At 40.5% G+C, this 144,179-nt stretch overlaps 6 protein-coding genes across 11 annotated transcripts in view; 2 read left to right on the top strand and 4 right to left on the bottom strand.

Moving 5' to 3' along the window:
• Positions 1–10,600, bottom strand: part of LOC119655546 — a 111,904-nt gene extending 101,304 nt beyond the window's left edge. For both annotated transcript variants that reach the window (XM_038061461.1, XM_038061463.1), the window contains exon 1: positions 9,855–10,600. The gene's annotated coding sequence lies outside the window, so the exon portion shown is untranslated. The remainder of the gene's footprint in view (positions 1–9,854) is intronic.
• A 13,642-nt stretch (positions 10,601–24,242) lies between these two features.
• LOC119656267 (ubiquilin-1) lies at positions 24,243–51,306 on the bottom strand. The gene is made up of 5 exons (XM_038062690.1): positions 50,981–51,306; positions 40,789–41,467; positions 35,992–36,260; positions 35,396–35,885; positions 24,243–25,725 (listed from the first exon to the last, which is right to left on the bottom strand). Exons 1-5 carry the CDS (start codon positions 51,080–51,082, stop codon positions 25,649–25,651), a joined length of 1,617 nt encoding a protein of 538 aa, XP_037918618.1. The 5' UTR covers positions 51,083–51,306; the 3' UTR covers positions 24,243–25,648.
• LOC119656268 lies at positions 51,110–51,659 on the bottom strand. Its single transcript, XM_038062691.1, has 2 exons — positions 51,631–51,659; positions 51,110–51,502 (listed from the first exon to the last, which is right to left on the bottom strand). The coding sequence occupies exons 1-2, from the start codon at positions 51,642–51,644 to the stop codon at positions 51,139–51,141; spliced, it is 378 nt and encodes a 125-aa protein (XP_037918619.1). The 5' UTR covers positions 51,645–51,659; the 3' UTR covers positions 51,110–51,138.
• Positions 51,660–51,833: 174 nt separating this feature from the next.
• Positions 51,834–62,051, top strand: LOC119655799 (probable RNA-binding protein CG14230). Its single transcript, XM_038061895.1, has 4 exons — positions 51,834–52,185; positions 52,252–52,631; positions 60,652–60,831; positions 60,890–62,051. The coding sequence occupies exons 1-4, from the start codon at positions 51,978–51,980 to the stop codon at positions 61,949–61,951; spliced, it is 1,830 nt and encodes a 609-aa protein (XP_037917823.1). The 5' UTR covers positions 51,834–51,977; the 3' UTR covers positions 61,952–62,051.
• Positions 62,052–70,728: 8,677 nt separating this feature from the next.
• LOC119654380 (carboxypeptidase Q-like) lies at positions 70,729–137,054 on the top strand. 2 transcript variants are annotated; one of them, XM_038059742.1, is made up of 9 exons: positions 70,729–70,874; positions 127,667–127,896; positions 127,970–128,116; positions 128,242–128,395; positions 128,454–128,703; positions 128,901–129,003; positions 136,188–136,514; positions 136,587–136,712; positions 136,786–137,054. In XM_038059742.1, exons 1-9 carry the CDS (start codon positions 70,872–70,874, stop codon positions 136,943–136,945), a joined length of 1,500 nt encoding a protein of 499 aa, XP_037915670.1. In that variant the 5' UTR covers positions 70,729–70,871; the 3' UTR covers positions 136,946–137,054. The 2 variants fall into 2 exon arrangements, with proteins under 2 accessions (XP_037915670.1, XP_037915669.1); XM_038059741.1 differs by lacking the exon at positions 70,729–70,874 and adding an exon at positions 127,421–127,567 and having other exon boundaries at positions 136,786–137,050.
• On the bottom strand, positions 81,338–119,782 carry LOC119654381 (probable serine/threonine-protein kinase DDB_G0288147). 4 transcript variants are annotated; one of them, XM_038059746.1, is made up of 4 exons: positions 119,570–119,782; positions 87,811–88,971; positions 87,667–87,729; positions 81,338–82,334 (listed from the first exon to the last, which is right to left on the bottom strand). In XM_038059746.1, exons 2-4 carry the CDS (start codon positions 88,500–88,502, stop codon positions 82,031–82,033), a joined length of 1,059 nt encoding a protein of 352 aa, XP_037915674.1. In that variant the 5' UTR covers positions 88,503–88,971; positions 119,570–119,782; the 3' UTR covers positions 81,338–82,030. The 4 variants fall into 4 exon arrangements, with proteins under 4 accessions (XP_037915674.1, XP_037915671.1, XP_037915673.1 ...); XM_038059743.1 differs by lacking the exon at positions 119,570–119,782 and adding an exon at positions 111,406–111,614 and having other exon boundaries at positions 81,374–82,334; XM_038059745.1 differs by lacking the exon at positions 119,570–119,782 and adding an exon at positions 110,160–110,273 and having other exon boundaries at positions 81,374–82,334.
• Positions 137,055–144,179: the final 7,125 nt, after the last annotated feature.

Here is a 144,179-nt window from a genome sequence, read left to right as displayed (position 1 = left end):
GCGTCCTCCTCAACCTGGCTCTGGAGAAAGTGATTCGCGAATCACATGTAAATGCTGACGATATTGACATTATGGGAAGAACAACCCTATATGTACAGTCGATCTTCATCCAGATCGAACAGGCAGCCCGAGATCTTAATGAAGGCACGACGAGGTACATGGTGGCAACGTCAGCGCCAAAGAACAAAGAACCAACAACATCAAATCGCACTGGTTAAACGAAAACAATAAAGATAGGAGACTACAGCTTTGAGACCGTTGAAAACTTCTCTTATCTAGGGTCGAAAATCACAACCTATAACAGCTATGACGATGAAATCCGCGCACGGTTGTTGGCAGCCAACAGAGCCTATTTCAGCTTACAAAAACTATTTCGCTCGAGAAGTCTCACACTCTTACTGTACAAAACTATGATCTTATCAGTCCTACGCCGCATTCGAGAGAGGAATCCTCCGAAGAATTTTTGGCCTCCTACATAAGAATGAACGATTCGGTAGCCTACATAATGACGAAATCTATGAGCGATACAAGGATCGTCTGGTTGTGTATAAAATCCGGTTCAACAGGTTGCGGAGAAAGTCTATAAGCGCAATATCTATGGCAGAAAAAATAAGACGAGGGAGATCCTGCCTGAGATGGAGCGATGGCGTAGGTCAGGACGCCAGACAGCTTTTAAGGATATCGTGGTCCACCTCGACGCTAAACTGGGATGTCTGGAGTTCCTTACTAAGGTAGGCTTAGACCGGTTGTTGCGCCATTGATGATGATGATGGTACGAGATCGCGGCTGTTACTCGGAAGCTTAACGCTTCATTCCCGTTATTTCTCATCAAACTGAAAATATCGGAAATATTCGAAAGCAAAAGGAAGAGAAAATCCATCGATAATTTAGATGTCAACAAAGGAAGTAGAAGACTGGATCATATTTTCAACAAATCGCCTACTTTGTGGTGAACAGTCTTCGCAAACCTTCACGGAAACTGACCAAGCTCTGTTAACCGCCCCACCCCTCCCCTTCTTCAGTATACTTGCGACTACCCAAAACGTCAAGCGCTTAGTGTAGAAGTCCCAGAATATGGAGAAACAGACCAAATTGGCAAAGAATCGAAGCGAATTCTCTTGGACACTTCTGTTGATTGTTAGGGAAGTCGAGAAAGACGAAGTCTTGTTGTCCTTTTCCGAGTATTCCAGTTAAAGAAGCGATCATTCTAGTAGAAGATTACCTACATCAACAACAAAACGTTTTATAATGGAAAGGTAGGTGAACAGTACATGAAGTTAGCCAAATCTCCACGGGAGAAAACTACTTAACCATTAGGGGTGAGTATTATAGGCTGGCTAAATGGAGCTCGGATAGGCAAACCTCCCTCTCTATTTATTAGCGAAATCTTCATGGCCAAACTGGAAACGGCCAGTCTGATGTCAAAGCGTTGGAAAAGTTACGTGGATGAGTTCTGCACCATCAATGGAAAAGACATAGCAGATATGCTTTATTATTTATAGACTAAATCAAAATATCGAATTGATCCTGTAGATGCGAAAGGAAGGGTAGCTACCATGTTTAGACCTGTCATTGAGGAGGAAACAGAAGATATTCGGCTTGAAAGCATTATCAATAGCCCAAAGCCAAAGCTGGGAAAGCATGGTTTGGGCATCGTCTTTAGAACACACGAAATTTATAACAAAGTGTACCTCAGACAAACGAGAAGCAAAATGGAGGCACATCTCAGAGGGCACTTAAAAGAGGCAATAATTTCATCAACTTATATCTGACTGATGTCATCCCAACTGGTAGCCAATCAAAATACCCACAAAACGTCTGTATATCTTTTTGCTTTTCAGCAGGATGAACTTAACAGTATATTTACTTGCTTCTAAGAGAATAAGTTGGATATGCTCAGTGGCATTTAGTCTCTGCTAGTCTCAGTTTTCAACACTAACATTTGTCAATACTACTGACACTTCAATTGTTGGTTCCGATCCTGACATGGTAGAAATGCAACCCCGTTGAGGCATTCAGGTGACCAGGTATCCGGAGCAGTTCCGCAATATTAAATCTAAATATCGAGTTCAAACGACCTCTGTACTCCTGATCCATTTTTTAACTGATTAAAGGACTGGCTCAACGTTTGCTTCATTATTGCTGATGATTATTGATTAATATGAGTAAATGAGAATTCTCCCAAAGAAACTTAAATTCATAAATTCATATTATTTCAAGATCACATTCCAGAGTTTCGTCGATCCTGTCACTCTAATTTAACACTCTCTACTGATGAGTAGAGAATGAATAGCAAGCACCCCTTCCCTCACTCATTGGGTTATTTTCGATAGTCTTCAGTTTTTTTTTCCAAAATCCCAAGAAAAATTCTGCCACAAATTGATATCCATAATCTTCGTGGCTTCGTGACATTAAAAATGGAGTATACAAAGCTAATATAAGCGAATAGAAGATATGAGAAAACAACAACAAACTAATTCTATTGATTTTTTTTTAATTTCTCAAGCAATTTCTCCATAATTTGTAAATTCTGTTCAGAAATTTGATTATTTTTTTCGGTGTCGACCAATTTATTAACCAATGCAGTTGTAAATCAAAGGATTATCTAGACTATATGTACCATCTACCGCAGCAATATGATTGGACCCGCAAAAAATGCTAAGCCATCTAGATTTCCATATTCTTCTATGCTGCTTTATATGTATCTATTCATGTTTACGAATGAAACAAAAACCCGATTGCTGAAAAAATATTAGAACTAACATATGTATATTATTCTGATGGTGTCAACCCGAAAATTAACCTCACAAGCTTGTCTTCTGGATGAATGAACTTTTTAAAGACTCCAGGCAAGCCTAGAGATATACAGATACTCGTCAAAATAATACAATTTCACGAATGACTATGATTTCAATCGCTTTTGAAAAAACCTTTCTCGCGCCTGAGGCGATGGTAATAAATTGTATATTGGTTGAAAAAACTGAACGAAGGTATCTATGGGTTTTGAGGAAAGCCAATCGACAAGAATTTCGACCTTTAGAAAAAATGTTTAATTGTATATTGGAGGAGCCAGATAAGTTTGAGCAAAAAAAGCAAAAATGTCAACAACTCCAAAGTTATTCAATAGTCTAGAAGAAATAAATAAACTTGTCGCTCAGAAGACATTTTCAAACCGGTTACTTATACGTATAGACATCCATACAGATAACCAAAGTTCAATTCTAACCAATTTACCTAACGATATTATAAACAAAACGCATCTCTTGCTTTTTTTCCAACCTCTTGAGAAGGAAGGTGAAAATCTCAGCGCCAACCTGACCAAACAACATTCTTAGATTTGAGACTGTTCCATTAACATTTTACCACATTACCATTCTCATTACCATCATGCTGCTTGCTGTGCCGCCAATTTCAACCCAAGGCGACGCAAGGAAAGATACTGGTGGCGGTAAAAATATCTTCTTGGCGCATTTTTCAGGAATGTAATAAGTACAAAAAACAGTTATGAAGAAATAAAGGCCACAGATAGGTACGACAAAATGGCACGAAAGATCTTGAACGGATTTAAATGTTCTTCACGGGCTAATTCTTCATCAACTTTGATAGCGAGGATTAAATTAAGCTCCCAATGGCGTACATTGTAGTACAGAGTTGTTTAGCAAGTGTTCTGATGCTTGTTACATGAGAAGCTCCCTCAAGAAGGGAAGAAACTGGGGACTGCCGGCAATCGGAAAATAGAGAAAAATTCTTGGGAGATCAGTTCGTTTAATGATTACATGACCATAATAGGTCAGGTTATTATGAATCAGATTAAGCCGATATTTAAGCGTTTATTTTTGTCATTTATTCCATACGCATACGTATGCTGTGTCTACAACAAGTTGAAAAGACAACAAATTGATTCTAAAGAAATCCTTGAAATTCTTGATTTTAACTTATATCGAATTTAATGAAAATGCGTTCGTTAAAACTAGGCTCGAATCATATCAATAACTCCTTAGAGCGAATTAGCCACATAAAACCCCTGGCATTGAAGACATTACATACGAAATTCTACATTGCCGTCATGAGGCAATACTAGTATCTTTCAACTCGTTACAGATATAGAAATTGGCACCACTAGATTGAAGAATAATTCGCATAGTCCCAGTTTCCAAAAAGAAGAAAGACCCCGCTGACTTCAGCAACTTCAGACCGATAATGTTCATGAATATATTGGAAAAACTTACAAAATAAGAGATACTGAAGCGTCCTTATCTATTCTTATGGCACTTTTGAATGTCCACCAAAACAAAATTGTGCGCACAGCAAATGCGCAAATAAAGCAAAGTTGCATAGACTAAGCATATCCTTCAGTATTCAAAACGCCTATGAAATTCAAATTAAGTTAATTGAAATGATCTTTTGAACTTTCGCGAATGCCTGCCAAAATTGGCATTTTTCAGACCTCGATTCGGTTTACCCCAAATTGTATATTATTGATTTGCACCCTATTATGTCCGTTGCGAAAAACTAGATGGCAGTCCTTTCATATGCGGATGTCTTCTTAATGATTGCGTCAGGCGAAATAAAAAACAAGTCGGGAAACCGGAAGCTGGACGCTTCAGGTACGAAAGGTTTTGTGTATTTTTTAGTACGTAGCACGTAATATATCCATATATTATGTGAGAGTATCCACTTTCGGGTGATATTGACATTCATAGTCTTCAATTTTCAAAGAAGCAACAAATTTGAGGTATTATAACTTTGTTAGTAATAGTGCGAGTTCCACCAAACTTGGTAGGATCATGCTCTATATTATAGCCTATATCACTGCATTCATTGTACTAGGATGAACTTAAGGGGAGTTTCTAACCAATTACAAAAAATTGTAATAATATACTATTATTAACTTTATTTAAACAGATATCGGCATGAAAGGTATTTCGGAGCCCAGGCACCATATAGTAGCAGCCTCCTGATTTTTTTCAGATTTTTCGGTTTGGTAGTTTCTGAGAATGGCCCCCTTAAAGAAGTGATCACTTTCAACCCCCCACGCTCCCCACCCTTCCAACGAATTTCAAAGCTAAGACCGGCTTCGAAAAGTACTAATCGAGACCTTTAATTTGATACCCCCCACATGACTATATTTGATGAAAAAAAAATTTTACACCTCCCTTTTGCATGTATGGGGACCCCCCCTTAAATTCGACCTAAAAGGATGTAATTCACTGTATGCGTGAGCGTTCACAGTTCCCACCTTTCTACCAAATTTGGTGTCAATCGCTATAACCGTCTCCGAGAAAAATGCGTGTGACGGACAGACAGACAGACAGACAGTAAACCGATTTTAATAAGGTTTTTTGTTGATTGCTACAGCAAATTAATACTCCATTCAAACATTGGCATTTGTAACACAAGGATCAGTTTGACACTTTAGATACATAAAATTATTTGATGAAGATGAGCTTCACAGGAGCAAAAGCTCAATGGCTTACAGAAACCATTTTAGACCCGAATATGCGTTCTTCGTATATAGTCCATATCATTATATATCGCCAACAAATTGCGCGTAGCGCAATTGTAGTAGCTATCCTTCATCTGACAGAGGACTTTTACTTCATCGCGAGGAATTTGCTACTGGAACTGCCAAAACCAGAACCAACACCAAAAAAAAACAAACATGGGAGAGTCAAAAGGTCTGTGAACATAAGAAGTTCAGGGAGCTACTGTACCATGCATGGAAGTTGTAGCAACAAGTCAACAGGATGAAGTCATATAGACCTTGATGTTCATCTTGCCCAGACAAAGAGGAAAATTTGATTTCCGATCGTGATGAACTGTTCACTAACCAGAATGTCGGAACTAATTACCAACCAACTGAAGACCGCGGACAAATGTTCTGTGTAAATGATCGGCTTAAAAATCATTAATCGGCAGGGCCTGTTGGAATTACTACCAAACTAGTTAAATGTGGAGGCAATGACGACCAGCAACGAGATATTATCTGTTCCATACATAAACAAGGCGGGAAATCGGAAGCTTGACGCTTCAGGTATGAAAGGTTTTGTGTATTTCTTTTATAAAGAGATTTGAGTGTGCATTTGTCCCATTAGTGTTTAGCACGTAATATTATATATGCATACATTATGTGAAAATATCCACTTTCAAGTGACATTGACATTCATAGTCTTGAATTTGCACAGAAGCGACAGATTTGACCTAGTATAACCTTGTTAGTAATAGTGCGATTTTTACCAAATTGCTCCATGCTGCAGCGTACATTGTTGCAAAATTTCCTGATTCTAGGATGAACTTAAGGGGATTTTCCTGTCAATTACTAAAAATTATAGTAATGTACTATTATTAATTTTATTTGAATAGGTATCGATATGGAGGGTATTTCGGAGCCTACGCACTATATAGTGGCAGCCCCCTAATTTTTTTCAGATTTTTTGATTGAGTAGTTTCTGAGAATGGGTTCGTTAAAAAAATGATCACTTTCAACCGCCCTTTCCAACAAATGTCAAAACTAAGACCGGCTTCGAAAAGTACTAGCCGAGACCTTTAATTTGATACCCCACATGACTACATTTGATGAAAAAAAAATTTACACCTCCCTTTTGCATGTATGGTGACCCCCCCCTTAAATTCGACATAAAAGGATGTAACGATATGCGTGAGCATTCACCTTCCTTTCTACCAAATTTGGAGCCAATCGCTACAACCGTCTCTGAGAAAAATGCGTGCGACGGACAGACAGACAGACAAACCGATTTTAATAAAAAAAGGAGGTATCACGAAGTGCAGCAATTGTAGAGTTATTACGTTGCTGAGTATTATCTACCCCCATACCAAAGAGACTTGACTCCAAGCAAGTTGATTACAGATCTGATTTTCTCTGTACGGCAGTTGATGGGAAAACTATTGGAATATTGCACCATCTTTATATCAATTCCAAGCCATCCTGTGATAGCATCATCATCAACGGCGCAATAACTGGTATCCTGTGGGGTCCTAGTAAAGTTTTTTTTATATTCCAGTGTTGCGCCGAGGTTTACCAATTTGAAAACCCTGATATTAAATGGCGAGCCTTGGCTTGGAACGGAAATGCATCGACAGAGGATTGTGGAACACCGATTTGAAACCTAGAATATCCACATGAGGTTTAAAATATGACTCTTAAATATATAAACTCCAACAAAAGAAAAGGGCGACTTTATAAAATGCGAGCTTATCTAGAAACAACATAGATTCACAACATTTCTCTAACAGCATAATAATACATAGTTCTAAGGGGCTTACCCGCGATAATTGAAAAAAGGCATTTTGCTCATTCTCCTCGAATTCGCCACATTTTCAGTGAAAAATGGGCAGCATTCTTTTCTGGATAGTAAGGTGAAAACTGCAACAGTAGACCAGATCTTCCTCCTCCTAAATTCAGAAAACTAGACGATAAAGGAAAGATCACAAACTTTGTCAAAGCACTGAACTAATAAATCTATCGAGTGCAGACTCAGCACAAATCATTAGCCTGGCCACAATATATCCCAAAATAATGCATATGGACAACAGAAAGAACGTCCAACAAGGGCAAATAAAATAGGTTCAGTTAAAGGAAGTATGTTATCTGACATAGTTTGGAGGGGAAAAAATCGGAAGTGCCCATGCTACGATCTTCACAAACTGAAAAGTCACTTTATAAATAAGAAGTTGAGGTCCGCCCATTAAATCCCCAAGCCTATAATTAGAAAACCTCCTAGGAGACATGGAGAGAGTAAAGAATAGATGGGTTGATTACTTCGAGGCACTAAGACTAGAACCGAGCAAGTGACTTTTTTCAACCACAATAGAAAAAGTTAAGGATGCGTTCCAAGTTCTTAGAAACTATAAAGCGGCAGCAATCGATGAAGTTCCAGCACCCTTCAGCCCTACATGATCTTATCAATGACATTTGGAAAAACGAATTCTTGCCAAAGAGCTGATAGATAAGTGCAATTTGTCAGGCAGCTCTGTTGCGAAAATTATGGAAAAGTTTCATTAATAAATTCAAATTACAATGTGCTTCCAAACTTTGGCAAGCTTTACACTAGAAACAATACCTTGTGTTTGGGATATGAGGAATTCTAAGTCCATATCGACTTGATGTTGGACCGTACCAGATGGAGAACAACTTACTCTCACTTTTCTGGTCCACGGGCCCCTCGTTTTGGGCATAGCACCCAAGTATTGAGAAAGTAGAAAGAAAGATGACTAACGGTTTCGTTCAGGGCAGAGGCAACTCATCAGATGCTGTCTCACCTCTGCCTTGGGAACAGATTTAGTTTTAACGTGGCTTAGGCTTAAAGTCCTGGCGGTTTTAAGTTGGATATAATCCGCACCCTTGTGTATTGCTTTGCGCCACGTTTTTTCGAGAGCCGCTTTCTTGTCGGCCACTGTGATAGTGGATTCCATTCTATGGTATAGTCAGCAATGGAGTTGTCTTAAAATGTGACTTATTCACGGCCATTTCCGTTTTTTAATCAACACGTCTACCGTCAAGGCAAAAACAGGCGTTCACAAAGGCTTGGAGCTTTCAAGGAACACCGTCGACACAGAACAGCCACAATTTGATATTGATATTGAGATTTCTGCATTTTTATATTTTAGACGAAACAGCGGATCTATTACAACGTCCAATAATAACACTAACTCATCTTTGATGCTCTGCCCAATAATTCAGATAGGAAGAGTGCAACGACTAGCCAGACTGACAACATTGGTTTTCTTGGTACTTATCTTCAGTCCAACTCTGCTTGCCTTCTTCTCTAAATCTAGAGTTTTAACGAAGGAAACGGAGATCTAAATTCCGCAGACTGTTTCAAAAGGATCCGCAATGGGTTGATATGATCAGTGCTGGAGAACCCAGAGCCTGATGATGGTACCTTTTTTTCGGAATCTAAACGATCATCATCCTCTTCTTTCGCTAGCTGTGAAAGATGGTAGATTCCCAGGAGCCACGGATAAGTAAAAGTGTAAATCTTCAAAAACGGCAGAAAATATCCGACCACCCGCAAATTCTTTCCGGATGCGTATACGATATACAAGATCCTTATTACTTGTGACAGTTTTACCCCCCTGGCCATCGCAACAATAAAAACCAGAAGTATTCGTATTCTTATCCAAAAGACCACAGCTTTTCGCGGACTGTGGCGCAACGAAGAAAATTAAACGTACGTACTTAAAAAAACGTTATGGATTTTTTTTCTTCCATATTGTTTGCACGTACCAATTTCCTTCAAGGTATAAACAAGACCCTTTTAGAATAGTCGCATTAAGAAGGGTGGAATAGCCCGACGAACTTATTAAGGGAGAAATGTAAACTCACCACATCATTTGTTTAAGAACTTTTTGATTATTCTAGAATTTTATGATGATGATTGCAGATACAACTTACAAGGAGACTAAAATTTAGTTACTTATTAACGATTCTTGTTTGGTAGTAGAATAAGTTCAGTTAAATTCACTCTCTTTTAAAAAAAAACTCCCAGCTATAGACTTCAAAGATGTTGCTATTACTTATAATTCGAATAGAAAAAATACCCCTACGGAGAACCATACACAGATTCCAAAGGTTGTATCATGCTGAGATCAAAGAGAAAGGAAAGCATTATACTGCAAAGAACGAAACCAATCTTAAATTTCTTATTGCATTCCGCAGATATACAACGTATCTTGAGAAACGCCAAATATACATATTGAGCACTCTTGAACTCGAATGGGCGAAGAGGAAAAGGGCATTTGATATGTAAAATCATGCAGAAAAAGCCACGATCGGTTATCCGATCCAGTGTACTATACACATGTGCAATTCATACATTTTAATTCATTCGTACCTTCCATACAGGAATGCAGCTTTTAATCCACGTTTAGTTCCAGGCACCTTTGCAGCACATAATCCGGTAGGATGCAATCAGGCAGTGGGCAGAGATCACTCTTTCACTTTATGCATATATGCACATACCTACATCGTGCATCTATATGTTAACTAAGATACAACTGCACTACAGAGAAGATACACTGAATTGGAATTCCTGCACTGAACCACTTGATCACTGATTGTGAAGTTGCACTATTAGTAAACCTTCGAATTGCACTATCGACGGGCTCACTTCGCCAAGCACTGTATGCAGAAACTATCAAAATCTGGATAGCGAAATCACTATCCGAACTGATAGTAAGTTCTATGGGGCGAAACTTCACTAGCGATACTATTAATGGAATAGCATTTTTTACGACCTGATCAGATCATAAAAAATCAGATCAAAGATCAGTAACGGCGCACTAGCCACCTCTAGACTGAAGCCATGGTAACGAATCGAACCCAACGGTCGTACTATGTATCGAACCGAACCGCGTTCAAAATCGAGGCTACGCTGCAGCGTTCCCTGCGACACTTCTTCGGCGAATGGCGCTGTGCCCGAAATCAACTTCTCCAAACCAGTCTGAAGAAATCTTACAGATACTCCCTTGCTTGCCCAGTTCTAGCAACACACCAGCGCAGCAGAGATAGAGGAAGTTCACCCCTGTGACATGTTACTTCGAAAGCTATTGAACAGGCCAAACTGCGCCACACTCTGTCGCTGCGATACGCCATACAAGAGTACACTAATCGAATCCGCTCAGGTGCAAATACTGGTGCTGGGCTGATGATGGAACTACCACGCAACATGTTGCTGGTGGTTTTCAAATGTTGCTAGCACCTTATTGGAATATTTTCTTATAAGCATTTCCCCGCGTCTTGTATCTTACTTGAGATGAAAATATTCCAAAGTTGGCCTCCACTTGTTTCATTAATACTCCAGATGAATACCAGTCGATGTATACAAAATGATATGATGAAGAAAACGTGAAAATTCTGTAATTGTAAAAAAAAAATGTAAATAGTAGCATTTGCAAGTTTGGAAGAAAATTCGACTGATTTGTGGCTAAATTATATGAGAACGTTTATTTTCATGAAATTAGAAATACTCACCAAGTCGTGCCACCATATTCATCCGAAATAAAATCTGTCTGACTACTAGGGGTAAGTTTCCAACCACAATACACTTGGGATTATAATGCCGGAATTATTTTACTATTCGAACAATAATATTAATTGGCAATGCATGTAATAAAATCTTGCCATAAAATGTATAAAAAATATAGATTTTTGTTAGCCGGGATCTGGAATGAAAATTTTCCCTCCACCGTAAAGAAATAAAGCTCTTGCTTCTCTTATCTTAGAGCTAAAATTCAGATGTATTCCTTGCCAGGGCTATAGAATACATTATTCTCAAAGTAAGATTAGAGACTAGTCTACATACACAACGTTCTGTTCGTTTTTATTTACATTCTAGAATGCTCATTTTTATCAATCGACTTTCACTAGGCTGTTGTTGCAGTCTCCTGGTTAAGGTGTTAGGATGGGAAGCTAACCTTGGTTTGTACTTGGTCACCTGGAATGGAGTCTCTCGCGGGGATTAGGATGGGTGTACCGGGAGCTGATCAAATCAGCGAGACAGATTTCAGTGAAACTGGTCCCTCCCGTAGGTATATGGACACAAAGGCGGGAAGGAAGAGGACGTAAGCGCAAGCTGCAGCCTCAGTTCTGACTGCTGCGGCGGCAGTTTCCTCCAAGGTTTTTCTTTGGGTAGGGTAAGTGAATGCATTTATGCACACAGTGTTGGACTTCCGGTTCGGTACGTCGTTAGACTACCAACTAAAGACCTCCCGTTCATCAGGGAGCTAGCCTGGAACGGTTTGTCACATTACTTCGGGCTAGGCCCCGAACTCCCCCGCCTTGCAGAGCCTTCAAATCAGGGAAATGCTTTTACCAACGGGAGGGGAGAGGAGGAACGGAACTGTCAATTCAAGAAACCCCCTGCCATCCGGCTCCTCCACCATTCGAGCTCTATCTTCTTAGCAACGAGAAGGACCTGAACGTAATGGGCAACACGGCTCCACCTGTCAGCGCTCCTCAGCATCTTTTCAACAATGTTGTCTGGAGAGAGATCCCCTGTGTTTAAATAGAGCTGCTGACGAACCCCATCTCACCTTCCACAAGGAAAAAAAGTGTAATGGGCGTCGTCCACAACTCCACTGCAAAACACACAATCCGGAGATCGCGTCTTTCCAATCTTGTGCAGGTGAGACTGAAAGCTTCCATGCCCACTTAAAAGTTAGGTAAGGAAATAGTCAGTCTCACCATGCTTCCGATTCAGCCACACACCTAAATTGCCGATGAGCCGCGCAGTCCATCTGCCTCTAGTTTCATTTTGCGAAAAGAGGTGCCACTCGTCTAGAGTACGTTGCCGTTCTTCACGAACAATAACCTCCCTTGACTCATCTCCCTTGCGCTTGTAGACGCTTGACGCTCCTTAGCAAGATGGGCAATGGGGATCACTCCCACGATCACCAAAACTCCCCGTATCTGTACTTGCGCGAGACGTTTACGATATACCTCCTTGCCAAGAGCGTCAGCCCATACATCTGCGCCGTAGAGCAGGTCAGACTGCGTTGATCTCATCAGGAGACGACGCCTGCTAGACGTAGGACTCCCAGTGTTTGCCATTAACCTACTTAACACCGTAACTTCAACTGCAGGCTTGTTCGCTTCTGTTTTGATTTGCTCAAAAAAGCTCATCATTGAGTCAAGAGTCAGTCCGAGGTACTTTACCGCTGGTTTTGACTCGACTATCAACTCGCCGAACGATATGGCATGCAGGGTTGGAATTCTCTTCTCAGTCAGGATGACTACTTCGGTTTCGGTCGAGTCTAGAATGTCTTTCCATTTTACGGAATTAAAGGCGTTTCTAACGTTAAGCGGGACAAGAAGCACCACCCGTCGAGTTCGGCGGCTATGTGCCTCCGTTCGTCGAACGGCATCCACGACTTGCATGACAGCATCAACTGTGGATCTCCCTGCTCTAAAACCAAACTGCTAGGGAGATAAATCTCTGGCAACGCGTATCAGTTTAACGAATCTACTTCTGATGAGCTTTTCGAGTACTTTTCCAGCAGTGTCAAGCATACATAGTGAACGGTATAACTCGGGGTTGCGCTGGTTCACAAAGGGAAAGGCGACCCCGAGCAGGGAACGCCCCCTCTTTCAAGCAAGCGTTGAATGCGCCGACCAGTAGGTCTGGCCGGTGTTGGAGTACCAGTTTGTATACCTCTATTGAAATACCATCGGGTCCTGGCGCCTTCTAGCTTTTCGTAGAGAGGACTGCCTGCTCCAACTCTTTTATAGAGAAAAGTGGACAGTCCTCTGCGCTCTCCGCGCCAAGTCATCATCCCATACAGATGGTCGCTTGCCGAGGAATCTTCCAGAACTCGCCACCCGTTCACCAGCGACACCATTGACACCAGTGAATCCGACGCGAAGATTACGTCTGGAATGCTCCTCTCGCAGCCAGGGTGCCGGAACGTTGGGGTGGATCCGGTGTTTAGAACTACCAGTCCTACCAGTCAGAATTCGTTTTCCACTGGAGTCTGTGTGTGGCATACCCCATTCAAGTGTCCTAGCACTGAAGTCACCCTGGACCAGGATCCGCCCATCTGTGCCTAATACAGCGTCCTCTAAAGCATCAAGCCTGCGTCAAAAGTCCGGCATCGTCTCATTCGGCGTAAGATAGACACTAAAAAACGTTATCACTGAACACCGAATCTAGTCAAAGCCGTACCTTTAGCTTTGAGTAAGAACCCTAAGGAGGGTGTCGTCCCGAACCCAGATGGCAGCGGTACCTGATATCTCAGGGTGCCATGAAACTGGGACCTTGTGTTGGTACTGCTCACTGATGAGTACTAAATCAGCTTTGGTCTCACCACCGAACTGCGTTAGCAACTCGCGAGTGATTGTACTCGGTTGCATATTGATTTGTAGGATGCAAATCATGTTGACCGCGTCCTAGCTCTTTCTAATTCTGCTCTGAAGAGTGCACAACGCCCCGAGCCCGCAGTATGCGCAACGTTCTAATCACGCGCCACGGTCCCTGCAAAGGACGCAGCTTTCCTTTTTATTGCAGGTGTTCGCTTTATGGCCTGCCTGACTGACGGATGGCAAAATGCCAGAGGGACAATTTACCATCCTCCGGGAATGCCTGTGGAAAAAATCCAAGCCAAGATTTAACAATGAAGGTTTTCGTGATGTGCTTCTCCATTTGGAGTGCACTGATGAGGCTGCTCTTGAGGTGGCTCCAACAGATAATCCCGGCTTTGAGTTCTGGCAGTCGGCCCAAAATCACAATTGTAAACACTGAGCTGCGCAGGACAGAACATGTCGGATGTTGGTTACCGGGCCCTTGAAGGAAGGTAGACGACATTATCCGCATGTTGGGTGAACAGAACTCGGGTATGGACTTCAGACACTGGAAGGTAAAGTTCATGAATGCCAGGGAAGACAAATCTACAAACGTGGAGGGTTTCAGCTTAGTAGTTGAACTGGACCAAAAAAATCTGAATGTGCTCAGGGAAAGTCACCATATGGTGCTCCATATCTATGAAATTCAATCATTTCGGGAAACTGTAGACCATCGTCTCCATTTTGAGAGCGAAGAAAAATGATGGTCTACAACTCACACAATATAGAGCAAATTGCTACATCTTCAGTGCGCTTTCCCACAATGCAACTAGGCGCGGAGGATAGTGCATACAATGGCGGAACCGCTGTATGGGGCGAAAGGACTACAGAGTGAATACTAACTGCTGGTAACTTTTCCTATGCCATTTACGAAACAGGCAGAAGAAAGGGAAACCAGAGCCGTAAATGGAACTGACTTGATGCCAGTTCGAGTGATCGAAACTATGCAAACCAAACACCGCAAACCCGTGAAGATGTTAAGTGGAAAACAGACGAATACTCCGTGGGATGAGATGAGACTTTTTCATGGATGAGGACATGGGAACTGCTGTACTTCCAAGTTCGGCTTTTCTCAGAGAAATCAAACACGAGGAGATCGACTCTCTGGCGGTACGGTGTGGGGGAAACCCCATCACACGCCATGGGTTCGATTTAATAGAATATGTGGCATTGGATCAGTAAAGGGGACTAGGATCTTCTACAATGAAAGATCCATAAGACCGAGAGCTTGTGCCCTGATGTCAGGAAGGTTAGAAGCAACCATGCTGAAACAGGGCAATTCCCAGGCCTTAGTTACGGTCATCGTACAATACCAGATGAAATGGCGAGAGAAAAACACCATAGTTGCCTCCGATTATGTACCCTCTGATTCTTTGTATCCTCCAACGACGCAAGAACTAAGGGATCTGGCAGTGTGGCCAGGCAGCAATGATAACGAAGACTGGTTAAATGTCCGAAACTCTCAAACGAGACTCCTTTAGAGCGTGCTGTGAGGAACTGAAAGGTGAAAGAAGGACTTCAAGGCTGTACAGAGTCCTTAAAAGGGATGAGTCGGCCAAGTTGGACTCTCTTAGAAAACCCAATGGTACTTTCATGGGCTCCAGACTGGAGTCAGTACAGACCCTCCTGGAAGTGCACCATCCGGGAGAACGGGCGAGGGAAGTGGTATGGGGAGAGTTGACGGTTCTTGCGACCCCTTCAACCCGCAAGTGTTGCAAGGTGAACTGGAACACTGCAAAAGCGGTTGTTACCTATGAAAAGGTGAGAGCTGTCATTCTGTCCTTTGAACGCTTCAAAGCAACTGGCATGGATGGCATCTATCCAGCAATGCTAAAGGAGGGTATGGATTACTTAGAGCGATTGCTAAGAAATATTTTTGTAGCAAGTCTTGCTTTGGGCTATGTGCCTACCTCTTGGTAGAAGGTTAAGGCAGTCTTCATACCGAAGCCTGGGGAAGATGGCAGATCAGATTGATTTCATTCTTGCTGAAAGGTTTGGAGAGACTGGTTGAGCGTCACATTCGTGGGAAGGCGCTTAGGTGGCACCCACTTAATGAAAAATAACATGCTTACCAGCGTGGAAAGTTCTGTGAGTCTGCTCTTCATTCTTTGGTTTCAAAGTAGAGTGAAGGGGTAGTACGCGATGGGGATGTCCGTGGACATTGAAGGGGCGTTTGACTGTGCGCCTTTTCAACAACTTAGTGATACCGCCAGAGCCCATGGTTTTAATTAAGTGGATCCATGTTATGCTAACGCAGAGATTGCTGTTTGCTGAAGTGAGTGTCGATCGCTACCTAACAGTAGAAGCAGCGAAAGGATGTCCCCAAAGGAGATGTACTGTCGCTACTTTTATGGAGTATGCTGATCCAATCACTACTATGCGAACTGCAAAATTAGCCAATACATGCTCAAGCTTACGCTGATGACGTGGCTGAGCTTGCTATTGATCGTGATCTTGGAATGGTGTGTAGAAATATACAACATGCCGTTGATCTGATGGACAGTTGGTGCCTCAGACATGGACTTTCAATTAATTCAAATAAAATTACAATGATATTATTCACAAAAAGGAGAAAACTGGATGGACTTTGCCTCGCGGAGATGAAGGGTGTAACCCTTCAACTCTCCGAAGAAGTGAAATATTTGGGATTTATTCTAGACAGGAAGCTTCTTTCGAACAAACATGTAGAAGTAAAGTTGAGACGAGCTCTCACAGCTTATGTGCTGTGCAGACAGACCTTTGCCTCGACATGGGGACCCAGGTCTCATGTGGTAATATGGATATACGTTGCTATCATTAGGCCGATGTTCATTTAGGTATCCGTAGTGTGGGGGGTTAAGGTGATACAAAAGGTTTTCACCGTAAACTAGCCGCACAGCAAAGAACTGTGTTCGGATATTACCGGTGCCGTGAGCGCGACATCCGGCGCAACTCTAAACATATCATTCAATTTGTAGCCCCTGGATATATTTAATCAAACCACTGCAATGAGAGCAGCTCATAGACTAATTCGATTAAATCTATGAGGAAACAACGGGTGTTATGGGGCACAGAGCATTAGCATAGTTACTGGAAGCGCTGAATCCAATTCTGACAATGCCTTCCGATTCTTGGGCCCCATACATTTGTGCGTTAGAAGATATGAAGTTATCCTGAAACGTAGAGAGAATTGGGAAGTTTCGGAGGAATGCGTGGCAGTATATACGGAAGTCATCTGCTCCGATGGCTCAAAAACAGAACAGGGTTCTAGATTCGAAATCTGCCTCCCGAATTAAAACGAGAAGTGAGTTTTTCCTTTAGGAAAATATGCAACGGTTTTTCAAGCCGAAGTATATGCGGGCGGCAAACTGGGTGATTGAGGAGCAGTTGAAGGGCAGGCACATCGCAGTCTGCAGTGATAGCCAGGCTGCATTGAGGGCGTTGAGTAGTTCTTTCATCAGCTTGAAAATCCTTCAGGAATGTAGAAACCGTTTGAACTCTATCTCTAGATTCAATGCGGTGGAACTACTCTGGGTACCTGGTCATTGTGGCGTAGAGGGAAATGAAATCTCGGATACCTTAGCGAAAGAGGGGTCAATCTCCCCCCATGCCGGGACCGAAACCACCAATTGGGGGCCTGTATCATTTGCTAAGCCTGTTTTCAAAAACTGGGAACAAGCTTCCCAAAATGACAAGTGGCAGAGCCTAATAGTATCATTTAGGATACGAATGTTGCCGAACGACAAATGAACCAATTTTAACTTTCTTCCTTCGATATTATTTCCACAAGAAGTAGGTAAATCTAGTTATATAATTGTCCTCTGCTTGCTAGCTGTGAATTCTTTTCGGATAAAAAATAGCAGTTAACTTTTACTGTTCATGAAATTGGACAAATAAAACCAATTATTTGTTTTTAATTTTTTTTATTTCTATTTTCACGTGTTTATTATTTTTTTTATCATTTTTTCCTCTCATTTTTTATGAATACTACTCTCTCTTTTAAAATTTCAGAAAAGAAATAAAACCATTGAAACATATACATATCTATAATTAACAGCAATATCATTAAAAAGTAAATATTTCTTTAATTCTGCACACACATATATATCTCATCTTCATCTTATTCTCATTTCTCTTTACAAAGTGATGTGTCCAAGTAATAAAATAAGTCTTCTTTTCGATCACTTCTAATCAATGCAATATCTTTTATGAAAGTTTTCAATTTGCTTCTTCACTCCATATGAAACAGCTCTTTATAAGGTTCTCCAATAATATTCTATGTGTATCTGTAAATTCTATTCTATCATACATGTACATAATTACTTTTAATTTATAGGCTTAAGATCTGCTATGTATTGTTCTTTTAGTTAATAAATCAATATATTACAATATGCAATAGATTTTAGTGTGAATATATTGTTTTTGATTATTGTATAATAATTGGTTGTAAGTAATAATAATCTTAAGAGTTTGCCAGCTCTCCGGAATTTTACGAATAACAGATATTAGTGGTAGAGCATAAAATATATCAATATATATTGAAAAATGATATCCAACCTCCTACAAGTTATAGATATATGAACTAGCTTTAATCGAGTTATACATAATCACATTACCAACTGCTGTAGCAAAAATAAGCATATTTTCAAATTTTATAATTATTTTATATTTAGATTTATGAATATATCAATGTAGTATTTTAAAGATGGATTTGAAGATGTGTAGCAGATCGCGTACTTGACGATTATTTTATTGACTATGCACATAAACATAGCATGGTGCGATAGATACAAAGATTATTTTCCAATAATTATCGTGAGTCAGTCGGCATATATGAATGAGGCAAAGCGACCTAACAATTCTGAAAATGAATGCTGTCTTCGAAAATATACATGCACAAGAAAGAAAACAAAAAGTGAAATTAGGCAAATTTGCGGCTCTTTTGAAGTAAGCCAATAAAGTTGATAATTTCGATTATGAGAATTAATTGGCTGCTTCGGATGTGCGCTGGTCGAGATAACGACCAAAGATGTTGGCGGCTACCGTAAAAGTATAAAACAGGACGGATTTTTCGCCCTTCGTTCACTATTCCTATAATTGACTTTCGGGAAAAATCTATTAATTAATAGAGTCCAAATGCATTTAGAAATCATGTTAAACTATGGTACGTCCGTGAGTGCCCAGAACCGATTGAACTTTTATATAGCTACGAAATGTAGGAAAAATAATAATAATAATTTATTGCGTTTGTTTTCATTGCATTGCATTGTTAAACTTTTAATATTATAACGTGTTAAACGTGACGTGAGCATATCAATTACACATAACGGGAACTATGCAGATATATTGAAGTCATGAAAGTACATGTGCAAGTTTGATTATGATAACCAAGTAACCCTAGCTATAGCGGCTATTGTGACGATACTTCACCACGAAAAACGTTCTTCAATCCTGAGTGAGTGTATCCTTTCAAAGGTTTAAGAAGAAGCACTTATAAAAGCCTGTTTCAGCTCACAAAAACGGTTCCGTTCCATAAGTCTCACAAAAGGATCAAAGCTCCTACCGTACAAGACAATGATCTGGCCCATCTTCATGTATTCCTCCGAGACTTGGGTTCTTAGCGAGAAAAATTGCGAACTTTTAGTCATGTTTAAGAACAGAATCTTCTGAAGAATTTTTGTCGTCCTACAGGATGGGCAATTCCGTAGCCTGCAATGCAATTTATAAGTGATACTACGACAGTTTGTCTGTGGGTAAAATCCGGCTCAATAGACTACGGTGGGGAAAGGGGTTACCTAATCCCTATATGTGAGGATGATCCAGCCCGGAAAGTCTATGGGGGCAATATCTATGACAGAAAATGAATACGTTGCAGACCCTGCCTCAAATGAAGCGATGGAGTAGCCTCTGCTCTGGAGTGGACCTCTGCGTAAAACGGGGATATTTGGAGTTCCACATTAAAGCAGGACTAAATCGAACAATGGTTGTTGGGCCGTTGACGATGGTCACTTATAAAAGTTAAGAAGTAAGCATTACGCCCTATTTATTCGGAAAAACAATACTTTCGCCACTCAATATCAAGCTAGATATGTAGAAATAATTTACAAATTTGAAGTCTTTTTCTCCTAACGTCTGGTTAGTTTGAAATCCATTTTCTGATTGTTCTTTGTTTACCTTTATTGAGCAATCAAATTCAATCCTTATTGTACTTTCTTACTGTATTTACTTAGTGTAAACATCATGAGCTTCAGAAGGAGCAAGCGTCCTTCAATTGATCAAAAACGATTTATTATTGAAGTTCTGGATAGCGGGATTTTAAAAAAAAATATTAACCGAAATATTTAGCGAATATTTTATTATTTTGAAAACTAAAGATCGTAACACCGAGAGAGTTTCAAGAGCAAGAAGAAAAAGTTACCTCAGGACAAGTTACGCATTTTGAAAAGTATTTGTTTAAATGTATCTATCAATGTAGGTAGCAGAACGCTCCCTTAGGTGGTCAAATCGTGAACTGCAGTTTGAAGTCAACATGTCGGTCTCAGGGGACCAAGTCCATCGTTTACTGAGCTCATTAGTTCGTAGTGGTACCACACCCTGCACGAGGTCATCTTACGCTACGGATTTAGAGTGAAAAATCAAAAGATACCTTCTCCAATCCAGGGTGTTATGCGAAACAATCCCATTGGACAGTTTCCAGTCGGAGGTAATTTAGTGTATTCGAACGGAGCTTCAATGATAGCTCGTCGTCTCAGTGAGTAAACCTGACTTTATCGTACTATGAGTGACTATGACAAGGCGAACCTCTTAAACCCCATGCTCTTGGTATACTTAGGAGTACTGAAACCTAAAACAAACGATACCGCACCCTAGCTGGTGCACCAGGTGAAGAGTGCGCATCATTGATAACTAAGTGACAGCATCCTGCAAGGCAGAAGTTGGCAAGTCAGGCAGCGGAGCCAAGCTCAGCAAGACCGTATCGTGGCGAAAGTAGGAGTCAGGAGATTCGGCATCAGCTATACTAACGCGGTCAATGGTATCGGACTGGATATTCCCTCTAAATCATTTCCTGAGCAACTACTCGCTCATGAGGAACAGGAAACCATTGAAGGCCTTATCACCGGGTAGCTATGCAAGGGATGAAGTGCCAAGTTTGTGTTCGCCGCCATACGCTTTCGACCAGGTTTGATACTGAAAGACTACAATGGGAGAGTTCTCTCGGAAGGGCTTAGGACTTGACTCCCAAATTGTCAGGCTGGAAAGAAGCTGGATACTGAGGATGATAAACCAGGGGCATAATAATGATGTGTCCAGATGGCTCAGTGTTTAAAGCGCTAGAGTGTCGTACGAAGAATGACGGTTAAAATTTTACTGTTAGCAGTGGGACTTGTATCGTGACTGGACGTTAGATACCAGTCCAGTCAACTGTGAATGAGTACCTGAGCCAAATCAGGGTAATAAATCTAATCTAATCATTCCAGGGTCCACGTTCAGTTGCATTGCCGCGCCAACGATTATTATATACATGGTGATCCGAACCCGCAACAATTGGGAACGACGAAGCTTCTAAGACTTATCGTTTTGTCCTTTCGCGCTATGACAATCGATCTAAACCACATAACTGCCCAATATGAAGATCTCCACGCAAGGTTGTAGAGTGTTTTGAAGCAAAGCGGATGGCAAAAGAAAATTCTTTTCGATCGGAGTGGATGTCCTATCTCTGGAAGAAATTAAAACTAGCAATTGCAGATAATATTGCGATGCACTCGCATAAGAAAAACCGCAGACGACTACTTCGGAGGACGCATTTGGAGCAAAATCAGAAGAACTCCCCGAAATAATTGATTATGAAGACCGTAAGGAAAGGAGCGAATAAACAGGTAGGTGGGATGCACTTGATATGGATCTCCTAAGGTTCAAAGTGTACAGTGAGCCACAGGCAGGTATCGTGTCAGAGGAGGAGGATGATACTTCTACACTAGCCAAGAGCTCCAATCATTGAAACCAACGGCCAGGACTAGCATAGCCAATGTAAACCACCATGTAAAAATTGCATCTGTAGTAACTCTACGAGAAAATTCCAAGGATAACATTGCTAGTGCTGGCTCGAGTAGTTTGCAAGGAAGAAATAAGTAGGCAATTTGAGACTCTTACGAAAAACCAAGAGCTTGAATCATTCCTCAAATCCAAGCTAAAATATATCTTTCAGAGTTTTAGTCTGGATACCTCGTGATTGGAAGTTGGCGCGAGAACGCGTGAGTCGACTGTAACACTGAGCTACCTCCCAGAAAATGACTCCCGAATTCAATCGGACCAAGTCGTTAGAATGGTGAGGTATTGACGGTGCTATCACGTCTTCTCGATTGCGATGTCAACGCACACAACGAGATTTGAAGACCATTCGTTATGTTAGAAATACACAATGTAGGAATTACGCCAACATTCGTGTCATGCACCAAGAAAAAGAGTTCCTTTACGTTGGATAAAAAAAAACAAAATCTGATATTAGCAACTTTGAAATAGATTGGGAATTGGAATTTCAATGCAAGGTTTCTGAACAATAAAGTGCCTTATCCAGAGGTGGGCGCGTATGTCGCCAGCTGCCCATTGTTGGTACCTCGATACAAAAACATAGCCAGGAACAGATTTCCAAGAATTCTTCAATAGCGCGAGGCAAACTAAAACAAAGCAATTCCCTCTATCTGCCTAAAAAAAAGTAAAGACGAAACATTTAAAGAGAATGAGGACAGTTCACACCTACTCCTACTCCTCAAAATTCACATCCCGTAGTAATTGGTGCAGGAGGGCGGAGATGAAGCAAAGGTGGCCATAGTGCCATTCACTACGTGACATTGCGCTCGCCCGTGATTATTACGTTGATTTAAACCAACATCCAGTTAGGGTACAAATCTCTCTCCCACCAGTGAGGCTTGAACTGCGACCTCCCACTGCGATAGCCTAGTGCTTTAAGTACCTCGAAGTGATAAAAGAAAGTTCAGCTTGTTGTTTTTGTATGAAATCTTAATTCATCGATCCTTGGGCACAAATCGAGTTTATAAAAACACGGAGTCTATTGTGACGTCCCAGAACCGCAGACGGTTAGTAATTCCAAGAAGGCACCAAGCGAGCAAAGAGAATTGAATTGCTTCCACGACGCCTGGATTTGAACCCTATTGAACACTTTTAGGAACAGTTGAACTGGGAAAGGTCAACGGCACTAGAATTCATATTCTCTCTTCATTAAAAGCTATCGTATCATTCCAAAGGCTTAAACTCCTCGCTGTAAAAAATGGTACGCAAAGCTATTGATTGCAACGAAAGGACAAGGAATGGTCCACATGGAGAGAGAGAGAATTTTACGAAACTGGTGGGTTTTAGGGATAGCAACTCAATATTACAGGATAGCCGACGAATTAAACGGCCGCACATCTGAAATTAAGTAAACAGTAAACATGAGGACAATGATAGGGCTAATAATCGATCACCGTCGTTTGCGGTAACATTTGAATCCATAATACAGACTCAACATACAAAGTCCCATTTGTAGCCAATGAAAGGGAATGAAAACACAACACGCAAATTACGTGTGCTGGTTTCAATCTTCTTTGGCATTGCAACTATCCGTGTACATACGTGGTGATCAATTCATTAGAGGACTGACTACCTTCTTTAATCTTTTTACCGAAGTTTCTCATCTTTTTAATATAATTGTATTTCCCTTATGCACATATTAGGAACGAATTAATTATTAAATATGACAAGGCTTAAACAAAACGTCTCATCTTACCGTAGTCCTTTCGCACAATACTAATTCACTCTTCAAAATTTCGGAGATTTCTCCGAAATAGGAAACTCAAATATCAACTCACCCCTTAAAGTCCATCGTATTATCTTATTTCGATCAGTAATCATTCAAAATGTACATTATTCAACTATTATGCCATTGAGACAACAACAGAATAAACAAAGTTTCGAAAAAAAACTAACCAATATCTATAAAAAAGGAATTCCAATGCGGGTGAATTGTTGGCTCTAAAAAAAATATGAACTTGAAAAGAGAAAACACAATCTTAGCTACTGAAACTATTTTTGTCCCGAAAATTATTTCTCCCAAGAAGATACAGTATGTATTAAGTTTCAAATTATGAGTATATCGAAGTAATTCTTACTTCTTAATTATACAAATAGCCATTGATTTTCCAAGTTCTCATCTTTGTTAAAAGTAACACAGACTGTTTATAAAACATATACACATATTTTTTCATAAACATATCACTTTTGCCAAATTCATATAACCCAACAGATCCAATGTCTACTCATAATATCGCCCGTACAAAAGACATTATCAAAAACTTTGCACAATAAAACCAGACAAACTGTGTTCCGTGATAGCACAAGACAATATTCAGTGGTGTGATTTACCTTCTATATATTTTGTGTTTTTATTTCCTTTCTCATCTTTTTGCAATCATTATAACTACTTACATACTCTTTTTGCATTTATTGTATTATATATATAACTAACCTCCTTTCAATTTTTTGAATATAGACATTTCTTTAAAATATATATTTAACCAGTTCTTGTTTTTTACCATTTCACATTTATATGTTGTTAATTCTGCGTATTTTCCTCTTTTAAATTTGATTCGTTTAATATCTAAAAAAAAATCTTAACCATTACAATTATTACTGAATACAAGAATATACTCCTTACACATCAGCGCAAAAAAAAAAATTAAACCTCTTCATTATTCTGTATGTAATAACTTTGTAGACGTTGAACAAATAATACATAAACTAAAATTGGAAGGTTGTAGCTAGTACACAATTACGTGGGGGAAAAAGAGCCCGTAGAATGTTTTCTAAGCAAAATCGGTTGAAGGACAATTCTTTGCTTTTAACAAGGACAATAATTCTGAATGTTTCACTCCAGTTTGTATAAATCCATAGAGTGTAGTTAATAATAATCTACAGTGCTACGATCATAAGGTTGCTTCGAACGAGTCTCCCAACTAAACTAACTAAACCCAAGCTTAGCGTTTACATCTATATTTGCTCGTAGTCTCAAAATGTCCCATTGAAAAACCTTTGTCTATAAAATTACATTTTATACGGATCCAAATAATAATTCGCCGTTGTACTTTTCACAAACGCACATCTGGCTCCTAAATCTCCTGATTCCATTATGAATATAATTCCTATTTGCGTAGTACAGTTTAAAAAAAAGCGAGTAAAAATAGGATGAATCCCTTTATGAATGCACTAGCGCTTATGTTCTGTGTATTTTCCATGCCTCTAGACTTCAATCCTCAGTAAATAGACCCATAATGAATAATCATTATATTATAACTCATGAAAAAAATTAATATCAAATTTATAATGGAAATACACATTTTAAAAATTTTACTCAAAACCGTTGATGTACTCCGACGACAGATTTTTCATTTTTTCGTGTTTTGAATATTAGCTTGGTTGCCCAAAGAGCAATAATTTGTTTTCGGTAATTTTTTGAATCTTTAGTTTTGCTGTTTTTTTAATCAATTGTTCGCATGTGTAGTACAATTTGGAGTAAAGAAGGAAAACAATCAGGCAATAGCTTTCAAAGTGAATTGTTTTTCTCTAAAATATGTTTTTAGTTTCTCAATTTAGTAATAATTAATCCGCGCAGTGTGTTGTCTAATCGTTTTTGGTGTTCCTTCTTTGCTTCATTAATGTGTTCATAGTTTGTTCAACATTTTGAATGTTTATCTTGTTTTTCCTTTTTTTATTTATTTAGTACGTTTGAAGTTTTTTAGTTTCTTGTACAAGAACGCGTTAGCTTAAAGATAATTGATTGAGGGCCAATAACCTTTCCACAGCTGCATTGATGTCACCAAATGTTGCGATAAGAGCTGTAAAAAAGGATTGATGATAATTAAAAAACTGTAAAAGTAACTGTCAAGCGTATGAAATGTGAATTCTGATAATACATAGATAGCACTACTAGATACAGTAAAGGATTGTGTGTTCGAGAAGTTCAGTGGTTAAAGCACTAGGCGGAAGGTCGCGGTTCAAATCTCACTGGTCAACTGTGAATGAGTACCTGAGTCAAATCAGGATAATAATTACAGACCAGTACAATGTAGGCTATATTGCTAGGTGGGACAGTGTGCGTCCTGTAGTATATTACGGTCTTGAATGAATTGCTCTAACACACTTCAAGGCCCAGATCCAATTTGATTGTTCATTTTGTGTTTGTCTTGCTGCTGTGAGCTTATTACATGCACAGCGTGAAGTGTGATGATAATGAAACTAAACCACAAACTGACTGGCACTAAGGAGTGAACAGGAAACACTAGAAAAGCGTCGCGAAGCGACTTGCATGCATATAAACAGAATTGATGTAGAGGCAGATAGGAAATTGAAAAAATCGACAGTGAACTCTCCCTGATAAAATGTGAATATGATATTGGGCCATAACTGAAGATCAAAGCAATGTTCGTATTTCCCGCTTATCGCAAAGATTAAAAGGGATGAAAATTTGTAAGTTGGCAACCTGCAAATTTGTAAACTATTTTGCTACCAAGACGTTAATAACGTCTCCGATAAGGACTGACGTAACTACTACAACCCTTGGCTATCATAAATGGAATCGGTTCCTGAAAAGAGCGCACACTTTTCCCCAATGGTATTGAGGGTCTCAAAACAAGGTTTTTTTTCGAATTTGACCTAGAATTTCAGCAATATAAGGTCAACATTCCTCTCGCCCATGCGATATTGTGCTTTTGTACTTTGAAAAATCTAGTGATAGCAGACGCAACCCGGTGTCGGACTGCTGCTGACGGCTGCCGCACTCTCATGAATTGATTTTTGGCAATATCTTGACTACTACGCAGCAACGAAGATTTCCGATTCTATGAGCAATTATACACAGTTCAGGAGAGACATCCTAAAGAAGACATTATAGCGGAGATAGGTGATCTGAATTTCAAGGTGAGCTCTTACCAAGAAAACTGCATATAAAAAGAGTAACTTCCGGCAAAAGGTGACCGAATCTCATTGCGAATCTTTGACCCATGTGCCGAAGCTGGTCTAGTGACCTCACGACGGTGGAAGATTCGTAAATATCTGCAACTTTCGTCACTTTCTCATAGGCACCACACTCTTTAACCGGCAATCAGCAGTAGATTTACGAGTTGTCTTCTGAATGTGTGTAGCAAAACAGTTGCTAACACCGACCTCGAAAGAGACCATTATCTGGTGCCTTGTCGGTTAGAAAGAGCAAATTTCGTCCAAAACTGATTCTGCCAGGATGGCATTTTATCAACAATAATATTAATTCTCATTATCGACGCTCTCTTAACTGGAAGACGCAGAGGGGTTCAATGGACAATGCCACCTTTCCTCAAACACCTCGACTATGCTAATGGCATCTGTTCGCTCTTGGTCAAATTGCTCTGGATTTGGAGAAGAGTTAGGCTGAAAATAAAAACCAGTAAAATCAAGGTCGGATACCAGTCGACTCAGCTGTGAATGAGTACTTGAGTCAAATCGATTATTATTATTATTATGGGTCGAATATCGGAGCGTTGAACAGTTTGGATAGGGTGCGCTACCAAAATCTGGACAAAATCAAATCTGAATTTCCCACGAGAGTAAGCTTCCAACAGACGTTGCCTTTGTCGTGCGAGTAGTCAGCTAACTACAATAAATTACGTTATCCTCAAAACTGCCACAATGTCGAACGGAATTGCAAAGCATTCGCGCTGAGCGAACCCCAAAACTAACTCCGTTTTTTTTTGGGATATACAAGATCGACCGTATACAGTATTGTATCAAAGTACAAGACTCAAGAAGTCCATTTATCCCAGAGAGGAAAGTACACATGAAAGAATCCCGGACGCCATAAAAAGTACTTAAGAGCTGATTTTAGAGGATCCACAGTGTTCTATGGGAAGATGGCAACAATTGTGGGTGTGAATGGTACGACAATGCGTAGAATTTTCAAAAAAGACCTCCGATACCATTTCTACATGATGAAGGTAAAGCAGATGCTGTCTGAAGTTGCCAGAATGAATCGAATGGCTCCCCGTCACCTGCTTATCTCTTCCTTGAAAAATGAAGCAACAGGACGAATCAGGTATTTTTTCAGCGAAAAAATCCTCAATGCTGATGCGAAAATTGCAGAAATGATCGACAGCTTGCTCGCGATCCTGAAGAAGTTTCTGCTGTAGCTAGAACGAAATCTCCGGCCAGTATCCACGTACTAAGTGTTGTGTACATTGGGATAATGTCATTTTTTTTCAAAAAGGAGAAACTGCGAGAAGTTTATTTGAGAGTTCTAGAAAATAAAAGCCGTGAATGGGAGATACTGTATCCGGAAAAGCCATATAATTTCCAACGAGACGAGTCATTTGGTCCAGAATTGGTTTTCAGATAACGTGAACATATATTGGCCGAAAGAATTGTGGCCTCCCGATAGTTCTGATTTAAATCCCTTTGATTTTTACGTTGGGAGCGTAGTTGAAAAGGACACTAACAAGTCTCGGTATGCCAAGGTCAATTCATTGATAGTCGCTATTAAAGCGATATTCGCGGAAATGAACAGAGATACCTTGAAGAGGGTATGTGAGCGTTTCATACCAAGGATAGAGGTTGTCTTTGCAGCTAATGGCGGTTGCGCCGAATAAAAGTCATCTGTTATAGATCGCTTAAGAATCATGTGACACAACTTTTATAAAAAAAAAAAAGGGGAACGGGGAACAAAACACGTGTATGAACATGTTGTCATCATCATCATCAACGGCGCAACAACCGGTATCCGGTCTAGGCCTGCCTTAATAAGGAACTCCAGACATCCCGGTTTTGCGCCGAGGTCCACCAATTCGATATCCCTAAAAGCTGTCTGGCGTCCTGGCCCACGCCATCGCTCCATCTTAGGCAGGGTCTGCCTCGTCTTCTTTTCCTACCATAGATATTGCCCTTATAGACTTTCCGGGTGGGATCATCTTCATCCATACGGATTAAGTGACCCGCCCACCGTAACCTATTGAGCCGGATTTTATCCACAACCGGACGGTCATGGTATCGCTCATAGATTTCGTCATTGTGTAGGCTACGGAATCGTCCATCCTCATGTAGGGGGCCAAAAATTCTTCGGAGGATTCTTCTCTCGAACGCGGCCAAGAGTTCGCAATTTTTCTTGCTAAGAACCCAAGTTTCCGAGGAATACATGAGGACTGGCAAGATCATAGTCTTGTACAGTAAGAGCTTTGACCCTATGGTGAGACGTTTCGAGCGGAACAGTGTTTGTAAGCTGAAGTAGGCTCTGTTGGCTGACAACAACCGTGCGCGGATTTCATCATCGTAGTTGTTATCGGTTGTGATTTTCGACCCTAGATAGGAGAAATTGTCAACGGTCTCAAAGTTGTATTCCCCTATCGTTATTCTTGTTCGTGTTTGTGTTTGACCAGTGCGGTTTGATGTTGTTGGTTGATTCGTCTTCGGTGCTGACGTTGCCACCATGTATTTTGTCTTGCCTTCATTGATGTGCAGCCCAAGATCTCGCGCCGCCTGCTCGATCTGGATGAAGGCAGTTTGAACGTCTCGGGTGGTTCTTCCCATGATGTCGATATCGTCAGCATAGGCCAGTAGTTGGGTGGACTTGAAGAGGATCGTACCTCTTGCATTCACTTCAGCATCACGGATCACCTTCTCGAGGGCCAGGTTAAAGAGGACGCATGATAGCGCATCCCCTTGTCGTAGACCGTTGTTGATGTCGAATGGTCTTGAGAGTGATCCTGCTGCTTTTATCTGGCCTCGCACATTGGTTAGGGTCAGCCTAGTCAGTCTTATTAATTTCGTCGGGATACCAAATTCCCTCATGGCCGTGTACAGTTTTACCCTGGCTATGCTATCATAGGCGGCTTTAAAGTCGATGAACAGATGGTGCAACTGTTGTCCATATTCCAACAGTTTTTCCATCGCCTGCCGCAGAGAGAAAATCTGATCTGTTGCTGATTTGCCTGGAGTGAAGCCTCTTTGGTATGGGCTAATGATGTTCTGGGCGTATGGGGCTATCCGGCCTAGCAAGATAGTGGAGAATATCTTATAGATGGTACTCAGCAACGTGATACCTCTATAATTGCTGCACTGTGTGATATCTCCCTTTTTATGTATGAGACAGATTATGCCTCGCTGCCAATCGTCAGGCATTGATTCGCTGTCCCATACCTTGAGCACAAGTTGATGAACCACTTGGTGTAACTGGTCGCCTCCATATTTAACCAATTCGGCTGTAATTCCATCGGCTCCTGGCGACTTATGATTTTTTAGCCGATGAATTGCACGGACTGTTTCTCCTAAACTTGGTGGTGGCAGTATTTGTCCGTCGTCTTCAGTTGGCGAGACCTCCAACTCGCCGATGTTCTGGTTGTTCAGTAGCTCATCAAAGTACTCAACCCATCGCTCTAATATCCCCATTCTGTCGGAAATCAGATTTCCCTCTTTGTCTCGGCAGGATGAGCATCGAGGTGTATAAGGCTTCATCCTGCTGACTTGTTGGTAAAACTTCCGCGCCTGGTGCGGTTGCTCCCTGTACTTTTCTAGTTCACAGACTTGTTGGTTCTCCCAGGCTTCCTTTTTCCGTCTGTGAAGTCGCTTCTCCGCTCGACGGAGTTCGTGATAAGTTTCTGCGCGTGCCCGCGTTCTTTGAGAATGCAACATTACTCGGTATGCGGCATTCTTCCGTTCCGTTGCTAGCTTACATTCATCGTCAAACCAGCCGTTCCGACTCCTTTTGCGGCTGGGGCCAAGTATATTTGTGGCCGTATCCATGATAACGTTCTTCAGGTGGTTGTGAAGATCATTAGTTGATGCTTCATCTCCAGGTCCTCTATTGACTGCGGTTATTACGGCATCCATTTCCCTCTTATAGGTGTCGCGGAGGGTTGTGTTGTGGATGGCTTCAGTGTTCACTCTCACCTGATTGTCAGAGGGGATTCTAGGTGGTATTGTTATTCGAGCTCGGAGCACCATGCCAACGAGATAGTGATCCGAGTCTATATTGGCCCCCCTATATGTTCTGACATTCATCAAGGCTGAGAGATGGCGGCGTTCGATCAACACGTGGTCAATTTGGTTGAAAGTGGTCCCGTCTGGAGAGGCCCACGTATGTTTGTGGACCGCTTTCCGCGCAAACCAGGTACTTCCAACAACCATTTCGTGTGACCCTGCTAATTGAATAGTCCGCAGTCCGTTATCATTTGTTTTTTCGTGTAAGCTATGGGAGCCAACGTATCGCCTGAATACGGGTTCCTTCCCTACTTGGCTGTTAAAATCCCCAAGTATGATTTTGATATCATATCTGGGACAGGCTTCGAGGGTTCTTTCTACTGCCTCGTAGATTTTTTTTTCTTATTTTTTATTTTTTTTTTTTTTATTTTTTTTTTTATCTTTTTTTTTTTGCCGGGTCCGTCGTTTTAATATCCGTCCTATCCGAGGCTCCTGTTGTGGCTTCGTAACGGTTGTTTTCCGTGTAGGGTTGTCAGCCCTACCCAACCCCCAACCTGGAGGACCAGTTGGTACAATTTGTCCCGTCCCCCCCAATGTTGTCATAACAATTCCAAATTACCGCTTAATGCGGAATGTGCAAAGGCACCCACTTGCAAAGGAACTCGTTCCGAAAGGACGATCGGCAGAATGTGGAACCCTTCCTATTCTTTCTATTTATATATACTTCTTCATGTAAGGTTCTTCGGTGGCGCTACAGCCCAAATCGAGCCCTGCCCCCCTGGAAGCATCGCCTATACTTGTTTCAATCCAAAGGCTGTGTCCTCCAGATAGAAAATCTTAAAATTGAGCTGCAGTCTGCATCCTAAAGTTTCCTTACCTTGCCTTTTAGTCGGCTAGCATCGGCTCTGCTTTTCAGCACTTGTTTCGGAATACTTCTCTTGTGCTTTCGTTCAATGTGCCCAGCCCATTGGAATTTCCACATTCTGACTAGTGTCGATGTTGTTGGGTTGTCAAATAATTCATACAATTCATGACTGTACCTAATTTTCCAGACATACCCTTCCTTTAAGGCTCCGAAAATTTTTCAGAGGACTTTTTTTTTTCAAAGATATCAATCTGCTTTTCCGACATTTGAGTCAAGGCGCACGCCTCACATGAATACAGTTGCATGGGATGAATTAATATCCTGTAGATGCGTAGTTGCGCCTGTGTACTTCTCTAGATTGCATTATATGGGGAGGACCGCATAAAATACTTTATGAGCAGTAGTAGCGCCTTTGGATATCATGCTTTTCGTCCTTCAGAGAGTAGGGCTGTTAGGCAGACGAATTGGTCCATTTGTTCGAAATTATGTTGCCCATGGCGATGTTTTGCATACTAGCAGCCGCCTCTCGAGTTTGGGTCATGTATTCTGTTTTGGATTCATTTACCTTAAGCCTCACTTCACTCGCTGCTGATTCGGACTGCTCGAACTCTTCCTTCGCACGAAGCATCGATACACGTCGTCTGCGTTAGCTACCTTTCTGATGACGTATTCGAGCACTAAGTTAAACAGGGTAGGGTCGAGACTATCCCCTTGCTTAAGTTCTGACACTATAGGAAAGCTTTGTGTCAGTTCATTTTGGATTTTTAGCTTCACACTGCTTATTGTCAGGAATAAGTGATTTCGAGCCATATTTATTAGCAGTGAATTTTTGCAGGGTTACCTGTTTGTTTAAGGCCACCTGAAAGTTAATCAAATACAAAGCTGGAGGCCCTTAAAAATATAAATTTTAAGACGATCGGGAGGCCTAAAATCGAGAATATCACCTGAGCGTATAGATAAATAGCAGGCTATATAAATATTATCGGGGATATTGAAATAAAAAACACCCATAAAAATGTACTCTTAAGGCCATCTATAAAATCCTGAAATCATTGAAACATTATATACAAGCGACAAAAATATCCCAAAAAATACCGATATACTATTCGCAAAACGACAAGAATAATGCATTGATTATCAACAACAGGCAAGAATGTAATGATCAAATCAGGAAGGTTCTAATGAGAGGTTTTAAGAAATTAGAAACAATCTGCTCCGATTCTGGAAAAAGGGTAGACAAATTCCTCACTGAAGGTCACATGGTTTGCTGCGATTCCTACCTGTCAATCGATTGAAAAGATATGTTTTTTTAGCGCGTGGGCTAAAGCTAGTGCAGTATCGTGATTTAAAATGACTTTTTTATTTCATCGGTCTGATACTGTTATTCTGTAATTGTATTGTCTCTTCGAGGTACTCAATGAGTACAATTCCATGTGAATCCCGAAAATATTGGGCAAAAACTTATCGGTTCAATTGTTGTACCTTCAGCTGCCTTGATAGATTTTCACCAGATTCCAACCACGGTGCAAATTTAACGTGTAGCAGTGTATCCATCCATCTCGTTTACCATTACAAATTGACGCATAACTCCCTATGGATTAAACTTGAACAGTTTGTAGCAAAGTTCGGAATCATATATTCGCTGTTGCGTTGGATACATTGTCTTTGAATGCAGAACTTTCTACGTTCATTCAGTTTTATACCAAATTTTGAAAGTTATTTTCTGGAATTGCCTAAATTTGACAACCATTTTAGAATCAGTCATGATGTACCTGGGGTTGTTTTATCATTTAATGGATTTTACAACCAAGGGAGGGAAGGATTACGGGAGAGAAATGACTATCACCTTGAAAAAGAATAGATATCAAAAAGAGGATATCTATTATTAGCTGGAGTTGGAAGTGATATTAACAGGAATGGCTTTGTTGGGCAACAGATGAATAAGTGTTACTCACGGACCAGAAACAACTGTAGTAAATATACTGACAATGCTCCATCAGTACAACTCAACTAATATAACCAGGAATATCGTTGGCTGGGAAATTTTGATGGATACATCATTAAGCCTTGATATGCTATTTGTAAATTTATCATTTGGTTCGATCTTTGTAATATTTTGTTGCTAGACAACTGATGAATGCTTTTTATCAAATAATAGTACAAACGTACAAGGCGAAATTCAAAGAGAATTACAATTGCCCGAAACAACTCAAATATTCACTCATGAAAATTCAAAGTGTAAAAAATTTTTGGATGAAAAACGAAAGTTTATTGAATTGGAGTTTATCGTAAACCTTATGATTTGAGATGATAAATCATTTTCAAGGATCTCACAAGAGGACAGCGGCTGCTTTTAGGCCAATGCAAAGACTTTGCTGTGTCAAATTAGAGATAAAATCAAATCGAATCGATGCATTTAAATGCTTTAGGAATTGATTTTTTAGGGCAAATTTATGTGAAGGAATCATTTCGCAGGGTCAGCCTAAAGAGGCAGTAATTGTTACTCAAATGAACAAAGGGGACAGTACAGTGTTACATGCAGGGAACATTAGGATTTTTTAAATATGAAAATTGAAATTGAGAAATTGTGTCTGATGGGTTTCGATCGCAAGGCAGAAGCGATTAGCTACATATGTTTTAAAATTATTGGCACTTGCCCAATAAGAGAATGGTCCGTGGACTACACCGAAGGGGTGAGTAGCCCTGAGGCCATTAAGTAAATGACGGGCTCGGGACTACTCATCCCAAAACAAAACTAAATGAAATTGGGAACTTATTCGGATCTCGTGTCCTTTATATTGTTTAAGTTAAAATGTGACCTTGGTCTTGAACAATTTGAAAAACACTGAAATTTCATCGCACTGGGGTCAAATATATTTTATGGGGACCTAACTAAATTTTGACGACTATATTTTTGGAGAATGTCAAGGCAATTTGAAACCGATCATTCAAACATTAGCCAACAATTCCATTGGGAATCTCGTCGATGTATACCAGCTATTTGTTATTTTTTTCGAGCTTAAACATTCTCTAATGTTTAGGTTGATAAGGATCCTAATGAAGAACTCTGTATCCGAAATCCAATCGGCGCTTACTGAAGACAAATGAAAAGAAATTTCCTTGTTCACATCCATTAGTTTGTTCTTGACATAGGTCTTTGGGATGAATTAAAAACTGTAAAAATGGCTGACAATTTACTAAATGAACAATAGAGCTATTCCAGAAATTGATATAATCAAAAAGGGAAGTTGTATTAAAAGTCAAAATAAAAAATTTGTAGTTTAAAGATGCAGAAATATTCCAAAGGATACCCTAAATTTCGATAGACTGGGTATCGCCTTCTAAGGAAAGCTGTCACAGAGGACAATGAATGCAAGATCGAGATGGATGGACAAGTATTTAGAAGGCTGTGGTCCGAAATGGACTGTAAAAACATCCTAAAAGAGATTTTCAAAGAAGCAAAAAATGAGTTGTTTTCTGGGCTACTGTAGAATATGTACCTCCAGTTATTCACCTCTTGTTAAAAGGGTCATCAAACAGAGTTTAATTTAATTGCTAGCTTTAGTTATTCATTTTAAATAATGATGATCATTTTGATTTAAAAAATTCGCATTTCATAAGGGTAGACCTAATATTTATTCATTTCTAACGAAATGGTCTCCCTAAATTATAAATGCATTGTTATTGAACATGAAAAACCTCACCTTGTAAATTAGCTTCCCGATTAAGAAAACCCATCGCTGTCAACTGCTCCAATTGTGACGAATACCTCTCTTCGGGGGGTAATTGTTGATTATTACCTAGACTCATTCCATTCATCATTCTAGCCATAAATTCACTGAATAAAGCAGCATCCGGAGCACCAGGCGCTGCACCACCTCCGGATGATGTTGTGTTTGTGGTGGACGATCCAGTTGTTGGTGTTGTTGATCCTGTAGGTGCTGTCGTTCCAGCTCCTGGCGTAAAGCCTGGCGGAACTGGTGGTGTACCTAAAGTACCAACTAGACCAGGTGCAGCTTGTCGTAATTGTTCCATGCCTTGTTGAATTTGTAAGATGGCATTTAAGGCTTGTGGATTGCTTAATGCTTGCATCATATCAGGATTCTGCATTTGTTGCAGGAATTGTGGCATCATTGTACGCATCTGTTCTTGAAGTTGAGGATTATTCGCCAAAATCGGACTGGAGTTGAGAAGCTGAGGAATGGAAATTTTTTTTTTGTTATCTTTGTTTTCTAATACATGCAAATAATGATGAATAATGAAATTATTTGGATTCCTAATAAACCTAAAAACTACTTACATTTGTTGCCAATGCTGGATCTGCAGACATAGCTTCGATAACACTCCGTGTGTATGGAGCATTAAGCATATTCTGCATTAATTCAGGATTATCTGCCATCTGCTGTAATAAGCTTTGCATAGCTGGCGTGTTCATAATCCCAACTCCAGGTCGACCGCCACTTCCGCTACCGGCTTGTCCGGAACCACTGCCAGATGATGCGTTTGCATTTGAATTCCATGGATTTGGTAATGGTTCTCGATTTTCGGTGCCCTGTTGTGGGTTAGCTCCTAGAAAATGAAAGAAGGGAATCATATAGAAGTTAGTATAGTAATGGGTATAATGAATTTCCTCTCTGTTAGAGTTAAGTGGTCGGGCCTAAGGCACGAATATTTTGTTAAATTACATTTGAACGATAGAAGAATAAAGTCCGAGGTTATGATAACTGCCTTTTATGAGAAAAATCAAGGCGGAGTTGGCACGGCAAAATCAAGGCAGACTATTAATTACCATCAGAATAGAACACCAGTTGACTTAGGAAAAAACAAATAATCTTTTGAATCAAAACTGAGAAGAGATTCAAGAAATTTCCTTTGTTTATTTTATTTGAGGATTGAAGGAGTCCTAAGTTCGCATTCAGTTGATGACGGACCGGGCATGTCTTGGATAAAATCGTCATTCTTTTGAAAATTTGGGTATATAGCTCAAAAAGAGGGGTCTGTGGACCACAAATTTGGAAGAAAGTTTCTCCCAAAGTGTCTCGTCCGATGTCAACTGGATACGGACTTAGGACTCCCCCAATCCTCAAACAAAATAATTTTGCTTTGGCCTAGTTTGGGTCTGAATATAAAGGAGGGATTTCACTTGGATATAGTTCGCACTCATGCGTATTTGCGATTATACATAAAGGAGCGATTATTACCTGTATTCACACTCAGTCATGCTGCTCTCAGGACAGAGGTGAGGCGATATGAGATGGACGAAGCTCTCAGACATTTTTCTTTTGTTTATCAGAAAAAATTGTATAAATATTAGGAAAAGTGAACTATGCAGGACCTATGCTCGTCAGACTCTGGCGTATCTCTGTCCTTAGAGAAGCGATTTATTGATTTTTTTCTCAATTTTGTAAACTTATCGAATTGTGATTGATAGTGATGAAAAATTGGTATGAGGCGCAGTTTTGTTCAAACTAGTATTGTCCAATGTCGTTTTCATGGACAATAGCCATTATAAAATCTGCTATCATGACTCGATAACGCCCGCCAATGATACTTACGTCGTTTTCCATGAACATATCCGCGGAAACATTGCACCAAATTGCAACTTTTTGGTTGTAAAGTTGAAGGTTTTCAATGATATGATACCGATAATTTTCCTGATATATGTTCCATTCAAGAAATATTCGTCGGCAGAGATGATCATTTTTCACCAAAAGTTAACGTTTGTCTTCAGCTATTTCGATGCTTCATTTTGAATATTTTAGGCGACGATGATAATCCGCTTTATTTAGTTTTTGGGTAATAAGTTATGTTATTTTGGATGTGCTGTTTCGGATTTGGAGAAAACATTTGACCGTGTGCCACACAAGCTCATCTGCTATGCTCTGACAAAATCTAGTGTAGAAGAATTTGTGGGCTGGGTTCAATTGCTTTACCACGATCCGAAAAGTAAAATTCGAAGTATCAGTAGGGTGTATCAAAACCGCTTCGCGTCTCTCTCGCTGTTTATCGAGGAAGCACCCTTTCGTCACTCCTCTTTGTTCTAATTATAGATACTGTCACACGGGACATCCAAAGTGCAACGCCCTATACACTGCTTTACGCAGATGATGTTTTCCTGGTGTCTTGAAATGATCTCGAACAACTTGTCCAAAAATGGAATGTTCGCCTCATGCAACAGGGTATCAGTCTGAATCTGAATAAAACTGAATTTTTGACGACCGACCCTTATTAAACAGTGCACTATCACTGCCGATAACTGAACGATTTAAGTATTTCGGGGCCATTAGCCAATGGAGCATTATGAAATTGTTTCAGACATTAGCGCAACTTGGATGAAGTGGCGTTCCACAACTGATATTTTGTGCAGTCAACGTATCAACGAAAGCCTCAAATGTAAAATTTACCGCATGGTCGTCCATCCTGTCGCCCTCTATAGTTCTGAGTTTTGGCCAACTGTAAAAGGCAGTTAATGACGTCTTGCGGTAGTGAAGGCGAAGATGTTGCGATGGATTATTGTCGTGACGCCTTGATCACACGCGAAATGAGAGTATCTGCGATCGGTATGGGGTTGCACCGATTGTGGAAGAATTACAAAAGAGAGGCGTTTTTAATGGTATGGTCAAGTAATTCGCGCGGTAATGAGAATTCACTCGCCGAGATTGGTCTAAACATCGAAGTCGATGATAAGCGACCAAAGGGTCGCTGACTGATTGGAGATTTGAAAGCCTCGCGACTGCATCTAGATCGGGATTTTGATAGAGCAGACCCCCTTGTGAACGAGACAAAGACTAAAGAAAAAAAAAGAAATTGCCCGACACTTTTAATTGCAGCATTTAATTTACCATTGGTGTGGTTAGACTGTAAATATTCCGAGAGAACAGTCGATGCAAAGTAACTGCCACTATCACTTAAAAGCTTTGATAATTTTTACCAATATTCAGGTCGACACAGTTTTAAAGGAAGCATAATCGAGGCAAAAACACCTAACCAGAATTAACATACGTTTCCAGTCCTTTCCTTTGTAAGAATCCCCAAAGTTAATTTTCTTATAGTTTTATCGTTTCATAGCAAGCGCAAGACGAGTTCCAAAGCAACGCTTAGCCAACGCAATGCAATCTGTCTTTTTTGTAAGAATGCACGTTAACCGTATTTGCATAACCCAGTTGCATTTAGGTAAAAAGGGCTCAAGTGCAAGTGTAAATCACTGCCCGCTTGATGATTGCAAACTATTAGGTTAGAAGTTAATTTCTGCGTATTTTGAAGAGAATCAATTTGCTGTGATGGTGTGTCCATTCCGGTCTCTTTACCCCGAGTCGATTGCGCAACTGCACTGCTTGCTGCTAGTAGCGATTGATCGTGACTGTTGGTTGGAGGAATTTGTAATACAGTATGCCGCGCTGTTCCCACCAAATGCAGTAAAGACTTTCCAGTGGATAATGCGCTTTGCGATTGAAACTGCCGGCTCTTCAGGGCCTACCTACAATTTTTTGCGCTTTGGATTGTCGTTGTAAACCCACTTTTCGTCATCAGTGATGATACTGTGAAGAAATTTGCTCCTTTGGAACCTATCCAGTAAGCAGTTGCTTTTCTTTGTTTTTTGTTGTGTTCTGAAAATTTATAGTGTACTCGTATTCGTTACGTTACGTTAAGTGATGTCGCGAGCTGTTCTTGATTTTGAGCCAAATCTTCATCCAAAAGAGCGTCAAGTTTTTCATCTTCGAACTTTTTGGTTGCCTTAGTCAGTCCTTGGCACCGGAATCATCCCACTTGTAACACTGGAATTTTCCTTGACAAGTTCTTATTGAAGGGGCATTATTGTCATAAGCTTCTTTGAGTATTTGATGAGCCTAGGTACCTTTTCTTGAGATGGAAAAAGTAAGGCAAAACTTTCCGCAATTGAAGTTTTTCCGCCACAAAATTTGACATCACAAAGTTCAAAAAAAAAATTTCCATTCTGATATGCGAGAAGTTATATATAAATAGGGAAAATGACAGAATAAAATTCATTAAATAAAAAATTATTTTATTTCAACAAAATGAAGGGGCGAAAGTGAAAATTAACTTCTACTCCTAATATTTAATTCATTTTATATTATTATGTTCATACTTTGGAAAAAGATGTTTCGTTGACTGAAACGAGGCCTTGCCCATACAACTTTTTGGCGGGGGTACATTTTTATTGATTGAGGCTATAATATGACCGCCAATGATGGCCGAATATTGTATCGTTGTAGTATCAACTGCAAATCATATACTTTAAATATCCCGAAGGCAGAAATAACGGAATTTAAAAACATGCCTGGAATTTATTTTCATATATGCAATCGGGCTAACGGAGAATAACTTTGTAAGTTGGTAAACGAACAAAATGACTTATTGAACAGCAATTATCTCCGAAAATTTAACTCTGTTCACCTCAATGTCACCAAAAATGACTTCTTCTCCAGAACTTGAATTGCAGGAAACGGTAAAAGTTCAAAAATGCTTCTTTGATCCCAGTGGCTTCTATGCACTCACCCACACTATGCACAATCCTGAGCATTAAAATAATCTCTTCTCTCTTGATATTATCATAATTCCTTATTTCATTGTCAGTGAATAAATTCAGGTTTCGGTGCGGATATACGAATTGGTTTGAGGTCAGGTGAAGTTTTGTACAAAGACGCATGAGGGTCTAAAGTGTCCCATGTAAGCACGTAACGATGGAACAGTCCAGTGGACATCAATATTTGCGGGCGAATCTTCACCGTCATTTCATCAAATTTTTAGGTTTTTTAAACAACACTCCCCTCAAGCTTGGCCAACCCATGGTGGTTTTTGACCATCGCCCGTCCACTTATTCATTACAGACTGCAACACCGGGACAATCCATACACATACACACATACACAAAATTGAACCACTAATTTGACCGTGAGATAAAAAAACAACATTTAATGTGAAGAACTAATCAAACGTTTTTTGGGATTTTATTGTATGATTTGATCTGCATAATTCAATTTCTTTGTTTTGCCATTTCTATTTTCATACTTTACTATCTATCGCCTTCTTCTGATAAAGTGCAAAAATAAAGTAATAGAAATTCTTGAAAACTTACCGCTTGTATTATTATCAACCAATCCAGCAAATGGATTTCTATTAAATGGCTCTGTTGCAGCATTCAACATCGGCTCTTGAATATCACGATAGATCCTTTGCAACGCATTATATCCACCTGGTACACTTTCCAAATTTGACATAGCACGGTCATGTGATCGCATCAATTCTTGTAACATCGACGGATTTCGAGCTAATTCCATTGTATTACGTAATAATTCAGGATTATTTATCATGTGGGCAATTTCTGGATTGCGTTGCATTAACTCTTGCATTTGTGGATTCGAAGTCAAAAATTGACGCATGATGTCAGGATTATTCATCATTTGTTGTACGAGTGGATTATCAAGCATGGTTCGCAATAAATCGCTATTGTTTAGTAATTCATTTTGCATGCGTCCTTGCAATTCCATAAAATTTCCAGAGCCCATGCCCAATGCGTCTAAACCGGCCAATCCACCCAGTTGATTCAGACCGAATGGTGTGGCACGAACATCAGCCTGTGGACGTGGCTGATTAGTTTGGGAACGTGGGGGCGATTTGATGACCAGATGAACAGTTAGCCCGTCTTTAATGTTATGTGATTTAAGCGTATCATTGTCTTTCATAATTTTTCCAGCGAAAATTAAACATAGCAATTCCGGCTCTACTTCAAATTTTTCTGCGACGAGAAGCTTAAACTGAAACAAAAAGAAATTTGTTAGCAAAAGATATGAAATAACTGATTTGATTGGGAAGTTTATTTATACAAGACTTGGAAAAGTGCTAGGTAGAAAGCTAAGCGTGTGATGTTTTTACTCTGGCTTTACATTTCTCAATTATTTTATTCCCAATTCCTCATTACAGGATGGACGCGTATCTTCTTAAATAATTCCTATTCTGAACATATGCCCAGCTAGTGAATTATGACCAATCAGAATGCCCATAATACTTCCGCAAGTCTTCCTGCTCTTCGACAGGACAAACTTTTCAGTATTTTTGTTTGGTTATGACAGAAAACGTTTGGTGTGTTCAGTAGCATTAAGTCCTTGTCACCTGTCATGGTGGGAAGCTTCTCCCTAGTTTTTGATAGCATCATTAGTCAGCGCTGTTGACACCCCAATTACTGGTTCCGGTTCGAGCATGGGGGAAGTTGAACCCTATTTTGCTAAGGCATCCAAAATGTCATTTCCCTCTACATAACAATGACTGGGTAGAGTAGTAAAACTGTATTGACTCTAGAAAAAAATTCAATCGGTTTCCACATTCCCTGAGCGATTTTTGAAGTGATCAAAGCACTGTTCCACGCCCTCAGTGCAGCTAGATTATCGCTACAGATTGCGATGCGCCTACTCTTCAATCGCACGTCAATCTATGGGGATCCGAGAATCAGAAAGCATTGCGAAAACTGGATTTAGTTCTCACAATGCTCTGTGCCTTCACATCCAAAGCTATTCGAAACCGTTCCACAATCCCCGGACCGCAATATTATTTACAACTTGCGGGATTTTATCGACGATAGGCTCCGCCAAGGTCCATTCGAGCAAAAAATACTTGATGGAACGTCTTCTCGGATAATGGATAAAAATTCCAGCCGAATATGTCCGGGTTTTGATCGAATCCGTGTCATGAAGAGTGAAGTCTGTATATGATGTTTAAAGCACCCATACAGAGTGTAAACTAGTCAGTTTTTTTGGAGTCATTATTACGCTTTTTTAGCTCTGTCTGGATTCTTTTTTTTTGTAATTCGCCCTGAGTAAAGGTTTTATGTCATTTTTTTGTTAATTTTCTTAGCATTGTATCCAACAGGCTATATGTTACGTTCTTGTAAAAAACAAAACAAAATACATACGACTCCTTTTACTTTCTTTCTGAAGTCTCACATATATATTTCTTAAAATGGTGTCCGCATTTAAATTTTGTTTACTATAATGTAAATGGAAAAGTATCTCCATACTGATGCAGATGAAATTTCATTGATCATTATATTTTGCGGATAAACCCCGGAAAATACAACAAAAATTGATAGATTCGGTAATGAATTTCATCCATGTAAAGCATTGACGTTTTTTTGACCGAAAAAAGAATTATTTATTGCGCCTCCAGGTAGCAATACTGATTAAAAAGTTAAGAAATATCAGACAGTTTACCTGCCGAATTTCCATTAATACTCAAGCAACGTACATTTCATTGTACCGATTTAATAGCCTTTTCCTGGTAATGGGAAAAATAGAACCTTGGAAAAATGTGACTCAAAGAGTTACGTCGAATTGTTTCTGAGAATCTTAAGCGGTAGAATTTTGCGCAGTTTTATACAGACTTTCCATATATTCCTTAGAAAACTAAATTGCTGCGAAAATTTTCGTTTTCTTATCTCCTTCGGATAATTTCTAATTTTTTGTTTGGAAATTGGCTAGCGCTATCGCACTACTAACTCTTTAGAACTGTAGCTTTCTGAGCGTCCCATCTGGTTAATTGGTCTAGAAAAGGTCAATGTCTTAGTGATTCGAGAAGCAAAATTATTAGACAGTTTTTAGGAGCGGAAAAGTCTGAAACTCGAGAACTCGCTGTCGCTTTTGCTTTTGCGATTACCTCGAATCAGACTTCGATGCACTTCTCTTCACGATAATGGCATCGCAAAATTTTCAAGAAAAATGGGTCTCGGTAATTAGAAGGATATACCAAATAGATCATGTTGTTAAAAAAATCGGAATATGAATATTTCTGAGGAATACTTCGCACCACGATTTTCAACACTTCCAACCTGGAGAGATCCCACCGTTCAACTCTTGGGGAAGTAAAAGACGCACTAAAAAAATCTAGAAAACAACAAAACCCGGGACGTAGAGAGATTTGCGGCATTACCAAAAACAAAGAGGAGGGTTAAGTCAGGTACCAGGAGCTTATTGTTTATAGAATCTAAGACCAAAGATTGATACAAAATTGCGGAGGATTCTATTGATAAAGAAATTAGAAGCCCGGAGCTCTGCACTTCAGATATTAAAGGTTATCTCCTGCTAGCTATCCAGGGCTATATTGTCAGTCTGTTAGAGCTTGTGGTTCCTTGCCTGCTAAGAGGATCTTGTTGACAAATATGAGCGAAAATTGGCGACAATCTGGTGCAGCATTTATTTTGTAAAAGAAAATTGCTTTGCTTTCGGTCTTGGATAGGTACTGAGGTACCGACGAATTTGGACGGTAATCATCGGTTTGTTCCTGATTGGTGTTTGATGGGTTGCTTGATGAGAGTACAAAATACTGCAAGAATGATATTCAGGTATTTTGAATTTATTTTTCGTACTCAAATAAGTTTCCAATAACAGTCGGATGTTGAACATGCTAGGAATGGTTAGGAAATCAACGCTTGCCTCTAAACCATGTTGACTAATACCGTTGACATTCCAGTGACTAATTTTGATGGCGTTTATTTGCAGAATACAAAAATAAGTATGGTCCTGGTTCATCGAAATTGAGTGACTCCATGCTTCATGGTTATGTTTAAGACTCAGTATTTGTTGACTAGTGTCTTTGTTTAGTTGACTTAGATCCACAATTACAATGCTTCTTAGTATCAGTTCCCCTCGGGCACCCCTTGACGCGGTGGGTCAGTCTCTAGTAGTTCACTACTGCCCAAAACTTAAAACATGACAGAAAGAAAGTCCAACCACAAACAAGGGGGGCTACAAGTTAAATCGTGCCTATGAGAAACTTTCGGCTTTATGAGAAAAGCGGAAGGAAGAGAGGCTGGTAATGTGGATGTGGGTTTAATACCGGCATGTGCCAACGAATCTACGCAGACCGGACACTGTGAACCAACGGGAGTTCCCAGCCGACGGCAAAAGAGGACTTTACGAAATAAGGCAAAGTCGTTTGCGAATAAAGACATGGCGTTGCTGCACCGCCAAGTGTGACAATATCTGAAGAAATTCGACACCAGGAAACAGAATCCCGCCAAAAAAGGAGGACGAGCTGATATTCTCTGTGACACTCATTCTAGATGCAGCAGACTCTTCGGCCAGCAATGATTTTTCAGCACGTATAGGACTGAACTTATGTCTAAAAACGTAAAGGTTGATCAAATCAGCTTGTAGTATGCCAAAGTCTCTTCCTTTCTACTAGCAACAATGATGACAAAGTTTGCAGCACTGAGCGAATTACTTTTTGGGCCATGGGTTCTTAGGCTTGACAAAATCTGTAACACTGGATTACTAAAGGCCGCTAGGATCTTCTACGGGAAGACCTGCAAAACTGAGAGCCTGTGTCCTGGTATCAATTTCGTTCTAGGTTGTGATGAGAACGCTACTGGGGAGGTGTGAAATACGATTCTAGAGAAGCTAAGCAGCACTTCAGCTAATCTCAAGAGTGTATTCCAATGACAGCAGCTCATAGACAAATTTGCTTAGATTAAAATTAGTCTATATTTGCTTGCTCTATTTCTAGATTTAGATCAATTGCTTGCCAAAAGGAAAGTCAATTTCGTTCTAAGTGAATGTCAATGCCTCTCCTGTTTCGCGCTTACAGAAAATAATTCCTAGATGATAATCGCGATGTGGTTGATTTGATTATATGTACGTTGCCGACCAATTGAAACCTAACTGACCTTGAGGCAGACTATATGTCCGAAAAATTTACTGCTGACGTCATGGCAATGGAAGCCACAGGAAACTAGAAATTTTTCACCATTGTTATGTAAGTCCCCAATACCAGGTTTTCGCAATCACATGTTCGAGCAAACTCACTCACTCTGTTCCCATTAATGACATAAGCGGTAAAAATATCCTGTGATCAAAGACCGCAGAATCCGGACAAGGGATGAAAATCATATTCGGAACCGTACTTGCGGTGTTCGAGACCTACTAGAGGTGTGTAATAGGGGCAGTACACCAAGCTAACATTTTCTTAGCTCGGAGAACTGTAACGGGTGGGAAAAAATCCTTGATATCCCCTATTAACCGACAATGTGATTCTTAGGGTGGAGAACTGCAGTGTCTGACCAGAGAGCCCTCTCAGATCACAGTTGGATAATTTTCAGTGTAGATCTCGCAGATGTCTCCAAACCTTTCAGAGAACCCAGGAGATAGTTTGATCAAGTTATCAAGAACAAACTCTCGATGCGCGAATTGGTAAGATTGGCACGACAGACGAACTGGACTCTGGAAAAGGCATTCGAAACCGAAAACGGGTGGAATTTAGTCCCACTACTTAAGAGCCGCTGACTTCAGATTGCGAGGTCTCACGACCTGTGTCAAGTTAAGGAGATTCGCCAGGCGCGTGCAAACAAGATTACGGCGATCTAGATGGGTCACTGGCCTATATGGGACCATGCCGTCAAAATCGGCATACCCTACAATGCGGATACTAGGTAAATTATTCTCTGAGGAGCTCAGAGAGATCTCTAGCTGCAGGGTGGAGAAGCAGCGAGAACGGTTTTTCGACTTCTTAAAGCAGGCTCCACGCTGAACATTCTAACCACTCATCACGATTGTCAAGTCGCCTTTAAGAAGCCACTCTTGAATGTATTCAGTTGCTCATAGAACGCCATCTCTTCTGCATCGGAAGTCCCCATTGACGCATAACACTGTACTATTGACATACTCTTCACTCTGGACCGCGTCCGTGACTTGGTGAATGAAACTTGGCATACGTGGGCCAATTACCAATTGTTGCTTGGTTCCTCTGCGAAAGAAGTGTGGAATTTTTTGTGTCCGGGTTGAAGTGCAAATTTCCACAAGAATAGATTCGTCGCTGAAGCACCGCTAGGTCAACGCTGGGTGGTCTGTGTCTACTTGTGGAATCCGAGCCAGTAGCTGGGAATATTTGCGGATGTATCGATAAGTCCCTGATTCGTGCGCTAGTGATATGCCTCTCCTCGCATAGACCTCGGCACGGTCGTGATTTGATCTGCATGATCTGAGTGAAGTGTGTGGATCTAAAGCAGAGTCTCAAGCGATAGCAGAATTCGGTTTGAATAGAAAGTTTTCGAACAGAACTACATCTTCCCCAGCACCTTCAGTTACGTCGACACCCGTTTCAGCTACAACCAGGTACCTGAAGTCACAGTCTGGTATCACTCATCAAATCATTGTACAGCAGCAGCTCAACAACAGGCGCAGCAACTTCGGCAGCAGCAAGCCCAAGCGCATACAGCTCCACAACAAGCGCACCGACATCACACTTATCTCTGTATCTTTTGTGTATGGTAATTTTAAATACACACACACACTAGTAAGAGAAGGAGAAATCGTGCCGTCGTCGCTTCTGTTAGGTCTATACCTTTTATTTAATAAGAAAATAATTTTAATATTTTGTTAATGTATACGAAATCTTAAATCTTATTTGCAAGATCGAATTTTATATTGTAGGATAAACAATAAAAGTACGGCAGCTGCAGGCGCGGCGGAAAGTCCTTGAACGTAGAAGATTCGGCCCTGTCTCCACTGAATTGTTTTCCCTGTGGCTGCGGTAGTTTTGTACCATCATTACAAACATTACGACTGGCTGCGGCGAACTTCTCTGCCATCCGCACGGCTACAGGCAGGTTACCGACCATTGCATTCAGGCACTTCCCCGAAATTATCGTAACATCATTACTGAAAGTAGTTTCGCCCAGCCGATTAAACACGTTGTGCTACACCACATTAATACTACCGGCTCCCCGATCTTCTCAAAAGTGCGTCCCCTATCACCCCAGAAGCTAGCTGTTGCAAAGAAAAAGTTCGGTGATCTCATGAAACAGGGTATTGGCAGAACTTCCAATAGCTGTTGGTCATCTCCACTCCATTTGGTTCCTAATCCAATGCCTGAATGCCCGACCGTTACCCTATTCTACTCATCCATGATTTTGCGCATTCACTGACAAACTGTTGTATTTTCACGACCTTGGAACTGTCCAAAGCGTGACACCAAATCCGTACTGCTTCTAAAAATATACCGAAAACGGCTGCACGCCTTTCGGACTCTTCGAGTTCACCAGAATAAACGTTGGAAAATGCAAGCTACAACAAAAGTAAGTGGAATCTCTAGGTCATGTAATCCTGGCGGAATTCAGCCAGACCCAGGTAAGGTTGAAGCGATAAAAAAACTTTCCCCTGCCAACCACGGTGAAGGACCTGCGAAGGTTCTTTAGCATGATAAACTTCTTTCGTCGTTTCTTGCCCAAGGCCACTCTCATCAACCGCTTACTTGTCTGGACGCAAAACCAAAAACTCACGCTCGGTCTACTGATGCCGCCCAGGCGTTTAAAACGGTCAAACAACCGCTTGTTGATGCTAGACTACTGGCATTTTCTCAGCCAGATGCAGGCCTAGCTGTGTTCGTCGATGCCTCAGACACAGCGGTAGGCACCGCTCTTCATCAACGACTGAAACAACTCACCCTATCCCATCAACTTCAATTTTGTCACTTCTATGCACACTTTCTAAAAGGATAGTTGATCAGGTACTGAAAAAAGCCACAACTTCTGCTCCAGCTCAGCGTAACTACAACGTCTACGATCGTGAGCTACTCGCCACGCACCTCTCCATTAAATACTTCCGCTTCTCCCTTGAGGACAGTCCGTTCACCGTGTCCACGGATCACAAATCCCTTACTTTCGCGCTTAAACAAAAGCCCGACAAAGCGTCTTCTTACCAACTTCGGCAACTGAGCTTCATCAGCCAGTTTACTCCCGACATCCAACACGTGTCTAGAAAAGACAACGCTTTGTCTCGAATCTCGGAGATCACAGACCCCGCCGCAGTCGATTATACGGCAATCGTCAAAGCGCAGAAAGATGACGCAGAGCTTCAGAGCCTGAGAGCAAACTCAAGCTCCAACTTACTCTGTGAGACCTCAGACCATTTATTCAGGGTGATTTTCGAAAGGAAGTATTTCAGGCAGCACACGATCTTGCGCGCCCAGACATCAGGACGACGAACCGGCTAGCTATTGGAAAATAATTCTGGCCGTCTATGAACAGGGGTGTAAACTCTTGGGCCAGACAGTGTATTGCGTGCCAGAAGTGTAAAATCAGCAAGCACATAAAAAAGGAAGTAGGCGTATTCCCTCGGTCGACCAACCGCTTCCACACCATCCACCTCGACATCATTTCCCTTTGCGAGAGACACACGGATACAAGTGTTGACTCACAATCATCGACAGGTTTATGCAATGGTCTAAAGCAATACCTCTGACTGACATTCCAGGACAATCATGCGCCGAAGCCCTCTGTCGAGAATGGATCCCACGCTTTGGTGTACCAGCTGTAATCATCACGGACCAGGGAATGCAGTTTGAGTCTACTCTTTTCTCGGAGTAAGACAAGCTCCTTGATTTCAAATGTCACAGGACCACCGCATGCCATCCGCAGTCCAATGAGATGGTGGAACATTGGCACCGGACACTAAAGGCGGCCTTAATGACTCGCGGCGTTCCGTCGTGGTCCTTGCCTCTAGTCCTCCACAGCGTTCGCACAGCTCACTGAGTCCTCATTAGGGTTCACGCTACCCGGAGGCCGCTGCACTCACCTTACGAGGGCCCCTTTAAAGTCCTGGAGCGACGGAAGCACTCCTCCAAGCTCTACGTTCGGGGCGGGCCCAAATGGGCTTCCTTGTCGGGGCTGGTTCGGGTTCAGCGCGGAATGTGGCGGCACATTAGAGGCATGAACAATGACTGTATTACTGGTGGTGAATTAACATTGATTAACGGCTTTCGAAAGTCGAACTGATGTACACCGGCGGGAAACGGTGATGACACTTACGAGTTGTTAGCGTGATGTTCGCCCCAAAGTGTTATGTTGACTAATAACCCACCTTCTTCATCTAGGAAAACTTTCGACCAATATTTCGGGGTTTTCAGCTCAATTCGGATCATAACAATATCGACCTACGCTTTGTCTGCTTTCAGCACATCCGCATAAGTCAAAGGTTACCCAACATACACTTCCGCACATTACCAACCGTTAATGCAGAACTCGTACCGTAGTTCGTAAGCTTTACTTCAACCAACTTCGTCCGCTTTTGTTTTGCAAGCGATTTCGTAAGCAACAAATAACTTATCGGAAAAAAGTCAATTGATTGCGTACAACAAATCGAAGTGAGCGCGTAAAAGTAGCCTTGAACTGCATTCTTCTTTCCAAACTCAAAGGCCTAGACCTCTCATCACTGCGACCTTGCTGCTAACTGGCAGCACCATTGCTGCAGGCTACACTTGAGGAAACATCATACAAAAAGAGGTGTCGGAGTGCGGAACGTTCGCGCACTCTCCTTGAGCGGAAACCAGCAGACACCGCGGCTACATAGGATCGCAAATGTCAGTGCGATTGGCTTTCAATTATTCGAGTTCTGCTGGAACCTAATTAATGCAGATAGATTTTATCTTGGCAAAGTTTGAACAGTTATCTACTTGCGCAATTCGATCCCCAAGCTGACGTCACATGTTTATTTATTACTCGCCCAGAAGAGTCTTCTTGCCGTGCAAACACGAAGCATAACTTGTGAAATTTTTATGCAGGCCAAGTGGTTGGGGCAATTGTGCTTTTCGGCGCTACTTTTGCATGACTTGCGAGTTTTGCCCTGCGTCAGTGGCCACGAGGGTGCATTTAAATCAATTGTCTTAGAAAGTAATGGAGGGAAATGTGGATTTTGGAAAAAGCCACCGTAAGGGAACCTCTTGTGGCGATACTCCCACCAGGTATGATAAGAACACGTAAGCGGCAAATCTAATTACAGCTCGGTGTCGCGATGACAACACGCAGAGGCCTTTCTAGACGTTTCATCAGGTGGTCTTTTTCCGTGAATTTCAAGTCGGTCCACTTCTTCGTCCGTATCAATAATGTAACGCGATTTACTACGAAACGCGATGAGCTCAGCTTGCAGATTATCCAACCCAATTGCGAGCTGGAAGCTACTTGACCCAGTCACGGGCCACAGCCGCCAATCCGTAGACTTCATCTGTCAAATGCATCCGAAGTCCCGGCGGCGACAAGAGTTGCACAATTAAAACATGAATTGCGGCTGGAAACTGGGTTCCGAGCTGGTTGCTGTGCACATTTCACTCCACTGCATGTGCGGCGCCCACGATAAGTCAAAATGTCCAGCAATTGCTAGATTCAGTGGCAAAACACAAGCTGTCATGAGAACGTCCTCCGAGCGACGTAGAAAATAAAACACGCCGAAGCGCCCAGAACAAGTTAGAAATTGCCCCGGGACGACTTGCTGCCCCCGCAGAAAACTTACATCCTTAACTTCGGCATCCTCGTCCACTTCAATTGTTCGCTTTTCCTTTGGCGTTTTCACCGTCAGCGTAATCTTTTTCGCGTCGTCCTGTCCCTCCGCCATATTTCTGCGAATTTTTATTTGTCCACTCGATTCTCCGACTCGAGAACGCGGATTTTCTACAAACACACACACAGCACAATTGGATTTTTCTTTTTGCGAGGATCTACTCCGTTCGCACGCGATATAAACTTGAAATTATTCCGATAATTCGAGAGACTGGTTGGGTTGTGCACTTCACTGTTCCGTCCGAAATTTTTGCTCGTCGTACGATGCACGACACACACACGCACGAGTAGTAGTAAATTGATAGGTGGCCGTGTTGTTGTTGGTGTAAAAATGACTGGACGTTGCTTCAATTTTTTAGGATTTGCTTTGTGGCAGTTGGCAATGGGGGTTCGTGGTGGCGGATGACATTTCAGGGCTACCACGCTGATGACAAGGAAATAGGGGGAGCCTTGGTGGTCTTCAAAATGTTCGAATCTGTTGAAATGATATAAATGGAATATTAAGGATTAATAACGGACTTTGGACTTTTATTTTTTGTTCTCCAACGGCACGACAAAACCACGCTGATACTTCGCCGCCAGTTTTTAATTTTTTTTCATTACAAAGTTTGCCTCATTCATGAAATTCGTTAAACATATTTTTAACGAAAGAAACTTCCTTGGTGTGGGCCTTAGCTACGCGAAAACGACTGAACTTTGCTAGTTTCTTCCGAGTAAACCCGAAGCGATATCAACAATCGGCGATACCGGCCGGATTGGTCGACGGGGACTGTCAAAATAACTTTCGACCACTTCCCCCTCGAGCTAGATTTTGACAGATGAACATGTGCGGAGTTGTCTGGTTGTGTTCCTGGCATGGTTTCAATATTTTTAGACAAGATTAATACAGAGTGTCAATTTCTCCGTCGTGGTTGATTAAAGACATCAACTTCGAACAGTATCACATTAAAATGTATCCGTCGTACGAAGATAATCCTTCGAAGCGGATATTTGTTGGCAACCTTCCGAACTCTGTGAACGAGGATGTCCTCAGGAAGGAATTCTCAGCATATGGAAGAGTGGAAAAGGTTGATCTCAAAGTTAAAGGAATCGGCGATGCACAGACGCAGTTTGCCTTTATTACCTTGGTTGATACCTCCGACCACGACGTCAACAAATGTAAGTACTTTACCTCGGTTTTTGCCGCCAAGCAATCCTCTACCTCCTCTTTTTCTTGAAACAAAGGTGTCAAACGCTTCTCCCGCGAACCGTTTCACGGAGAATACTTGAAGGTTGAAGTAGCCCGAGAAAGTTTTTTGGAACGGCTGAAGCGTGAACGAGAGGCAGCCCAAAAACATAATAATCAAGAACAGGCGGAACCAGTGCCCGTGAAGGAGAGTCCTAAGAAAACCAATCTACCTAAATTGAAGCAGGACAAACCCTCCAAGAAAGAAAGCAGTAGCGAGAGTAGTTCCAGCAGTTCGGAGAGTGAATCCGAAAGCAACGATGGAACTACCAGTAAACCAACTCAGGGCAAGCCAACCCAGCCGGCTATATCAGACGAAGAGGAGAACGATGCCTTCATAGCAAAGAAGAATGCGTACTCATCTGTGCTGAATGGAAAGGTAGGTCGCCGTTCGTTCTTTTTATTTAGGTTCCTCTACTATTTTGCAGAAATCCTTCCCAATGTCACTGCAGACCGATTTAGTTCCTCCGCATGGTAAAGAAGTTCTTCTCAATAATCCTATTTGGCCAATTGAATCCTTCGTGTTGAACTTCCTCAGATCTCTAGTCAATTTTTACATCTTTTAATATTGGGTTTAATGCTGTTTTATCTTTCGTATCATCGTGTCCCTAGTCGAGGATTTAATTTAGGACAACTTTCAAACTTTCGGGACATGCCGACATTTTTTTTTTTCGTTTTCTTGTTTGCACGATTGGGTCAAAATGTCCGACAATTTCGAAAACCTTGCACGTAACTTACGTTGGTCACTGAGTCCTCCCATTCGTTTCGGGGTTTTCGAGTTGGTTGTTTACTTTCCACCTTGCCTTTGAATAGGATCCTAGGAATACACTCTACATTGTCTACTCACTGCAGCTTTGGGTAACGGGCGCTGTTCACTGTTTTATCTCACTCATTTTCCCTCATCCGTCCTCACTGGGACTCTACGTACGAGGTAGAATATTTCGTCTTTTATGGATGCCTAAGTGCGCAAAACGTCTGTTCCAATTTGTGTTTTTCTATGGGTGGAGTTGGAAACCTTAAAAAACGCTGCTACGCTAGGATGCAGCAGTGTATGGAATTCTTACTCATTAAATTCCACCCATATCCTCGCAGGATCACCGTGAAGTATTATTTTGCGAAGGGGGCTCTGGTTGATACCAGCACAACTAAATCACGTGTCCGTCGCCCTTTCCGCGCTCGATCCAGTTCCTGCAGCTTTTCCTTTATCGTAGTTACTGTCGCGTTTATCACACTTAAATTTCCTCCTGACCTCAGCATTTCCTCCACGAAATTCTGGGGTCCGATAATTGCGTTTAACCTCCCTCTTTCAATCGCGAATCTCGGACAATGGAAGATAACATGCTCCGGATCCTCTGAATGCGCTGCTACAGCATTCAGGATAGTCTGGGGACTTATCCAATCCGAAGTAAAGTAAGCACTTCCTGTATCCACCGTGGCCGTTTCCGGAATTATCCCCCCGTTGCTGTCATGCCTCTACAGCTCCTTCTTAGTGTTTTTCCGAAATCCCGCAGTCACTTGGGCCCGATTCGTCCCCCCTTCCCGGTGAAGACAGTATACCTCATCCGCTAGAAGATCCAATGGAATCATCCCCGCGATGACCCTCACTGCCCCACCGGATGCTGTCCTATATGCACTGCACTGCACACTGAACTTACCGTGGCGAACGGCGAGGAATGTTAGGTCACCGAAACTGGTAACACTGTGCACGGACCCACGGTACCCCACGGTAACCATACCCCACTTCCGTCAGTTCTGTCGGTAACTACGAAAAATGAACCGCGATTATTGCGTTGCGCCAATGTGGGAATATGCCGAAAAAGACTCATAGTTTGCTAAAAAAAGCTGCCGGTAAATGAACGCTCGATACCGCGAAACAGCTGACGCGGTTGACAGGCGGTGGGAGGCGCTTTGCGTCACAATCCTCTCCGCAAGCAGAAACGAATCTGGGCGGAAATGGGCGTTTCAATTCGAAATATGAGGCGTATTTTACGAGAAGATCTCAGTCTCGGTGCTGCGTTAGCCATATGTTAACGTCAAAACTGAAGCAAATACGTAGAACTCGGTGTGCTGCTCTTTTGCAACGATTTCCCGGTAAAAAATATCGCAAAATTCTATTTTCTGATGAAAAAACTTTTACCATCGAGAAAAAATTCAAACGAAAAAATGATCGAGTGTATGCCCACAATTGTTATGAAGCCAAAGAAAATGCTCCGCGAGTCCAACGTCGTCACCATCCGACTTCTGTCATGGTATGGTGGGACGTCTCATATCACGGAGTAACTGATATTCATTTCTGCGAGGCCGCCGTCAAAACCACTGCGAGCGTGTACGAAATCTCTATTCGTTGGAAAGCCGTGGTGCCTCCAGCAAGACTCGGCCCCCGCTCAAAAAGCAGCAAATCCTGCAGCCAAGATAATTCAGCGGTGGTTAGCAGCGCACGTTCCTGACTTCCTAACAGCGGATGAATGGGCCTCAGGCAGCCCAGATTTGAATCCTCTGGACTAGTCTTTGGGGTAAGTTAGAGAAGACTGCCTCTGATCTAACGTACAGCGATTTGGAGAGTTTGAAGGTCAGCATCGTGCGTGCAGCTAGAGAAATGCTGCTTCATACCGTGCGTGAAGCCATCGCTGCATGGCCTCACAGACTTCGGGTGTGTATAGCTGCCAGCGGCAGCCATTTTAAATATTTTTTTTTCGGTTGAAAGCTTTTTGTTTCCCTTTTCTAATAGTGTACTTTTCGATTGATTTGGTTTATTACTTCGTGGGAAATAAAGATTTGTTTGACTGACAAAATTTATGGCTATATTATGTATACTTATTCTCTGAAAATTACGTAAGCACAATTCTATTATCTTCCTAAAGAATTTGTAAGAAAAGATGCAACGTTAGCAGGCTGTTCTTGCAAATTCTTTCCATGAATGTAGACGAAATGTGATCTGCATATCATGTGTAAATAATGAAGGAATGGAAAATGCGCAAATACGGGAATTTTTGGGCTATGTCGAAATTTAAAGGTTTAAATGTGTATGAAATACACGTAACACACGCCCATATAGGAGCCGCGTACAGCAGAATGGATTTCACCATATTAGGCATCATCCTTGCTAGAGATGGGCTAGCCTTTCTTGCCTTTTCACGCGCATTATCCAGGTGCCCCTTGAAGCTCAACTTGGCATCGATCATTACCCCCAGGTATCTAATCGATTTTGAAACAACCTCGCGATTATCAATCCATATTTTGACAGTATTGATTTTCCTGCGATTGGTAATAAGGACCGCCTTCCGAGCCTTCGTTTTATCTTTCGTCAGATCCAGTTTTACCATTTGGGGCTATGCTTTGATGGCATGAATGGTTTCACTTCCATACAATTCCACGTCTGGAACTATTTCGCAACTACTACCACTGTCAGGTCGTCTGCAAAATCAATCAATGTTGGCACGCGAATGCCGAGCGACATCTGCTGTCACAACATATTCCTTCGACCCGTCGTTTGTCTCGTACCGAAGAAGTCTCTCCGAGAGATAACTTTCAACTATCAGAGCTAAGTAACCAGGGACATCCAGTTTAGCCAGGGTGCCGTTTATCAAACCACGGTTGGCCGAGTTAAAAACATTCCTCATATCCAGCGTCACCACCGCGCAGCACTTACCACTGGCCAATGCCTGCCGAGCTCCACAACTATTGCTAACAGTGGACCGTCCTTTGCGGAACCTATTCTGCCTCTCCGATAGACCACCCGCTAGCTTGATAAATGAAAACAGCCTGTTGTGTATCATCCTCTCAAGCATCGTCCCCATAGTGTCTAAAATATAGATAGTGCGATATGAAGAGAGTGCGACAGGTGGTTTCCATTTTCTCGCCTTTTCCATTGGGCGGGAAACTCCCTTTCACCATGCACGATTCAAATGTGCTTATGAACCATGGGGGCTTGATTTTAGCAGCCAACTTCAGGGCTTTGTTCGGAATCCTATTCACTCCCGGAGCCTCCCCAATTCGTCTACAAATCTCTTGTAGTTCCTCTTCGGTCACCCCGCGGATTGTGAAGATGGCCTGTTGAACTGAGGTCCACTATCTTCCTGTTGGGGAAAAGGATTGAGATTATTTTGAACAAGAGTCATGGGTACGTCACTTGGGCTGATTTTTGTCATTACAACCTTGTTCACAACGCCACCAAGGGTTGGTATTTGCCTTCTGGCACAACTGCTTGTAGTAATTCCCCTTGCTTTCCCATTATTCTTTGTCCGACTGCCGATGCCCTGTCTTCCCTCTTGTCCTTTAACAAAGGCTCCTTGCTCGCAGACACGATGCTCTCAACTGGAACTTCCGTCACGGCATTGTAAAGTCGCATGATTCAGTAACTCGTTGACATAATTGATTCACTTGTTCCAGTGTCGTGACCTCCTTCAAAAGCTGCCAGGAATGTCTCTTCCTCGAAAGCTCCAGTGAACTACTCAGTTATCCTGGTTTTGTCCACTTCTGTTGCTCACTCGATTGTCGCCTCTTCCGTTTTTGATGTCTAAAAAGATGTGGTGTAGTGTTTACTCGCCCGCCAGACCATACCTCTCGCCAACGAGGCACTGAGGTAAGTCAGATCAACGATTGAGCCTAACCCGCTGCCTCGGAAGGTTAGAAAGATGTCCAGTTCCGCGGAGGTTTCAAGCAGGAATGATTTTGGGGTTGTGGTCTCTAGTGTCCAACACCAATCCATCTAGCATCTCCTCATATTGCACTATAGATATGGTCGCCGTTGACTTTTCATCATCATCAACGATGCAACAACCGGTATTCGGTCTAGGCCTGCCTTAATAAGGAACTCCAGGCATCCCGGTTTTGCGCTGAGGTCCACCAATTCGATATCCCTAAAAGCTGCCTGGCGTCCTGGCCTACGTCATCGCTCCATCTCAAGCAGGGTCTGCCTTGTCTTCTTTTTCTACCACAGATATTGCCTCATCCATATCGATTAAGTGATCTGCCCACCGTAACCTATTAAGCCGGAATTTATCCACAATCTGGGTCTCGAACGTGGCCAAGAGCTCGCAATTTTTCTTGCTAAGAACTCAAGTCTCCGAGGAATACATGAGGATTGTCAAGATCATAGTCTTGTACCTCGTAGTCTTGTATCTCGGGTTGTTCTTCCCATAATGCTAATATTGTTAGCGTTGGCCAGTAGTTGAGTGATGAAGAGGATGGTGCCTCTTGCATTAACATCTGCATTGCGAATCACTTTTTCAGGGCCAGGTTAAAGAGGATGCATCAAAGGGCATCCCTTTGTCTTAGACCGTTGTTGATGTTAGATGGTCTTGAGAGTGATCCTGTTGCTTTTATCTGGCTTCGCACATTGGTAAGGGCCAGCCTAGTCAGCCTTATCAATTTCGTCGGGATACCGAGTTCTCTCCTGGCCGTGTACAGTTTTATCTTGACTATGCTATCGCTTGGTGTAGTTGGTTGCCTCCATATTTAACTAATTCGGCTGTAACTCCATCGGCTCTTGGCGACTTATGGTTTTTAAGCTTTTGGATTGCAGGGACTTCTATGCTTGGCGGTGACAGCATTTGTCTGTCGTCTTCAGTTGGCGGGACCTCCAACTCGTCGATATTTTAGTTGTTGAGTAGTTCATCAAAATTCTCAACACATCGCTCCAATATGCCCATTCTGTCGGAAATCAGATTTTCCTCTTTGTCTTGGCAGGATAAGCTCTGAGGTGCATCCCTCTGACTTATTGGTAAAATTTCCGCGCCTGGTGCGGTTGCTCCCTGTACTTTTTTAGATTCTGGCTTCACAACCCTGTTCTGTTTTTGAGTTACCAACGTTGAAAACCGCCGTGTATCCCACCATGCATTCCTCTAAGATTTCCCAGTTCTCTCTATGTTTTAGGATAACTTCATATTTTCTACCAAACAGATGTAAGGGGATCCGAGAATCAGAAGGTGTTGTATAAACTGGATTCGGTTCTCCGAATAACTCTTCCAATGCTCTGCGCCCGCCACATCCATCGTTTCCCCATAGATCCAATCGAATTACAATAGAACCTCGATTTTCTGAATCTTCAATTATCCGAACGCCGATTTATGATAGTTTATCCGAACTTTGGCATGAACTTGTCGTTCATAGGTAGGTATCGAGCGTGTTTCGTTCCATTAAAAGTTGTTTTCCAAGTTTCAAGCGGAAACGTAATGTTCTTACTGTGGAAAAACATTGGAAATTCTGTTGGAATTAGATAAGGGTGAAAACACATCTCTAGCAGTTCTTTATGGTGTTGGAAAAACAACAATCACCGATATAAAAAAGTCAAAAGGCTCTCACAACATTTACGTCTACGATGGATAGTGATGAAAAATGTGAATAATCAAGAACGTGACGATATTTCAACGTCGTTCATTCAAAGACGTAATTTGGGAGAACCGATTTCCGGCCAATTTTTGTGTGAGAAATATCTCGAATTGAATAAAAAACTCAGTGGATCAGAGAATTTCAAAGACAGCGTTAGTTAACACAATTTCAAGTTGCATCATGGAATGCGTGAACTACAAATTCAAGGTGAAATACTATCAGCGAATTTAAGTGCAGCTGAACAATTCAATGCAGACGAGACCGGTCTTAACTGGAAATCACTTGCATCTCGTCAAGAATTTGACACGGGGTTTGAAGGTGTTTAAAGAAAGGGTGACAGCTATGACGTGTGTTAATGCCGCTAGAATTCATAGATTGCCATTCCTATTTTCGTAAAATCCACGGCGGTGTTTCAAAAACATCGCTAATCGCTTTGTGATTTATAAAGCTTCCACTTACGCGAAATTATTTGCGAATAGTGCAAAAGGGTTTTATAGAAACCTTTAAAGAGTGGCGACATAACAAAACTGGTAACGTGCTGCTTGTTTTAGAAAATACACCGTCACATCCATCCGCAAAAGCTTTAAACTCGTTCGATCTGGACTTTCAAGTGATGTTTCTCCCGTCAAAAGTTACATCTTTAATCCAACTTGTGGATTAGGGTGTCATTGAAAAACTGAAAAGCTGTAGTGGAAGTAAGTTCTAAGACGACTTCTGTTAGACGATGGCGCTGAAAGTAGCGTTGTTGCGCTCTCGAAAGCACTAAACCTAGGTTACGCAGATCCAGAAAACAACTCCTAAATCTACTGATGATCGCGAAGTGATCGATCTGATTTGTACGGCGTCGGTCTATTGAAACCCAACTGAACTTATGGCAGGCTCTGTGCTCGAACAATGTGCCACCAATGACAAGGCGGTGGAAGTTGCGGGATCTACGAACTTCCCACCATTATGGTTGCGGTCGTCAAGACCGTGCTTCCTCATCACATATCCCAATAAGGTGTTGCCAGATCCCACCTTGGCATTCAGATTACCCACCACGATCACAATGTAACTTTTAGGAAGCCTTCCCTGAACTGCGTTTAATTGCTCGTAGAAAGCATCCTTCTCCACTATATCCGAAGTCTCCGTTAGTGCATAGCATTTTACAATTGTGATGTGTCTTAACTTGAACCGAAATTTTGTAGTTAGAAATCGGCGCCGAAGTCAAGAGAACGTGCCTTGTGGTAGCCGTCAAAAGAAACCCGACGCCGGATCCGCGTCTGCTACTACTTGGCTTTCCAGAGTACGAAAACACATTCCCGCAAGAAGGAGAGTAGTACTCTCCAGAGTCCCACCATCTTACTTCGCTTAGGCCCAGAATGGTCAGTTTATATCGCTGGAATTCCTGCTCAAGTTGGGGAAAGCAAGTATTCGGAGGACCCTCGCTACCGTTGTCGAGGAGCAGACGCACATTGCAGGCAACAATCATAGTCCGTTATCGATAGTCAAAGGTCGTTTCCGCGAGGTTGGTCCCTATTCGAGGCATTGATGACGTTTTGATAGCAATCAAGCTTTTAGTCGTCTGTTACGACAAGCAGGGAAGGCTTTGAGTGTATTCTTAAGTCCCAACTCACAAGACAGTGAAGCAAAAGCTCGATGAATTTGTCGGCTGATTTTAGTAGTTCGGTTGAAATTTGGTCGGTTTCGGGTACTGTGTTGCTCTTCTGGTTCATTAGATTTTCTGTGAAGCGCAACTTCACATTCACGGCCGAATCAGCCATTTCTTTTCCGTCAACGTTGTCCTACCAACTTTTTAAGACGCTTTTGATGTTATCTCTTATTGCTTCATTATTCAGGGTTTCTTTCTATGAAAACATGGTCTATTTTATTGACTGCTCACCCTCAGTGTTATGGAATAATTGTCGAATAGAAAAGTCAAGTCAAAGGCCGCATTTCTTCCAGAATACATTAATGTATCAAGTTACTACTCCTCGTTGCTTTCAAGTCCTATTACAATATCTTATTATCAATGGCTGTTATTGATTGTTTTGTTAAATGTTAATCCCCATCATTTTATTCTACTTTAGATTAAAATTGACCCAGTGGCCGCTGAACCGATCCACGTGATTTCCAAGAAAAACAAAGTTCAGAAGCAATTAGAAGGAACAGCCCAACAATCGGACAAAAAACGGAAGGAATCCCTTCACAAAATGAAAGACCAGTACAACAAAAATAAATTGGCCATCAAAGAAGCCTTGACAAATATCGTAAGTTTTTCCATCCCTCCCTCCCCATTTGGTTATCACAATTAACATTGCTTTTCAGGATGGTGCTAAAAAATCCACGAAAATTGTTTTCGATGACGATGAATTGGATAATTCTCAGAAACCATCGAAAGCCGGCAAAGAGTCGAAGAAAAAAAATCTCTTCGATGACGATGACGAAGAAGCACCAGAGGACTACGGCAAGACTTTTGAAATCAAAGAACAATTTCAGGGCAAAAAAGGCGAAAAACTGATGAAACTACAGTCAAAGTTCAAACTAGATCCTCGTTTTGCTATGGACTCCAAATTTTTAGAAGGCGATGAGGAAAATGAAGAAGAGGATAATGTTCAAAAGGAAGATGCCGTCGAAAGTGATGAAAGGAATTGGCAACTAAGTCTCATTGAACAGGTTGTCGGGAAAAAAATGAATTTAGAAAGGCCTACCCAAAAGCAACAAACTAAAGGCCTAATAACTCGTTTCGATCCTAGTAAAGAAGAACATAAGAAATTTTACAAAACGGCCACAAATGACGACCCGGAGCAACATGGTGGAAAAAGCGTGAACAATAATGAAGACGTGGAAGTTTCCAAGGAACAATTCTATAAAGTAAGCGACGACCTAACGAAATCCTTAAAATCAAGTAACCAAGGGTTCAGTCTGTTAAACATGTTCGGCAAGGCAGATGAGGAAACCAGTCAAAAAGACAATGCCCAAAAGTACACGGTAATCCCGCTAACAAAGCAACCAAAATCCGCTGTTGCGTTAGATAATCCATTCAAATATGATTCATCCGATTCTGAAGACGACGATGATCAAAATAAAACAATAAAAGAAGAAGTTCAATCACCCGCTGCAAAACAAAATCAAAAAAATACGAGACCCAATGGTGCGACATCCAAATCGAAATTTCCTGTTGAGAAATTTTTTCTATCATCATTAGACAAACGTCTTGAGGAGGCCATTGGCTTCTTCAAAGCACCCGAAGTCAATCCAGATCGTGATTATGATGAAGTGAAGCGTAGTTTGCGAACAATTATTCATCGGAAGATTGCCAAGAAAAGGAAACATACCGAAGGTTTTAACACGATCGCAAGCAAGTTCAAGAAAAGGAAAAAAGCGTAAAATGTTTTTTTATATAAATTGTGAGGTTTGTTTAAATTTGTTAATAAAACAAAATATATGGATGAATGTTGAACCGAAAAAAAATGTTTTGGAATTCATCACCCACAACCATCACTATCGCTGTGTTCCACGCGCAGAAAGTGTGAATCAGTAGATTCACCTTGATTTTGAAAGGAATTAATTAAGAATCTGAGACGTAGTTGTTCAGTAATTTTTTTTCTCAATTCGCCGCACGCGAACTACACTTTGTGTTTGTTTATATTTGATAATGCGTTTGAAATGCGTTTTAACCCCTGAAGTCTAAACATTTTTTTACAATTTTACTTTGTATAGAAAGGTCATGGGAACTTGTTCTATCCATAACTTTGTTCATAGGAAGATTTACCCGCTTGGGTCTTACATAGTTTTTTCCATTCAATGATGCTTGCGTAAATAAATTTCATTTGATAGAGGGTTGGTATCACATGACATTGCTAGAGAATCCACTAAAAAGATGGATTCTCATTGGATCACCAATTCATTAATACATATTCCATCTCAGCCTATGGTTAAACACTATATACTCGTTGGTCCATTGGCTTTAATTTACAGTCATGTTTGTCTTTCACTATCTACAATAACTTTTCTGACACCAATCAAAAGTAAAACGAAACAAAATTCGCAGGAGACATTCTGAAGTGATAACAAAACGGCGCTTCGGTCTTTTTTTCTGTGAGCTGTGGAAAATTTAGTCTATTCAAATGGAAAAAGCAATTTTGAGTGCGGTGATATGTTCGGAGAGGTCAAGTCAATTTACTGATCTTTCACAGTTGAAAAAATGCAATTATCAGTTCTCATTCGGAAAAAATCAGTTTGAGCTAATTAAAATAAGCAGAGCAGTTTAGAATGCGGAGCGTGTTGGCGTAGAAGACTTTGTTCAAAGAATCTTGTGACTGAAAGCCTTTCAACACGCAATATGAAATAATATAAACCACAGATAGTAAGCTGAATGTTTACAAAACCTACTTGGGAAGTCTCCGCAAGTGTGTCTTACGTAGTAATGCCTTCTCCCAGTTTTTATTCCTTGAATCAAAATACTTCATTGAGAAGTACATCGTCACTTTCTTTGATAAGTCAATGATGAATCGTAATTCAACTGATAATTGGGTGTTATAAAAGCGGAAAACGGCCGTGGCGCCGAGCGTCCCTTATTCTCTATAGTATTTTTCCTATGTCTTACTATTTATATATTTAGCGCGTAATTCTTTGGGTGCAGTTACAAAACTTCAAAGTTTCCTGTTATCTGTACATGGCTATTCAGTACGTTCTAGTTCAGAGATAATTGGAATTTTATATAGTAGAAGGGAAAGTGTTGATAAAATTAATTGAGTGGAGAACAAGGTCATGCTAATTGAAATAAAGTGGGAGTTTTTTCATTCCTGAAATGAGACCTTGAAGCTTTCCATTTATTCACCGAGTGGGAGTTTCATAATCAATTTATAACATTTAAATACACTTGCGCGTTCTAATTCTCAGAAAGCCTAATTAGAATAAAGTAAAATACAGCTGTAGTAAATTAGGGAAATTTGCAAATTTTTTGTTCTGTCAAATGATTATCTATAAAAAACTTAGAAATTATTTATACTGTTTAGGTGGTAATGCTTTCTCCGTATTCCAATGAGAAAAACTGTTTAGGTATGAATATACGCTTATTTATCTGGACCAGTAACCAGACCAGTCTAAATGAATTATTCACTGCTTTTCATGCTTTAGTGATGCAGGCGTTAAATTGCAATACCAGACCTTGATAATGATCATAAAATTGTATGAAATAATAATAAATGAGCCCCTCCACCGATAATTTTAGAAGGTAGGTAGGTAAGTAGTTAGGCATCAGTGGCCGCTCCGAGGAGCCAAATTAGCGCTGTGGGGCGCCGTTTTGATGCCAAAAATTCCCAAGACCGTGACTGCTATTATGAGAGCAGGGAGGCAGAATCCAGCCGGCTCAAATCTTCAAAGCTAGCCCGTAGCATTCACAAAGGAGAGCAGCTCTTCCATTCTGCGGCTAGAAATCTCTCTGAGGTCTCTAAAGAATGGTTTACCCAGTGTCCGTAGCCTGACTCTAGCTAGAGCTGGGCAGGAGTGTTTTCCCCCTTCTCCGCAGATTCGGCAATGCGAATTGTAGGGTATGCTGAGCCTGGTGGCATGGTCCCCTATGGGCCAGTGCTCTTGAATGCATTTGCATGTGTCTGGCATAGGAGTTCTCGTGATCGGGCTATATTATAAGCGGTCCAAATCCTTCTTGACTTGGCACAGCTGGTAAGCCTCCGCCATCTTAGGCCCGCGGCTGCTAAGTAGTGCAAGTAGATTCCGCCCCTGACAGTCGCCAGCGAGACAACAACTGTACCCATCGAAGGACTGCCAAGAGCAACGCCTCGCCTGGCCAATCCGTCAGCCCGCTCATTCCCCTATGAGTTCCTATGCCCGGGAACGTACAGGAGGGTGATCTTGAGTGTGCCGCCCAGACTGTTAAGTGCGTTTCTGCACTGCCCCACCAGTCTGGAGAATATCGTCGCTGAGTGAAAGGCTCTAATGGCCGCTTGGCTGTCAGTCGGAATGGCTATGTTACGCTTGGGACTCGGATCATGCTCCTACCGTTGGTAGACTTCCAGTATCGCCAGTACTTCCACTTGGAATACACTGGCGAAACCTGAGAGACCAGACGACTCGGATATACTGTGTGTAATAAAAAAAACCCCGCACCGATTTCACAGACCATTTTTGATCCATCGGTGAAGAATACTGTGTCATGACCTTGCAACACGCGGAAGTACTTCGTCTGGGGTGTTACTGTGGCCGTAGGACTTCGCTGTTCAGCATCGGGACTCACGTAGTCTGATGACAGTGCACGCTACAACGTATTCAATATGGAAGTCCTGGGGGAGGAGATGCAGGAGCACATTGAGAGCATCTGCCGGCCAGGACTGCAGAGCCCCAGTAGCACCTGCACACGCGGTTCTTTGAATCCTATTAAGCTTCGTTCTATTGTGCTTCTTGCTCAAAGCCTGCCACCATACAATAGAGCCATACGTCAGGATTGAACGCACCACAGCGGTAAATATCCGGAGAACCATCCTCGGCCGGAGACCCCATTTCTTTGCGACGGTTCTCTTGCAAGCATAGAAAACTATATAGACTATAGTCTAGTTTTGGAAAAAACCAATCTTTGTTCATTCAGCCGTGGTAGATGGAATTACGGTACCCTTATCTCGGTCCGAGTCCGCATCTTGCGCCCCACAGGCACACCTTTCGCAACCTCCTTCCATAATGTCGCTCATAATGGACGGAAACATCCCTAAAACTAATGTCACAAAGTCATCGGCATACACCACTACCTTCACAGCGCCGCTGTCCAATATTCATAAAATTTTGCCCATCACTATTAACCAGAGCACCGGAGAGATGGCGCAACCCTGGGGCTTGCCTTTCTTCACAGCTCTGGCCAAGTGGTTGCCTCCCAGATCCAACTGGATTATTCTGGTACTTAGCATGGACATAATCCAATGCGTAAGATACCCTTCCAATCTAATACTGGCCATGTCTTCCTTGATGACGTTGGTACTAACGTTATTGAATGCCGCCTCCATATCCAAGAAGGCGGTTAGGGTGCACTGCTTGTACTGCATGCCAATTACCTCGTGGAAAGCGGTTTCTGTGCATTCCCCCTTAAGGTCGGCATGCTGGGATTTAGAGAAAGGTCCGGGACGCGCTCTAGGGGCTTCAGCACGAAAGAGGTGAGGCTGATTGGGCGAAAGTCCTTTGCGGACTCATGGCCGCGCCTGCCCGCCTTCGGTATGCAAACCACTGGTGCGCGTCTCAAGGATTGTGGTATCCTAAAGAGATACAGCTTCGGTAAATCTCAACAAGCCACAGCACAACCTTATCCTGCTGCTTTTGTAGCGTGACTTGTATTATGCCATCTGGGGCCGGAGATTTATATGCGTAGAAGCTATTTATAGCCCAGCCGATCATATCCTCGGTAATTACCGATTCGATCGTCTCGCACGGCTGGGGTGGCCGGAAACCCTCTGACTCACATTCCTCCTTGCTGGCGGGAAAGTACGTCTGAACCTGGAAGTTCAAGGTTTCACCAGAAGATTCCGTCCAGCAGCCTTCTGACTTTTTAAGAAACCATGGGCTCTTATGTTCCTTGGACAAAATCTTGTTGAGCCTCGCAGATTCCCTGGTGCTTTCGATGTTCTGGCAATAGTCTAACCAAGAAATAATAAACCTTGTTTTTTCTTATTCGCTAGTGTTGACATTTTAATTTTTGCACTACTTGTTCCCTTCATCAGTGCTAACATGTTTTGTTAGAGAATAGACTGCTAACAAGTCGGGAAGCACTGATGAAGGGAACAAGTGGTTCCCGAAATATCGGTATTTACAAAATATAAATCAACACTAGCAAACAGAAAAAAAAACAAGTTTTTTTTATTTCAAATAATTATTCGTTAGAAATACCGCGTAATGGCACTCAGATACTTGGATAAAGGCACCTTCAGCTACGTCTTGTTGTTTCCGTCTTTTCCCCAGTTCACTTTGCAGTGGGCTATCTGTGATTCATTTGACGCTTGCAGTGAGGCTTGAAAAGTGGACGCTGACTCTGGCACTTTTAGATTGCGAATGTTCGACTGTTCAGATCCGCGTGGAAAGGATCAGACTGAAAAGTCAGCTGCAATTATGAAATGAATAATATTTACGACGATGAAGCTACATCCACTGTTATAAAATAGACTTGCTATGTATATAGAGCACATGGAGTGCGTAAACATTTTTAATTGCACATGGTAAAGTCAAAGCTCAGGGAGGTCGACCGCTGAGTGAAGTTACGTCGAAAAACGATGAGGGAATCAATTGATGTACTCTGTAATTCGCCCTAACGAGAATTCACTTGCCAAGATTGGTCTGAACATCAAAGTCGATGGTGATCGACCAAATGGCCGACTGAAACAAAGGTGGCTTGATGGGGATTTGAAAGCACCGTGATTGCATCCAGATTAGGCTTTTGATAAAAGCAAATGGCGAAACCAATTACGACTAGCCGACCTTGCCGCTTGGGAACGGAATAAAGGCTGAAGAAAAAGAAGTAAATTGTTTTTGAAATTGGAGGCGGTCGTTGTTTGGAGGCAACTATAGAGGATGTATTACATTTGAGCCGGATTGCCCTTGAAGAAGGAGAATATGGTAGATTAGTGATACTATTACTAAGATAAGTTTCTTGATTTGTATCCTTTTTTGCGAGAACATAAGGACGTTTTCAACAATTGACTGACTGACTTCAATATTTATCCTGATTCATATTCATCCCTAGCACGCCATTGAGGTACACAATCTCGATGTATCCGAATCGGTAAGTTACGATGTAATTTCGTACGTCCGTAATTTCGTCCAAACTAGTGTACTGGTATACTGGGACCTGTACAAAGAGAACTATAGCACTGCCTCCACATCAGTTGTCTATATATATAAAATATTGTTGTAAGTGCGTTGTAATTTTATAACTCAAGAACGGGGGAACCGATTGTCACCAAAACTTGAGAATATGTTCCTACAGTTTAGGAGGTGTGTTTAATGAAGTTTTTATTTGCTTGCTACATATGTGGTTTTTAATGGCAAATATTTTATTGCAGTACAGGTTTTTGTAAATTGCCCCTAGATGACGCTACAATGGATCAACTTATAACTTTCAATCAGTCATCATGACAAATAATTAATGTTGATTGGAGAGACATTAAATTTTGAAAATTATTGAAGATCCAAAAAATCGAACAATGGAAGATCAAGCAGACATGCATGGCAACTGTCAACCAGTAGAGCTACTGGAATATCTGAAGAACGAGACTCACGAGTGGAAATAAAACGAATCATGGCTTCTACTTTAAAAGCTGTTGAAACATGCGAAGAATAAGACCCAGGTCGCAAATATGATTGGATCAGAGTTTCTACTTCAAGGGCTGTTGAAACATCGGAAAAGCGAGATGCATAATTTGATAACATGTGAGTTTGAGTTTCCACTGCATAGATTGTTGTAATATTTCAACAACATGGTGAATACACGACGTGAAGCAAAACGCTCACGACATGCGCGATTGATAATCGAACCCAATAAAGCAGTATTCAATTACAGTGAAGACTGTGAGTACAAAATGCATCGAAATGTCTTCGTTCATCTAATCATTATCACCAACGGCTCAACAACCGGTATCTAGTCTAGGCCTGTTTTAATAAAGAACTTCCAGGTCCACCAATTCGATATCCCTAAAAGCTACTTTGGCGTCCTGACCTACACCATCGTTCCAACTCAGCCAAGGTCTGCCTCGCCTTCTTCTACTATAGATGTTGCCCTTATAGACTTTTCGGGCTGGATCATCGTCATCCATACCGATTAAGTGAACCGCCCACCACAATTTATTGAGCTGGATTTTATCCACAACAGGATTTCTGTTGACTGTGGTTATTCGGGCATCCATATCCCCTTTGTAGGTGTTGCGGAGGGCTGTGTTGTGGATGGCTTCAGTGTTAACTCGCACCTGATTGTCAGAGAGGATTCTGGGCGATGATGTTATTCGAGCTTGGAGCACTATGCCAATGAGATAGTGATCTGAATCTAATTGAATAATCCGCAGTCCGCTATAATTTGTATTTTGATGTAAGCTATGGGAGCCAACGTATTTCCTGAATACGGACTCCGGCCCTACTTGGCTATTAAAATCCCCAAGTATGATTTTGATATCATATCTCTGACAGGCTTTGAGAGTTTGTTCTATTACCTCGTAGAAGGTATCCTTCTCCGACTCTGCAGTCTCCTCTGTAGTGGCCTGAACGTTAATGAGACTTATATTTCTATACTTGCCTCTCAAGTGCAGAATGCATAGCCGTTCGCTTATGTTTTCGAAGCCGATAACAGCAGGTTTCATTTTTTGGCTGACTAAGAAACCTACTCCGAGCACATGGTTTACTGGATGGCCACCATAGTAAATATATGGTATAGTGGCTCTTCTCCAGGAAACCGGTCCCTGTCCAACGCATCTCCTGCAACGCTGTAACATCAGCTCTATATTTGGACAGGGCATTGGCTAGCTGCTGAGCAGTATTCGATCTGTCCAGGGAGAGCACGTTCCATGAAAAAATGTACAAATCGTTATTCCGTTGTTGTTGCCGGGATTGTCGTTTTAAATCCCATTCTGTCCGAGGCTCATTCTGTTTCTTCGCAATATCGATTTCCCGTCAGCCCTACCCAACCCCCCAGCTGGAGGACCAGTTGGTACATTTTGTACCGTTTTCAGGCGCGGAGGACTCGCCGTCATCTTTTCCGTCTGCAATTTTTCATTAAGAAAAAAACTCCTAGCGATCACCAGTGGAGGTGGAGATAGGGTTTTGGTAGTAGAGCTGTCGGTGTTGGTTCAGCAGGCGTTTCCCAGGTTTTATGCTCCATCGTGGGTACCAACCCAACCTTTGACCATCTAATGACTGTATTTTTTGCTTATTTCATCGCGCTTTTAAGTTTCAGTAAGAAATGTTGTTCCACTGGCGAGGACAATTCACCATTGACTGACCTGCTAGATCCAGTTCTAACTCATATTGCTGGAGTTCCTCAGGAAACTAAACACAATTTAAAGTATATTCGGAAATGCAATGCATGCTTTCAAAATATAGTAATTTCACACCCACATTCGAGTTCCAAGGACATGGAGGTTTAGGGAGTTTAATATAAATGGCTGTCGTGTAGGCATAATCCCACGGTCCTCTTCAGACATGGATTGATTTGGAGACTACAATTAGAGTCCCGACGGGATTAGCATAGCCAAGGTTTATGTTGAGTGCATAAGAGGCCTATCCAATACTTTTGTCGCAATTATGGGGTACAAGGCCCGAGTTGTGCAGCGTAAGTCCATACTAGAGCCCGCAAGGAGTTCTGTTTGCGATATGTGCACAATCACCTTGAAATTACCACAAACGCACATCCACAAAGAATTCTTCTGAAGCATATGCGTTAGACAGCCATCCCGATTCTGATATTACCAGATAACCTTCGGTAAGCTTCGTGGCAAGAGCCACTTTAGATGAACCCCACTGCAGATTTGGATCTGTACGTGGAAACGAAGTGCAAGGCCAAGTGTATCACCTGATTTGCTTACTTCTTACAGTACACGAAGAACATTCGCCGTTTTTGCAAATATACCTAAGCAGAACAAAGTCTTCCGGGTTCAGCTAGTATAGTAGTAGATAGTAGCGCACTGGATGAGAAAGTGCACTATTCCCCACAGTTTCAGAGCTTAACATCGTTTATGCTCAGAAGCGCTAGTCACGTTGTAGAATGTATTTCTTGAATTACTCAGGAAAGTCCAAAATTCTGAGGCGAGCATCCTTGGCTTTGTCATTGTCCGATAGTTGAAAGTAGCAACCTCTACAGCTTTGGGTAGTTATCTAAGAAATGGATAAACCTCCAGGGTTTCCACAATCTTATCACAATCACACTCTACCTGATCTTTCAGTATTACATAAACAATCGCAGCCATAATCAAAGTTCACTGATTAACGTTGCAGCGATATATTCAAATATTTATTAAAATTAAGAAACTTTCAATTACCCCAGAAATCCCGTTTATAAATTACTAGGATCAATTGTAGCGATCTCCTTCGATTATTATTGATATTGTGTATTAGTTGCAAGATAATAACTTTTTTGTTGGCAGCCAGCTGATCAGAGTAATCACGTCGTAAGCTTACTAGCTTCAGTTTCCATTCATTATCAGTTAGTCAACGATCACACTCAGAAGTGAGTGGAACAGTTTTCAAACCTGTCGTGTCAATAGAGCAAGTTTGCGAAGTGAGGAGGAAGTATCGGGAGTTTGGTGTACGAACTTACAATAATTTGTTAATGGTAAGTTCTAATAACATACATCACTGACTTTAGGATTTGTTTCGCACAATCGATTCCGTGGATTAATTACTCAGTAAATTTATTTTGTTATTAGTTCATTTTAACTGCTAGTGACACAGCGGTGAGTGAATAGGGACTTACGCTGAATAATTTTTGTAATTAATCTACCTTTCAAAATGTTGTAATCAAATCTTTCACCTGGTGGCTATCTAAATCTATATTTTCCAGCATTTCATTATTGTTATTTTCAAGGTTCTTTAATTAGGAATAAAGGGTAGAAATTCACTGAAAATTATATAAAAAAATTCAAAAATTATTTCAAAAATTACTCAATACATTGACTAAGTGTGAAATAAATTAGCCTAAATGGTTGGTTAAGTTTGCGCTAATTATCTGAATTTGCAAAGCGTATAATTGAATGCAAAACAGCATTTTAAATTTGGCAAATTGGATTGTGCCGTTCTGCAGTCAATTTCGAATAATAGCGGAAACCAAGCGCGAAAAATTTGATAACTGGCCTCCAGATTAAATTGAGTGACATTAAAAATTAACAGCTCTTGTTGGCAGTGGCCGTAAATGGAACGTACAGTTTTTCCACCTAATGGTATCCTGGCAATTGTTATCTGGATTAAGCGGAAACCATCTTTTTTTGTGAAAACATTAGTTCCATTCTGTCTTTCCAAAGATGGAAAATAACAATAAGTTGGCAAAATAACCTTTCAGTCTTAATAGTTTCGAAGTTGAAATTCAATGAATGGATTCTCTGCTCTGTTTTTGCATTTGTTTTTGAAGTTTTAATGTATCGCCAAGGATTTCTTTTTCATTCTGGTTGTCTTTGCTGCTAAAATATTAGAATGTTTTGCCAATTTTACGGTTTTTATATAGTATAACACGGTGATTATATGATTTATATTGGTAATATTGTTTATCGCTCTTTTCGAAAAACCGTCAGGTGGCAACTAGATATCGAGCTCCAAAGCTGTCTCCCGAATGATTAGATTGGTTTCACGACCGTAAAGCAATTTTACACTTTATAAGGTAAATACACAGAAAGGATTGTGAGAAACTTATTAAGTTCTTTGTCGGCTTTAGGCGAATGCGTTTCCGCGCTGTCTTCAATATTAGGGCCTCAGGGAATTCCTTTTACCAATGAGAAGCAAAAAGAGTAAGGAAATGTGTTAGTTTTGAGAAACCCCTGTACTTCGGTATCTCTGAATATTCTTCCCAAAAGAAAGAACCCAAACATTATGTGGAACACGATTCCATTTGTTAATCAATCATCTTTCTGACAATGATGTCCAGAGAAAGCTTCCTTGTGTCCGCATAGTTGACAAATCCCATACCATCAGGTTGTAATAAGCAGTGTGGAAGGGAGCAACTCTCAAATATCGATGTACGCATAAATATACGAAAGTTTGACTCCTATTTTAAAAAATGATTTTTTCCCTTTATATACTTAGGGCAATCCACAAAATCAACACTAAAATAATAAAATCCAATACCACCTTCCGCAAGAAAAAAAGTGTGATCGGTGTGGTTTGGCGTTGCAAAACATACAGTCACGCTTAGGATCTGGGTTAGGCATTAAACAATCTCACCATGTTTTTAGTCCGATTATCCGTGCAGTCTATTTGCTGCCCGACTCGTTTTCCCAAAAGAATTGCCACTCATTCGGTATATGTCGCCATTTCCATTTCTTTTGAGCACATTCATCTGCTGACCCATCACAGTAATACGCCGAGTCAGGGAGGGAGGACAGGGAGCGCGTTCTTAATTCCGCCATACACGTTCAGTTCGGCCTGTCAGTTACGACTGAAGAGTCCGCACTTGACCAGCGGCCGTAGCGCAGATGGGATGCAGTTGGTCTGTAGGTTTTGATTGTTCAGGTGGTCGGTGATCGATGATGGTTCTACCAACCGCCCCGACATGTTTGGTTATCGCTGGTGAATATTTTTGATAAATGCTCACACACAAAAATATCTCAAATTCTCGTTTCAAGACCTTCCAGGTCCAGAGTTGAATTAATTATGTTGCGGCTTGCGGATACGTGGACGGTACTTTCAGTTCAACTGAAAAACTATCTAGTGTGTGCAGATGCCCATCGCGTGATTCTGTTCATTTTAGGAAATCGAAGAAATTTCTAGCATCGCGCGTTACCAGAATTACTTCAAGTATAGATCAATGATTGTATGCCTCAATTCGGTGAACCGTATTCACAACCTCCACTATAGATCTCCCTGCTCTAAACGTGGATTGCCTGGGAGATAAATCCCCGACAGCACGTATCACTTCAATGAGCCTATTAGATTTTCGACCGATTTTCGAATAGCAATAATAATCTAATAGCAAAGTTTAGGGGATATAGCTATGGTGGTATCATTTTGACGTTCCACAAGACTATTCGTTTCCGCCAAGTCAACTATGTTTCAGATGAAGATACTGTCATAGCACACGAACTCAATTATAATTTCTTAATCGTGTCAGTCTATCTCCCTCTCAGTATCTCTAACAGGGAGTTCAACACGACCTTTGGTAAGCTCCTCACTTTTTGTGAGAAATATAACTTTGTACTCATCACTGGGGATCTTAATGCTAGATCCAAAAATCTGAGTGACTACTTCAGTAATGACAAATGGACGAGATTGGAGGCTCCTGCCCTCAACTCCTCATTTAATTTTCTTAACAATGGGATGCCCCCTTTTTTCAACTCACCGTCTGTGCCTAATCAATTAGGCTCGGTTTTATACATAGCTCTTACTAATTCTGCTAGTCAATGTTGGCAGTGGAATCCGATTATAGAGAAAATATCTAATAGTCACCACACTCCCATTTGCATTTCTACGCAGGTGCTGAATGTTTCTCCTAAATTCAAGATTGATTCAAATAGGTTAAAGATACAGATCAGCAACTTAGCGTCTCAAGTAGATATTTATACTCTTACTAACATTTTGAAAAGAGAAATTGCTGATGCAACTAGACCTTGTACCCAGCAAAAGACGTGGTGGGCCTCGGAGTTTAAATTCTACTTTATAAGGAAGCAAATCGCGTGTATAGGGGATTCAGGGTTAGATCCAGCACCGCAAATTTTCTTCTATGTGAGGAGGCAAACGTTTGTGAAATTAGCGTGAAATTTGGTCTGACTTATCTGTGATAAAATATATCAAGTCCTTCTGGAAATCCATGGATGGTTTTCGTGGTTACCACAGCGACAAGTTCCTATGGTGGGATCCTAAGAAAAATCTTGAATATCTTGATTTTCTGGCTAAGCAGTACCGCCTCGCTTCCCCCTCTCTTCCGAATATCTTGGATATCTCTCAAGAAGAGCTGATTGCTGCTTTGTTTAGGCACAAGCGTGCCTCCGTCCCTGGTACAGACAATATCACTTATCAGCATATACGTTCGTTGGCGTCGGAAACATTCTCTGCGGTGCTACAGGTGTTTAACTTCATTTGGTGCAAGTTGAGTCTTCTTGAGGACTGGTCTATTATTCGGGTGGTACCCATCCCAAAAAGGACCCAGAACTTTTGACCAGTTACCGCTTTGATGAATACAAAGTCCTGCCTGCTGACTGTTTTGCCTATTCGGCAGACAAATCTACGTCTACAACTAGTGCTGGACAGCGTTCAAGTTGGAAATGGCATTTTCCAAGGATGCGTTTTAAATCCAATGTTATTTAATGTCTATACAGTATCCTTGCATAATAAATGGTCTAATAGCAATGAAATGTTTGCAAAGGCAGGTAAATGATTCTGTTGATGAATCCCGAAGATTCGGTCTACTAATCAACATAACCAAATACCCATCTGTATCCCTCAAAAGAAGTAGGGTAACATCCCTGCTCATTAAAATTAATAATCTTACCCTTAATAATAATAATAATCGTTGGCGCACCAATCTAATTGGATCAGAGCCTTGAAGTGTGTTAAAGCACTTCATTTAAGAACGTGACGGTACACTACAAGATTATGATACCCTATATGAGGCAATGTGATCAGCATTGCGCTCGCCCCTGATTTGACTTAGGTATTCACTTACAGCTGAGTCGACTGGTATCCGACGTCAAATTGCGATACAAATCCCACTGCCACTAGTGAGATTTTAGCCGCGACCTTCCGTATGACAAACTTGTGCTCTAACCACTCAGCTATCCGGATACATCTTACCCTCGCCCATGTCAAATTCATCACCTTTTTAATTAGAAAGATAACGAGGAATTGTTCGGTCAGAGACCACTTGAACTCCATTATTCCAAAAACCGTAAAGGCAGGCAGGTTGATTAATTTTTCAACTGGTTTTTCTTGGGGCCTCACACCCCGTAAGGCCATCAATCTCTATAGATCTGTGGTAAGGCCCATCATAGAGTATACCGCTAGGTCTACTATGAATTCTTCGTTTTGAGAATGAAGGGGGTCCTAAGTCCGCATCAACTTAATGCAGGACCGGACTATGAATTCGCCAAAATATTTTGAAAACAAGGTCCACTCAATATCTGCTTGTATCATGAGAGGATGCCTGTGGCTGATCAGAATCACCCCATTGCACCAGATTTTTGCTTTAGCCAACGGGCCGTCTCTCCATTTCAGAAGGCTCCTCTAAAGAACTTAAGAAATTAAAGGAAAGAAATCGCAAAACCTATCATTTAGTGGTTCAGAACCCGGATGTTGAAAGTCGTTCCGGAACTTGCTTGGCACTGTAATTCCCAATTCAGGCTATCCTGTGGTATAATTTGGGGGGCACATGTGGCAGAGCCCAGATGGCGGCTGTTGTGGTAGAGCGGTGGAGAACCTCAGATCAAGGGGTTTTCTGGTACTGGCGTCTGATACTGCGTTCATGCGTGGTGGATCTGCCTGTGCGGTGGATGGTCCGGATGGGATGCTCACGTTTTTCCTTGAATGTCAATTCGGTTTTGGCGGATGAACTTTTTGCGTTGCTTCTGGCCATCAAGGTGGTTTTCAGGATGGGTGAGGAGAAGGTTGATATCGTTACAGACTGTCTCCATACTTGTAAATTACTCAAACAAACTACACCATTGCATCGCATTAGGTCAACTCGTCCATGTGTAGATTCGTAAGGCTCGTAAGGTCCCAAAAGTTTGGTCGAACCTTCCCCTGTAGATGTTCTGAAGGCAATTCGGTAACACTCCTATAGAGAGTGGGAGGATTACTTTTTGGCGATATCACGTTTAAAAGACCATTTTTCTCTAGCATTCACGTGGTTTACCCATAATTGAACCGGAGACTACGAGTACGCTTAGGGCTATTACAAACTTTTTTCTCAAAAGGTTTGGAAACTTAGATTCGGACAAATGTAACAATTGCATGGTTAGAGAAACTAACGGTGGCATCTTTGGGTGTGAGGATTATGCCCGGTTTCGGGTTAGGTGTAGATGGTATAATAAGTTTTTTAACCTTGAACAAATATTTTTGAATATATATATTTATTTCTTTAAGCAGGCTACAGTCATATAGTTTCAGTTTCTTCGTGGCACGACATTTTCTGCCATCTTCGTTCTTGTTTCTTGCGTTGATAATGTTCCTACTACGCACGAAATTTAGTAAACAGATTTTCGCCTAACTCCAATTTTTCGTGTAACCAGTTTATAACGAAGTCGTCATGAGCTACCATCCATCTCGTTGATTAGTTCCTGCCAGCAGCGAACTTTCCAGTCTTCTCCGTATAAATAGCTCTGCTTTGCGCCGATGCTGTGTAGTTTTTGATTTCCATGCTGCTAAAATTGAACTCCATTGCTTCTTTCCATTGTTCCTTGGGTCTACCTTTTTCATTTAAATGTCGCATTTTATGTGTCATTCTTACAACTTTATCAGGTTTTCAATTTTATGGTTATAGTTTATGGATATACCTTTAGGGGCAAAGTTGACTTTAAAGACCCAGTTTTAACTCCATAAGTTAGTACTAGTCTTATGACGCTATAATATATTTTGAGTTTAATTTCTTCTGGAAAGCTTTTTTTCCTGTTACTCACACATATTTCAAACATTATCTGTGATCCTCTGACTGATGTATCTTCATTTCTGTGGAAATCATTTCATCCATATATTTAAATTCTGAGATATATGCATTTCATATTATTGATGATGAAGAGCGTGATCTCACCAGATATTTTATCCTTTCAAAGTTTACCTCTATTCTTACTTCTACTGCTGTTTTTTTCAAGGTCGCGAAGGCCTCTTTAAGATGGTTAATTTTTTTTCGGAATTATGACTGCGTCCTCTGCGCAATGAAACCCCCCCTTAACTTCATTGTGGAGTTCAAAATTTTGCAACAATACAACTCATAATATATTATATGGCACCAGAAAAAAGTGATTTCAAACCATACCAGCGAAGGGAAATTTTCGAAATTTCGAACAGACTGCTAACTCTTCTAAGACGTGGGACCGTTCTTTAGGCCAACCTTTAGGCAACCTGTTTTATGATGACGTTAATAATAATAAAGACTCACCAGGAAGGAAGAAGGATTTCCGTTTACTTTACCTTTAATAAAAAGGATTTTCAGACATGCAACGAAGGCGTGTAGATGAAAGCAGGCTGTGATGCTTGGGTAGTTCTAGCATCATGGATGGTATGAAACCACCTCCAAGTGCTCCATCCCGAAATCTCCTAAATATTGATTGGGCGGCGTATAAACTTGCGCCGAATATCTAAATTACTGTCCATACTAAGCGTATTCTATCCATTGGTGGAATTCAAAAAACAACCCTCGTGATTGGCAATATTATTAGAGACGTTTTGAAGTTTGAAATAATGATAAGATTATTTCCCAATTGAGTTATCTAGATCAAATCAACTGAAGATTGAAACCGGTGGGAAGAACTCGGCTGTAATGAAGAATATAGGATCTGTTGAACGGTGAACCTGGAGACGTCTTTACGAAGTGGAGTTTCTTGAGAAAAGAGTGCGGAAAGTTATGGGGAAACGATGTGCCCGAAGAACATTTCCCAACTAGTGTGCAGAACCCAAATTATGAAGCTATGTCTGGGTATAGCTCATATCCCAATGACAGGTCCTTGGTCTCGAAAATTTTATCTTTCAAGCGAGTTAAACGGGCGCTTAAATCATTCCATAAGTATAAATCTGGAGTCCAAATAACATGCTTCCTGTCCGATTGTTAGAAGGAGTGAATATCCTAGGCCTGCATATAAGGAATATAAACGGCGACGCCTATGGGACTTTTGTTTCTAAACCTAGGAAATCCGACTGATCGAGGATCCCTTCTTTTTGAAAAATTGCAAAGATTTTCGATCGTAGCCATATCTGACGCGGCAAAAGACCAATCGTACAGCCATACGACGGACTATATGACTTTCCGATTCCTCTTTGAAAAAAAGAGTATATCAGCGTAGTCAACATTAATAATGGTCGCAAACTGCCACACCGACATTTATGGATGGAGGTCGAGGTTACGATTGTCTTCGTTAAACTCGATGATGAAATTGATCCCCTTTGCAAAAATGATGGCCATGTCCTAGGCGATATTCTATTATTCTAGCCGCGTAACAGACACTTCGAACTGCAACTAGAATATAAAGAATTAATCCAAAAGACCATCAGCCTTGGATCAGTGGAACTGTAGGATAGATCCTTCTAATAGTCCCAGGTGATTTGTAGTGTCTTGTTCTTCCGAGATTTTTTTTTTCACCTCATGCGTCTCTAGCTCAAGTCAACTCTGTTTGATGATTCCTAATGAATCTAGGGTTTGCCAAAAGTGCAATTGTGTCAAATGATAAGCTCAGGCTGGAAGAGCCCCAAAAGAGCGGTTTGTTTTTGCTACTATTAATTTTATGCCCAGTAAAATATAGTAAAAGGAGATTATTTTTGTGGTAGAAACTGATCTCAGAAAGGCAAATAGAAGAGTTTTCAATATATGCTATATAGAAACTGTCTAAACATACATGCCCACATAGAAGGGTATCACCATAGCAGAAAACCGCCTTGGCTGGACTCAAAATGTCAAAATGTTGGAGGTAATATTCTGCAAAAAAACTTGTAAAACGTTTGTGATGACAGGCAGAAGTGGCTATGGGACCGCAAAGGACATTAAACTAGTCAGTACTGCATTCTATCCCCAATGCTACCAGCAGCTGGCTTCTTGAGCATAGGACTTTCATGGCAAGCCATCCAAAAAGCTTTAATTGAGTTGAACAGGTGTCTTACACTGCGGACAGTATTTTTGCTAAGAGCTAGATCACCTCAATCAGTTATAACTATATAGTCACAGTGATATCGCGGATATTTTCTTCTTATCAAGGGTTTTCGTAGGGCATCGACAAAGATATGGCCCACTTTACGCTGAATGGATCTAATGCTATTCAGCCAAAGATACCTGAATGTCTCCTCTTGTGGATGAGCAAAAACTGTCACTATCTTCCAGTGTAAAATATCTTGCAATGGTCTTGGGTACGAAGTTTAATTGGCGACTAGATAGGACTGCGTAATGTTTGTTGGAAAAACCTATATAGCTCTTTCGTTTGCAAAAATACCTTCCGAAAAGAGTTCCGTATATGTACCCAGCCGAAGTTTGTTTTATCTTCTACAATAGGATTAAGCTTAACAAAGAATCGACGGTGTGAGCACTATTTAAGCCATGTTGCCAAATAGATATCCTTAACATACTCTTGCACTTTCTTTCATTCAACCTTCATATCAACTACATTGTATTGTGGAGTGCTGTCAGGCTCCACAAATTATGAAATCTCACACCTAAACCTTGCGAGCATATCAATATCTTGAAACTGCTACCATAGGAAATTTGGGCACCTCAATTGGATTATGCTATACGAAAGCTAATTTTCAATAGAAATTTTGCTGCGGTATTCCTAACTAAGGCGTAGCCGAAGACCGGTGGTTGGTAGCAAGGTTGTGATACCTTTCACTGACAGCGTTTTCTCAATAACAAACAATCATCAAAATTGCAGTCTTCGAGAATGTGCCAGCGTTTTACAGATGGGGATACTAGCTATATGGGAAATTTATCGGCAGTTGAGGAGTTACTTAATCGAAGCAAAACTATTTCGACTAATAGTCAAGTCGTCCTTAGTGCCCTAGAGTCGGCGGTTAATTTCTCGAAGCTGGTGAGCTAATGCGGGCACGAACTGAACAATGTAGGTGTGTTGCCCAAAGCCTCCCCCTTCGGATTCTGGGAGATATTAACATAGAGTGGAAGAGACGTGTTGACGAAAAAGTCAAATTAGGCTCTTGGCAGCCTTTTAGGAAGCACAGTCTCCACCCTGGTAGTTAAATTATGTGCAACCTGTTTGATGACAATATCAAATGCCGTCAGAATGTGTGCGGTTTTTCAGGAACAATTTTAGGAACATGAACAAATCCTTTCAAAAGAGCGCTTCTGATTCTTATGTGGCGTTAATTTGTTGCATCTTGCCAAGCTTTTTGAAAATAGCAGTCAAACTTGATGTGACGCTGATGAGATCTGAGTGATCCTGGGAAATGCAAAGATGGGATAGCAGACATGGTCCTACCCATCTTATTATCACAATAACAGCAAAAGATTTACAAGTTTCAGTCACTATCAACACCTTACCATTGCGGCAATGTTCTCAGTATAGAGCTGATCTTCCCGGTTTTTGTAAGCATCAGCCTTAAAGAATGGCATTAATAGGTTGCACAGTATCTCTGCACTTCCTCGAGATGTTGAGTTTCGATCGCTTAACTACACAGCACATTATTTTAGCAATCTAAATTAAATTTCTTTATAGGAAAAAGTTCCGAATCCCACAAAAGCAGCCCGTTTTATTGTCTCAAAATTTAATGTAGCCAATGATATCATGGCTACATTTTGTAATATTGCGCAAGATTCTGCAATATTATCAAACAAAACAGCAATTAAGCTTCTCGAATTCATTCATATTTAATTAATAATGAATTAATGATAAAATTGAATTTATGGTCGGATCTTTGCACTTCAGATTTAAATACCGTTATTGTTATATAATATGGATTCGCTTTTAATAAGCCATGACAAGCGTGGAAAATTATGACTCAAATAAATAAACACATATTTGTACTACTCAAATTAAAAATGATAGTAAAGTAACCAACAATTTGTTATCAACAGTGAAATTAATAATGGTAATTTTTCTATATATTTTATAAGAATATGGAGGGAATAAAAAGAACAGTGAGTAATCGGAACCAATGGTTATCATTGCAGAAATGGAAATTTATAATGAAAACTTTTTGTTTTATTCCAAGAATGGGGAAAAGTATTCAGGTTTAATTTCTCCACGAAATTCTAATAATAAATTGGTATTTCCCTGTACCCAACTTTTAACCTTTATTTAAATTTTGGAATAAAGTTTATTTCGGATTGGTTTTTTCCTGAAAATTATATAATTTACGGACAATGTGCGTAGTAACGATTTATTAAAAATATCCCTATTTATGTGGAAAACCAATTTCTTAGAAACGAAACGAATTTATTTCAGTATCTACAGTTTTTTTATTGATTTCTTCCAATCTTATAACAAAACATTTTATTAAAAAACATAACTGCATTGTTGCTTTTCGGTTCATATGCTCCTATAATATAAATTAATTTGTTTATTCTGGCAAAAAATTTGGTACAAAAATGGCACTAGGTTCTTGATCACCTTAAAAATAATAATTAATTCTAGAACGTCATGGGGTAAGTTATATAAAACCTACATTTATATATATCTAGTGTAGTCAAAGTGTAAACATAAACATATTTTGAGAACACAGAAATTAGATGAAATGAAATAAATTTAAATTAAATATCTTAATTCCTCTTAACTTATTAAATTGCTTTTTAGTAATAATATTTGGCCGCTTGAGCAGACTATCAACTTTTCTTGTGGTTATTGTTATAACTTTCATTTTGCTTATGATTGAAATATATTTAATTTTGTCAGTTTCATTCCTCATAAGGAATATATATTGTGGTTGTATCCAATATTTCTATTCTATAAAAATAATTTCTAAATACTAGAAATCTCATAAATACATGTTTTTGTTTTAACGATAGTATGTGTGTCTGTCTGTGAAATTTACATGGTTTAAAAATGAAAATATGAATGAGCATGGCTACTGGTTTTATGGATGATTATGAAACAAAAAGAGAATACATTTCTGTGAAACTTAAACATAGAAAAAGCAATACTATGTACTATTCTGACTAGCTATGTGTTCTATGGCAACAACTGTACGTTCTAGCAAGCGTATTAATCTCTCCTCGCGTTCTTCCATACGTTTGAACATTTCTTCATCCCGTTTTTCACGTTTCTTCAAATATTCAATGAGTTCATAGTTTGTGCTCTCGGCATCTGTTGAGGTAGACAATTTTCGCTTAGTTCGCATCGAAATACTCGATGAATCTGTTACGTGATCGGTGTCAACTATAACATCAGGATGCAGGATATTGCGTTCGGAATCATTGTGGCCGTTCATGTAGATTTCCGGATGGCTGTAAAAGAACAAATGAAATAATTATTTAAAGTTTCTTTTCTTATCTAATGTTATGAAATATGATCCCGCAAAATCAAATGAAATTCATTCACACAGCACGAGCGCGGTCACGTGTCGGTCTGATAATAGATATTAGTTCCTCTGGTGTGCCCTTCCTGCGCAGCATATTTCAAATACACCCCCTGTCGATGCTGCCGGAAGTTTTCTCAAAGTCGATGAAGATCCGGTGCAGTGGCGATTTGAACTCCGCATAGGACAGAAATCACCTTGTTCACTGTACTAAGCCATCTTATCCATAAGAGGTGGAATTTTGCCAGACATTATTCGGTTGAGAGCGTTGGTTAAATGTTCGTTCTATTTCTTAAAATGCTCATCATCGTGGATGTTAACAACTTTCACAGGACCATCGAAAAATTTGCGACCACGTGCAAATTCTTCTATATACGGCAGCGAAATCGTTATTATTTGCGTCAAATTTTGCGTCCCTGACTAGCGTAATACTAAATTCCGTTTGTCATGGCGTATGTTGTGCTGCAGTTTTCAAGGGCCGCCGCGGTACCGAACTCTCACCACCACTCGTAGCGGCAATAAGACCCTTTAGTTCCCTACGATCTGCTTCCAAGTTTCGGCAGTCAGCTAGTTCTTATGGTGCACCTCTTCGGGGCGTGCTCAGCCATTTCACTTGTGTCAGAGAAATGAACACTTATGACGCTGGCTCAGTGCTCATCAATATTAGCCGACGAGCTGTTCAATATGTATGTCGTCCAGCCAGAAAGACAATTTTCCCGCTTCCGAGTAGCTGTCAACTCTCGAAAGCGGACTGTGTTAGGGTTTAGTGATCTAGGCTTACCACTCCCACAAGAAGATGCGGACAAGTGATGACCTCTCCCGAAGTTGATACCGTCGCTTCCTTGTTTCGTACATTCAGAAGATAGATCAATAAAAACTCAACAAACTTTATGGCATACTCACAGTGTGTGAGGTAGCGGAAGTTTCAGAAAGTCAGCAATCTGTTACCATTCCCATTGCAGTTATCGAAACTGAGTTTCCCCATCACATGTCCAAGCGAGTTCAAGAATAACCACCTTTAGGAGGTCTCTCTTGGATTGCATTGAGTTGCTCATAGAAAGTATCCTTCTCCTTTGCATCGAGAATCTTACTTAACTCATTCTGGACCGGAATTCCGAAGTTAATATTTGGTCTGATATTGGTTCCCAGGCTTCATTTTACAACGAGCTGGGAATATATTGTGTGGATTCTAAGCCCCCCAAGCTCACAGGAGAATTACTATATCAACAGAGTGTTGAGTTCCCGACTTAATAGTACTCCCTGTGACGCCTAGGTATTAAACAGCTATCAGACAATAGTGAATTTTCCTCTCTTAAATGGGCTTGGATCCGTCCACGGCGAAGCAACAGAATATTGTAGTAAAAACTGATTTAAACATAAGATAGGTTAACCGAATCTCATCCTAGTTAAGAACAGGAAATCATGCAAGTCAGTATTGGATGTTTTGAATTCTACCTAAACATGTCTCGATTGGTAAACCACTTGGCTATTATTGTTGATAAAGTGAATAAGATATGATAAAAGCAAAGCAATGGATTTCAGAGATTTCGTAAGTTTGCCACATTGCCGTTACTAAAAATTTTGAAAGTAAAAAAATCAATTTCAATCTATAATAAACGCCTATACCCTGGGAAATGATAAAAAATCATGTGATTTGAAATAAACAAACAGCACATGAGTCATTGAATTTCAGCTCTATCTTGCAACTTCGCCCAACATTACGTAGTCAAAATCAATTGTTTTGACTATTAATGGTTTAAACTCTTATATGATAAATAGGCTAACCATCCGACATAACATCAAAGTTCCAAGAACTAAGGTCATATTAATGGCATTGTTCTTTCCCATGGTATATCTTTTCCGGCTTTTGCATATCTAAGGACATCTAAAGGGCGAGAGCGTCCAGATTCTTCGCTTCGACGCTTTCGAGCTTTCTTCGTTTCGAATTTGAGGACGGCGACTAGTTCCAGATGAGATGCAAGGTCATCTGTTCTCAGTTTTCATATTGACCTCACATAGAATAGTCAAGCCCACCACATAAATTTCGTTGTGGATATTAACTTAAGAAGCATCGTGTAATACATTCTGTATTAGCTGACGGATGTATTACGTGCTAATATAGAAACCAAAGAAATATAGAAGGAGCTTTCGACAAAATATCGCATACAGATATACGAAATGCCCTAACCCGCAAGAGAGCCGGGAACACTTTAGTCTTCTGAATGCTACAGAGTAGGTGAGTTGAAGCATAAGTACGAATCCAATTGTCATGAACACACACCCAAGGGCAGGGATACCCTTGGTCTTTCTGGGATTGACTCCTCTTTAACTTTACATACAGATGCAGGCAAGGAAGGTAGTCTTCAGAATGTCTGAGAGTATCGATGATGCCGACAGTTGTCTAAATCGAAAGAAGATCTAGGCGGTGTCCCGAATTATTGACACCAAGGAACAAAATGACAGTGAAGTTTCATTTCGAGAAGGAATTCCAAACGCGATGAGGCAACTTGGCAAACTGGGGGAGAGTAGCAGTGATCTACGGCTAACTGACGGGGCCCACACAGCTTAAGGAGCGGGCGTAAGGATCATTGGTCCAAACAGAACGTACTTTGAACCGATGGATAAACATACCTGTATATTTCAGGCGGAAATATACGACATATATAGGTGTGCCTCCTTTATATCTCTAAGAAATTGTAGATACCAGGGCCTTGCGATTCTGACTGATGGCCAGGCGGCTATCAAAGTCATTTAGGTCTGACCACGTGAATCTTAAACTGGCATGGAAATATGGTTGGCCCGTACAATAAGGTCTGGATATTCTGGTGCTCAAATTATATTGGGTTAGAAGCCAATGAGCCAGTGAATGAGCTAGCTTGCAAAGGAACAGGGATGCCTTTATATTATCCAGAATACTTTTGTGGAATCAGAAAAAAACTCATGGCCATCACATTGAGAAATGAATAAAGGCAGTTGAGGGAACCATACTGGGTGAATTTATCAGGAACGATTATTCATGGGGGGTGCGAACCAAAGCAATCGCAAGATTGTTTAAATCTTATCAAGAAGAGCCTTAATAGGAATACTCACTAGTTACTGCAGCTGGGGAGCTAGGAATATCTGAGTACACTTTTTACAGATTTTGAGGGGAGAGTGATGAAAACTCCATCCTTATTCTATAACAATATCCAATAATTGTGCAAAGTAAAAGTAGGAAACATCTTAAAATTCGTATCGGTCATATACTTGATCGACATGTTATAGTTAATAGATACACTACACCCACTAAAGGGGCGCAAAAGGAGATTTTCCACCTTATTCACATCTTAAAAGAAGATGCCGTAGACTGAGCGTTCCTTCTCTCAGACATCGTGAGCCGACCCCGCAGTTTACCAACCTTTTTAAATCAATTTCAGGAACGCTTGTAGTGAGAAAAACTCCTGACATATCAGCTCTGTTTATCGATCTACTGCCTAGGAACATCCCAGAATTAATGTTGAGATGGTATTGTACATTGAACCTTAGTATCTCAACGTCGCACTTCGCCTAGAAGTCAGAAAAATTGCTTTTTAAATGATCGCGGCTCAGTAACTCTTTTGGGGGTTATCCGTACACTTTCACTCTCAGACATGGTGAATTAGTGTCGTTGCGCAAGATCCATTCATCGACTTGAACAGTCTTGGCTGCAAACGTCGAGCCGTTTTGATTGACGAGTTGTGATCTTCAGAAAAACGTTGTCGTTTCGGCTTATATTTGGCCACAGTTGCTTCAAATGAACCCTTCCACCTAGGTTTGGTATAACTCGGAGTAGGTATGTCTGGAGGTTTCCCGTTTTTTGCTCGGTTCGGTTTCCCACCAGATTAATATGGAAAAACGTCAGGTAGTGTCCGAATATATATCCATCGATAAGTTTACGACTCTTGCCCAGATCATCGGCAGAACCGAAATTTTGTTTTTGTTTTATCATATGAGGCTGGCATAGGTTTAGCTTTTAAGTCAAAAGTAAGTAAATCTCAAGTCTTTTCCCAAGATGAAATTATTCCAAACTATGGCACGGCTGGTACATAAAGCATCTTATTTACTGCCCACTCATATTTCAAATCCTATGATCGTCTCAATCCTTAGCACGCTAGTCACATCCTGGCTTGAAGTTTAATTGCCACTTAGCTCCTGGTTTCCCACTAACTTCTCACTATTGGTTTATTCTATTAGTCCTTTCTACCGCGGGAAGGCAGGTAATTATTGTGATTGCTTACATGGCGAACGCTCTAACAAAAGGGCAAAATATATATTCAAGCGTCAGATCTCATGACACTAAACTGGCTAGTCCTAATTGAAGGACTAAAAAGTGCTGAGACTAAAAATTATGTAGTACATCGTCTATCTTAAAAATATATGGATCGTAATGTTCATTACATTCATGATCTTAAATGAAGATAAAATCAAAAACTTCTACTCTGTACATATTATACATATATTGACAACAGCTAAATTGCATAACTGAGTTTGTGTGCCGCAAAAAGATAAGGTTAAACACAATACGCTCCCAGGTCTAGTTTTTATGTTAACTTCAAACAACTGGAAAAGAAACTAAACATGCCAAAGGCAAGCTCCTTTTCTATATTTGGAGGTAACTTAAGGTAGAACGGTATGATCTACATATGTGAACACATAGCATAAAATTTTGAATATTTGCACGTAAGTTTCATGTGTACCACAATAAAATACATTCATTTTTGCATAATCTCAATAAGGTCTAATGAAAGTATATCATCCCTAACAGTTACCATTATCTTCTTCTCATTCATCACAAAAATTCCTTTACGATAAATTCGTCTTTACCTCCCAAAAAGAAGATCAACTGGTTTCGTCAGTAATCTTACCAGGATTCTTTGCATACCATACTATTCTACTTGACTACTTTGAAATTTAAAACCGGAATGTTCACCGGCAATGTGCAAAACAAAAACGCAAAAGAGGGTCGGAATGTTCACTTATTCCCTTGCTACCCTTCTCAAAACACATGTGGTAAGCATTCCTCAAAAGAGATGATCATGTAAACGTCTCAAAACCATCGGAATGCTACCCATATTGGTTTTATGGGTTCAAGCGACACAGTTTGCGCGACTGTTAGGGTATTTCATTTAATGGGAATTCTAAAAATAAATTTAAATCGGTCTGAACTCGAGATTTGGAATAAATGCTTGTGCAAAGGAACCATGGATATGAATAGAAGGACTAGTATGCTCATGTATACGTACCCATTATAGTTGTTCTGCATGTATGAATTGTCGTTATCCTCCTCGTAATCGGGATATTCTTTTCTGAAAGGAGTAAAGAATTATTTATATGTGTTGGATATCAGCGGAAACCATATTCATCATGGTAAATTTTACAGCACTCACTTTATAGCTATATCACTAAAGTTGAAGTGATCGTCCTTGGTATCATCGTCATCCTCCTCATCATCATCGCAGTCTTCACTATTATTATTCCGTGTGTTATTTGCTGATGTTACTGGTGGATTCATGTAGTTTGGCATTTTCCGTATTAACGTAATACTGTTATTACCATTATTAAATATCCCGTTTTCAATAGCTAACGCAGCAGGTCCGAGAGGATTTGATTGGACACCTCCTCCATTCATCTGTTCTTTGGCCATACCATCCGCAATGGTCATGGTATTGTTATTCATCATCATCATTGCTCTTCGTCGCTGATAGTATGATTCGGTTTTGATTCGTTTCTGATTTGTTCCCCAGCTTTCACCCCGTTGATCCTCGATTTCTTTGAACAAACCCATATAGGGCCAATTGCGACGAACATGTTTCTCAGGATTACGTTTTAATTGGGTGTAAATTTTTTTGAGATTCTCATAGCGATTACAGCATTGCTTGGATGTTCGCTTCTTATCATTGTACCGATTCAGGATGGAGGCAACCATCTCCCAAACTGAGGAATGATTCTTTCGATTTGACTGAAATGCATTTTGAATGCGATCGGATTTCACGATGTTTAGGAGCGTCACCGATTCGGAGACATTGAAGTAGCTATCTGGAGTGCGAGGAGCTCGTTGGTGGGCTTTCATTGCGGCCATTGTGGAGTAAGTTTATAATTGACGAGATCACAGTAATTGTGTGTTTTGGATTGCTAGATTCAGTTAATGGGCATGAGATCGAACCAGTTGATTTCAAGGTGGATTTTTGGAGTTTCCTTTCCGAGGGGTTATGAGTTGGAGCTGAGCACTAGTAAAAATTATTTAGGACTCCTTTTAATTATAATCACATTGATTATGACGATCTCTACAGTTATCGAGATTTTCCCTTAAATATTAACAGAGATCTTCAGTGTTGATCCTTTGGGTTCCACTTTTCGAAATATCATAAATTCTTCCAATTTAGATGTTTTACCCTTAAACTGGATTAAACATTGCTTCTTCTTAGATGAGTCTTGAAAGGCACTTTCTATCAATTATATTCATATTTCTTTGGTTTTCTCTATTTTTTTAATCACAAACGTAATTATCGCATTGTAGCTTTTCGTTGAGACTGATGAACGTAAATAATCTGAAAATGCATGAGAAGTAAAACATTTTTTATTGCAAATAAATTAGTTATTTGTAAATCGCGAGCTGTTATCTTGTTTGATTGTATTCTTTAATTTAAAGGGATTCTAAATAGTTATTGGCATAAGTCTACTGCAGAGGGTTTCATTCACTTTCATGTGAACATTTCACATTTCACTTGCATGTGAATTCTGGGTTTTGTCAATAAACCTCAGTCTAATTTTCGTTAGCGTTGCCAATAGTTGAAACCGATTAGCATAATGAAGCAGATGATTAAATGGACGCATCCTTGTTAATGCGGATTGAGAGATTAACTCTATACAACGTAGGATAAATTACAATCAGCACCCCAATGATGGTATTTGACTGAATGCTGTATGCAACGGCACAAAATAGTCATCGGATTATGTCATAATAGGAAAACTTAAGTTGATATGTTATTATTATTCTGTTAAGGGAAAGTCGCACTGCGTTTTTAAAGAACTATTGTGCCCTTTTTACTGGTTATAGTGTGTCTATTGATCATAATATCACAAGCAGGTCTATAACCGTCAGGAACTTTAGTATGTCCCCCCCCCCCCTTCCAGATCTTTCAGCTTTGCATCTGGTATTAAGTGTTCTCCCAGATGTCTCGACCTACTTTGCACAAGTGCCGGACACTGTCCTAGGACGTGTATAGAGGTTTCGTCATACTCCTCACAAAGCCTGCAGGCAGTGTCCGTAGATATCCCTAGTTTGCCTAGGTGATAGTTCAGTCGACAATGATCAGTAAGAATTCCCACATGATTCGGAGGTTATTTTTGGTGAGGTTTAAGCAATCCTTTGTGCGCATGGGTTCGTATCCCCCAATAAGCACCCTGGACTGCTCCATCCCTGGTAGGCCCGCCCAGTATAGTTCCCTCAACCGTTCCTCCTCATTTCTTAGAGTCATAGCCATGAAACCATTTCGAATTCCAGAGGTTCTGGCCCATGTAAAGGCGTCCCTGCTCCCTTTTTGGCTAGTTCGTCCGCTGCCTCGTTGCCTTCCAACCCAGCATGGCCTGGCACCCGAAGTATCCAGACCTTGTTGGATCAGCCGAGTGTATTCAGTCTCTCAAGCCATTCCCACACCAGTTTAGAGTTCACCTGGTTGGACCTAAGTGCCTTGATCGATGCTTGGCTATCGGTAAGAATAGCTATGTTCTGTCCTCTATAGTTCCTTTGGAGATTAAAGGAGGCACATTTATCTATGGCGTACATTTCCGTCTGGAATATGCTAGTGTACCTGCCTATTGGCTCAAAGTACACTTTCTTTGGACCAATGACACCGGCACCCGCTCCCTCTGCTGTGAGGGATCCATCAGTTTACCAAGTAATCAGTTGCTGATTTAAGCCGTATGTCGCAGCCACGCTCTCCCAGTTTGCCTTGTTACTCCTACGTGTTTCAAATTTCTTATCGAGGTGAAACCTCGTTGTCATGTTATCCCTTGGTATCAGTAATTCGGGATACCGTCTAGAAAGAATATCAATCTTCCTTCGGTTGATATGTTTAATTTGCTTTATTTTTAAAAAAACAGTAGTGATCAAAGAGCACATCATTATTACATTATTTTACCAAGTCTTCCTATTCAAAAAAGTAGTATTTTGATGTTGTTTTTGAAGAATGATTTAGGGTATATATTCCTCTAATTATGTGCAGCCTCCATAACTTAACTTTATTAAAGCACTAATCATGAAGCGGTTAAAAGGTATAATGAAAGGTTCGAGTTGGAGGCTGGCGTGTTGAAATACTGTAGTACCCTTTTTTCATCGGTCATAAAAGATGACCTCTACAGCCGTCGCCCAACCTCTACACACAACGCTCCAAATTGTGTCTTTCAACTATAGATTGTACATGACATCAGCTTCTCAAATTTTGTTTTATTCTAGACTCCACGCGCGTTTGTATCCATATTTCTAGAGGAATAGCTCTAATGGTTTATTAGTTTCTCGCCTTTTTGTCTAATAATGTTTCTTATTGCATATCCTTTCTCTTCTCAATATCTAGGAATCTTTCGGAATACGAGTCTTTTTGGCTAGAGCAATTGATTAGCAATTGGATGACCTTATGGAGTTAGTTGATTAAATATTGTACCTGACCGCACCTAGCACTTTACCTTTGGTCAATTTTTGGATTTTGGGAATTTGGGATATCCGAGGTTATCTTGTGAATATTTACATATCTTTCATTCTTTATGAGGAGTACGGATGAATGTATATGTTGGATATTAGTTGGAATTACGGTGTTGTTTGGTCGTCTTCAATATTTCACCTATATTCAGGTTTCGGCGTTATCTCTGGCACTGCAACGAGGAGTAGCTCGTTTCCAATCTCTTCCTTCTATTTTAAGGTTTTGTGTGAAACAAACCCTTATTAAAATCGATTCAATGTCTGTCAGTCTGTCACACTCGATTTACTCGGAAATGGCAGAACCAATTATGATGGAATTTGGTAAGAACATGTGGTCGGTGTGCCTCTTTACATGCAGGGAGTGGCGCCATTTTGCGTTTAGTTTGAAGAGGGACTCCCCATACATGCAAAGGGGGGTGTAAATTTTTTTCGCAGAATATGGTCGTATGGGGTATCAAATAAAAGGCTCGAATAGTACTTTGCGAAACTGGTCCTATTTTCTATATTGGGTGAAACATAGCGGAGCTAGGGCTCAAAACGTGAAATAGGTCTCGCTCTCAGAACCTATCCAACCGAAAAATATGAATAAATCACGGTGATACATCTGTATGAAATCTAGGCCTAAGTTAATAATAGTATATTACCATGTTTTAGAAATTTACCGGAAAAACCCCCTCAAGTTCATCCCAGGCGATAATATAGGACATAATTCTGAAAAGCTTGAAGGCAAGCCAACTATTATTAACAAAGTTATAGAAAGTCAAAGTTTTGCATTTCAGATAAATTGATTGCATCCTAAGAAGTGTATGACTTCATTATCATTTAAAATGAACTCATACGAACGGTGGGATCCATGGGGACGTTTTAGTTTTCCTTTTTTGGTTTTTTTTTGTTATTTATTTGCACATCGGTGTCAATTACTCGAGGGAGCCATGTGTGGATAGTCTTCTTTTTCTTTAGCTTTTGTTCCGTTCACAAGCGGTGTCGGATCGTCGTGCTCGTTTTCGCCATTTGGCTCTATCAAATGCCTGATCTGGATGCAGTCTCGAGGCTTTTAAATATCCATTCACCGTATCAAGCTACAGTTGTTTCGGTCTGCCTTTTGGTCGTTTACTATCGACTTCGATGTTCAGATCAATATTGGCAAGTGAATTTTCGTTAGCGCGAATTGCGTGACCATTCCATCGAAGACGCCTCTCTCGCAATTTTTCAACGATCGGTACAGCCCCATAACGACTGCCGACATCCTCATTTCGGATGTGTTCAAAACGTGTCACGCTACTAGTCTAAAGCAACATCGTCTCTATTGCCGCAAGACGCTGTTCATTGTCTTTTATAGTCGGCCAACACTCAGAGCCATAGAGGGCGACAGGACGGACGACATTGCGGTAGGTCACGTTAAAATAAAATAGACCTGACATTATAGGTAATAACGCGCGCACTTCCAATGCTGATTTTTAACTGCACGTCAGACAAGAATTGTCCATTCTTTTGTAGGAGGTCAAAAGTTCTTCAGAGGATTCTTCTCTTGGCTAATAGTTCGCAATTTTTCTTACTAAGGAACCAAGCCTCCGAGGAACACATGCGGACTGGCGAGATCGGCGTCTTTTACAGTACAAACTTTGACGCTATAGTGAGAAGTATCGAACGGAACAGATTTTGTAAGCTGAAATAGGCTCTGTTTGCTACCAACAACCGTGCGTGGAGGTAGCAGCAGCACGTGGAATTCACACCATTCAAATCATAAGAGAAATGGAGGGCCGAATTCCCTGTCTTATATTTTTCTTCTCTTAAGTAAGATTGACTGGTTCAATCATTGAACCCTTTCGTCGTTCTATGAGGCATTATCAAGGTACTTTGATTGCACGTATTTAAATGAAATGTGGATGAATTAATCAATTCTAATCAGAATATGAACGTGACAATAAGAAGGGCACGATTCAGGAAATGATGCCTGATCAAGACGGATTCGTTCATGTTGTAATTACCAGTTGCTTTTGATGGCAAGAGCTAGAAACTTTAAAAAGCGACTTGGTTCCAGATGTTTCAGTGACTGGGATTCACACCCACTAAAACCACTTCTTCTCTCGACCTGCGCGTTTCAATGAAAATGGTTACGAAGTGTTACTTCACGAGAAAAATTGCTCCATAAGCAACCATGTTTTCCATTCATTAACGTTTGCCTTGTATCTTTTGCCCACTTTAAGCTCCATTCGATTTTTCGCTTTTACTTGACGTTTTAAGTGGTAAGGCTAATTATCAGAACACCTTTCAACTTTGTTCACTCTCTAACTCAAAACGAGCACACTAAAACCAGATATGCTCATTTTCAATTGCGTCAAGCGGAGAAACAGAGGAACGCATCTCAATGCATTGCAACAATTCCCGCAATGAATATAATGGCTCAATTGAAGTAGAATAACCTCACTATTGGCTAGAGCGATGATAGTTAAAAAGTTTTAGCTTCAGTTGGCATGGGAGAACCGGGATCCAATTGCATATTACGTTTCACTGAACACCGTCTTTGTGGGATACCCACTATAATGGTTAATTTCTGAGGCACCCGATTTGTATCGCAGCGAGTTTTACGAGAAGTAACCCTCGAATTGGTGGACCTCGGTGCAAAACCGGGATGTCTAGAGTTCTTTACTAAGGCAGGCCTAGACCGGATATCGATTGTTGCGCCGTCAATGATGATGAACCCTCAATTTTGCCAAATAGCTATTTTTGCAAATGAGTTGTTAATTTATCTATAGATATCCTTCAAGCATACAATCCCCCTCTTCTCCACCGCGTCCTTTCAAAAAAATTCTCACTTGCCTGCTTAAACCTGGTGGGAAAATTGGTGTATGCCGCGTGTTTCTTGTCGAAGTCTAGTGCTGCTCAGAGGTGGCAAGTAGGCAGATGGGGCAGACACTCTTTTTGCTGGATCAATAACAAATGGTCAAAACAGAACTCCCAAGTGTGGCACAGGGAACGCGAAGGCTCACCAGACGTTATTTGCTACCATAGTAACCGGAATGGCCTCCTAAGAGCATATGTCCCAGAAGAATTCTTGAGGAATTTGTTGTTGGCCCGAATATTTGCGGTTGGTTCATGGTGGTTGTGCCCATATCGCGGCCAGAACTATGCCCCTTAGTTATGATAATGGTTTAGGTAGGCCACGCATCTACTCGAATGAATGCTGAGCCTGTACTCAGTATTAACCAGCACCGCTGTGTCAGCCACGGTGAGACTCTGATTATAATCTCAAAAGCGATGCGTGTCTGCAGAGAACCGTTGGGTTAGGGCGACAATTGAGGTACTTACGTTAAACTGCGAAGAGTTAACTGTCAAAGTCTAGTTTGTCTGAGGCTCGCTGGCAGAGTCTTCCTGCTCTCCTCACCATTGTCTCAAAAGCTTGGCCAATTGCTGAACAGTACTTACTATCTCGACATAGAAGTGTCTGAAGTTGTGATCTCTCCCGATTTTCGGAAACGCTTCCATTTTTCCTCTGGAACGATTTTCGCACGCTTCAGTGCTGCGTTGCTAGAAAGATCTTTGAACTAGGTCTGACTACTATAGTTGTTGCATTACAACGCTTGCGGTTGATTGTAATCAACTTCAACCATCAACGTGTTCAAGGCTCGCTCATTGGAGACGAAGGGCTTTGTATCGTGTCCGGGTGTGGGATCCCAGTCGACTCACCTGTGAATGAGTAGCTGAGACAAATCAGGGTATTAATCATGAGCGAGCGCTATGCTGGCCACATTGCTTCCTACAGTGTACCGTGTCCTGTTGTCTGTCGTTACGGTCTTTAATGAAGTGCTCTAACACGTCTCAAGTGCCGGATCCGATTGGATTGCGGCATTAACAAATATTATCATTAATATGCAAAAAATAGATTCAGAGTCTGCCTTGTAATCCTTGAATATGTGCCCTTCTCCTCCACATCTACATCAGTGTAACATTCGTAGTCATGTACAATACCGTTAGGTAATCAGATTGTAGGAATCTGCACCCGTTTTCGACTTCTCAGTCGGATGACGAGCTGCTCTTACCTCACTAGCCGCCAGCAGTTTGAGTACTCCTTCTGGGCGCCTTTAATTGCCGACTAGTATAATACGAGCGATTAGAGCACAAGGCAGTCGTACGAAAGGTCGGGGTTCAAATCTCTCCGGTGGCAGTGGGATTTGTATCGTGACTGGATATCGGATACCAGTGGACTCAGCTGTGAATGAGTCAAATCAGGGTAATAATCTCGGGCGAACGCAATGCGGACCACATTGCCTCCTTTAGGGTACTGTAATCCTGTAGTATATCGTTACGGTCTTGAATGGAGTGCTCTAACACACTTCGACGCCCTGATCCAATTGGATTGTTGCGCCAACGATTATTATTATTATTCACCTTTTATTGACTAATTGATATTAAGTCTGGGATATGTAGTTTCTTCCGTGAATAGAGCCTTTAACGAAATTAAATTGATTGGTAATTTCTGGGAATTTTCTCCCTTCGACCCAGTACATTATCATCACTACTATTTACGTAGAGTAGGCCAAACCTTTAAGAGGAAATAGACAATCATGATCGCATAGATGGAGTGCGATAGGGGTGGGTGTTCTGTGATTATTTTCAAGTCAAAGGAGCCTACTTCTCTTGTTTTGAGGAGTAAGTGATGATGAGGATGTGGATACTGTTTTAACTCTGTATAGCGGTTTAAGGGTATCTAAAGTGAAAACGTAAATCAGTATTGTACAGAAGTTAACTAATTCGCATTTCAATAAATTAGTAGTTGCAAAAAAAATTAACTTAAAAAGTTCAACTCCCCTCTCCCTCGAAAGAATGCACACCAACGCCGTCACCCTACCTTTCCTCCCATCCTGCTTAATTAGTGATCATAAATTTTGCCACAAATCGAGAGCTAGGGTAGTGGTGCATCTCTGCAAAGGGCCCCATCCTTCGGAGTTCTGCATAGTTTTAGCTCCGATACGTCCAAGACAACACAAGAATACGTAGCCTACGTTTTTCAAGTCAAATTTAACATAAAAGCAATACAAGAAATAGACCATTGCCTGCGAACAGAAACATTTACTTTCTTGCTTCACTAGACGAATATGTTAGACATAAACGTGGAAATATCAATGAATCATAGCTAATTTCGGCAATTCCATTTCATCTTTCTCCCTCATAATTCTTCTAGCTCCTAATTGACTCACACCAGCATTATGCTTAGGGGTACATTTCCTGGGAATCATCCATCATTTCTTACCATACAAAGTAAGCCTTCCATGAAATGAATGGAAAATTAAGAAGTAAAAATTTGCTTACGGCCACAGATATTTATAGAGGAAACTATGTGAATGCTAACCATCATCAAACTTCAATAGTATCCGCAGCTGTCTCTACTTTGCAATGAGGTGCAATCCTACCGCCCACGCTTCTTCATCCGAAAGCAAACGAAGATTATACGAAGCAAGCGCGACGAAATGCTTAAAGCACATTGAAAGCAAAAGCAGAAGCTGTAATTGCTGGCCGCGGCCGACAGTCTGACTCGGATTCCATCATAACTGATAGATCAAAACCTGCAGTAAAGATACAGCGAAAGTTTCCCCTTCACGCCAGCACCAGTCGTGGCCACACTATCCAGATAGCAAATTTGCTCACTCTTCTAAATTAATATTAGCAATAAAATGCCGCTTACACTCAACTATGCTGCTCGAACCACGCTAATTTCATTGTTCCTCGGTCGAAAAAACTAACTAAGCGCGAACTTACACTATATACACATCACTCTGCCGAACATTGATTCAGCAACACAGTCCAAGTATCTTTCTATTCCGTATATTCATATATACTCGTACATGTCATCACGTTGAAAGCGAAAACCGTCCAATTTATTCACTCGATTTGTTCCGAAAATTTTATTCTTTTTCCCGAAAGGAGATTAATGATCCAAGATGAGTGGACGCATTCAAAGTAGCCAGAAGTATTTCCGCACAAGATACTAACCACAACACAACGAGCATTAAAGGTAATTCTATCTTTTCTTTCCGAGAATCGTGAAATCACATCAGAAACGAGGACGAGTTTGAGCTTTTGCACGTATCCATCCCTTCAGAGTCACTTATAACTACCCTGAGAAGAGAGCACGTAATACAGTCACTAACCAACAAGAGTTCTACGGGCGTACTAAAATCGTTGAGATTCACTTGTATGAGTAACTTTCGTTCGAAAGGGATGCTGCAGATACACACGACCATATCCCGAACCCGTATCCGAACTCAAACGATGTCGAGGAAAAATGGTAGTTACGTTATTATACCCTGTGGCCACCCCAGGGAGAGTTTACCGATACCCGTCTAATATCTGTGAAATATCCGTAGATACTACGACGAACGGGAAAAAGCGTATCCGTATACACTTCGGTACTCGATACACTCTGTGTGCCATAATCTACATACATTCAACTGGGCAATGTGTACTCTTGTATGTTCTAAAAGTAAACCATGGTGAGCCAGCCGCAGTCAGCCAAAAAGCAAAAGCACCCCTTGAGTTTATTTTTAATCCAATTCCCGTACTCAATCGTTATATGTAAGATAGTAGACGGCGGTGAGAACGAAGCGAACTATGAGCAGAAAAAGTATCTACACTACGGTACACTATGCTTCTTGGGGTACGTGGACGATTTCCTGCCAATATGGTTACGATACGGCTCTTGAGATAGTAGCTGGCTTGCGGTCGTTTTCTTCAATATCTAAAAATACTACAATTTATGCCCAAAAGAACCCCTCGAAACCAGCAACATGGTCGTCGCCGTTCATTCCGTCGCTATTCTGCTGTTCCGCTTCTGGAGCAGTAGAAAAAATCTGGGTTAGCGACACGATTCCACTGTGCTCCGAAAGATGAACGCAACTCCCCTGAAACAATAATAATAATAGTCGTATCTTTAAATACACACAGTACTGGATTTACACCACTACACCCTTAACCGGATAATGTACCACCATTCTACGCTTCTAGTGGCCCAGCATCTGAACGAATTCAGCATCTATTGATGCCGTTGGTAGATGAAGCCAGTGAACTAGAGGAGGAACAGAGTATGGTCGAGAACAATAAGCAAAGCCAGTATCTATACCCTCGTAAGTGAAAATGTTGTGTTCATATGCTCACTCTGGTACACAGGCGTACTGATGAGGTACCCTATTTGCAGATTTTATAGTGGTGCGGAACCTTTTTGAGACAATGATAGAAGATATTTGGATAAATCTGAGAGGAATTTTAGATACATATGAACAGAAATTAAATGCAACAAATCGACTGTAAGTGGATGTTTCTTCTATACTCAATAGAAGGTAATGCAAAAATGTTGGGAAAAGGTAAGGATACATCGGAGGATAACATGAATTGCTGCATAATAAGGGAAAGAAAGCAAAGAAAGATTTTCAAGTGAAATTAATGCAAGAGCGATTAGAGTCTACTCTAATTGCTTAACTTGAAAACGTGTAGATTTAGAATGTTTTTTGGTGGAATGGGAATTTCACATTAATCATTGCAGATGAAAGTCTGAATAATTTACAGCCATTTAGAGCATATTTTTCAAGTTCAGTTAATTAAAAAACAACTCATTATAACTGATCCTCCTAAATTATTCTTTTTTTCAATTTTTGATGAACTCAGATTTACTATATCTGATGTGCTTTTAGATATGTAATCTAACTTTATTCGTTGTTGATAATTAGTTGGCACTTATGGTGGCAGTTATCGCTTAATTATTTCCCATACTCTGGTGTGAATGACTGCCATATCCTAATCAGTAAAAGAATGATCCGATTTAATGGTTTTAAAATATTTGCAACTTCAGTAAGGCTAAACACTTTCTATTACAATAGAATCTTCACCAGATTCGAATGACCTGTCTATTCTACTGATTCCACTTTCTTCCTTGCGTCATATCTAGGGTCAGCTCCGTTAGTTGGAATCATTGCCATTCCCAGATCTCCTCAAATAAACTTACTAATATATTATCAACTTTTAGAAATTTAATGAAAACCCCCCTTAAATTCATTCATTTCGCATACACATACCAAATTTCATGGAAATCTGGCCATTAACGTCAAACTTATAGCAGTTCAAACTTAGCAATTTCGAGCGAATTTACTGCTTCTAAAGCCATGCAAATAAGATGCTGACGTCATAATTAACGAGAGTAATTGACATTCGCATGAAATATTAGAGTCGCATTTATGAAGAATCTACTTCTTAAGTTCATCCTAGGAGTACTAAATTTTTGCACCGGCATAGAGGACAGTCTCGTGCATACAAGTTTTATGGAAATCCAACTATTAGTATCAAAGTTATAGCAGAGCAAACTGATCCATTACGTGCGAATTTATCGCATTCTAAGCCATACAAATAAGATGCTGATGTCATAATTAACGAGAATAATTGATATTCCAATTAAATATTAAAATTCCATTCATGAAGAATCTACTTCTCCCCAGCCATTTTTTAAGGTTTTGTGTGAAACAAAACCTTATTAGAATCGAGACGGTGTCTGTCTGTCCGTCTGTCTGTCTGTCTGTCTGTCTGTCTGTCACACCCGATTTATTCGCAAACGACTAGACCGATTGTCACGAAAATTGGTGAGAGTATGTAATCTGGTGATCCCTTTACATGGAGTAAGTGGCGCCATCTTGTGTTAAGTTTAAGGGGGGGCTCCCCATACATGTGAATGGAGGGTGCAAATTTTTTTTTCACAGAATGTAGCCATGTAGGGTATCAAATGAAAGGTCTCAATTAGTACTTTTCGAGCCTGGTTCAATATTTGATATTAGATGAAACGTAGGGGAGTGAGGGTTCAAAATATGACCCCCAAAAAGTGTAACAGGTCTCGTTCTCAGAACCTATCCAACCGAAAAATCTGAAAAAAATCACAGTGGTACATCTCTACGAAATCTAGGCCTCAAAATATATCCGGTTCCGATATCTGCACAAATAAAGTTAATAATAGTATATTTCCACATTTTAGAAGTTTACCCGGCACCCCCCCTTATGTTCATCCCAGAAGTACAAAATTTGGCATGCGTGTAACGAAGAACATAATGCACAGTTTGGTCAAGTTTGAAGAAAATCCAACTATTATTAACAAAGTTATAGGGGGTGAAACTTTACAATTTTTTGTGAATTTCGTGCACTCTACAACCTGCATGACGTCATCATCACATATCAATTCGTCAATACCACAACGAAATGAGTTCTTATGAATTGGGTCGCAGAGAATTATTTTGTTTTAGTTTTTTAGTTATTTGTCAGCCAGACATGTGTGTATGTAGGTATATAATAGATGCGTGCTAATGAACTTTGCGGGTAGTGCCTAATTCAGGTAGATATATGAAGTTAATCGGAAATATGGGTACGATCAATTTATATACGTGTATATATGTGTACAGTATTCGGTAATAGGCAGTTTGTTTGTTTAGGGTGAGCGTGATATCTATGGCTGTAATATGTACGTATGTCTCGTAGTTTGGAAAAATATGAAGGATTATGTTGGATTTGTAGCTATATACGGACAGAAAAATGTGCGTTGAAGTTTCTCACATAAGATGAACACAAAACCTTTATACCCGAAGCGCGAGCTTCCGGTATTCCGACTTGTTTGTATCTGTTCTAGGTTAAATTCTTCGCATTTACTAATAATATTAAACTTAGAGTGTGAAGCGTATGAGGGTGACTATTATCAATGAATTCTAGTCTCTGTCCCGTTCACAAGGGGGATCGGTTCGTCGTGATCGGTTTCGCCATTTTATTTTATCAAATGCCTGATCTGGATGTAATCGCGAGGCTTTTGAATCTCCGTCCAGCGTATCAAGCCACTGCCTTTTGGTCGCTTATCATTAAATTCCATGTTCAGATCAATATTGACAAGTGAATTCTCGTTAGCGCGAATTACGTGACCATACCATCGAAAACGCATCGCTAGCAGTTTTTCCACGATTGGTTCAACCCATATGGATCGCGGATATACTCATTTTCGATGTTGACGCTACTAGTTCAAAGGAAGATCTTCATCTCCGTTACCGCAAGACGCCGTTCATTGTCTTTTATAGTCGGCCAACAGAGCGGTAGACGGATGACATTGCGATAAATTTTAGATTAGAGATGTTTGCTGATACGTCGATCACAAAGAACACCAGTTGTGGAATGCCACTTCATTCAGGTTGTGTTAATGCGTGAAGCAGTTTCATAACGCAGTTCTCCATTGGCTGACAGCATTGACCCGAGTTATTTAAATCGCTCTGCTCTGGGCAGGTTACTGCTATTGACAGAACTGAACGATTTAAATATCTCGAGTCAATGCCAATGGAGAACTGCGTTATGCTCCTCACATAGAAAATTTTCTTAATTTTGTCATTTGTTGAGAAGGTGGGGAGTGCGGAGGTTTGAAAATAATAATTTCTTTAATGGACGTATTCTCAGAAACTACTCAATCCAAAAATCCGAAAAAATCAAGAGGCTGCCACTATAAGGTCCCTAGGCTCCGAAATACCCTCCATACCGATATCTCTTCAAATAAAGTTAATAATAGTAGTAGTAGTACTTTAATTTTAATATATAAGACATTACTATAATTTTTAGTAATTGGCTGCAAACCCCCCTTAAGTTCATCCTGCCACCACAAAATTTTGCAGCAACGTAGTCTTTGACATAGAACATCTTACCAAGTTTGGTAAAAATCTATTATTAACAAAGTTATAATAGGTCAAAGTTGTCGCTTCTTTGCAAATTCTAGACTTTGAAATTCAATATCACCCAAAAGTGGATATTCTGACATAATATATGCATATATTACATGCGACGTACTAATGGGGCAAATGCACACTCAAATGTCTTTATAAAAGAAACTCACAAAATCTTTCATACCTGAAGCGTCAAGCTTCCGGTTTCCCGATTTGTTTAAGGTTTAATGGGAAATAATAAAAGCCTATTTTTATTCTACCAAAGAGGCATTATAAAAAAGTCATACACGAATGGGATTATTTATGATATGAAAAATATAAGCTAATTAGCTAGTTAAATAATTTATTTTGTCAATAATCGGAGAATCCAGTTATAGATCCAGTTATATAAAGATTTTATGAGCTGGACAAAGTAAGGAGAGAAGGTAATGCCTGCAGCCGGTAATACCTCTCAGTAATTTAAGTAAATGTGTAAATGTGTGTAAATAGATAAATGTGCTTATCACGTTATCAGTACAGGTAATCCTTCTAATGTAATTCCGTTTTCGTGTTCTATAATGCCACCAACATTTCGACGCATGGAAGCTTCCTTATTTATACTAAGCAAGTTATCCTTTCATTTACTGGGTGTCCCTAAGTTAATTTGTTTTTCAACAAAAAAAGCTACAGTCACTAACATCTATCAGCTTTTGCGGATCTAAGGGTGTAGGTATCTTAAAGGCAGAGAGCAGACTGATTCTTCAATAAAGAGGACGTTTTTGGTGCATCTTTTCTAAGGTTTAGACAGGATTTCGTCCATCTCTTGCTTGCATTAACTTCAAATAGTCAAGCCTACCACCTAGGTAGGGGCTTTGCTGTTCGCGAGGACCACCAATTCGATACCCCTTAAAGCTGTCTGGCATTCTGACCTACGCCATCGCTCCATCTCAGACAGGGTCTGCCTCGTCTTCTTTTTCTACCATAGATATTGCTCTTATAGACTTTTCGTGCTGAATCATCCTCATTTACACGGATTAAGTGCCCCTTCCACCGCAAGCTGTTGAGCCGAATTTTATCCACGACCGTCGTTATGTAGACTACAAAATCGTCCATCCTCATATAGGGGCCAAAATCCTTCGAAGGATCCTTGTCTCGAAAACACCGAATCGCACTGGTCAGACGAAAACAATAAAGATAGGAGACTACAACTTTGAGACCGTTGAAAATTTCTCCTATCTAGAGTCAAAAATCACATCTGATAACAGCTATGACGATAAAATCTGCGCACGGTTGTTGGCTGCCAATAGAGCCTATTTCAGTTTACAAAAACTATTTCGCTCGAAACGTCTCACCATAGGGTCAAAGCTCTTACGGTATAAGACTATGCTCTTGCCAGTCCTTATATATTCCTCGTAAACTTGGATTCTTACTAAACAAATTTGCGGACTCTTGGCCGCGTTGGAGAGAAGAGAGATTTTCGTTTGCAGAAAAGACTTCAAATTACCCCATTCTGTCAAGTGATGTTTAAGAGCAAAAGGGAGGGGGGCGATTATATGGAGTGAGACCGCGTGAATTTTGCCACAATCATTTCTTTGCTGTTAATAGAAGTGCAGATATCTCCGTCTGGGAAACGTTGCATTTCTGTGGTAGAATTCTGCTTCGCAGCATTCGTCTATTTATCCTTATTAGCATATCATGTGGGTAGACGTCTCTTCGTGACACCAAAAAGAGATCATCTTTCGGTCACGCGGTGTTTGACATGCTATCAAGGATGCTATTGCAAAAGCCATCTGAAGAATAATTCTACCTCTTGTGTGCAAAGTATGTAGACGGATATCATCGTAAGGATGGTATCAGTAGATTTTCTGGTAACACTAGCACTAGCTACAATAGCATTCCACAGTGGTGAATACTGAGCTGCACGGGAAGCGTATAATACAATTAGCAACATACTTCAGTTCATTATATGAATCAGCACTTACTCGTGTTACTAGTTTTTTTTTCAGACCTGTGAAGTGGCGATTCTTAGTCTCCTTTCCATTCTTCAGATCTGAAGGCTTTTGACTTTTTTCTGTTTCATCTGCCATCTGCGGGGGTTAAAGTGGTTTGTATTAAATTTTTTTCTTTATTCTTCTGGTTTTTCGTATTCGGCTCAGGGTAAATGCACATCTATTCTTTCATTTTCTTCACTTCTCTTGGCTCAACTTCAGTCTAGTCCCCTAGCGGGCGTAGATGTTAACTATTGGCCGGAAAACCTATTTTGTTTTAATTGTCGCCCCCTCCCCCTGCTTCCTCCTTTGTTAACTAAGGTTCTGTCGGGAGGCTGAGATGCAGTCTTTAGCAGCCTAATGACACTGTATGCTACTTCAATCCTCTTGTCCCGTAATTTGCTTCCCTTCTCTCCAGTATCCCAGGGCGATCAAGGAGCCTCTGTTTCTCAAACGCCCGGATTTCGCTGAAAACATCTGTTTGCTCTCTCGCCGAGTCATGAACCTTGGCGAAATGGCTCTGGATTTGGAAAGAGTCCACCTTGATATTAGTTCCTGCCGCCGGTGACACCGGCTTGATGTCACCTAATGTATTGAGAGTGTTTACTGCTGTCACTCCAAAGCTCCAAGCCTACGTTAACACTTGTCCTCGGCGTGCTATGCTTGGCTATGCTATGCGATGGAATCCACCTTCCCACTCCCGACGAGTAAGTCGCGCTAAGAATCACATGACACATAAAAGTAGAGGAAGTCTGTAGGGGCGAAGTTCTGGGATGAGCTGAAGTGGATTTCATCAAAGCGGTAACGATGTGCGTAGGCGTTGTAGATGTAATAAGCTCCATTTAGGAGATGTTGACCACCATATACATATAGGGAACTTCTCTAACCTAATTCTCTGCAAACCTTTGATATCGACGGATTATTGGAGTAATTCTAAATGGATTTAGCTAGCGTTTTTGAAATGTTTTCTACGACCCCTGCGGGTGGTATAATCTGAACTTGTTTTGGTTTTCTAGACAAGACACTACGAATGCTGCATCTATTACTTAAACCACATTTTCTGCCACAATGTTTACAATATTCGTAAATTTTTCATAATTAAGCCCATCATTTTTATATGCCAATTGGCAAGGCAACTTTTGCCAACTTTGCAGGTCTACAATTTTAAAGTACTGTTACAATAATGCATATTGAAATTTAGATGAAATATCGATCTTGAAATTGTTTGAACAGTTATATCTTCAAAGTAATGATGACTTTTCAAATCGAAAAAATATCCATTTATAAGAAAGTCCATATAGTATCCGCAAATTGTATCAAATCTGGGATTAAATGATTAGGGGAGTGGAAAATTCTGGTTTGGTTGGGAAAGTCAAGCTTTTTGACACTATTCACGAAAAAGTCTATAACTCTGAAACGGTAATAGATAAAGTACCCATTCCATGGGCCAATTTTCCTCAAACACGTGGTACTATCCATCATTAAAATTTCGACCATCGTGATTGGGAAACCCTGTATAGAAAAGAAGCAACACATGCAGTCGTTGTCACCAGCTCCTCTTTAAAAATGGTTCTGGCTCCGGTTGAAAAAGGAGAAAGAAAAATTCATTATATTTTCAATGACTAAAGCATGTGAGCAATTTTGAAAGTAGCTTAAGTTTTCTTTGAGTCGAGTCTGTTGAGTATTTTGGCCCCAAATGATTTTCAATGGAAAGTCCTGTTGGTTAAAGACCTGGAAATGAGTTGGTTTAGAGTAGAAGCGACCGTGGATGCATCTTAAACAAAAATAAATAACAAATCTATTGTTGATAATCCTATGCTGGGGAAAGCAGAAAGGGAGTTATATGTAAGTGGTTATATTTAAACGAAACCCGAAATCAACCTCACGGATACCAGCCTTCAACATTTTGATTTGAGGGTGATCCAAATCAATTCCCTCCGATCAGAATCCTCTTATAACTTATTCTTGACACAACAACGGAATTTCATATAAAAATGCTTTGATTTTGGGAGTTCCATTTTAGCATTTGACGTGGCATATAAATGAATAACTTGCAAATGTTCTATATCAATCGAATTGACTGAACTTAATAAGCTAGTAAATGTGTTCAACCAAAGAAAGTATGAAAGCCAATTATCCTTCCAACAAAGTGTACAAATAGACAATGGCTTTTGTGTTTCATACTTTGTCCATAGAAAATAGTAAAGAACAAAGTGGAAAAAAGTTTTAATATTAATGAATTAATGCGAACTATAGCTTTAAATTCGTGAAAGTATATGAAAATCGTTAAGTTGGAGTGTAAAAAGGCAAGGTCAAAGATCAAAAATGCAATACTTGCGCACTTAGGCCGCAACCAACAAATCAGGAGTCTTTAAGCTGACGCCCCACGTGGATCCAACCATTATAGCATTCTGAAGGTAGATAGTTTACAAAGACGTCGATTTTCATCAGCGGTATAAACAGTAATACATCAATTTAACAACTTATTGGGTTGTGTCTGGATGGCCTAGTCGTTAGAGCGTTAAGCTGTTAGAATGGGACGTTACGGTTTACATCTTCATAGTGGCAGAGCGTTTTGTATTCTAATTAGATATCGGATAAAAGTGGATTCAGCTATAAATAGGTACTTGGGTCCAGGGCCAAAGAGAGAAAATTCGGGCTTGAAGGGAAAATTATGCGGAAAATGGGACCCGATGTGAGAAACAGACCGGTCTGGGGAGCAAATTATTTTTTATATTAAAATTTCTATTCCGAATCCCTCAAAATACTCCGGACCCGAGGGAACCTCCCTTTCCACCCCCTCTTGTTAGGCTTGCTTGAGTCAAAATCAGAGTAATATTACTAATAGACATTTGGCAAGGTCCAGCCCATAAGCTGGTGACCAGAACGACAATTCAAGAAAATATATGTAACTCATTGGTTCAAAATTAGGCCTTGAAATCAAAATACTGCTTTACCAGGCACTTTTGGAACCAAAATGGTCATATGTAATCTAATTTTGGTTTAAAAAGATCAAACCTGTACATACTCCATGAACAATTACCAGCGTAATGTATATTCAATCAAAAAACAAACAGGCAACACGGGGAAGTAAAAAACTCCATTATACAATACATAGTTAGCTCGGAGAACGTGAAATAGAAGCAAATGAAAACGAAGCCACTCATAATTCTGACAGCAAAAGTAGGGGTATCCATGGTTTACCAATGCGCTCAAAAACGGGACAAATTGTACCAACTGGTCCTCCAGGTTTGGGGTTGGGTAGGGCTGGCAACCCTACACGGAAAACCGAAGTTACGAAGCCACAACAGGAGCCTCGGACTGGACGGATTACACAACGACAAACCCGGCAACGATAAAGGAATAACGATAAGCGCATTTGCTCATGAAACATGCGCTCCCTGTGCAGACCGAATGGTTCTGAGCAGCTAACCGATACCCTGTCCCAACGTTACAGGAGATGTGTTGGACAGGGACCGGTTTCCTGGAGAAGAGTCGCTACACCATATATTATAGTGGCCATCCAGTAAATCATGTGCTCGGAGTAGGTTTTTTAGTCAGCCAAAAAGTGAAACCTGTTGTTATCGGCTTTGAAAATATAAACGAAAGGCTATGCACTCTGCGTTTGCCAGGCAAATTTAGAAATATGAGCCTCATTAACGTTCACACCCCTGCAGAGAAGACTGCAAAGTCGGAAAAGGATACCTTCTACGAGGCAGTAGAACGAACCCTCGAAGCTTGCCCTGGATATGATATCAAAATTATACTTGGGGACTTTAAGAGCCAAGTAAGGACAGAGCCTGTATTCAGGTGATACGTTGGCTCCCATAGCTTACGTCAAAATACAAATGATAACGGACTGCGGATTCTTCAATTAGCAGTGTGACACGAAATGGTTGTTGAAAACACCTGGTTTGCGCGGGAAGCGATCCACAAACATACATGGGCCTCTCTAGACGGGACTGCTTTCAACCAAATTGACCACGTGTTGATCGAACGCCGCCACCACTCAGCCTTGATAAATGTCAGAACATATAGGGGGGCCAATATAGACTCGGATCACTATCTCGTTGGCATGGTACTCCGCGCTCGAATAACAATACCACCTAGAATCCCATCTGACAATCAGGTGAGAGTGAACATTGAAGCCATCCATAACACAGTCCTCCGCGACACCTATAAGAGGGAAATGGATGCCGCAATAACCGCAGTCAGCAGAGGTCCTGGAGATGAAGCATCAACAAATGATCTTCACAATCACCTGAAGAACGTTATCATGGATACGGCCACAAACATACTTGGCCCCAGCCGCAAAAGGAGTCGGAACGGCTGGTTTGACGATGAATGTAAGCTAGCAACAGAACGGAAGAACGTCGCATACCGAGTAATGTTGCATTCTCAAAGAACGCGGGCACGCGCAGAGACTTATCACGAACTCCGTCGAGCGGAGAAGCGACTTCACAGACGGAAAAGGGAAGCCTGGGAGAACCAACAAGTCTGTGAACTAGAAAAGTAAAGGGAGCAACTGCACCAGGCGCGGAAGTTTTACCAACAAGTCAGCAGGATGAAGCCTTATACACCTCGATGCTCATCCTGCCGAGACAAAGAGGGAAATCTGATTTCCGATAGAATGGGCATATTGGAGTAATGGGTTGAGTACTTTGATGAGGTACTGAACAACCAGAACATCGGCGAGTTGGAGGTCCCGCCAACTGAAGCGAACCGCCAAATACAGCCACCATCAAGTATAGGAGAAACAGTCCGTGCAATGGAATTACAGCCGAATTGGTTAAATATGGAGGCGACCAATTACACCAAGTGGTTCAACAACTTGTGCTCAAGGTGCATAGCCAGGATAAAACTGTACACGGTAATGAGAGAATTCGATATCCCGACAAAATTGATAAGACTGACTAGGCTGAACCTGACCAGTGTGCGGGCCAGACAAAAGCAGCAGGATTACTCTCAAGACCATTCGACATCAACAACGGTCTACTACAAGGGGATGCCCTATCATGTGTCCTCTTTAACCTGGACTTGGAGAAAGTGACTCGTGATGCTGAGCTAAATGCAAGAGGTACGATCCTCTTTAGGTCCACCTAACTACTGGTCTATACTGACGATATCGATCATGGGAAGAACCATCCGAGACGTACAAACTGCCTTCATCAGATCGAACAGGCGGCGCGAGATCTTGGGCTGCACATCAATGAAGGCAACACAAAGTATATGGTGGCAACGTCAGCACCAAAAACTAACCAACCAACAACATCAAACCGCACTGGTCAAACAGGAATAATAAAGATAGGAGACTACAACTTTCAGACCGTTGATAATTTCTCCTATCTAGGGTCGAAAATCACAACCGATAGCAGCTACGATGCCAACAGAGCCTATTTCGGGTTACAAAAACTGTTCCGCTCGAAACGTCTCACAATAGGGTCAAAACTCTTCCTGTACAAGACAATGATCTTGCCATGTATTCCTCGGAGACTTGCGAACTCTTGGCCGCATTCGAGAGAAAAATCCTCCGAAGAATTTTCGGCCCCCTGCATGAGGATGGACGATTCCGTAGCCTACATCACGACGAAGTCTATGAGCGATACCATGACCGTCAAGTTGTGGATCAAATCCGGCTCAATAGGTTACGGTGGGCGGGTCACTTAATCCGTATGGATGAGGATGATCCCACCCGGAAAGTTTATAAGGGCAATATCTATGGTAGAAAAAGAAGAGGCAGGCCCTGCCTGAGATGGAGCCGTGGCGTGACGTCAAGCAGCTTTTAGGGATATCGAGTTGGTGGACCTCGGCGCAAAACCGACCCTGCAGGAGGAAATGTGATCAGCGTTGCGCTCGCCCGTGATTATTACCCTGATTTGACTCAGGTACTCACGATACAAATCCCACTGCCCTATGAACAGTGAGGTTTGAACCACGATCTTCCGTATGACAGCCTAGTCTTCTAATCACTGAGTCATCCGCATACATAAGAAAGGTGGAAACGTAAGAAAGTTGGAATAAAAAAAAATGACTTTAAGGACTGTAGTTGATGAGATTATTACGATTGTGGTGTCTGGCAAATTAGGTTAAAATACGCAAGTTGGTGATGATGTGGAGACATCTGAATATGTAGCACGCCTACTTATTTAATAGGAAGAAAAGTGCAGTGGTCGGTGTTTTGCCTTGTAGAGTGGATCGGCAGGAACAGACTTACTTGTAAAAGTGGTTAGAAATATCTTCACGACAAATATGCATCTGAGCACTTTTCATATGTATCTTCTGTTCCACGTATAATTGAAAAGTGATAAAGGGGATCGTTTTTAGTTATGTTAGGAAAAATCAAAAAAACTTACCTTGCGGTGTTAGCTCTTTGACGAAATTCTGGGTTCCGTTATTTGTTGAAAACTTCTGAATACCCCAATTACAATAAAAACACTACTAATTTTCCAACAATTGACAATCGGCTGCCCACCACGCTCACAAGACGACTGTGCAATTCAACAAGAAAAAAATTAATGACTACCCTAAACTCTGCTCTACTGTTTTTCGTGCTCCATACATTGTGCTCGTATGTTATTGGATAGTGCTCAAACTTTGCTCGTTTTTAAACTATAGTCGAAGAAGATAGATATATACCGGCACATGGATATATGTGCATATGTACATATCTGCTTTATAACCAGCGCCGAATGATTTTTCATTAGACTGGGTGTAGGTACAAAGAAGGAAATCAGTCTCTTTTAAATGTGTCTTATGCCTCGAAAATAGACTTATTCATTTTGCATGGTGGTATGCATGGGATATGCGATGAATGTAGTCACAAATTGTGCATAAGAATATATCCGTTCCTGAGATACTCAAGAGTATTGTGATTCCCTTGAACGTTCAAGTAGTTTTTACCCTCCTGCTTTATTTTGTCACAGAATTGCCACCCCCTCAAACACGATGCTAGCACCAAACTCTCGAAAACCAAAAATGCCCCTGCAACGATTACTGCCAGAAACATTAACATTGTAACCAAGTATCGTAATAGTTGGTTCGTCATCGCGAGATAAACTCACAACCGTCTTAAAATAGATTTTGGTATTTTTAAAACGATGTTAACATTGATCGATGCACAGTATGTACATTCATGGCGGGATTAACGCCATAGAATCTGCAGAGATACGTTCATCCGGGAAAGAATGTAAAAAGACAGGGGGACGACAACTGCATGCGTTATATCGAGATCACGCCAAGCGCAGAGGGAATGTTCCTTCACCGTCGTTATCTGCGTACTCCAATATTATGACTAGTGTCGCATGCAGCCCACGTTGTAATCGCTAAAACAGATATACGGGGAAGCATGTTCACAACTTTCTACTTCTACGCGTCTAATGTAAGTATCTGCGAGCTCCGCAGTGCTATCCGGCCGATGAACGCGACTCTATGGAGACGATACACAAATTCTACACTAACTGATTTGTTACGAATCGAATTGTTCTAAACATAACGCACTACTGTTGAGGACGGATACACGACACCTAGAATGACATTGCATCACCGAGGGGTGCCAATACCTCCGGTGAGGAAAGACAATAGAGTGCATCGGGTACTTACCTTCAGAACACCACCAGGTCAAGGCCAGGACTTTGCAAACACTAGACTCGAGCCCGTACGTACTTCAATCCGACTAGAATAGTAGCACAACACCAACTATATTCATGATTTTTCCTTCGACATCATACGCCCGTAAATGTAATCAAAAACAGCCATCCATATACTCCTCGTACTTAAATGTTATTTTTACTTTCCATCTCAACCGAACTGAGAGCAGTAGTCATCATCATCATCTGTAGAATCGAATCATCACCAACAGCATCCTCAACAACATTCATACGTACCTAAAATTAGTTCACATACTCGTAGCCAGTCACAGAATCACTGGGGATTGTGGATGAAAGTTAAATTTATAACGTCTGGTTGGCATGGCCCTGCAGATACACAGATACATTGCGTTCATTTGTAATGCAACCTAAAATAGATTGATTTTCACAATATTCTACTATTCTCCGAAGAAACCATGCATTCAACTGGGACCGACTGAACGTTCAGCAGATTCATTTGAATTAGAACGACAGCCCTCCTTCTGCTTCACGACATTATTCATCATGGAAGTATCTTCGCTGTTTGGATAGTTAGTGAATTTGATTCGATAAAGCAATTTTTAATTTGGCCCATAACTTTATAACTTTAACTATCCCATACTGTTCTGTAAGAGTGTACGCCACAGCTATGTACGCATGTATCGTAACTGTATTTTTAGTAGTTGAGTATATCTTTTGCTCTACATTTCAGATAAGATGTTTACATACACTCTGTTAGTAGGAGAACATGCATTGAGTGTATAGCACAAAGCTAACTTAAAAATAACGTTAGGAAGTAGCTAGTACACTCTGATTTCGATACTGTAACCAAGCAGCGATTCGAAGAATAAACGTTCGGAATTGGTTCGATTTGTTTTTTTTTCTTCGAATATTATTCGCTTGACTAGCGTATCTAATTATACCCACTTTGAAGAGGAATTGCGCAGACACATACAGTCGGGAAAATCGCTTAATATTTAAACAATATGAAACAATAAAGTTAGTGAGAAAAGTTGAAGCGAATACTATTGGAAAAATCACCAAAAGCTTATATCTTTGATATGCATTGATGAATTTTAAGTATTGTTCAACGGTATACATCTACGCATAAGTGCAGATGTGGCTTTATATCGTACGACGATGAATTATCGAAAACAAATCTACCAGGAGGTATCTCGTTTTGAGTTGGAGTGTCCTTCATCTCGATAGTGCAGTAGGCACTTTATGTTCTCTATCCATCAAAGATACTTTACAAGTAAACCATCCTTCATTGGGAAGTGGATACTAATAAGGACTCTCGCTTTTTTGTCGGTGTAGTACAGTCCTACCCAGTAAAACTATCGCCCCAGTTCTATTCACCTTGAAAAAAAAAACAAATAAAATGGGCTCGATTTTTTTAAACGACTTTCTCTATGCAACTTGAAAAACGGATGCAGGTAGACTTTCATTTTCGCTTTGAATTACAGGCACTACTGAGTCAACCATTCTTTGGTCATGGGCAGTCCATAGAAGTTCCCGAAATTTGGTGATAGAGAAAGCAACTGCTTCCTCGTATTACCAAAGCAATTCCTTTTTGTATATAACTTGTACCATATAATTAGTTTGAATACTGGAAAGAATGCCTGCCCTGAAGAATGGCTCAAGTTGTTCCCGAAATACTATTACTTGCGATATAAAAATCCTTACTAGCGACGGAAATTATGGTTTCAATTGTATTTATCTTCTTCGGTAGAAGCATAGACCAAAATTATCGTTTAACTTTCCTGACAGATAAAGTAATCTTCGCCTGTGGTTATTTTCCTTGTGTGAATTTCCCTATTCTGTACAATTCGGTTCCTAATCCGGTATTCGGTATATAGTATATGAAAGTCCCTGGGGGTTTAAAGTGATTACCTGCCGCGTAGGCATAATCCCACGGTCCTCTTCGGACACGGATTGATTTTGTGACCACAATCAGAGTCCCGCCATGGCTACCATAGCGGTACGGTTTATACTGAGTGCAGGCTCAGCATTCATACCAGTGGATGCAAGGCCTATCTAACACCTCTGCCGCAACTAAGGGGAACGGCACCCGAGTTGTACAGCGCAACTTCACGCTTGAGCTCCGAAGAGCTCTGCCCGCGATGTAGGCATTACCACAACGACCATGAAACTCCCATTAGGGGGCTAACCGCAAATAACCAGGCCGAGAACACATCCTCCAGCAATTCTCCTGGAGCATATGCTCTTAGAGGGCCATCCCGGTTCCCATGGTACCAGATAAACTCCGGTGAGGCTTCGTGGTAGAGCCACTTCAGATGAGTCCCTTGCAGACTCGGGTCTGATCGCCCTCGAGTACGTGGGGAATATAGTATATATGTGTGCTCCCTAATTGCAGCTTTACCGAAGTATCCGTCAGAAGTTCTTACTTGCCTCTCTGCTAGTCAGTTGCGTAAGGTGGGCCAGGTTCCTTACTGCTTCAGCCTTTCTTACACCTTTATCAAAATTAAGTGTCCTAAATTCAATATAATCGACTTTGCAATGATATGAAGGGAAGAACGAAATAGGTAGAGCTTCCAAACGTAGATAGCACTATCGAAGATGGGAAAATCCAATATATTTTTCTGCTCTAACAGAAATGTCTATGGGGTTTCTTTCTTTTCTTTACCTAAATATAAGCAGATCAGGAGTTAAGAGACGGAGGGGAGTGGAGCTCTCAAATTAAAAAAATCTGAACTTTATTATTTTATAATTCATATTGAATATGAACTCTACAAGTAGGTTGAAGCCAGCAATAATAATAAGGGATTCATGTGCATCATCTAGGATGACGTGATTGTCACCAGTCATTAATGATAGGTTACTATCAAAGAGAGAATGGGAATAGACCAGCGTAGAATGTGTGCATAATGCACGAAGGGGCATAACACTGCATGTAAGGGGATTCATTGAAGCCTTGCTTGGTACACCGATATAAATCAGAAGCAGTACTTAATAATTTTACTTCTGGTATATATTGAAAGTGACTACTCATAGAGTATTGATGGCGCTTTTCCTCATAACATCAACATTTAACGGAAATACTTGAAGAAAATAAGCCTAGCTATTGAAATTTTAAAAATTTCTCTCTATAGTATCTCGAGAGAATGATTGTAGTTCCCATAATATTGTCACCTACAGGTATTGTACCTAAATCCGTCGCGGCCTTCTGAAACCCTTGCACTGTCTAGTTCCAAACAAGCAGAAGTACATCATTTTGCATATGTCCTGAATGTTATGTGGAATCCATCGCTGCCTCAGCATCAAAGCCTTTTTGTTTTTCAGGCAAGTAGAACGGAAATATGTGGAGAAGAAGGTGAACTATGAGCCACTGGCTCGGAAAATCAAAGAAATTTGGCGCCTCGGTTTGGGTAGTTGTAGTTCTCATAATATTGTCAGCTACAGGTATTGCACCTAAATCCATTACGGCTTTCCTTGATGTCCTGCGACTTTCGCTTAGTTTGGTTCAAACCATGCAGAAGTACACCATTCTGCATACGTGCTCGATGTTGCGGGGAGTTCTCGACGGATTCTCCCATTGACCTACCACCGGCTACTACCACCAGCACCCCTTTGGTTTTTAAGTAGGTAGGATCGTCCGAGTCTAAATGTTTGGCACTTAGTGCTAGTATTAAGTAAAATCTGCCATGTGCCGAGATTGTGACAACTTGGAAATAAAATAAAACTAAGAGAAATACTGAAGAAAGTAATTATGCGTAATATAAGAATAAGAATAAAAATGTATATGGATAAAATCAGCCCAGAGTGAAACTGTATATCAAATGAAACTACGAAAACAGAATATTTCCTAAGAACTCTTATGGAAAGATTTACATGTCCGCTCTTTCTTAAATACATTGCTTGAAGGAGCCGCTAATTCTTTCGTTTTTCTCTAAGTTAGTCAACTCCAAATTGGTATACTACTTTACATAATCAATGGATTCACGTTTAAGACTCATAAATAACACGTACATCCTTAACACAAAAGTTTTCACGACAATTTGATGAGAATGATCGTCTACACATTTAGCTGCTTGATTTGTAGGTGTATCTCAGCTTGCTATGTGGAATGTTGTGGTGTCCAAACTCCGGTCCTCCAAAGAAAGTTGAGAGTGTGGAAGGCCGTTCGTAATATGTAATCAAAAAATCTGACTGTACATAGTTTAGTCCAATAATTTTTTCGGATGACGCCCGGGATGTGCGGAAAGTAAACAATCTTCTAAGGCCAGTATTGGGAAGCAATGTTAGATTTGCAGTGGATTATGCCTTTTTTCGTAAATCAAAGGAGAAAGGTTTCCTTAAGTCCTGCTGTTATTGGCGCTCAGGGATGCTTTCATTTTTTTTTGAAGACTCGACGAATTATTGTTCGACGATGGTATTGGGCTAACTCAACCTTTATCCTCCTTAATTTCGTCTAAGATACTTGAGCAATCCCGAAAGTGGACATTGTTGTATACTCGTGGATGGGCAGAAGAAAAAGAGGATTCGAGAAAAGGAAGACGAACATACAAGAAATCAGCAGGTTCCCAAAAAAAACAAAAAAAGCCGTTTCACTCGCTTTGAGAAAGGGGCCTAAAACCACGGAAAACGGGGAAATAGTGCTTAAAACACTAGCGCTACCAAAGGAGCTGATGTCTCAAAAGGTCGGACTAATGTTGGACTAAAAAAGCTAAAAAAGAAGAAAGAGAGAATGAGGATCCGTCCTGAGCGATCATAATTTCAACTACGGGTAGTATGTCCTACGTATATATACTAAGAAAAGTGAAAATTGACCTTGACCCTGGAGGGAAATGTAAGCAGGATTCGGAGGAACCAAAAGGGAGATGTTATGCTGGAATTGAAAAGATCCCAAGAGAGCAAAGCCAAAGCCAAGTCAAAAATGTAATTGAAGAAAATGCTGTCGTGCGTGCTCAAAAGCATGAGGTCGCAATATAGTACAAGAACTGAGATGAGACCACTTTTAAGGTGGAAATTTACACTGCCTTAGCGGTGTAGTTCAAGCTGCACGGCTTGCAGGAGGCGTTCATTATAAGCCTTAGAAAGGCATATGGGGATACACAGACGGTGACCATCCGGCTACCAGCAGAAGGAACGCACAAGCTGCGTTAAGTTCGCAGCAGTTTTAACTCGAAGATCAATTGTAATACAACCTTATTTCGAGGATACTATTCCAGCTTCACTACCTAACTTCACGAGTCTCTTTGGATCATCAAATGGTGCGAATTTAGTACTCTAGGGCTTACAATTCACCAATAATGATCGTTGCTTGCGCATACATCGGTCCCTACAACTTTTGATGCCACGATCTACTTTGCAGAAAATGTCTAGCTATGGTGTAGACATTCGCACATATGAGTCAATCGGGGCACTGTGGATTGGTAACGGGATCTTCAGCTGTTTTTAAAGGGAGATATACAATTAGAGCCTTCCAAAAGGTTTTAAGGTTATATTTGCAAAAAAAAATTTATTAAAACCGGTTCAATGTCTGTTTGTCTGTCGGTCAGACGCACTTTTGTCAGAAACGGCTATACCGATCGACACGAAATTTGGTGAGAAGATGGCAACTGTGAACGTCCAGATATGCAGTGAGTAATATCCTTCTACGTTGAGATGAAGGGGGGGGGGGGGGGGTCCCCATACATGCAAAAGGGAGGTGTACATTTTTTTTCATCAAATATAGTCATGTTGGGTATCAAATGAAAGGTCTCGATTAGTACTTTTCGAGAAGCCGGTCTTAGTTTTGACATTTGTTAGAAAGGCGGGGAGTTGGAGGGGTATAAAGTGATGATTTCTTTAACGGACCCATTCCCAGAAAATAAACAACCGAAAAATCTGAAAAAAATCATGAAGGTCTCAAAATACTCTCCATATCGATATGTGTTCAAATTTAATAATAATAGTATGGTACCATATTTTTGGGGAATTTGAGTAAAAACCCCCCTTAAGTTTATCCCAGAGGTATAAAAGTTTGTAGTAGTATGGCCCCCTACATGAGGATGGACGATTCCGTAGCCTACACAATGACGAAATCTATGAGTGATACCATGATCGTCCGGTTGTGGATAAAATCCGGCTCAATAGGTTACGGTGGGCGGGTCCTTAATCCATATGGATGAGGATGATCCCACCCGGAAAGTCTATAAGGGCAATATCGATGGTAGAAAAAGAAGACGAGGCAGACCCTGCCTAAGATGGAGCGATGGTGTAGGCCAGGACGTCAGAGTGTTTTTAGGGATATCGAATTGGTGGACCTCGGTGCAAAACCGGGATGTCTGGAGTTCCTTATTAAGGCAGGCCTAGACCGGATATCGGTTGTTGCGCCGTTGATGATGATGAGTAGAATATAATAGGAAGCTATTATCCCCAAGTTTGATCAAAATCACACTATTACTAACAAAGTTACAATGGCTCAAAGTTGACTTTCCCGTGTAAATTTACTGCAACTAAATATCAATATCACACTGAAGTGAGTAGTCTGACATGCTAAATGCATATATATAATGGGGTACGTAAATGGGAAGTTCTGCACCCAAATATACTCACAGAAGAAGGAAACAAAACCTTTCGTACTGAAGCGCCGAACTTCCGGTTTCCCGACTTTATTTTTTAGTCGATAGTATGATGCTTCAAGAATATATCCTTAAAATTTCAAATTCGAATTCGAAAAAATTTAGACGTAACAACCTTCATTCCAGCTCTGAAAGTATTTTTCCAATTTAAACGATCTGGATGCTTTATCCATTTATATATGCGCTGTGGCCCCCTTTACGGGGAAGCGTTCCTGTCTCCCATCTTCAATCACAGTTTTAAATATCTCACCTTAAGAAATTGAAATGGACAGAAGGAAAAGAAAGTTTATCAGATTTGGATTCGTGGCAATGAATTCATAGCCAAATCAAAGGGAACAGTATCCTTCTAGTAGTAATTATCTTAAAATTGAAGAAATGGTAGCTTGGTTAGATCAACCAATACAGCAATGGAGTTGGGTGGAACCTTTCAAAGAAGTTTAAGATTTTTGGCAATATGAATTTGGTTTTCTATTTATTCTCTTTCGAACAGTTAAGTGTATCAGAATTTGCAGAATATAGTATAATACCCAATAAACTGCTTGTTGAGCACAGAGCCATTATATTATAACTCATAAACGTCTGATACCATCAGCCTTTACCCGATTGGGGGAACACAAAGAGTATTCCGATTACAAGTAGACTAAGAGATACCAAGTAAAAATCGAACCCCTAATTAGTGCCTCATAAAATCGGAGGTAAGGGGGATATCATATTGGCTTTTCGGCGTGTTTTTCGGTCTGGATCTGACCATTGAAATTTATCACGGTTTCCGATTTTTTCTTTTTGTGTTTTATGGCCATTTTGCTATGAATTCAGATGCACCGGATCTACGACATCCAGGACTTTTGTAGAACGGGACTGCTAACAAGCTTATCTATTATATATTCCCGAAGCATGCAAGCGTAACTCGATGTGTGTACTTATGCTGAATTGCGTTTAGGATCCAGCGATCTACATGATCAACATGATAATGGCTAAGAAAATAGCTAAACAAAAACGCCCGCTTAAAAGGATCATTTTACCTACAAAATTTGAATAGCTTATATAACCAGGCGTTATTATGGTAAGATTATAATTTTTTTTCCATTAGCACTAATTTTGGAGCATCCCTTGGAAAAGTACAAGAGAGACTCATATTTAAAGTCCATTGAAATACTTGCGTTTTTCGACTCCATCTATGAGGACTATTTCAAATGCCAAGAAGAACATTGTTTTAGAGATACGCGAAGATAAAATTTAATTTACAACCGAAAATTAAAAATTTGCGACCGTGCAAGCCAAAAAAGTGGTGGTTGTATTCGGAGGTGACAAAAGGGGGTTGAATAGCGGGATTAGTACTGTCAATTCGAATAATTACGATAACTGCCAATGGCAACGTGATACCTTTAGGCTTGCTGGCTTGGAACATTTCAGGAGATCAAACTATCAGAGATAGAGTATAAAAATCCAACCCAGTCAGTCCATCATCACCACTATGCACATTACAGTTCATCTACCGCATTGATTTAGAGCATTTAGCACACTAATTCAAATTAATTGATAGATACTTACATAAACGCTCATATCGAACAATACAGAAATCACTAACGTTTATGACTGATGAAAATTAATCGCCACTACTGCCATTTGTGCTGGGGCTGCTGTCTCTAAATTGGCTTCGAAGGTCACCACAGCTGAAACTCTATATATCACTTAAGTCAGTTAAAAAACATTATTCCCAGTTACGAGTGAATCCATTTAACAGTCGTCATTGTAGCCATGTGGATGTGTACATTCTTATTGTTTTCTTCTGTCTGACCGAAGTTATGTATGTCGGTCGGTATATGTTCGAATGTAGTTTATATACCATATGTACGTAAGTTTGTTAATTGGTCAATCACCACATTAAACAAAAAAGAAGCCACAACTTTTGTGTTCTCTACTATCCAACCATTATAATGTGCATATTTAAGTTTACATATGTACATACATATATGTATAACTTTGTTGACAGCCAGAGTGAAATGAATGTTAGTGAATCCGATAACACTTAACTGGGTTCTGCGCTAGCACTATTGCGAGTACGGTTGGATCTGTTTCCTGTATGTACATATGTCTGTAGGTGATATCGTACGATGATTGCAGAGGTCGACAATGTGGTCTAAATGCGAACTAAGTGAAAATGTTCGACTACGTATTGTAAGCGGCTACCTAAAGACTGATAAGATTTTCAATGGTTCTAACATAAAAAAGATATAAGGAGCTCTCAACTATTGTCGATATTTTGGTTAAATATTTGTATAAATATAGCTGTTTTTAGAAATTATGGAAAAATGTTTGTTTGTTAAAATATCTACAGTCGGCAGCAATCGTATTCGTATGAAATATTTCTTTTGAGACACTATAAAATAAAAATTGTTCTTCGCGACAGTTATAACTGAAAATGCACACCTAAATTCATTTATGTCTTAGTTATATACAGAAGATCACTTATGCTGTGAATTTTTTTTTTCCTAAATTCACCACAAACTGTACTTGACGAAAGAACAGCAATTAACAAAAATCATGATCGATACTCGACGACGCATTCGTATTCGTACGAGCAAAAAATGTCCCGTTATATTTCAGCTGTTGAATTTTTGGGTATATTCTTAGAAATGATTTCTGTTCTAGAATTTTTCTAGCACTCAAAAACGTCATTGTAGTTCGAAACAAGTGTTCGGAGTGATAAAAAGTGCAGGATGGGCAGAAAAGGCAAGGAAACTTCAATAGAGACCCGTGAAATCGTTGTATCCCTACATAATCAGGGAAAATCGTTAAGCGAGATAAGTAATATCGTTGGTCGAGCTAAATCAACGATTCAGTATATAATTCAAAAGTACAAGTCGGAGAATATGCTGGGAAATAAGCCGAGAAATTTAGGACGAAAAAAGTTGACACCGCGAGACGAACGTTTTATTTTAAGGCAAATAAAAAAAAATCCTAAGGAATGTGCTACAACGATAACCGCAAGACTCCACCAACATTTTAATAAAATAGTTTCTGTTGATACCGTCCGAAGGACACTTAAAAGGTATGGTCTCTTTAACTCTGTACCAAGAAAGAAACCGTATATCAATAAAGTAAATAGAATTAAACGGTTAGATTTCGCGAAAAGATATATTCACAAGGATTACGACTTCTGGAAACAGGTAATATTTACAGACGAAAGTAAATTTAATATCATCACCTCGAACGGAATTGGAAAAATTTGGCGAGAGAAGAATTCAAGCTTGCATCCGAAGAACCTAATACCCACCGTAAAGCATGGCGGAGGATCTGTCATGGTGTGGGGGTGTTTTTCTGCAGCAGGAACGGGCAATTTGCATTTCATTGATGGAATAATGGATGCTGCCAAATATGTGAATATCTTAAAATGTAATTTAAACCCAAGCGCGGAAAAATTACGAATACAAGATAACTTTATTTTTTATCAAGATAACGATCCGAAACACACGGCTCTCAATTCGCGTTTATGGTTACTTTATAATTGCCCTAAAGTATTACAGACACCCCCCCCAATCACTGGACATTAATCCGATAGAACATTTGTGGTCGGAAATTAAAAGAGGGTTAAAAAAATATAATATAAAAAACGCGGCAGACTTGAAAGATGCAATCGGAAAAGAATGGAGTGCAATATCCCCTCTATTTACAGAAAAATTGGTGAGGTCGATGCCAAATCGATTAAAACATGTTATTAAAAACAAAGGCTACCCGACTAAATACTAAATGCTTAATTTTCTCGTTGTTTTTTCTCGAAATTCATAACGTACGAATACGAATGCGTCGTTTAGTTATACGACAGTTTAACTGAATACTTAATTTTTGGATTTTATTTTATTGTTGAGTAATTGAATTTGAATATTATTTTGTAAATTTAATTGGATTTAGATATTGTATTTAAATAAAATTTACGCAATGTAAAAATAATGTTTAAAATTCTTTATTTTTTCATGATTACTTAATTTTTTCCCTCAATACTCACGGTGTACGAATACGGATGCTGGCCTCTGTATATGAAAATTCTATAGCTCCTGATACATTACGCCTACTGAGTAGAAAAGTAAAGCGGTTAGTATCTATTCTTGTCGCTACTCAGCAGAAATTAAGGGTGGACTCGAAGCTTCATTCCTTTTCCTTTTTCCGTAAACTATGGGGCTAAGCGACCTTCATTACGGTATGAGAAGTGACAAAGTCGACCCAGACGAGCCGAACCCACTCCTCGCCGGAGTGTGTGCTTGGAATGCCGGTAATATCTGCAAATATTAGAGCGTCTGTCGGTCAGTTGGTAGATATGTTTAATCAGTTTCAGGATGCTACTTTGGAAATTCTTGTCTCCAAGTTACAGCAACGAGGCAGGAAACGTTGTATTTCACATTGTAGAATACCATGTATCTCAAATTCAAAAAAAATTTTATTTTAAAGATCAGATCTACCTCAACGGCTTTTATCCCTTCTAAAAATATCACTGAGTAACAACCCCCTAGCATCTTGTGTATTCCTTATCTCTTAGGAGATTCTGAGGACCTGCTCGATTATTGAAAACCCGTAGCTTCGCTTCCTACAAAAATATTTTGAAATGTTTTGAAAAGTATTTTTTAACAATCAGTAATTGAAAGTTTTGAAGAATGCCTTTGCAGACGTTTTATAAATATGCTTCCGTTTCAGCGTTATTTCTTGCCTAATTGTCATTTGTTATCTTAGAGTGGATTTCCGGTGTGTTCATTATTCTGCTGGTTTTCCACAGAAAATAATCGGTAAATATAGTGAATATTAGATAATACAAGGCTGCTAATGCAAGAAATAATACTTTTATGTATGAAATGGATGTAAATCAATAGAAGAAGCTTGATTTTTTATTTTATAGTGGCATCTTTTCAGGGTTTCCTTTATTCCTTTCCTGAGTGCAACTTTTAAACAAACTTTTTAATTCCAAAAATAGGGGTCCGCCGCCCAAATGAAAAATTGAGAGCAGATTGCTCTGCAATTGGTCTGGTCCGACATTAAGTGGATGCGGAATTAGGATCAATCGATCCTTAAACAAAATCTAGCTTCGGCTAAACTTAGGATTGGATACCTCCTAGGGCAGAGGTGAGGCAGCGTCTGATGAATTCGCCTCTGCTCTAGGAGAAACCGTAAGATGTCTTCGTCGTTTTTAAAATACTTGGGTGCGAAGTCCTGGAAGAGGAGTCCGTGGATAAAATCAATGGAAGTATTGATCCGGTCTGATCCGGTGTATAATATATAGTAAGTTGTAACAGAATGAAAAACATTTTAGCCAGTTGAAAGAAACCTAAGGTTATCAATACATGTTGTGTATATTTGCCGACCAATATTCAAAAAATAATATACACGAGGACTCGCTATAAAATTCAAGTATCCTTGGTGGGAATTAAAATGGAGACTTCCCTTTTCCTTTCGACGCATTTTGAGGGTTTAGTTGCAGTTGAGTTTAGTTGAAATTATTGTACAAATGTGTTCCGAAAAGAAAGTTCGTCTTTGTTCTAGAAGAATAACTACTGAATCAAACAACTGGCGATTCTGGCGGAAGAGTAAACATATCTAGCTTTATTTGTAATCGGTACTCTGCCTAAATTTTATGTCCGGAAAGAAATTAGCTTCATACTCCGTTATTTGTTATCAAATAAAAAGTTGACTAAACCAGAGGAGAGTGGAGGACTGGCGGCGTGTTGAAAGGCAATGACAAAGTATTCTTCAACAAGGGATTGAAAATGGTCTGTACCACGGTGTATCCAAGTCACATTGTTTTCAAGCCGTATGGTCTGCTAGTGTATTCCCAGTGGAAGTACTGGCCATACCAGAAGCCTGTCGCTGGCTGGGGGATAATCTGAGGCCCAAGCATCATAGCCATTCTGAGCAACAGCCAAGCGGCAATTAACACCTTGTACTCAGCGACAACATCTAGGCTGGTGGGGCAGTGCAGAAACGCGCTTTTGTCCTCGATCATAGGAGCATTGAGGATGATGAGCTGGCTGACGACCCGGCCAGGTGAGGCTCTGCTCTTGAAAGTTGTTCGGTGGGCACAGCCTGCGTCCCGGTGGCGACTATTAGGAATGGAATCTACTCCCAATACTTAGCAGCTGTAGACCTCAGATGGCGGAGCTTACCACCTGCGCTACGTCAAGGAGGATTTGGCCTGCCTATAAAAAAAACCCGGTCGCAACAGCAAATGCGTATAGGATTAGGGCGGTCTGCGAGGGGTACTGGCCTATAGAGGACCATGTCACCAGACACGGCATACCCTACAAATTGCCGAAGCTGCGAAGGGAAGAGAGAAACCCTCAGACACTTGCTTTGCGATTGCCCAGCTCTTGCTTGAGCCAGGCTACGGAAACTAGGTAAACCATTCTTTGCAGACTTCAGAGAAATCTCTAGCAAGGTGGGAGAACTGTTTTTTCCGTAAATGCTACGGCCTGGCTCTGGAGATCTGACCCAGCTGAACTCTACCCTCTTTTTCTTATCATAGCAGTCAAGGTTTTGGGAGTTTGTGGCATCAAATTAATCGCTAACTAGGCTTCGCAGAGCGACCACTGATACCTACCTACCTACCCAGCAAATGACGCATAAGTCGAATTATTTGAAAAATTTTGTTATGAAAATATTGTTACATATACTCTATTTTTTAAAAAATATTTCTGTAAATTTTGAAGGGGGAAATACTTCTAAATTGCGAAAAACAACACGATTTCAGAATTTTGTTCTTATTGAAATATCATCATTTGTTTTAAATATTTTAAAATATTTAATTTTCGTTTCGTAATCCGAATGCCAAATCGGTATGTACTCAAACGTCTTTAATTTTTATCTGAAAAAATCAAAAATTCATTATAAGCAATTCTGTTTGAACCTATAACTTAATAACTTTGAAATTTATTGAAAATTTTAGGCTTTAAACAAAAAGGTGCGAATTTTCAGTAAAAAATGAGACTTTTATGGTCTAAAAAGATATTTTCGTCTAATAATATTTCGGTGTGTATAATATTGTAGGAAGACCAAAAAGATACTTTTTGCGTTATCTTGCACACTAACTTGACAAACATTGTTTTGAGAAAAATGCGTTTAGAAGAAAAATCCATAAACATTGTAAGGACTACTCAGTGGTTCCATCCTATATTGTAATCCTTCAGTTTCCTCGTAAAAAATATCGGTATTTATATATAAGTTAACCGTTCAAAATAAATGAGAATTTGAAAGATTGGAAGGTTGATACTCTCCCTCCAATAGAGGGATGGGTACTATTATTATTACGAATTTTTCAGGGCTTATAATACGGGGGAGATACCCGTAGCAGGATCAGAGGTTTCTCCCCGTTTTATACGTCCCAAGCTATTAGTAAACGAATTAAGCTTTAGAGTGGTTAGTGGTTTAGTGGACGAGGGTGAAATGCTACAGAGCCAGACACAGACACAGAAATGAAAATAGAGAATTTCAGTGGCAGTATAGTGGACAGTATCAGGCAAAAAATAAATAGGGAACTGAGAATATATCCTTTCTTCATGTTTGAAAACGGATAACCGAATGGGGGTGAGATATGGGGCTGACCAGATACAAGAACAACCAATAACTTCCATATCCCACCAATCTTCAATCCCTTCAGTTTCTTCGTCCTTAACTGGAAATGACGTAACGGAGAGAAGGAGACATGGCAACTATTTAAGACCTTTTGCTATAAAACGAAATACCTGGCACAAATCAGCTTCTTCCCGTAAATAAAGAAAAATGATTTTAAACCGAATAATAACCGCGAACAAACAAGTATTGCATGAGGGCTTGGTACACATTATTGGGATTACCAATTATCGAACGTATAGTAATATAATATTGTTAACTTTATTTGAACAGATATCAGTATGGAGGGTATTTCGAAGCCTAGGCACCATATAGTGGCAGCCCCTTTGATTTTTTTCAGATTTTTTGGTTTCTGACATTGGGTCCATTAAAGAAATGATGACTTCTGACCCCTGGCACGACCCAGCTTTCCAACAAATGTCAAAACTAAGACCGGGTTTGGAAAGTACTAATCATGACCTTTCATGTGATACACATGACTATATTTGATGAAAAAAAATGTGCAACCTCCTTTTGCATATATGAGCGTATGAGCCTCAGCGTTCACAGTTCCCATCTTTCCACCAAACTTGGTGTGAATCGCTACAACCGTCTCCGAGAAAAATGCGTGTGACGGACACACAGGCAGTAAAGCGATTTTAATAAGGTAATTTATTGTAACTAATCGGAATATCGGATTTATAGTAGGACGATAGCGAAAAGGGCAGGAAACTCTTCTGCAGCAGGCGAGAAAGAAAATATGAAGAAGAGAAACCAAGTGCATGTGAAGCCTAATTAGCAAAAAAATTGTGAGACTGATATCATCTTTATTCGACAATTCAAAATCGAGATTTGGAGGCAGAATAGGCTACTTCCAAGATATTCAAATGATGAAACTTACCGCTTTCGACTACCACATTGGGCGCCGTTTGTGATGAATATTACAAAAGGCTATATAATTAGATAACAGTATGAGGATAAAAAGGTAAAATATGTTAGCCATTAAAATATGTTCCACCCATATCAGTGACCTTCTAAACACTGCTCTTTAGTTTTCTTGTGTTTAAATTCCCCAAAATATCGCGTATCAAGGTAATACGCTGACATGGTACATATGTATCTTAATCTAAAAGTGTACATACTTCCTATTTTGCAGAAATAGATGCGTTAGGTTATAATTCGAGGGAATTTGTGGTTGTCTAGTGCAGTTAGGTCCTGGATCGATCCCATTTCTAAGCTATAGTTTGACTTTACCTTGACTTTACCCTTTTTTCTTATGGACGTTGGAGACGAAGCAATTGTCTGAATTCGATTTCTTTATCAATTATTAATAACGCTAAGTATTTAATGTACCAATTCTAAAAATAATTAAAAATAAAACGATAAGAATTCAAAGGAAAAATAAAGCAAATAAATCCTAAAATTCAGCAAAACCAAAAATAAATGTTAGTACGGAAGATACTACCGTACTTTGTATTATCATAAACCATGAATGGATTGCAACATCTTTTTCCAGTCCAGATTTAGCTAGTGTCCGATTCGTGTGTGGTTCGTAGGTCACCAATTTGTTGCCCCTGATACTATTCGCATGTCGTTACTAATTCTGACTGGAGAACTTCACAAAGTTTCATAATACAGCTTACCAAACAGTTGGCCAATTGTTACCCTCATAGATTGCATGGAATGTACGCCTACCCCTCATACCATCGAAAAGCTGTCGCCTTACAATCTGGCGAGATTACCGGCTTTCGTACACATTACACCGCACATCATCCCGAATCTGACGAAAGATGCTGACGCTTTTACAAACTGGTTTCCAGCTTTCAGAATGTTTTTCAGTCATGTCAGCTGGGTCCAATGTCGATAGAACCCATTTAGTCACCGTTGTCTTCTAGTAATGTTTAGATTTGTAGATTGAAAAGATACTTAGGCATTCGGATTGACTAGTTATGTTTCTTGGTCAGTAATGTAGCGGAGTCTAGTCAGTTTATAGTTGCTAACGTTACAAGTAACACCTAAAGAGTGTCAGTCTTTAATTTTTCTAAACTTTGGTTACAGATTGCAAAAATGATGGGACGTAATATTCAAAAAGTGTTATTGATTTTTACCATTATTGCCGACGTGTCTTGGAGTTCTGTTATTGACAACCGAGTCGATAAATATGTATATCGAGGTGAGTGCCACTTACCGGAAGCATTGCAGAAGGAAATTCAAGGATATCAACCGGTTGTCAATACCATCGTTGACAAGATCTTGGGTGGAAAATTTGCTGGAGATACATATAACAGGTAAGATGTGGAATCAATAAACGTTTGTGATGTGTTTTAATTAATTATCCCTCTATGTATGTAAATTCCTCAGTTTGTTGGAAATGACCGACAAATTTGGTCATCGCCTAGCCGGTTCCCAGAGTTTGGAGGATTCTATTGATTACTTGGTGGATGAATTCCAGAAGGCGGGATTGGAAAATGTACATACTGAAGATGCACCTGTTCCTCATTGGGTGAGGTGAGTAGACAAGTTTTATAAATTCGCCAGGTTAAAGTTACTAAGATTGAGCTAAGACTAGTAGCCCCCGAAAGCTAAAGACTAGTTTCTAAACTAAGTATCTATTTCATTTTTCGAATTTTCAGAGGATTTGAAAGTGCAGAGATGATCTCTCCTCGACGTGCACCTTTGAATTTGCTTGGTTTGGGTACATCCATTGGGACTCCCCGAGGAGGTATTGTTGCTGAGGCCGTCGCTGTTGATAGTTTCGATGAACTCGAAGCAATGCCCGATTCATTGGTAAATCTCCTTTAGTAGCTCGGATAAAAAGATGTATAACGGAAAACGGTTTCAATAGGTTAAAGGAAAAATTGTGATATTTGTACCAGCATGGACAAGCTATGGTCAAACGGTTCGATATCGAAGCATAGGTGCTAGTGTAGCATCGAGAAAAGGGGCCGTTGCAGCTTTAATTCGAAGTATAACTCCATTTTCTATTGGATCGCCGCATACAGGAGTGCAGGAGTACAGTTCAGATGTAAAAAAGATACCAGCTGCTTGTATTACTGTTGAAGATGCTACGATGCTCTTGAGGATGTTTAGAAGAGGTGAGTGTTCCCTACGTCAAGTCATACCACTAACAGTTGTTAGTTTAAGATTTTGTCATTAATATCATCCATTGTATTATATATAATGATTTGTCGTCATATCTTGTATTCGTCGACATTTAGCCTAACTGGAATTTTATTTTTCAGCTACATGTATTTTAGTCTCTTGTATCTATTCAGAACCGTCTCTATTCTAGGGGAAAAAATCATCATTCGCCTCGAAATGGAAGCTAGAAATTTGGAGCCTGCCATGTCTCGCAACACAATTGGAGAACTGCAAGGAACTCAAAACCCAAACAAGTAAGTCCTGAAAATATTTCTTGCCATTAAGAATTCATAGTTTTTTAGACAATTAAATTTAAGTATTTTGAAAATTAATGAAATAATGAGAGTGTAAGTGATAATGACAGCAGACACTCTAATTTTAATTTTTGAACTCGTTGTTAATTGTTTCTAAAGACTTCCTTTATACCTTAGGCATTCAAACGTATTCAACAAATTCTCCATAAATGCTGGCCTATGAGATCGATTTTTTTCGTATGAGATGCCGCAAATACGCAGTTTCCTAAAGTTAAATATCTTTTTATTTCACTTTTATAAGTTTTATATCACGGAATGATGCAAATGTCAATAATCAAACATATTTCTTGCTTCTCCAGAGTGCTCCGCACTGGAAACTTTAAGAGTGAGCTAAATATTATGGAACTCCACTCGCTTTTATCAAAACTTTTAAGTAGTGAAATTTTATGGCAAAATCGTTCCCTAATCTCGGCGTTAATAATAAAAGATTATTAAAGAAAAAGTCTAATTGGGAGCTTTCCTGAGTTATTGTGAAGGTGCGGTCTACGAGCATTGGGTCCTCACTGTCCCTTGAGATATGCTGACATGAAAGGCAAACGATCCTCAAATCAAAGACTATTTGACTATCATCCGGGAGTCTTTGCTCGCACGATTTTATATCACAAACCGCCTTGGTTTCATTTCCCATCTAATCCCAACTTTTGGGTTTTTAAGTTACGATTTCATAATGCTTTTAAAATAATTATATTGAACATTATTTGTGCATTAATTATGGAGGAAATCAGCGTGAAAACCTCTCGTCTCGTCGATAAAAAAAAACAGTTGTTGTAACTTTACGGGCTGACAACCACATTTTTGTATAATATATCATATATTCGTCGACGCCTTTATCTCTATGCCATATTCGTTTAATTATCCTAATAGTGTAGGTTTCTTTGCTGGTTACGGTTCAGTTTCAATATACCTAACTCTCTCGCCAGAAGCACGCGTTAACGAATTCGTTTATTGGATGCTTTGCGATACCCCAACCATTGTTATGATCTGTTGGAGACTCTCGTAACTCAGGTTGTGTTCCTCTCCGATTTTTTAGTCTCTGTAGACTTAGTACAGCAATAGCTGGTGACCATGATTTTAGCTTTCGACATTTGCATTGCTTCTTTAGTCAAAAACTTGACTATAATCCGTTGCTCCATGGAGATTTTCTCGATGAGGATATCTAGAGAGATACTTTCTTCCTGATAATACTGACTACTTTAGATGCCTTTTCCACAGATAGAGATCTCCCTGTACTGTTTTAAAAAAAATCAGTCCTGTTTGAAGTTGGAACACGCTAGCTACTCTTCTACGAGCTTTTCCATTTAGCAATCTCGTTCTTCAGAACTCTCAAATGTCCACCTTTTCCACATCAACTACCATTGTTTTCTCAATTTGCCTTTTCGGTACTTTTCCAGGCAACTCAACTCAAATGGTATCCCATTTGCTACACTCGGCCATGTATTTAAGTTAGCCTAGCCCATGATATTTTCGTCAAATAAAGAGGAACGCATTAGCCCCTCGCGCCGAAGAAGTTGAAAAAATTTTCTACTTTACTGTCACAAACTAGGAGCGCTGTGAATATGCTGTTCATAGGAAGGAAGGGGACGAGTTAATGGCATTCACGAGTCTCAAGCGTGTTTCATAAATCTGAATATGTTTTGCCTTCAAAAGTTTATTGACTCTGCTACGGGGGCTGCCGAAAAGCACGTTCTATTTGGTGCTTCCGGCTGCTGTACATTGATCTCATCTGCCATTTTCTGAGGTTATCTTCCAAGCTCAATGCTTATGTGATAAGTACTGCTTCTCTCCTTGATTACTTCGAAAATTTAGTCCCATCTTCATAGATTTTTGGGAAAATCTTTTCCGCTTTTGACTGCAAGCTTGGAAATACTTTGTTAGTATCAATTCGTTGACATTGAGACAATTTGTAAATTCGCCATTGGAGCACACTACAACAGTAGCTTCCTCGTAGTTCTACATGGAATTTTCCTAACGACTTGCTCAATAAGCAAATTGATAGCGGGGCTACGAGTTCGTTTCCTTGGAAGAGTTGCATGGATCTGTCTCGTCATTGGTTAATATCTTCTGTAACTATTAAAGTTTTTTTGCGCTGGAAACACACGGTTCGGTTAAACTAAGTTCGGGGTTTACCAATATTTAATCCCTTCTTCTGACTAGGATTGGTGTTTTTGCCAGGTATATATAGTATAATAGTTTCGCTCCAGAAGATTTGGGACTGTTTTGGGCGCCAACAATGGCTTGAATTTTTAATATGTTCACATCTTTTAGTATTGTGGCCTGTGTCATTAAAGGGTACTTGTTCTTGGCATGGAAGTGCTTTCGAACTCTGCTTTTAGAAAAAAAAAATATTTGTTGAATACCCTTCATCCCTGACCAAAAATTTTGATTATATATGAGGAGATATATAGGGCCCTGAAAAAATTATGGTGTACCACTTCTGTATCTGCTAATGAAAACAACCCCACCGACCAAGTAAGAAGGTTGGCAAATCGTTTTTCAAACAAAGAGGAACCAACTATAGCATGAGGCGGCATAGTAACAAATGGACTGGTGTATTAAAGCTAGCGACATATGCTACATAAATTGTAGGTCATTGTACATATATGCAATATGTTTTAGTATATTTCCATTTGTTTTCTTCATAAGATTCCGACTGCTTTGAGGGACGACCCTAGCTGGGATTTTCGATATTTTTACGCTCTCAACTAAATGGTTTGTAGGGGGAAGGGGACGTATTATTAACGGAGAATTGCTCTCGAGTTCCGCAAGTAATACTCGCAAAATTCTGAGTATATTTACTTACTCCTTAGTTAACAGCTTGCAGAGGGTTTCCAGATAATTAGAGTCGCTCTACTCTCCTTCTAACAGCACTTGAAATAAAAGCTTCTCTTTCTCCCTTCTCCTCTTCCTACTTTGAAATGCGAAAATTCGTCCAGTTTCGCAAATCTTTTCCGAGCATTTACTACCCTTAAACCTTCAAATGATCATCATATCCACCATACGCTTACATTGATTCCTTAGCTCTCCTTGCGGGCACTTTTTGCCGGTGGAAATGCTGGTATTCTATTATATTTACCCGATCACCGTGATCACAAATCCCTTTCAGAGACAATGTTGGACCAATAATAGTACGATGTTCTATGCTAAAGCTATTAACTTCAGGTAGCTAACAACTGATTCATTGTTTCTATTTTGGAATCACAATCTAGAAATCTTCCCAGCAACTCAGCATACTATGAAAAAGGTTGATAATCACGGGCTTTAAACGTGTTTCATAAATACGGAACTTACTTCTCCTTTGGAAATTGGTAGACTGCAAAAATGTTCAAAGAATACCTTATATTTGTGGCTACCATCTGAGAATATGAAGGTCACTTTGATATTTGTGTGGAGCATTTGGAGCCTGGTGTTGTGTTTACATAGTTGCCAAAATTTTAGACGAAACTGCAACTTCTCGCTGCTACTGTGTGACATTAAGTTCGGTGCCAAGTTCCACAAATCCATTAGGGATTAGGCAGATAACATTAGCGAAATCGTCTTGTTTGGGGAAGTATCGCATATTCTGCTGAACTCTTTTAGCACTGCAAAGACTACATAGGTTGTTACGAAAAGTTCCGTGGGAATACCAGCAAGCTCGAAGGATTCACTCTGCTTGAGTGCACGGACGGACCTTGGCATCTAACCCATGAGAAGTGAAACTTCACTGTAGACAGGCCCGTGTAGAGAATAATCGGGTCCGGGGTGAAAATAATGTGCAAAACGAGCCCTGGGGTGAAAATTATACGGCCTGGAGTGAAAATGATGTGGCCTCCTCTTTCAACCCCCTTATCGTTAGGCCTTATTGTAACCAAATGGGTGAGAATAGTGGTCAAATACTCATTGCATTTGTAAAGTTGCTCATCATGGTGAAAATACTTTAGTAATACAAAAAAGGGTATTCTGTTTGTAGCAGCTCCGTCGCTAACCAGCAATGAACAATTTTCTTTTGTCACGACGTGCAATATGCGACATTCGACTAAATTTGCCTTGGTGTCGCTCTTACTCGTAGCGATCATGGAGTCATCGTTAGGTTCCTCCGAACAGGGGCTGTCAAGACCATTTCCCTTCCACATCACACATTTCGACCGCAATGCCACCTTCAGTGATTCTTTACTCTATAACACTGATGGAGGGACCGAACAATTTTCAAAATAGGATGTTTATGAAAGAAAACCCCATTTTTAGATATAACTAGGTTCACCCCGAATAAAAAAATTATTCTCTCTTCCTCCAAGCCTATCCGTAGCCTTAGTTTATGATTACGGTTCATTATGATGTCGGTTAATAATTTTTCAAGCAATTATCATCTTTCAATATTAATTTATAGCTTAAAATTTCGTATTGATTAGTTAATCGATTCAAATTATAATAGATTAATTCCGACGTCTGAAATCTATCATCTTTATTGAGTGCTTGAAAATCTTATCGATGTCTTTAGGATTTTTGCGGCATTCTTTTCGGTAAACATTTAAAGCCTAGATGATTTAGGACCCTTGATATCATTCAATTCAATTTTGTTTGTTGATACGTGTGCAAATATATGCATATTAGTATGAATGGTGTATGGAGATATTTAATCAATCTCCTACAACAAATTACCCTATTTATCTTTCTTGCAGATATTATAATTTTAATAAATTTTCTGTGAGTCTAGAAAATTGAATTCTCATTTCTTGCTTACTTTTTTTTGAGAAAGATTTTCATTTAATTTGTTCTTTTTCGTGTTTTTGTTCTACGCAAACCGTTTATTCCTAAAGTATTGATTCAAAGGATATTAATAATAATGATATTAAGGGAAATTACATTGCCTTCTAAACAAACTATGTGCCCCCTTTAATGGTTATAATATACCTATTAACTTATTTTGTCGATCAAGTGGCCGGGAGAATATTCCTTTCTTCTTTCTTTACCGGGAAACGGAATCAGGACTAGAATGCCAAAGATTTGAAGTATATTTCCATTATGCTAATGGCACTTTCATTGCGCAACTCTCTATTATGCCAAGCATAACGTTGATGTTTTACTCTATTTGATTTTGGACATTCCTGGAATGCTAAAATGGTTCTGCTTCAGACTAGTTCTCTAGCAAGTGTTCAAAGCTGTAGTACTACGATAATGTCGTGCCGTACAGAGCAATGTGTTATATAGGAAGGTGTCAGATTTGAGGATTATCTAGTTACGACAGAAGTTAGTAGATGTAGCGTACTTAGAGTAAATACAGAGTATCATATTCTGCCAGGTAGTTCCTCTACATTGCATATGCTTGGCTACTGCGGCTAATTCCTCTTATAAACTGCCACCTGCATGAACTCGTTTTGAGACCCTCACATTCCATATCTGTCAATTTAAATGGGGATCGCCCTTATTGAGACTGATGCTACGGCTGTTAAGCGATTCACTTTTTGACGTTCTTTACGTACTGATCAAAATATTGTACCGCATTGTTGGGGACGGTTCTAGAGGCATAGTGCATTCGTAAGCCTGTTCTTCTGTAGATTACACTCTGAAACCGGATGCCTTAACGCAAGCATATTGCGGATATTGCGCTGTATTCACATTGAATTGCTGGTCGTGAAGCAGTAGGCGAATGCTCTGCGGCCGGGTAGGACAACCAGACTCGAGTCTGCAAGGTATTCAGCTGAAATGGGTCTTGCCACGTAGCTTGACCGGACTTTATCTGGTATCATGGAGACCAGGATAGCCCTCTGAGAGCATATGCCTCACAAACATTTCTGGGGGATATGTTTTCGGCCCGATTATGCGGTTGTACCCATACAGAAGGCAAAGCTTCTTATAAGCGTAAGGGTGGGTTTGTGTTGTATAATTTTGGCGCTGTATCCCTCAGGTAGAAGTGTAAGGTAGGCATCGTATTTATTAGGACAAATGCTGTATAAACCACTATTGCTGTGTCAATCACTGCAGGGTTTTGATTGTAGTTTCCAAATCAATCCGTGCCCAAAGAAGACTGTGGGGTTAGGCCGAAAAGTTAGCTATTCTCGTTAGACTACCAGTTCTTAACAATCTACGCTTTTGCAGATCATCCAGACGTCTTCTTTGTTTTCGGGTGTGTAGGGGACCAACATTTTGGAAAATTTTTCAGGTGGAAGACACCTGACGTTGACTGTCTATATAATGTTCACTGACGTTTCAGGACATGTCGTAGGCTAGCAAAAAACTAACATTAGGTACATAATATATAACCGCACCAGTCCCTTCTTTACGTTAGGTATTTAATTAATATTTATAATTAGCATAATTAGTATTTAATACAAATGCTCACTATCGAAGAAAAGCGGTCAGAAGTATGAAACCATCAAACTATCATATTTGTGACAAATTCTGAGAGTACTATTATTGGGGGGATGGGTCGAGTACAATGGACCACCTTTGTCTGAGTCCTCAGAGACTACAGTTTCTCCCCCACTACGAACACATACAAACACACTATTATTGGGATGTGCTGGAGTTGATGAGATATTTATTGACTACATTTTGAAGTTCAATTTGTACTTCTGATAGAATGGTTAAAATTACAGCAATCCATAAAACTTTCATTGAAATCCTCCTTCACTACCTTACCGTCCTAAAGTCATAATGGATTACGGCAGTCCTTATTCTGGATAAAATCATGAAAATTTCGGTGTTTCGCTTAAAGCCAACTTCCAGAGTTTGAAAAAAAATTATCGCGGATATTGAAAACATTCCTCAAATTAGTAATTGATTCAAAAGCAGTCATGCGGAGAACCATACAAAGAAGAAAACTGTTCATTGAAAAGTTATAGTAAATTTTGGGACCTGTGTAGGGCATCATAAGTAGCTAAATCTTAGGGAACCGGTTGGTACTTAGCTAATTACATAGTTCACACCTTTGTGCTGTGAATTTTAGGACTACTTACACTGACGATGCAAATTATATACAATACCATTGGTTTATTCCTTTGTGAATGCTTACTCCTGAATGTTCACAGGCTCATCCAATGGTCTATCCATTTAATCACCCAAACTTGTTCAGAAACATTTCGTTATCATAAATAAATAAAGTCATTTCTTTACCCTATCACTAAATTTTTCACAATTATTTGTTACAGATCCGTAGTAGTTCTATCCGGTCATTTGGATAGCTGGGATGTTGGCGTAGGTGCAATGGACGATGCAGCTGGTGGATTTATCTCATGGAAAGCCGTTCAGTATCTAAAACAATTGGGTCTCCGTCCAAAACGTACGATTCGTGCAATATTATGGACTGGCGAAGAATTTGGTTACTATGGAGCTAAAGCCTATCAGAAACAGCATGCTGCGACTGAGAAAGAAGAATTCAACTTATTTGTCGAATCCGATATAGGAACATTTGATCCCCTAGGAATGGACTTTTCTGGTAACGAGGATGCGCTATGTATATTCAGAGAGATCATGAAGTATGTCACATTATCTAGAAATCATAGGATTATAAAGTTATTAATAGCAAACTGCTTACATCTCAAACTTAGATTGATGACTCCTTTGAATGCAACCCAGTTCAAGACACCAACCGATGGTGGTCCAGATATTTCATTGTGGACCAATCGTGGTTATCCTTCAGCTTCTCTACTTAATAAAAATGAGCGATATTTCTGGTTAGTATTACATATCTGATATAAAAGATGCAAATTGAATCCTAATTGCAAAATTGTTTTCCTTCATTTTCAGGTTCCATCATTCAGCTGGCGACAGTATGCTTGTGGAGGATCCAATCACTTTAGATAAGAATACGGCGCTGTTCGCATCAGTTGCTTACGTAGTCGCGAATTTAAGTATCGATATTCCAAAAACTGTTACTGACGAATTGATAGAGCCAGAATTAGATTAGGTTTGTTTTCAAACTAGTATTATTTTAAAACTAGAATAATTAATAAATTAATATGTATTTATTTTTACAAAGTGGTAACTTCAATATACATATATTATAACATTGCGAACATCTCTTTTCTGTCACTGGAATCGATTAGAAATAGACTATTTTCCAGATTTTTAAGTTGGAAATATGTTCGGAACGATTCATAAGGGATTGTTCTATTGAAAATCCCCGCCGCATAGATTTCCGTCGGGGATGGGAAAGTGAAACTACAAAGTTTCTTTGATTTACTGCCAAGGAAAGGGACAGAAAACTAGGCATTACAGGCCGGCATTGGACATACAGCAAAAAACAGTACAAAGGACAGTTTGGTGTGAAGTGAGGTTTTGGGGGATTGTCATCCAAAGATTTGAGTTTAGCTCCGGCGATTATCAATTGGGGTTTCAACCTCATCATCATCATCATCAACGGCGCAACAACCAGTATCCGGTCTAGGCCTGCCTTAATAAGGAACTCCAGGCATTCCGGTTTTGCGCCGAAATCCACCAATTCGATATCCCTAAAAGCTGTCTGGCGTTCTGACCTACGCCATCCTAAGCACGGTCTTCCTCGTCTTCTTTTTCTACCATAGATATTGCCCTTATAGACTTTCCGGGTGGGATCATCCTCATCCATACGGATTAAGTGACCCGCCCACCGTAACATATTGAGCCGGATTTTATCTACAACCATCATGGTATCGCTCATAGATTTCGTCATTGTGTAGGCTACGGAATCGTCCATCCTCACGTAGGGGGCCAAAAATTCTTCCGAGGATTCTTCTTTCGAACGCGGCCAAATGTTCTCAATTTTTCTTGCTAAGAACCCAAGTTTCCGAGGAATACATGAGAACTGGCAAGATCATTGTCTTGTACAGTAAGAGCTTTGACCCTATGGTGAGAGGTTTCGAGCGGAACAGTTTCTGTAAGTTGAAGTAGACTCTGTTAGCTGACAACAACCGTGCTCGGATTTTATCATCGTAGCTGTTACCGGTTATGATTTTCGACCCTAGATAGGAGAAATTATCAACGGTTTCGAAGTTGTATTCTCCTATCTTTATTTTTCCCATTTGACCAGTGAGGTTTCAACCGCTCTCCCTAAATGTGTAACCGAGCCCTCCAAACCTTTTATATCATTCTATCTAACCAATCTCCTTATCATGTCCGCTTCTGTTTCACCACAGACGTCTACAAGAAGTTTTATTCTGGAAAACCCACTGCTTTCGCTCATTTTATAACTCTGCAATTTGCGGTAAAGACACTGCTTACTTCAAGCTCTTTTAACCTCGCATCTGAAACACCCGCAATCCCGCCCACTTCCCTCTCACTTACATACATTTTTTAGGCTCCCCTGCAGACTCACTTCGATTATCGCGTGACTAACCCTGTTATACTTCTCTTCGATGTATAAGCCGTTCTTCCCATCGTATTCTCTTCAGGTCTGCGTGCCTGTTCCATTTCTTCTACTATATCAATTCTTACACTCCCAAGTCGAGTGACAAATTAATAAATAAAAATAATCGTTGACGCAACAATCCAAATGCGCCTTGAAGTGTGTTAGAGCACTTCATTCAAGATCGCAACGGTTCACTACAGGATTACAGTACCCTATAGGAGGTAATCGGGTCAGCATTACCTTCGCCCGAAATTATTACCCTGATTGACTCAGGTACTCATTCACAGTGGTATCCCACTGCCACCAGTAAGATTTGAACCGCGGCCTTGTGCTATAACCACTGAGCTATCCGGACAAATTAGTGACGCCAATATTGGCGCCCGTTTGGATATATTTTGAAATTTATTCGTCCACCTTCATAAAACCCTGACGTAAATTTTTAAATATTTCACAGAAATTACCTTCTCTCTTGGAACTATCAGCCTATCTTGCGGAAATCCCTGTAAATCTGATTAATTCTTAGCAGCGAGGCAATCTGTTCTGTTTTTCAACGTTGAACCAAAATCCAAAATCTAATCTTGCTTTCATTGCTACTATGTTATTCTGTTAAGGGGAAGTCGCGCTACGTCCTTTTACTGGGTATAGTGTACCTATTGATAATAGTATGCCAAGCAAGCCTATAACCGATATAAATTTTAGTACTTATAGGTTGTTGCAAATGAAATGTCGGATTTTTCAATGAAGTGAAGTTAGTTATGATTTTAATGTTTAAAACTGCCGCAAGGTGACTCTGGTGGTATGGGATAATTGAGTATAAATAGTCGTTCGTTCGATCAAGGAGTCATTTCAGTTTCAATCGTCATTGAAGTTCCAAGTAAAACTCAAAGAAAAAAGCATGGAAGGGAGTCAAAAACGTTAACTTTTTCTATATGAATTTAAACTTGGTCACAACGCAGCGGAGGCAACCAGAAACATTTGCAGAGCATTTGGAGCTGACGCAGCAAACGAACGAACGACACAGCGGTGGTTCGAAAAATTCCGCTCAGGCGACATGACCCTCCAAAGTGAACCTCGTGGACACCCAGGACCATCGATCGACAACGACGAGTTGCGTTTGATAGTGGAATCTGATCCCCGATCATCGATTCGTGACATTGCAGAGAAAATAGGCGTACACTATTCGACAGTATCTCGGCACTTACAACAGCTTGGAAAGGTGAAGAAGCTTGATAAGTGGGTTCCGCATGAACTCAACGAGCAAAACATGGCGCTGCGAATGGAAATATCCAGTTCTCTACTCAACCGCAACAGGAACAATCCCTTTTTGCGCAGAATAGTGACATGCGATGAAAAGTGGATATTGTACGACAACCGTCGCAGATCAGCGCAATGGCTAGATGCCGATCAGCCTCCACAACACATGCCAAAACCGAGCCTTCACCCGAAGAAGGTAATGGTAACTGTTTGGTGGTCTGCATCTGGAATTACTCATTATTCGTTTTTGGAGCGTGGTGAAACAATTAATGCAGAGAAATATTGTGCCCAACTTGATGAAATGCACGAGAAATTACGTGTTCAGCGGCCTAGATTGGTCAACAGAGATGGAGTGATACTGCTCCATGATAACGCCCGACCTCATGTTTCCAGAATGACGGTCCAAAAATTAAATGAATTACGATATGAGACTCTTCCTCATCCACCATATTCACCCGACCTCTCGCCAACCGACTACCACTTTTTTAAGCATTTGGATCACTTTTTGGCGGGGAAACAATTCAGCAATGAAGTAGCTGTCAAAAGTGCCTTTGAAGAATTTCTTAGCTCTAGAAACCCAGACTTTTACGAAACTGGAATAAATGCCCTTGTATCTCGTTGGGAGAAGCGCATTGAAGCTGCTGGTTCTTATTTTGACTAATAAAATTAATTTTCATAAAAGTTATAGTTTTTTGAAATTTTACTCAAATATCCGACATTTCATTTGCAACAACCTATACTTCCAAGCCTTTCAACTTTGTATTTGGTGTTAAGTATTCTCCCAGGTGCCTCGACCTACTTTGTGCAATTGCCGGACACTGTCCCAGAGGGGAGGTTTCGACACGCTCCGAACAGAACCTGCGGGCAGTGTCCTTAATATCCCTAGCTCCCCAGGTGATAATTTAGGCGGCAGTAACCAGTGAGAATTCTTGATGAGGTTTAAAAAGTCTTTTATGCGCTTGGGTTCGTATCTTCCAATAAGCATCCTGGACTGCTCCATTCCTGATAGGCGCGCCCAGTATAGTACGGTCAACCGTTCCTTTTCATTTTTTAACGTCATAGCCGATTCCACAGAAGGGTTCTGGCCTAGTGTAGTATATATCCAAAGTAGTATGTTCGCGGTGCAACTCCATTTTTTCCTGCTACGGACCTGCAAGGCATCAAAATCCTTGACAAGTGTTTTCGACATGCGTCTTGTAGAGTAATTGTTGGTCTAGTGTAATTCCCAAATATTTGACCTCTGTTTTTCGTTGCAACTCCATGCCATTTAACGTAATGGCTCTCAGGAGATCAAGCTTACATTCTAGTGAATGGTACTAAGGTGGTTTTGGCTGGGTTGATACGCAGCTCCGCCTTCCTGCACCGGGCACTAATAACCCTTAATTCATTTTGGATTCTATAACATAGGGTATTCTCATATTTGCCCCTACATATTAAAACAATGTCGTCAGCGTAATCTTGGCCCTGTATTCCAGTATTTGTTAGCTCGTTCAGGAGTTCGTCTACTAGCACACTCTACATAAGCGGTGATAGTGCCCCGCCCTGTGGACCACCTTGAATAGTATTCATGACAATAGAATTTGTGCCTATCGGTACTTCTATTTGCCTACTCTCCAACATTTTGCCTATCCAGAAAGCCAGGGTGTTTCCTACCCACTGACGGATCAGGGCATCTTGTATCTCTGTATGCGATGTGTTATGGAACGCCTCCTCAATATCCAAAACCGAACACAGTGTTATTTCTTTTTCTATGGCATCCTGTAATACATCCGTCAGCTGGTAGAGATCAGTTTCGGCTGACCGTACTGCCCGTTAAGCGTGTTGACAATAATGTAGGGGATTCCGTTTCAGAACGTTAGTTCTAATATAGTTGTTTGTGACCTTTTCCACCGTTTTAGGTACGAATGATGTTAGGCAAATTGGTCTGAAAGATTTAAGGGGAAAAGAATTCTTTTTGGCCGCTTTCGGAATAAAGACCAATTTTGCCGGCCCCATGTCCTTGGTATATATTCAAGGGCTATGCTGCCCCTTAGAAGACGAATCTAAGATGATTTCTAGCTCTCTCTTGATTAGTGCTGGGAAGATGCTATCTACTCCGGGTGGTTTCAGCGAGTTAAAATTTCCCACTGCCCACCTTACCCTAGCTTCCGACCATACGTTCATCAGAGTAGCTCGTTGCCACGACTGCCTCTCGAGTGCTCCCCCTCGGCTTCTAGTGAGGCTTGGATAGCCACAAGTTCCCCGGGCAGGCACTCTGAACCTTTAAGAATGATCCCAAAAGGACTCCCAAATTACCTGCATGTTTCCTCCTTGTAGACCGCGATTCTACCCCCGGTACACCCAACGCTCCTTGGCCAGAGCTATTCCAATTCTCCACTTTTTCTTGCCCTTGCAATTACCGCAGATGCAGTGTTCGCATGGTAGAGGTTTATCTAGGCTATCTTAGTGTTGGCCATTGACTACGTTACTGTTTGGAGATCTTCTCCACTGTCAGAGTATCGCCGTCCTTCTCCGATATGGCATTTCGTGCTCGTCGCTGTCCACATCAAGCTCTAGAAAATCCAGGTCTAGATCGTCCCACTTCTACCTTTTAATGGGCAGCAGGTCTATTTCCCTGATTGATCCAGTCCCTTCCGTCTCTATGGCCTCCGAGATTCCTTCGGGGACCTCGGTAAATTTTGCAACCGATTTCTCCTCCGAAGTGGCGGAAGTGGGCTTTTCCCCAGACCAGATGTACCCAGGTTCCATGCACCTCCAGAACCATTGAGAATTCTTCCTCAATCCAATGTTGAGATTATATCTCGAGTGTGTGTTGAAAGGTCGTGTGGTCCAATTGCAGCTGTCAGATTCCATAAATAGAAGAATCACTTTCGTGTTATTCGTGTTGCCGCGACCCATTAAAGTAGGACATTGTTAGGCTGACTGAAGTCAGCAATGGTAATGACAGCAGACGAGTGAAGAATAAAGTGCAGAGGATTTATCGGAACTATGCCATCTTAGGTAAGACAACTGTAACTAAAATTCTGGGCATACTAAAGTAAAAACTATCTGCCGTGTGTAGTCGATTGTAACAATACGGTTAAAGTCACTCCAGGTGCGTTCAGAATGCAACGTACGCAATGAACCGGCCGATTTTTTTTACATTACGCAACGAATTCCAGCAGGGCGTCCAGATAGTGCAGTTTTCGGTAAAGGGTAGAGTGCTGAATGGATTACCGTGGAAGGCACTCGCAATGACATTATGTTAATCATGAATTTTATGGATGTTACCGAAGAGGAAGTTTGATGAGCAATAAATGGTTTGAAGAACTGGAGGAGCCCTGATGCGGATCGGGTACAAAGTTTCTGCTACAAAAATTCACCAGTATAAAGTTAAGTGGCACATGGTATAAACCAGGTAATTATTCGGACGCAAGAATTTCCTTCCTTTCTCACTGATGGGATTATCTACGTTGTCTCTAAAAGGGAGACGATGCAGGATTATCGCTTGCAACCATGATTATTTGCTTGCAACCATCTGAAAATTCATAATGCCCATTGTTAATGGAAGGGTCAATGTGCACCTCGAAACGAACAACATTCTGTTCGATGAGCAGAAGGGCTACTAATTTGGTTCAAGGGGTTGTAAAGAGCAACCAATTAACGAGTTAGTTATAGGACAGGTAACTAGAGGCTAACGAAATCTCTTTAATTGCTATACCAAGTAGGCCAAAACAAATAGTATTCCTGGCGCCTGACTAAAAGATGTTCTATTCAGCATCGCATTGATCCCAAATTAATAAAGATTTTGGCGACAGTCATGGAAGAGTGGCATCACACCTTGTATTCATCTGAGGGTACTAACGCATCAGAGCCCGTCTGCATTTGTAGAGCAGGACCTCCTTTGGCTTTGTAGGACACTGAACCCCCTATCATGTCTACTGAATGATGCTAGAGGGCACGGTTCTGCAATCAAATATGGCGAACTGACAGACTTGATGTACTTAAATGACATCAAGTTGTATGCTGGTACTGATAACTATCTTAGAAGTATGTTGCGTATAGTTGACATATTCTATCGTGATATTCGGATGAAATTTGCTCCAGACAAACTCCTTCACCAAAGCTATAACCGAAAGAGAATTCTACAAGAACCTGGGAATTCTGCAAGGAATCCATGCTCAAGTTGATAATTTTAAGGATCGTCGTCTGTAGCATGGGCTACAAATGCGTCTCTTGGGAAAGAGTAAAATAAACGCATTGAATATGTTTGCTATTTCTTCACTATCATATGCATTCGCAATAAAGATCGAATACATCATGCAAATTCTGCAGCGCAGCGAATGAACCTGCCTTGTGATCTTGGAGACAGGGACGTTATTGTATCCCTACCAAAATTGCAGTATATCCATCAATTTTATAATCGATGGAAATTTCAGTATATTTTCTGCCTTGCGTCTAAGTTCCGCAAGCTGCGAAAGGAGAGGAGACATTCTTAAATTCAGATAATGCACCCATTCTATTGATCCTAACTCAGTAAATGCGATATCATAAAATTTAGAAAACCTCCCGTAGTACTGGT

Source organism: Hermetia illucens, chromosome 4 (assembly GCF_905115235.1).
Source record: "Hermetia illucens chromosome 4, iHerIll2.2.curated.20191125, whole genome shotgun sequence".
Lineage (NCBI taxonomy): Eukaryota > Metazoa > Arthropoda > Insecta > Diptera > Stratiomyidae > Hermetia > Hermetia illucens.
This window is presented reverse-complemented; position numbering and strand designations above follow the sequence as displayed.

Bases quoted from the DNA above. Each gene is read 5' to 3' on its own strand.
- LOC119656267 (XM_038062690.1), bottom strand. From the start codon at position 51,082: ATGGCGGAGGGACAGGACGACGCGAAAAAGATTACGCTGACGGTGAAA. The intron at 35,886-35,991 runs GTAAGTAGTTTT...TCCATTCCTCAG, and splicing joins ATCCAGCATTGGCAACAAAT to CTTCTCAACTCCAGTCCGAT. The intron at 25,726-35,395 runs GTGAGGTTTTTC...CCTTTTTTACAG, and splicing joins TCGGGAAGCTAATTTACAAG to CTCTTATCGCAACATTTGGT.
- LOC119655799 (XM_038061895.1), top strand. From the start codon at position 51,978: ATGTATCCGTCGTACGAAGATAATCCTTCGAAGCGGATATTTGTTGGC. The intron at 52,186-52,251 runs GTAAGTACTTTA...CTTGAAACAAAG, and splicing joins CGACCACGACGTCAACAAAT to GTGTCAAACGCTTCTCCCGC. The intron at 60,832-60,889 runs GTAAGTTTTTCC...ATTGCTTTTCAG, and splicing joins AAGAAGCCTTGACAAATATC to GATGGTGCTAAAAAATCCAC.
- LOC119654380 (XM_038059742.1), top strand. The intron at 128,704-128,900 runs GTGAGTGTTCCC...TCTCTATTCTAG, and splicing joins CTTGAGGATGTTTAGAAGAG to GGGAAAAAATCATCATTCGC. The intron at 136,713-136,785 runs GTTAGTATTACA...CTTCATTTTCAG, and splicing joins AAAAATGAGCGATATTTCTG to GTTCCATCATTCAGCTGGCG.
- LOC119654381 (XM_038059746.1), bottom strand. From the start codon at position 88,502: ATGGCCGCAATGAAAGCCCACCAACGAGCTCCTCGCACTCCAGATAGC. The intron at 87,730-87,810 runs GTGAGTGCTGTA...TACTCCTTTCAG, and splicing joins TTTAGTGATATAGCTATAAA to AAAAGAATATCCCGATTACG. The intron at 82,335-87,666 runs GTACGTATACAT...GTTCTTTTACAG, and splicing joins ATGCAGAACAACTATAATGG to CCATCCGGAAATCTACATGA.